Below are 117,500 nucleotides of genomic sequence, written 5' to 3' on the forward strand. Positions count from 1 at the left end.
AGGTACGTTCAATGAGATATTAATGATGTTGAAAGATTATTGTAATGGGAGAAGATAAAATATGATTGATCTTCATTCATGGAATAGTAGCATCAAAGTCGCATTTCTGAAATCCTCGACTGGTAGGTATCATCTCAGGCGATTCACTACGCTCGAGAGATTTTCTTCTTTTACATGAAGGTTGAGGGCAGATGCGCTAAATAGCTGAGAGGGAAAGCAAAGTTCCTTCTGGCTCGACATTGTGAATGTTGCCGGACTGTTGCGGGAAAGCCAGCCGAGATATTTTATGAAGCACCAAGAGCATGGATCGATTCTCTTTACCCCAGCACAGCCCTGCTTTTATTCAACCCTCGTTACTGAGAACTATCATCTCCGCGAATCAAATTCGCGTTTCGTCGATCTTTTCAAAAGTCTTTTCTTTCCTTCGACCTAATTATCGTTTCAATATTAGATCACTGCTGAAACTTTGTAACGAGAGATAAAGAGATAGAAAGAGAATGAGACAGATCAAATTTATTGAACCTGTGAACCAATCTCTCTAAGTGCAAAGATTACAAGAAATGAATACCAAATTGAAATTAAAATGATAGAAAGTTATGTAAATAACACAATTAAAATGCTTAGGATTTAATTAGGATCGAGTTTAAAATTAAAATTACAATTTTTTAAAAATTGGAATTAATAATAAGACCAAAGATCATAGTCGTTCAACAAAAGAACAGAAAGAGAGACAAAGAAAGATAGAGAGAAAGAGAGAGAGAGAGAGAGAGAGAGAGAGAGAGAGAGAAAGAGAAAGAGAAAGACTAAAACTAGTAGAGTAAATTTGTGTTAGAACGCTCTTTCCATCTTTTATCTGAAAGTATGTTCATAGTGATCGGTCAACTTACTCATAGCTCTAGTTACGGCAACCTCAGCTGAAACGGAATCCCTTTGATCTCACGTTTGATAGCTCGAAGGCTAGTTTAAGGATGAAATCCATGCGACTATTATCCATACCATCAAGAACGTTCTCTTGTTCCTCCGACTTGTTTCACCATCGTGGAATCATAGAGAAAACGAGGCCCACATTATAATATAATTTATGCGTTCATAGATATAATCGCATTTGAATATTCACAACGATGCGCGTCGCCGGTGTTGGTAACTTTATAATTACCAAATAAATTACTTTTCCTTTAGTCTACTTATTCATTATCGTTCCAACGAGTGGAATAGAAAGAGAGAGAATCAGAAGGACAACTCTGATTCCTTTCTCGAAATGTTGCTCCCTCTTAACCTTCTCAACCTCCTCTCCTCTCGTTCTATCCCCTCCATTTCTCTATCCTTACACACCACTGGGAAGGAATTTATTGAAAATTAAGTCTGATTTTATCGCGCGGAAACTTTCCAATTTTCCACGGTTACTTTCGCATTCTATTCCACCGAGCGACGGCTGGAATTACGCGACGAAAGAAGCAGGGCCACGGGCACTGATGTACGAGCCGGCTTCGTTTATTAGACAACGATCAACTGCATCTGAGTGGAAGACAACGCGTACTGGTCGCTCCTAACTTTTGACTTTTGCCATTTCTTTGCAGAAGAGTTTTCTGTACTTACTTCGTCAAACAAAATAAATAAAAGTAATAGTAATCAATTGAGTTAGATAAAACGTTAGATCCTCATGGATGGCAAATCTTACGAATACGTTAAAAAGAAAGAGAGAGATAGATAGATAGAGAGAGAGAGAGAGAGAGAGAGAGAGAGAGAAAAGAAAGAAGGTGAAAAAGTCAGAGAAAATGCAATTAAAAGTCAAGTAATTGTTTAGTAATTTATCGGCAGATGCTTATCTGTAGACTTTCAGATAATATGACTTGAATGAAAGACTCTTCCCCTCTCAAATGTTAGTATAATTCGTGAGACTCCCTCGCATTTACGATAAGGGAGCAAATAAACATTCGCAGCTAATCTACGACGGGAAAATGGCTTACGTAGCGATCGTAAATTTGAATTTTCATGAAATATCGCTTAGGATAGGTTTACGCACGTTCAAGAACTCTACGTCTGTCTTCTAGCAAAAGGACGAATGAACTAACATAAGCCTTACACTCGTACGAAGGGGGCAGTCGTGCGCGTTGTAATCCCACATGAATGAAACCGTTCACGAGTGTTTGCCAAACAGAGATCAAGAGAGAGAGATAGAAAGAGACAGAGATAGAACATGCTATGTTCGACGATCAAATATATTCACATGCGACGAATAGCACTATGCCATCTTGAAAAAAAAATGCATCTGCGTGTAATCACCGGCTTGCTTTTGTCGGACTCACATGATGAAAAAAAGAAAAAAAAAAAAAAAAAAAAAAAAAATTAAAGCTTCGGTCTCTGTAAAATAATCGTCTGGATTTCGTTTTAATCACGTGCCACGAGAAATATGAAATTTAAACCCTATTTGTTTCGCGAACCGTACGAATAATGTAAAACAAAAAAATAAAAAAAATTAAAAAAATAAAAAATAGGCCTCAAAAAAAAAAATGCAAAAGTAGAAATATAGTTATAGCCTGTAAAATTACTACATACTCCGACCAGCTTAACCGACGATGTAATCAACATGATAGATTATGTCTAAATTTCTAACTTTGTTAATAAGTGATACTGTTTCACGTGCTTAATTAGAGCTAATTAACGTCACTCTTTTGTTTTCTCTTTCCTGAAATGCTTGACAATGAAGGGTACTGTTTACTCGACCGAGTATTCTTACTAATTATTATCGAATTTATAAATCCATATTCGTTTCATACATTTATTTTGATTAAAAATTTAATTTTTTAAAGACAACTGATTTAATATTTCGCTTCAATTTCGAACAAATTCGAATGATAATTCAGTCTATCTCAAATGTCGGCTATAGTAGAATTCAAAAACTTTTGTAGATCATAAATATCCTAGTATAGTAGTTAGTATCGAAAACACATTTGTGATTTGTCAAGATTAATTTTAAAAACTGATATAGACCCGAGATACCATCGTATAGCAAATAAATATCGAAAGTATACCTATTCATTTATTGATTCGTTTAAACAAATTCTAAGAGTTTATATAATTTAATGATGTACTCATATATGGTACTTGTAAAATATATTTGTTATCAGTTTGCCATATTTCTAAATGAATGAGAAAATTTACATAAAAAAAACAATGCCCTTATATAGTTTTATATTTAGCTTTAGAACACTTTTTCTTAATTTTGATACAGCCTGTTTCAAGTGTTTATCTTTGCTTATATACGACGTGTAAGAAAATCGATAAAAGAGAGAGAGAGAGAGAGAGAGAGAGAGAGAGAGAGAGAGAGAAAGAGAGAAAGAGAGAGTGAGAAAGATAGAAGATATTATTTTGTTTTTGAAGAATACAAAACATAAAGGGCTCCTTTAGCAAAAAAGTAAAGCTTTTATCTTCATTTTTTAGATATATTAAAAACTCCCGCTTTGAAACGGGTGACGTGCTTCATTCTCTATATACGTCTCAAAGCTTATAAAAATCATGCTCGATGATTTATTAAGTATTAGAGCTTATTTTAATAACTCCTTTGAAAAACGGAACATTATTAATGGAAAGCATCAGAGCTGTATCGAGAAGAGAAAGAGAAAGAGAGAGAGAGAGAGAGAGAGAGAGAGAGAGAAAGAGAGAGAGAAAGAGAGGGAGAGAAATATCCCTTTTTTCAAGAACGAAGGGTGAAAAGGACTTATCTCAATTTCGTTGGATATAGTATCTTTCTTCGGTTGGGTGCGTGGCTGTTGCCTATTCGTCTCTCGTAAATATCTGGAAAATCTTCCTTCGTCTTCGTCGTCATCATCTTCCTTGAGTTTTTCATCGTAAGAAGAATTTCGGGGCTTTTCCTTGGCGTCGCTTCTAAAGTCTTTAAAGGCACAGTATCCCATTTCTTTTTCTGTTCCTTCCTACGTGAAATCTGCGTGAAAGCGTAAACGTATTTTAGACTTTCAAAAGCCGTTTCTGGATACATACTACTATGAAAGATAAAGGATAGATAGATAGATAGATAGATATAGAGAAAGGGAGAGAGAGAGAGAGAGAGAAAGAGAAAGAGAGGAGACCACGAGCGGCCAAATCGTTTCCTTTAACGTACGGATCGCTGCAAAGAGATTATCTTGGTAAGCAAGCCATGCGAAGCATTTGATCGTTCGTTCTTCTACTCTCCACTCTTTCCTCTCTTTCTCTCTCTCTCTCTCTCTCTCTCTCTCTCTCTCTCTCTCTCTTTCTCTCTCTTCCTCTGTTCATCTTCCATTTTCTGTAGACATCCGAAGATCTTGACTCGTGCACTTCGCAAAACGAGTTTCGGCCGAAGATCACAGTTTATGGGGAAAAGAGAAAAAGAAAGAAAGAAGAAAGGGAGCCAATGCGGAAGAAGAGAAAGAAGATGATAGCACATCTTTTTCTCTTGCTTTTGATGCAGACGCCACTCCCCTATTCCTTCTTCTCCACCATCCTCATACGATCGTTCTTCCATTTTCATTTCCTTTCGAGTACCTACCCCTCTGTGGTAGCATGCAATCGAATATCTTCGAAAGTCTACTCTCGGAAAGAAGAGATCCTTGAAATTATACGTGGGTTTTGTTAGGATTGGTAGAACTCTCTGAGTTCACCGTGGTTTGCTATCATCGTTCTCGTTAACGTGTCCATATTATAGCGAATCAGAGCGAATGTTAGGCATTATACTAAAACCTAAAACCTACATCGTCAACGTGTAATTACTCTAACAAAGTAACGCTCTTTTTCGTGCCGATGTGTTCCGGTTTTCATCCGATCACTAGAGTGGAAAACCACAGAAACCACCTAGCTGTTCTAGCCTTGTTGCCTACTGGCATTTCTAGGGTTGTTACCATCCTTGCATGCTTCCCTCCACAGTTCCATTGCTTGACTAGGATCGTGGACTGCCACAATCCGCTCTTGCGCATAATGCGTGAATTCGACTTGTGTGCGCACTTGTCTATCTGTATATATATATATTTGTATGTGTGGATATATATATATATATATATATATATATATTTAACTCATCAGCTTTATATACACTCTAAACTTCAGAACATCATTCTATCCCTCCTTACAATCTATTCCCCTTAGCTTTCTTCCCTTCGAACATTCGCGACTTTGTGACATTGACTTAACGAAGTCGGAGAAAGATCAAGATTAACTTTTCGATTGGTCCCGTAATAGAATCGATCGAGAAACAATCTTCCGCGATTCACGGAAATGGTAATATCATCTAGTCTAGGGAAAGTTCTTCTTATCGTTTACTTTTTCTACCTTTATTATCTCTTTTTCTTTTTTTCTTTCTTTTATATACACACATGTGCACACACACACAGACACACACACACACACACACACACACACACACACATACAATATCCGTCTCAAAAGGAATGAAATCTTACACGTAAAACAACTAAAGTACAAGGATATTCGCTGAGATTAGAGACAAGAGATGTCGTTCTGAAGTTCTGACAGTTAAGAGGGAAGAACTGGTGAAGAAAGAGAAATAAGTTTTGGTAGTAAGAGTAGAGTTAGTAGGAAGACGATAGAGACGTTAAGATCCGCGATGGAGGTTGACGACACCTGCGGGAGCTTACGGCAGCGAGATCGCTAGACACTTGAAAATCCGATCAAAACAAATGGACTGCGAACATTCTCTCTTTTTCTTTCTCTCTCTCTCTCTCTCTCTCTTTCTCTTTCTTTCTCTCTCTCTCTCATTTGTTGTCTTTCACTCTTTTCATCTACTCTTACTTTTTCAGAACTTCAGGCTTACATATATATATATATATATATATATATATATATATATATATATATATATATACCCTTTCTGAAAATCGTATCTAGTAAGCTTCGTTCAGCTTCTCGCTAATCTCTTCTTTCCATCAGTCAGCTGATCTGAATATCTCGAAAAATGATCACTGTCTGATTGCAAAATAATGGCCGTCCTTCGATTTCTGCGTCCTATCTGCTTCTCCCCAAGTCTACACATACGAGAGAAACGAGCACATCTGTGATAATGATTTGAAAAGTGGAAACAAAAAAATAAAGAGAGAGAGAGAGAGAGAGAGAGAGAGAAGAATCATCGAAAGATTAAATCACGGAGTATGATGATTACGAATTGAACGGGGGAAGAAACCATTATCACGTTTCCGAAGTATCAAGATATTCTATACGAGATCTAAAGGGCAATAGCTGCCGATACTACCCTTCGAAATACTGCGACTTATGAAGGTCACAGGGAAACATTTTTTTTCATAGGTTTTATGGAAATTCTTAATTGGTCACATTTGTTCGATCACATCGCTATTTTTGTGATATTTAAAAAAATTATTCGACAGACATTAACTCGATTTCAATTCACGGTAGATGATATTGGTGTATGCTTCGTGGGAGAGTTTTTTTTTTCTTTATTTATTCGTCAACTATAAAATATCAAAGATATGAACAAAATTAAAGGAATCGTGAATTCAAAAATATATCTCGCAAATCTACTTGGTATAATCTCGCAACGCTTAAATAAATATCTGAATGGAGATTTAATTTACTTTTTCATTCGTTATACATATATGCAGAATGTGACATAGCCAGTACATAAATTTGCATATAATGAATATCCTTGTTAGTTGGACGTAAAACGACGGCTACGAGTGTAGCCGAAAGGAAGAAGAGTGTCTTACTTTGGCCACGAAGTTTTATTCAAGTATCGAATTAAGATCCTTTTCAAACTTTTCAGCGTGAAATTTTAATTAGACGCTTGCGATTATCACGACGCGACGTATGATCCCATGAAATTAACATAATTAGCAAGATTTCATTTCTCGCTCGTGTGATCTTCCAAATAAACGGCCAAACTTGGCGAATGTGGTTTATTAACGCATCTTCAAAGCGTCGTTAACCCTTTCGCTATGGTAAAATAATGTGTTCTCTATGGATGAAACGCATCGCTGACAACTCGGCTAAAGTACGGATCGTTTACGATGTTCGATACGCTCTACGTATTTCAGCATCCATTTTTCAAGGGCGAATATATATATATATATATATATATATATATATATATATATAATATCGTTTGGAGTTAAAAGGTCAATGTCTAACTTCATAGAAACAATTCACATATATTACTTTAATTCGTACCTATATACAGATGCCTATCTTCTTACAACTAAGATGTCTGACTTTATGCGAATACCTGATTTTTTAAATTAAAAAAATTATATTTTTATAAATGGTTGCAAAATCATAATAGTGTTAAATTTTTTAAATATATCTATAAATTTTTAGAAGTGAATGAGGAATAGAAAAACACTGTTTTATCAGTTGGTAACATCGTTGGTAAAGTAGATTCCTGTTTTTTTTTGTACTGATAAAAAGTCCTATCTGTAATAGTAGCTTCCTATTATATCGATTGAAAATCAGTCGGTAAAGTAAAATCCCGTTTAACCAATCAGTTGGTAAATTCCTACTTTGCCGATCGATGATAGAATATTCCGGGCTTAACAACTTGATAAATAATGGTAGATTAGTCATGATATAAACTCTTGTAAACGCATATAAAGGGAACCCCCTTAATGAGTATAATTTTCATTGATAGATTCGCAGAAACTTAATATTTTATGGTATTATCTTCTATTCTATAAGATTATCGTACGGTATAATATCGACTGCTTAATAATTCACATTCATTTCAGAATTAAATCTCGGATGATAAAAACATTTTCTTCGCTAGATCTTCCATCTTCCGTTTTTCCTAAAAACTAATAATAAATAATCAATTCAAATGATATTTTATTGTTGAATCTATGTACGGTCGATAATTATTTTCCAGCTGTCAGTACATACTATTTTAAAAATATTTATTTCTACATCATATAATGTTCTTATACATAAATAATTAAAATAAGAAAACTATGAAAATATTCTATTCTTTAATCATTTCAATTCCTTCTTGATACCAACTTAAAGAGCAATTTTTAATATATGAAAGTGGGACGTTATTAAAATAATTATACGTTTCATCAAATTCCCAGTTCCATCTTACGCATAATCGAAGCGGAACGATCTCAAACGACATGCTATCCCCAGATGATGTGCTTTTTTCGGCATCGATGCTTCTTCCATCGGAGATACTGGAAGCGTATAATTAAAAGCAAACTCGGCCGGGCGAGTTACACGATCAATATATGCCATGCGTAGTACCTTTATTTACTCACATATACTGTGTATTATAAATTAGATACATATTCGATTTTCGATTAAATAATATGCTTTAATAGGACGTTGTATCAAAAATTTACAGATATTTGTTCCTTGATCAATGGAATCAGGAGTGCAGTATGTTTATAAATCACAATGGCGGGTTCAATGTTATATTATAAAAAGAATTGAGTTTTCATTGTTTATCTTTTTCTATCTCTTTCTTTCTCTCTTTTGAAATCTTATGAACCTTATGGATTTTATAGATCTTATGGATCTTACTGATCTTATTATTTAATTCTAAAGCGGAGCCCTGTATTTCGAACTATTTATAATCACATACAATTTTCTATTTACGATTCATTCCACAGCTATAGATCATCATTTTGCTTTTTCGAAGAATATAATACGGGGCAGCTGTAATATAATGTTTCGCAAACAAATACTGTTTAGTCTAACCGCACCTATTTAGCAATGTTTATTTATTTATCCTCATTTTTATACTATGAGTTCGTATCAACATTAAAGAATAATGTTGTCTCGAAAAAAGTTTACGATTAAAAAAAATATAAATAATGACAATTTACAATAACGACGATGATAATGATCTTGTCTTGTTTTTATTCATCTTGTAATAATATAGAGGATAACAAATATTTTTAATTGTAGTAAATCTTCTTAGAAAGGAAGATTCTTCCTGATTGTTATTTGCCATGCTGAAGATTAATTTGCGAATTAACGAGGACCATCGGTTTTACGTTATAATCACATATCCTTTGTCGCTTTATTCTCCCCTCAGCGTAGAACTACAGAGAGATTGCTAATGAAATGGCGCACAAAGTATTAAGAAAGCTCCAGCTCTCGATGATTCTCGCAAGCATCGTGAGGGTATCGAAGCTTCTTCTTTCTTAAAGTTTCCTGGTCTCTTGGCCATTCTGCCTAAGTTTTTTATTTTTTCTATTTTTACTTACTTCTATAAAAATAATAATAATGATAATAATAATAATAATAATAATAATAATAATAATAATAATAATAATAATAATAATAATAATAATAATAATAATAATAATAATAATAATAATAATAATCGTAATCATAACAATAATAATAGTAATAATGATACTAATATTAATAGAATAATAGAACAAAACGAAATTTCAACTAGCAAGATATTTTGTAAGGAATTTTTCTTTCCATTTTCAAAATATATTTGCTTTCGTATCATTCGAAGAAAATCTGTCTTTTTCTTTTTACGAGAATCAGACTCGTCACATTATTCGTTGCAACGAAGAAGAAGAACGGAAATTACTCATACGTTAAGATAACGTCGTACTCCTGTGTAAGAATAAAAATGATTCAACATTGTTTTCTACCTTCTGTATTCTCCCGCTGAATTATCTTTTTCGCAATAACCCAAAGAGTCAGCGACACAATAGTTACTTACGTTTCATCATTCGATAGTAACTTAACCGAATGCTCGTGGTATCATTTATTTTTTATGTCAAATCCTGGTTGAATTTGTTGACGAATAGAAGATAGATTGTTTCGTTGATTTAAATTGAAGGATCGAGAGGTTTTCAAAAATGCGGACGTACCTATCTCGGTAATTAATCAACGATTAATATCGATCTTACGCTGATGAGGAATATGTAATCAAGAGATAGTATGGTCGAATGATGGTCCTCAAATCGATCAGAGGTCTCTCTTAATTAAAAGCCATTGTTCTCTCGATTGGAAGGCGGTTTCAAGCATAAAAACCAATCATAAGGTATTCCGATCTCCTTTTTATCGTTTACATCAAGAAACGTTGAAAATTATCGGGGAAAAGAGTAGTCAGAAGAGAAGCAATAGAGATCATGGAGTAACACAGGGATGATTCAGGAAGGTCGATAGTCCCTCGAGACACAAAGAGCTCGAATATTTGATAGAGTTGCGCGCGCCTTGTGCAATGTTTTCAGCATTTTAACCGGCACGCAAACTCACGCACAGTTTCAGTTGACGACGCGCGTTAGCCGCTACAGGGTGTCCTGGAACAGACTTTCCTGGATTCTCGGCGTATAGCAAAACGCGCATTGAAGCTTCCAGGTGAGAGCATTTATTCTATTGTTTCGACGACTATTTTAAATAACAAAGAGATATTTTTTTACCGTGGATGTTTTTCTTTTCTATTTTTTTCTTTTTTCTTTTCTTTTTTTAATATTTCCAATCCTTTTGGCTTACTTTCATTAACGAAGAGAAAAATATTTTGTATAAATTTTACAATGTAAAAAGAAAAAAAAAATATGAGAAAACATTGGCAACTGCAATTATTTTTTTAATTACTATCAATTATATCGATAATTAATAATAACAAATGATCGATATCGTCAAATGATGTTTGCAAATAGTAATACATATAGTCGATATTTACGTGACTGACTTAGAGGACTGCCAGTGCAAGATATATTCTATACATTCTTACGTTTAACGTCGTCAGATTATTCACGGTGCATCACGCATTTTATCAGGACTTGTACGTGAATAGAATAATTATGTAGAAGATACGTTTTACCTCGACGAAACGCGAAGGATCGTTGATTTTGAATGAAAAAAACAAATCACCGAGGATAGCTAGTATGTAAGTTACTTATTAGAATCATCAGTTTAATTATAGATATTTTATTATATATTTTAATTATGGACAATCCTTCTTCAAAAGAAAAAAAAAAAAACATATTTTAATGTTCCCGACAATTATCTTTCCGTACGATTTCAACATTTTCGATTGGAAATGATTTAGATTAATCATCGTATCGACGACCGATTAATTTAACTCAATATCATTAAGACTAATAAAGGCGCGACAAAACAATCAAACATGATTCCATAAAAATAACTCTATAGATGTAGTACGTAACGCGAGTGAAAGGTATAACCTAAATTCTCTATCGCGAGGAAAGTATGTTTAGCGTGTGCAGAGCTCGCATAAAACGCATTACGTTTGCCGTTTCAGACAATGTTTTATTTATTAGTAACATAAATCGGCGTTAAAATCGTTTCAATCGTGTCGCTCGAAAAATCTTTGCGATAAAATGTTTTGTATTACTTATTTCTCGGTTATATTTGTAATAAAAAGAAGGAAGAGATAGAGTAAGACAGATAGACAGGCAGGAAAGGATAAAAAAAAAATCAAAACGGCGAGGCAAGCCGCGTTTACTGTAGTAATCCAACGTTTTTCCAAACTTTATGATTGGAAAAACGTTGGGTCACTACCACAAAACGATCAACTTTTTCCATTAGCTTCCTACATACGGATAAGACGTGAGCGAGATAGTTTCAGCTGGTCAAAGGATAGTTCATAAGGGGATCATCCTGGAATTGCATTTCGCGCGATTAAGGTCATAGGAGTGCTTTAAAGCTCTATTCGCTCCGTTATCTCGTTCTGTCCTTAACTTTAACACTGCCAGCGTAATTTTGTAGAAGTGCAATCCTAAATAAATCAATATACAGTACGAGGCACGTACAAATATATATATATATATATATATATATTTTTAAATTTATTTTTCATACTTAATCACAATTTATATATCATTAATTAATACGCATACATATATTTTACAGAATTTTATTTTACAATTTTTATTCGCATGCTTCGTAATTTATTAAAAGTCGATCTTGATTGATTGTTATTATATATAATTTGTTAAAAATCTATTTTGAGAAATTGACATGCTCCCATATATATTGATAATAAAAATATATTAAATGTATATGTATATATATTATGTATGTATGTGTACAGATATATTTATAGATCGCTATGTGTCATTAGAATTGCGCTAAAAATTAATTATGCGAAAACAACAACAATAGTGGTCCCAATTTGAATATTCGAAAACCAACCAAACCGGTTTTTCGCAAGTCGCATCGTCGAACATAATTTCAATGATAACCCCTCCTTTTTTTGTTCATATTTTATTTGATTTATATGAAAAGAAAAAGGACGGTTACAACGTTATTATAATCGTAATAAAAACGAATTTGGATTGTCATTAGATAAAAGGCACTTTAGTTATTCTCATTGATTATCTTAAAAAGACCATGCTATATACGCGTTCATTCACACGTATCATATACGCATTGTAGAACGATATAATATAAAATCCAAATGATTTTATCAAACAAAGTAATCAATATACGTCCATTAAATTCCAATTAAGATGTTATGAGATGAATGAGAGAAAGTGTTTCTTTATACGACATGATTCCGATCAAAGTTTCGAATTATTACTCTTAAGCTAACATGATTTTATGAGAATGGCATGACGAGTTTATGACGCCTTATCGCAAGATTCATTTTTCGTGAGAAAAGAAACGATGATAAGAAAACTTAAATGCGTTGAATAGAATTTATATAAATGCAGTTCAACATTAAGTTTCATTTAATTTGTCTTTTTCCTCTTTATCGGTCATTTGATCAAGAGTGACTTCGTAAGTGTCGACATAATGGTGCTTTCTATCGCCAAGGCAGGTGGTGAAGCACGTGTCGTGTTTACCGAAGTTCTCACCGTCCTCGATTGTCTCTGGCATCGGTTGATTTACGGTTTCTGGTAAATAAAGAGCTAGGAAGCCAGAGGCCAAGGCTACCAAACCAAACAACGTGGCTGGTACTTTCGGATCTAGAAAATCTAAGAGCATGATCAATGGCGTTAGGGCACCGCTGAGACGAGCGCACATGGAGCCAATACCAAGGGCCGTGTTCCTCACTACCGTGGGAAATAGTTCGGCCGTGTAATTGTAGATCACTGCGAAGGATGCCGCGATACAAGCCTTACCGAACAATACTATAACAGCTGTCACTGTCGCTCCAATATTGTCCTCCTTTGGGACGAAAGCTGCACATATACAGCAAAGGCCGCCGACTAACATGAATGTACTGACGAGACACCTTCTACCAGTACGATCCATCAGAAATATTAGCATAACATACGATGGCAGCTCGACAAGGCCGCTCAAGAAGAGCATTAAATAAGGATTGCCTACAAGATTTCCAGAATTCAAAGATAAGCCGTAATAAACAATCGAATTGGCGAACCAGTTGAGGCATACGTTCAAGGTTTTCTTTCGAAGATTTGGAGTTTTCAATAAATCAAATCCGTTATGAGTTTTATCTTCCTCGGAGTTATGCTTTATCTTCGAAGTTGCAAGAAATTTTCCGCTCTTCAAGTTCACGTTATTCCCGTTCATCTTTAAGGCTCTCTTCACGATTTCTACGGCCTCCTTAGCTCGGCCTTGAGCCCATAACCATCTTGGGGATTCGTCCATGAGCCACCAGTGTCCTAGCATTAGTGCACTGTGTAGTCCGTAAATTATTTGTAACCAGGTTCGATCCTTAATCAGAGCACCCCAAACAGCGACTAACATAAAACCAGTTGCGAAAGCGAATTGGAACATTATGCCGCAGATAGTCCTCTTTGAGGCGCCCACCAGTTCCATCGTCAGTACAAATCCGGTTATATAAGAGCCAGCTGAGCCAAAGATACCGTAGAGGAATCTCACGAGAAGGAAAGTGTAATACTCGTTGACCAAAGCGACCATGGTACCGAGTATCAGTTGCAATACCGCGGAGACGTAGAAGATTATCTTCCTTCCGTATTTATCGGCGAGACTACCCAAGGTTACAGCACCAACAAACACACCGAACATATATGCCGACTGTGCCATTGCACCCATCCATCTACGCGAACAAACAAAATTCCACTCCATACCACGTGACGATTTGAAATATTCCGTGTCATATGTCCAAAATTCGCACTTCTTTGTTACGTTAAATTCGTCCAGATAATTACAAGTGTCCAATGGCTCTGATATAATGATCGTGTTATTTATGTTCGCTACAACCAACGAATCGTTTAATGTATCTATGAGAGTGGATTTGATGGCTGGTATAACGCATTTGTGAGCAGGTACTGCAGCAACAGTCAATAAAGTTAACATATGTAAACCAGCAGTCAAAGCTCCAACGATGTGTAAAGAGAATTGCCAGAATTGATATCTCCCAAATTCTCCGAGATGCCCCATAAGCTCCTCCAAATCATTATCGACACTCGCCATCTCGTTGAAAGTATAATCGATAGTAAGCGAATCGATTCTAGAGAAACGTTTCGAAACCGTCTTGTTCTACCGTTACCGTACAACTGACGGGCTTGACGAACTAAAGACTCTGTCAAGATATCTTTTTCTTTTTTTAATACAGAAAAGCTCGCCGTCCTTGCAATACGTAAAGTAGATTACTTTACGTCGTATTTAGTGAGTACTTCCATTCTACAAAAGACATATACGAATTAATGAGACTATTATATTATTTTATCAGAAATATCCACTTATGATAAATGATAACATACTTTTAACCATAACATTTTCTATAATAATTATGTATTTATCAATACATATACATACCGAAATATTGGGAACGATAAAACAAACGTAGTCATTATAGTAAAAAAGTACGATAATCAAATCCTTGGTAAAAGAATGTTAAGAACATTCAATTCTGAAAAAAAGAGAAATAATTCATGTTAGTATAAAACTGAGTATGATCTATTCTTTAATATATTTTTTCTTTTTTTATAAATTTATTACAAATATACATGAGAGTCGAATAAGCGACGAGAATTAATTTTTTGCGGTAATAGATTAAATTTATATTCGTGTAGGAGGTTGATTATGAATATGATTTCGAAAGCTGTATAGTCAATACTGTCTTTAAAAACAGCTGTTTTTGTATATTAAAATGTAGCGGACATTGAGTCAACTCAAGCGTAACAATGTCATGCATTAATACAAAGGCCTCTTCGCGAGGTGTGTAAACATTCCTTTCTATTTCACAGTTCGACGATTAAAGAGAAAATGTGCAACGTTCGAACGAGGCATTGAACGAATTAGATAATCGACAAAAGTTTTTATAGAAACCTGATTATCGGCGTTTTTTTCACCGAGATACGAAAAAGAGAAGGCAATGAGGGAAAAGATAAAAAGAGAGGCGGGATCAACGTCCGTTGTCATTGTGTCGTAATACTTTGGAAAGAAAGTATTCTCATTTAATGACGGGCCTCGATTTATTTTAAAATAGTTCATGATACCAAATAAAACAATGCCAGTAAATTCGAATAGATCGTTTCGTTGTACAAATGATTTGGTTGTTATCGTCGATGCATTTTAATAACGTCATCTAAATAAATAACTTGAGATGCTTTAACTTCGAAGATTCTTAACTAGAAAACAAAAAAAAACAGTGATAAAGAAAAATGAATCTGAATGTTTGACTTTAAAAATATTCCCACTTCTGAGAAAAGTGTTCGATTGAGTCATTGAATACACTAGCAATTAATTAATACGTCACACTATCATTTATAAGTATTATAAATTTGATTCTTATCCAGCTCACTATCTAAGAGTCGGCTAAACGTTCGAACCAGTTTTCCTATACGATCTCCATTTATTCACTCGATTCAACATTTTTCACGCACTTGGTATGCTTGTCAAACGTATATATAATCGTAATACATATAGTATATATAACCATAATATAACATAGTATATATAACCGTAATATATCGGTAGTAACTCCAATGGTAACAGCGAGTCTCGAGCAAGGTTTACTCCGATCCGTTACTCCGTGGAAGAGCGGACGTACATTTACTGATGTACATATTTCTCAAGAGTCTGCAGCAAAACTGGCTTTAAATGTCAATGAACTTATGTTGTAGAGAAGTGGAAAATGTGACGTATACAAGTCATTTGCTGACCTCTTTCTTCCTCAGTTCTTTTCTTTCTGTCCATATTGCGAAGAACTGGCTAGTAGTTATACATATTTCTCTATTGTTCCATTCAGTAATTGACTAGGCAATGATAATTTCGTTTATCAATGTGAGCGTATTCATGCATATGTATCATATTTGAACCTACATGCGTATACGTGATCAGAGAGATTTGATAGACGAACCGCAAAAACGCTAGTCGTCTTAAATAACTCGAACGGTCGACTTCTCTTTGATTATTAACATCTTTCAAAATTCGACCTTGACATTAGACATCAGTAATTGTGCTCTTAAACGATGACTCTTTTCAACTTGATGACACACGTGCCTGCTGTCAGTTTCGTCAGCATAAAACGTTCTAAACGACGAGATGATTGCTGTCAGATAACTTGCGTTCGACGGGGAGGGACGGCAGGTGCACGAGTGTATTCAATGATTATGTTGCTCGATATAGTTATGGAGAGTGAGTGCATGCTGCCTCTATATCGGTCATTGCTCGATAATTCGAGATTAACTGGAACTGTTTTTGAATCTTCGCGAAAGAAAGAATCTGCATATAAAAAAAAAAAAGAATCGTAAATTATAAGGAAACATGATAAAGTTACAAATATTTGAAAGTTATTTTATTTAGATATTAGAAAGGAAAAGAAAAACTTGCTTCAAGATAGATCGAGTTCGTGAAATGAAAGTGAAAGTATATGCCGAGTATTTCAGTTCTGAAAATATCAAGGAATAAATAATTTTTGAAATCATCAGGATTTTCGTCGAAAATACGAGAGATAAAAAGGAAAAAATCGACAATGAACGTAAAATGTAGAAGGTTGACATTAAGGAGCAACGGTTGTCCGATATTCATATAAAATATGTCGGGAGAGCGTCGAAGTTACGGTTTTCTGCTTCCATAAAGTCTTCTCGTAAACGAGGTGATTATCACATCCTTGGCAAGGTATATACATATATACGTATGTATATATATATATATATATATATATACATATGTATATATATATATATATATATATATATATATACATATAGTATATACCTTCGCAAAAGCTCGAAGATGGACGCCGTACGACGATACTAAGCGGTTATATGTCCATTCGTGCTGAGAGCTCGAAATTGCCAGGATAAAAGAGAGCCGAGAGGACATTTAACGGTAAACAATGCGATTCCATTTGCTCCGTTGCTCGGCCAATCCTACTCGTTCAAGGATTTCGATTCTCAACGAGTGACTCTCGCTATTAATTATTCAAATTATCTAGGATCGTTTCTTCAAAAGAAACTTGCTCGTTTGTTCACTTTCAGTTAGTATTCTTAGTATTGAGAGAAAAGAGAGAACGTTTACAATGTAATAAAAGTTCATTGAAATTAAAACGATCGAAATCGAAGGGTTGGGAAGATGCTTTTAATCGCGGCTCGTACCTTGAGGTAGAAGAGGAAAAGTAGATCAATCCCATTAACTGAATTTACGAAGGATCTTTTCTGTTTGCCTTTCTCTTTCTCTCTTCCTCTCTTTCTGTTTTTATCACTCTCTCTCTCTCTCTCTCTCTCTCTCTCTCTCTCTCTCTTTATTTCTATTTTCTTTGTCTCTGTCTCTTGAAAGCCATTAGAACGTTTACTCGATAATTACGAACGCCGCAAGAAAAACGTTCCGCATCAACGATAATAGTTTCTCTTCTGAAAGTTATCGTCGATGTGAATCGACGAGATTGAATATTTCTGCAGTTTAAAACTTTAAACAGCGAATCGAAAAGTCTGAGTAAATTATTCTGTTTGAAATGGAAGAGGTACGAACGAAGTTTTGAAACGAGTTCTTGCTCATCAGACAAACGATCGAAGGCGAATGAATCAGTTGCTAACGAGAGGACGATCGTTGTCGTTACGTCGTCGCCGTAATAGTAGTAAAAGAGAAGAGCGGGAAATCGAAGGAATATTGGATTTTTAAAAGGGGGGACCACCTGCAGACGCGCTAACACCAAGCAGAGCTCAGTGATCCAATATGCTTAAATGGATTTCGTCTTCCCTTTCAGTGTATTAGTACGTAATATACACACACGCACAGAGAGAGATACGTAAATACATACCGTACGAAGAAGCTCAAACTGTACTGTATACTATTCGTCCCGAGCTATCCGGTTTGCCGACTGCCTGGCGCCGAAGAAACACGACTGAGGAAAAACATTTAATGCTTCTATCGAATAGCAAAGAGTTCTAAGAAATAGCGAATACGGGAAGCTTTGGCTCCTACCATCGCGATAAAATGCGGAAACCTTCTTTTTCCTTCCTTTCATACGATTACGTCTCTGTTTCGTATTATTATCGCGCCGTTTTATCGAATTCTCGCGATACGATAATGCAGTCATATGTGAAAGCGAAGTGTCATTTTTGTTTTATCTCCGGAAATTTAAGACGTTTTTATGATGAATACTTATTTATTTTTTGGAAATGAAAAAAATAGAGAATTTTACTTACTATGTTTGGATGTCTTAAATGTCACGTTGGATTTGTGTGATTGTGTTACGTAAGAAATAAGAAAATGAAGTTGAAATTAAAGAAGAAGAAGACGAAAGGCGAACGGTTAAAAGCTCGACATCGTTCTGCAGACACTCTTTCAGACAGCTTTCGAAGCTTCGGAGCTTTTGAGCACTCTGGTGAACGAATTTAGTACTGCATTCCAATGTTTCCGAAACAACAGGAAAGTAGCGCTTTCCTCGACGAGTCACGTTTCTCGATTGGTTCGTCGAAATTTTGGAAAATATCATTTCTAGATTTATACTCTGTCACGTATGACCTTTGGTATATACTTATACATGTTTGTTTGACAATCGTACACCTTTATCAGTTATGATATTGTCTTCTTTTTTTAGCTCCTTATCACATGTAATCATCATTTTGTACATTAATTTCAAACTAGGAAGGTAATTCTTTTCCAAATAATATTATTACATATGAAAAATACATTCATTTTGAATAATGGAAGAAAAAGGAACAATTCGACAAAGTAAAGATTCAATTTGATTTCTTTCCTGTTTTGTCATCTAAGAGTAAAAGAAAAATGACTAGTTAAATCAACAATGATTCAATAGAGCGCTGAAGTCAAATGTAACTCAGTACGTTCAGGTTTATTCAAATTAAAGATTTATACTTACTAAAGTAGATAAGATGGTTTGCATATTATGCAAATTCTTGAGTGCAAGATTAGAGAAAAACGAAGAAACAAGAATAATTGAGGAAGTAAGACTTCATAGGTTAAATCGAATGCAATCGCAGTGAAACACGGATGAATATTTTGAAGGTTGCTGGCATCGAAGCAAATCTAAATTATTTCACGTTTCGTTAAGCTGAACGCGTTCGGCTTAAAAGTACCGTGCGAATACTTAATTACTTTATACCGGTTACTGCACGCACTCCCTGTAGAAACGGTATTACATAGATTTTATCTCGCTTATCATCGGGAAAGAAGAGATGAAAAAATTCTCATTTAACGGTATGTGAAGCCGTTCTAAATACAACCTCTTATCTGCGAAGGTTATAATCGTATTCTATTAAAATACGTATGAATAAACTGTTCGACGAGAAGCAAATAGAGAAAAATAAATAGAAGTTGTTCGATTCCTGAAATGGGCTCATTCCTAAAAGTGATTAGAACTCGTCGGCATGTATAGAAGATCGAGTTATTCGTTCGAGGGACAAGTTGACACAAGAGGTAACTCATTCGTCATCCAATTATACGATTTAGTTTACGAGCATATACGAGGCGCAAGGAGGAAGTCAGCGTGCGTGTGCCAAGTGGATAATGATACGAGCTGGTAACAGATACAAGCTGAGTTTACCGTTTGTCTGGCGGCAAAATAATACCTATGGAGATAATTGACATTTCGTATTTTAATTTTTCTAATCGACTACGGAAGAATTATCTCTCATTTGCAAATTTCAAGAAAATAAGATTTTAAGTTTTATCCTTTTTTTTTTATAAAGAGAATAATGTTTACTCGACACATAGACGTATATATATATACGATAAGTTACGTTCGTTTCCTTTCTCTTACGCACGAGCGATTGGCGGATACAATGAATGGTGGTGTTTCGTGTTCGGTAAGGGTACACCACAATGATGGAACTCGATCCGATCGTAATGTCCGCGTTCCTTTCGGTATCGGATTACACGCGACGAGGATTTTCAAGTCGCCCCTATCCAGATTTCGAGAGCTTCCCGAGGAAATTCGATTATCGGCTTACCTATCGAAACGATAAAAGCGATCCTTTCGCTGTACCCGTTCGATGTTCTTCGAACGCATCAAGGATAATCGTAGACATCGATTAGATGATAAAAAGAACGAGAGAAAAAACTTGGATAATGCAATCACGGTCATTATCATAATCGAATTCGTTTCTTCTCTCGCAATCTTCTCTTTCTTTCTCTTTTACTCTTCTGGACATGTCACAAATTCCTACGAGATTCAATAACGTTGCTCTCCTGCATGACGAGTCGCATATCACCAGTCGTCGCAGCAACAATTGGCTAATTTAGAATGATTATCAACTAATTCGAACGCACGCTTCCATCTAAACTCTTTAATCCTTCCGATCAAATTATCGTAGCCTTCCGACATATACTTGCTTTCCAAGTTTGAACTAATTATTAATTTTGCAATTATGTTATCATATCTTATCACCAATATTGTTTACGGCGTAATAAAAATTATCTATCTTTCTAACACTATTATTATCTAAGAATTAGAAAAGATATTTTACAAAAAGTTGAATATAATTTTGTATTTGAAAGAATTTCGAAATCAAAGGAATTAGAAAAACAGTTTTCAACTCGAAGCTTTCGCACACGTTGTTATGTTTGAGGTTTTTGAAACGTTTCTAGTACAAAAACTTTTACGGATCCTTACGATTAAAACTACGAAGAGAATGAACGCAAGAAAATTCAACAGGAATTCTTTTTATGTATGTTTTTATTAGCATAAATCAATCATTGGCTACGCATTTCTATGCAACTAAATTCATTTACAATGATTATAAAAATTATATCGGGGACATAAAGATATAAGATATGCGAATAAGTACGTATTTTTATAGATATATACATATATTATACGAATGGGTGACGATGGAACGAAGATCAGGACAATGTATCGATCCTATTCCATCGTCGGAATAATGAGTCAACGCGCAAAATAATTTTTTGCGGATGACAAGCATCGTTAATTATACGTTATACTGTGACTCATTTCTTCGTTCATAGTAGTTTTTCTCCATAAAGTAGGAAAAAAATCATCATTCATATCGAGACGCTTTTGTTCACCAGATATACAACGTTTTTATAATGAATCATTTATAATCAGACCACAATGAATAATCGAAATTACCTATGACAATAGTGAATTATGAAACAATAAAATATCAAAACATTTTCTTCGTACATAAAATTGATGCATGTATTTATCTATAATTAAATGAAGATTTCAATTTCCGCACGAAAATGATAGATCCTCTTTAAGAGTGCTCACTACCCCTCGCTAGAATCGTGATTTCAGCGAAAAATACGGGGAGAAAAAAGTATATTAAGGAAAAATTGTCCCTTCGTTCGATTTATCGCATTGGCGTTTTATGCTTGGTTTAATATTCTATGCCCTTCAAGTCGCATCATTTGCGCGCAATAATCGAAGAAATAACTGACATCAGGCAATGTATAATCGTCAATTTTTACAAAATAGCTCGCATGAGAACTTAATATATACATATACCGTAACAGTAACGGAACATGCAATTTGTTGAGAGATCAGTTAGACTAATTTTCTTGCATGTTCTCTATAAAAAGATTATAAAAATTATAAGTCAATATCATTCCATAAGAAGATATAGAAGCAAAACAATGTTCATATAATATATGACTTGATTTTTGGCAAATAATTTATTGTATATATTGGAAAATATATAATTTTTGTACCAGTAGGAAAATCTCTTCGATGGATAAATGCTAATATATTAGTCCTGTATTCACTTAAAATAATAAGATTGTAACAATAAAATAATAATGATATTATCTAAATAAATAATCCATTGATTATAAAAATCAAACAAGAATTGTAATCGAGAAAATTTTTCACATAAAACTTTGCAAATGCATTGTGCGTTGAAGAGTTTTAATAGAATCATAAGAAAAGATATTATAATTTTATTTATTATTCACAATTTCATCATCGGTCTCGGTAAATTTATAAGAGGATAACAATTCCGAGATAGACTAGGTAAAATAGCATTAATTTAGATGCAATTAATTTGTCTTTTCAGTGATTATTGGAAAACAGAATCAAAGGACTCTAATTAGTCGAAGCATTGTATACAAAGCCAAACATATATCTTCATTGTGTTTGATGCTGTCGATATTATTTAGTCAATCGTCGAATATTTGATGAAAATGCAGATCAATGATTTCCCGCGTAATCCCTTTGAAATATTTGCTTTGATTAAATCATCGAAACGATACGAAATTCCCGATGAAAGATATTTTCAAAAAAAGAAAGAATGAACGGTTTCTTCGTACAAATTGATGGAAAGTACGAGGAAAATGTAGAGATTCTCAGAAGTAAAGAGTATCGAATGAGATCGTATGCAGTATCGCATCCTGCAGGAAATCGATCGTAGGGCTTCTTACGGTTATCCGGAAGATGGTATGCAGGTGGAAGGATGCTAGGAACGGAAAGCGATACCGCGATGGGCAAGCAGGAAACTTGGATGGCAAGGAGAGGAAGGAGGAAGAAGTATGAAGCCGGATTACAGCTCCCGTCCTTGGCAGTTGCGCGCGGAGCATCGAGCCGAGCGGAGGTGTCTTTCGCGTCTGATCCTGATTATCGTTCTCTCGATCATTGAAACGAATTCTCCTAGGACGGAACGAATTTGTGCCAGCCTCTCGTGGGAAGGAAGTGAGTCTTCTTATGTCGGTGTTCGTTTCCTTTTTCGAAACGATCGAAAATCAACGAAATCGTTGTATCAAATTTTCTATCCTTTAGTGGATCGAACGAAAAATCCAGTGACTTTATCGTTCTAGACTAACTAACTTATTTCGTTTCGACAAAGTACCGACTAATTTGGAGATTGTGATTCATTTCGAAGTGAAATAATAATTGATTGACTGTGTTCGATAAACAGTCAATGAATTATTTTAATTATTCTCGTGTATTTATATTTGCACTGTGTTGCCTCGTCGAAATACGTATATCTTCGATTTTACTTTCTGTTGTTGACATCACCGGCAATTTGAAATGTCCTAGGATGATAGAAAAACAAAAGCAGGAAGAGAGGAAAGGAGGAGGTAAAGGAGAATGTTGTGAAGAGAGAGGAAAAAACAAAGTACATATTAGTATAGAATTTCTAGAACGTTGAAATGTCACTAATTACTACACGAATGCGCATCATCGTCTATAGTATCTATTTATAAAATAACTCATTTTCTTTGCAAGAGATAAAGACATACGAATCAACATTGTTTTTGCTATATCGTTGGCTTTTTTTCGTTAACACGTACTCCTGGAAAATAAAATGCTTATCGTGGAGTTTAATAATATTGTGTGCACTAAACTGCAATTTTTTAATTAGTCTGGCGATATTAGAGCTTACAATATCTAATCTCTGTTCATACCGCTTAAGTCATTTACTGCTTCTTCTATCGATTGTTATTAATCAACACGTTTTATCTTCGTCAATCTTACGTCATTAAAATTTTGTAATGTCCCGTTAAAAAAAGTAAAAAGGAAACTATGTTTTAGCGTAGAAAAACCTGCAAAACTCAAAACATGAATTAACATGACAACGAGTTGAAGTGCTTAAAGCAATCCAACCGTTTCCTCTCTCTCTCTCTCTCTCTCTCTCTCTCTCTCTCTCTCTCTCTCTCTCTCTCTCTCTCTCTCTCTCTCTCTCTCTCTTTCCCTATCTCGAATATGCAATCTTTGTTTGGTCGCTTGCAGTAATTTAATTACGTTGTGTAAATCTGCCCGGAAGGGACGTTGAGATTAACGTTAAATTCTCTGGCCAACGTACACTTTTCGCTCGACGATTTCGCATTACTATTCATACCGGAAAAAAAAAGCTTTGAAAAAATTTCATTTTGGATTGTACAATTGTAGAACGTATCGTTTAAACGTATCCTTTGGACTCGATGAGGAAACGATTTATACTTTTATTGAAAAAACCTTAAGGCCTTGTCGTCGAGTGGAAAATTTTATTGAAAGATACTACATTTTTCTTTTGTCTCATGATGTAAAATATCACGTGTATGCTAGTATATATATAAACTAATGTTTATATAAACGCCGACGAGAATATAATTGAACCAATAATATATTTTTATTATTTCGATAAAAATTTCGTAAACGATCGTAAGTTGTTAAATAAATCCAGAAGTCAATTGCATTTCAGCTAAATGATTAACACACATTTATTGATTAGTCACGTTTCAGTTCTGTGAATCTCTGACGAATGAAAACGGCAAAGAACAAATCCTCCTTTCCTTATATTCCTTATCCTTGACACGTTCTCCGTAGCACGTGAAATTACTCATAATGATTGCTTACCTTAACCTGTTTTAGATGACGATCCAAAAAACATAGTTTTATAGTCGAACCTTAAGAGTGCCAATCTATTGTTATTTTTTGCTCTCATGAAAAAAAAAAAAAATACATTAGATCGTATTGATTGCGAAGTAAAATTGTTGTTTCTTTTTTTTTCCTGAAGCTTTCCCATTGTCAGTGCGAAATAAATCGGATATATAAAAAGAAAACCTAATTACTACTGTGTTTAAATGGTTGCACAGTTTCTTTGGTTGTAGTTAACGAAGAAATGATAAATCATCTTTCTCATTTATAGGTCCACACATGATATGACCCAGTCTCATGAGGTTTTGGCAATGATGGATGCACACACAACAACATTCGGACGAACGAAAGGCTGCACGATCTCTCGTTGCGGTGCTTTCCTTCTCGGTGCCTTTTTTCTCATTTCTTTGGTGGTGACTGGGCTGTTGGTTTATCATTATGCTCCCTGCCTTGAAGAAAAAATTAAATCGTGCGAAACTTCTCTAAATAATTTTGATTATCCATCTGGAAGGGCATTTTCTGATAACTCGGCAAGCAAGAAGAAAATCGACGTCAGATTACCGAAATCGATTGTACCGGATTCTTACGAGTTACGACTGGTACCCTTCATATGGGAGGGAAATTTCACTTTCAACGGTGAGGTACGTATAACGTTGATACTCGAATAAATTTACATATCAAAAGGAAAGACGAACCGGATGATTACCTAATACATAGCTAAGAGAGAAAACGTTAGAAAGGCCTCATGTTTCTTTTCCTTTTTGACTGACGACGATGTAAATATAGACTATTACATATCTGCCTTTTCTCCATCGAGATTATAAATCGATGTCGAACGTGTTAGAACCTTCAAAGAATTTCTCCACGTAGAATCCATGGAGCTTTTTGACTGATCATTTTTATAAGTTCGAACGTTTTACGATGTGTTGCACGGAGACGTCATATTTTTACTTTGTCACGAACGAAGCCAAATCCATAGATAGATGAATAGATAGATAGATAGATAGATAGATGGATGGATGGATGGATGGATGGATGGATATATATCCCTCGATTCGCAAATTCAATTTCAACAGGCAATTGAATTTTTGTTCTGCCATTCGGCTTCGAGCGTTTCCTCCCTTTTCATCATTTCGTTATTCTCATCTCTCATTTCACCTTCTCTCTCTCTCTCTCTTTCTCTCTCTCTTTCTCTCTCTCTCTTTCTCTAGGCTGTAAAAGTAATTGCAATAGTAGCGAAGACGAAAACGCGTAATGTACGATAACTTCAAGGACCAATGGTGAAAGTATCTATTCGAAACTATCGGCTGGCCGATCACAATTAGAAAGTAAGGAATGCCGGTTCATTTCTCATCCAACAGTGCCAGTTAACAATGAGAAAAGAAAAGTGTCATTGACCGTTAGAAAGGCTGATTTTGTTTGGAGATTTTCTTGGATCTTTTTCGATAATATTTGATCAATGATTTTAATATTAAATCGATGATTTTAAAAATAACGAGAAAGAGAAAAAGAGAAAGAAAGTAAGAAAGAGAAAGAAAGTGATCCTATTAACTTACATATTATCGTGAGACCGTTCAAAGTAAAAAATCTTTTATTTTAAGATCGTTGTGAAATATTCTCATGTAATTCATAGTATTTCATTAAACGTGACAAGTTCAATAAAAAAAATTATTCTTTTGTCATTAACAATTATATTATTTTATAACAGATTATGTTTGACTTTTTTAATCATATTTAATGAATTTTTAAGGGAATAATATTGTCGATTATTACAAATTTATGTGAACTTTCGATAGTATTAAATTCGGAAAATAAAACAGTTGTATATTTTCAGGTGACTATCGTAGTGAACGTAACGGAAAATACGAAAAATGTAACCCTTCATGCGACCGACATGAAGATCGACGAGTCCCTTACAAGTATACGAGAATTCTCTCTGTCCAATAATAGAACAAAGCCGATCACAATTGTCGAGCAAAAGAACGACACCGAAAGGCAATTTCATGTGATTAAAACGTCGGACACGTTGAAGGAGGGTAAGCAATACGTGGTGCATCTCAAGTTCGTTGGCCAGCTGAACGACTACCTTCAAGGTTTCTACAGAAGCTCCTATACCGTCGGCAATCAAACGAGGTAACTTATACTAATTCCTTTCGTTCATTTCTATCGTGAACGAGTTTTACCTTTCTTCCTTTTCCTTTCTCGGCCACTTAAAGGCGATCGATTCGATTAATCTTCGATATTTAAAGTAGTATATATGTAATATATCGAGCAGGTTGATATGAATTGCTTGATAAGAAGCTTTTCTTACTATAATCCTCTCTCAAGAAATCGAGTTAATATTATTCCATTCGATTTATACGATCGTTAAATATCTGCCAAGATTAACTCTACTAATATAAATACTCGTCGCAATGATAAAAAGTTAATGATTCGAAACGGATGCGAAGAAATATTCGAGTTACGAAAGGCAATTCTCGATCAAAAGTTTCATCGGTTTCACATCGCAAATAGTATGCGTATATGTATGTCATACTTTCTCCGGTTGTATGTAAAGGAGTCGAGTGAAAAGGAAAATATCAGGTTCATTGACCTTATTTCTACTCGAAATGATCTCGTAAAAAATTAGTCAACTTTTGAGTTTGCTATAGTGCTATACATCTCTTTAGAAATTTTGAAAGAAAATCGTTTCGTTTCCGTTAAAAGAGTTTTAGCCCGAAGGAAAGAAGAGGAAGATTGCGTTTAATCGTGAAACGTTAAGAACATCTTTTTCTTCTGATGAACATTTACCGAAGGTTTTATGACCCTTGAATTATAGATGGATTGCCACGACACAATTTCAAGCAACGGACGCTCGCCGTGCCTTTCCCTGTTTCGACGAGCCAGCTATGAAAGCCAAATTCCAGATCAGCATAGGTCGGCCCAGAAACATGACGTCTATTTCAAATATGCCAAGGAAAGGACAACCCGAGCCAATGTGAGTTTTTTCATTTTGATGTTATTCTCGAATTATTAGATAATTTATAAAAAGTAAGAAAATCATTTAATTATTTACTATTGTTATCATTAGGCCTGGTCTTCCTACGTACGAGTGGGATCATTACGAGCAATCCGTACCAATGTCTACTTATTTGGTAGCTTTTATAGTTTCCGACTTTGAAATGTTAAAATCGGAGTCTCGAAACTTTAGTGTCTGGGCGCGCAAGGAGGCCATTAACCAATCTCATTACAGTTTGGATATCGGCCCGAAAATACTTGAATATTATGAGGATTACTTCAAGATAAAGTTTCCTCTTCCAAAAATGGATATGGTTGCGTTACCTGATTTTTCAGCCGGAGCTATGGAGAATTGGGGATTGATCACTTACAGGTAACCAACGTGGAAGTTTTTTCCGAGCTATTGGTAATTCGAGAATCTTTTTAATAGTTTCTCTTTAATTGGAGAATCTTCATAATATGGATGATGATCTGTTAAATATGGTTACAGAGAAACGGCGATGTTATATCAAGAGCGAGTGTCAACAAGTAGCAATTTGCAAAGAGTAGCAACAGTGGTGGCTCACGAGTTAGCCCATCAATGGTTTGGAAATTTGGTTACACCAAGTTGGTGGTCGGATCTTTGGCTAAACGAAGGCTTTGCCAGTTACGTCGAATACATCGGAATGAATGCGGTGAGTTTTCAAAATGAAGACCTTTTTTTTTTTATTTATTTCGTTTTTATGAAAGATTTCGTTACGATTTTTCAGGTAGAACCAACGTGGAAGGTTTTAGAACAATTTGTGGTTAACGATTTGCAATCCGTCTTTGGATTAGATGCTTTACAATCTTCTCATCCTATATCGATAGAAGTTGGGCATCCGGATGAGATCAGTGAAATTTTTGATAGAATTTCCTACGAGAAAGGTGCTCGACGATTGAAATACATTATTTGAAAATTTCAAAAGTGATTATATTAATCGTCACGTTTACAGGTGCTTCTATCCTAAGGATGATGGACCATTTTCTTACGACAGATGTTTTCAAACGAGGACTTACAAATTATTTAACCGAAAAGTAAGTGAATATCTTCTTAAAGTTATTTGAAATAGAAAGAATAGCTAAAAAAAAAACTCTTATCGATAATACTTAGAGCTTATCAAAGTGCCGAGCAAAACGATTTGTGGAATGCGCTTACGAAACAAGCTCATAAAGATAAAGTTTTGGATCCTTCTATTACGATCCAACAAATTATGGATACGTGGACCCTTCAAACTGGTTTCCCTGTTGTTACCGTAACGCGAAATTATCTAAATGGTGATGCTACTCTCACCCAGGTTGGTTTATTTATCTTTGTGAAATCATGAATATTTATAGTAACTTTGATATAATCTTTAGGAACGCTTCATGCTACAAAATAGTACTATGATTACTATGATGGAACCTGAACCACTCTGGTGGATTCCTATTACATACACGAACGAAAAGGAATTAAATTTCAACCGAACTCAGCCCAATCATTGGATGAAAGCAGAACGTTCGATCATTTTGCCAAATTTAAATACCAGTGCACATCAATGGATGATTTTCAACGTCTTGGAAACTGGTAATTTTATATCTTTCTTTAACTTAATTCACAATACCGGTAGAACTTAAATGATAAATAGGATAAATAAATTTTACAGGTTACTATCGAGTTAATTACGATAGGACGAACTGGCAATTGATAATAAAACAATTGAATAAGGATAATTTTAGAGATATATCGACAATTAATAGAGCTCAGTTGATCGATGATGCTCTTAATTTAGCCAGAGCAGGTAAGCTCGATTATGCAATTGCTTTAGACGTTACTTCTTATTTGGCACACGAAAGCGAGTATTTGCCTTGGAAAGCTGCTCTGACTGCATTGAATTATTTAGACGATATGTTGATAATGTTACCTGGTTATGATAAGTTCAGGGTATGTAAAGAGATATACAATTTTAATAACTTTTCTCGATTTCTCGTCACCGAATAAATCTCTTTAACGAAGTGAAATTACTCCTTCAGATTTATACTTTGAAGCTTTTGGATAATGTATATAAGCAAGTTGGCTTTACGGACAAGCCTGGTGATCCGCAACTAACAGTATTTACGAGGATAGACGTTCTTAATTGGGCATGTAGTTTTGGCCACGATGATTGCGTTGATAATGCAGTTAATCAATTCTACAATTGGCGTAAAATGCCCGATCCGGATACAAATAATCCGTAAGTAATAAACTTGTTGTTTTCTTCTTTTACTCGAAGAAAATAAAATTATCATTCTTAAATTTAGAATTTCACCAAATTTGAAGAGTGTGGTCTATTGTACCGCTATACGAGCGGGTAGTCAAGTCGAATGGGAATTTGCTTGGCAAAGATATTTAAATACCAATGTGGGTTCCGAGAAGGACTTACTCTTACAGGCCCTTGGATGTAGCCGAGAAGTTTGGATCTTGAGTAGATATTTGGATTGGGCGGTTACAGAGAATTCTGGCATTAGAAAGCAAGACGCGACGAGAGTCTTTGGATCTGTAGCTAGAAACATTATAGGTCATCCACTAGCCTTCAATTATCTCAGAAACAAATGGGCCCGTCTAAGAGAATAGTATGTTTTTGAATTGTCCGTCTTTACAATTTTCTTATCGTAGATACGATTATACATTAAGACTTTCCATCTTTCTTTTAGTTTCGGTACTTCTTTAGTTTTGATAAACAATATCGTCAAGTCAGCGACTAGAGGCATCAACACGAAGTACGAACTTAAAGACGTAAGTTCCATAATTCCAATTGTTTATTTTTGTATTATTTTGCGTCTCTAAATAATTTCTATATTTTTTCTACAGTTAATCGATTTCATAACGGAGAACAAAGAGGAACTTGGCAGTGCAACCAGAACCGTTCAACAGGCTGTAGAGCAAGCTGAAGCAAACATAAAATGGTTAGACAATAATTACGCGACGATACGCGATTGGTTGCAAAGAAACACAGCGTAACTTGGGTCAAATTATTATTAAAAATATGATATATCGATCATCATTCGATATCTCGTTTAAAATTGAGGATTTGCGAGATACATTGTTAAATCTTTGAAACAGTAGAACATTCTAAACATCTCCGCAATTCGCATCTCTCTTACTCTAGTTAAACGTATGCTACTCAAAAGAAAATTTGTCGAATTAAATAAGTTCGCAAGAGAGTATAATATGTAAGCGTTTTTATATGTATCTGTAAATATGTGCGCGATATTAATATGTGTATTATACAAATAACATTTAGAATATACGTCAATGTGGATATAAAAGAGGCTGATGATTTATGAATAATCGTGAAACATAATATGAAATAAATAGTAAAGCAATGAATGATTGTTGAAAAAACATAGTATATCATTAGCCACAGTATTTCTTCCTTCGTCTTTTTATATATCCTTTCGATATAATTCCAGATACCTTGATTTTCACGAATATACAGATAGATTTCATCGAATATACAGATAATATTATGGACAAATTCATTGGATAAAGAAAGTGATGAGGGTTTATTTGAAAAGAATGTATTGTCTTTGAATTACAAATAAATTTTCTATTGTTATTATATTAGAAATATTTTTTTAAGGAAGTCGATTTATAAATAACAAATAGTAACAACAAACATTCATGTATTTAATTTGTACGTATAGATTTATATAAGTATAAAAATAGCCAACAAGTTATATTTCATGTTATTGCTGTGAAAAGTTCAATTTAGTTGTTATAACATTAATTGGCGTTCGTCCGAAATTTTATATAGTGAACTTTTGATATTAAATAAAATTATTTCTATTGAAGTAAGAAAAGTGACATAAAAGACATGATAGTAAGAAAAACAATGTTTAAACTTCGAGTTCCTGAACTAGATTTGGAATTGTTTTCAATTTTCTCAAATATATCTGCCAATAATATTTGTAAGCGATATTTTATGTACTTATTATCTATAATCCTTAAATTTGCATATTCTATAGCTTGAAGCAATTTGGATGAGATTGGTGCAAGACTTTTTTCGTTGTTTACTACAAAGAATTTAAACTGAAATAAAAGAATTCAAATTAAGTTTTAAATTTACTACGTAAATAAAATAAGATAAAATAAAATAAAAACGATGAAAATGTGTATATATATATATATATATATATATATATATATATATATATATTATATATATATGTACCTTTTCAGTTATTTTTAAATCTGGAATACGATCTATAATTTCAATGAAAATTTCTGCAACTTCGTTCCAATCGCCCAATCTACAACAATACAAAATGAACAAATATCAAATTGTACGAAGTCGAATTTAAGTTCGATCGATTACTTACACATTATAAATATCCAAATAATTATTGATTATATATTCGTAACATTTTTTCCATCCTTTCTCACTAGATTTATATATGGAAGCAAAGGCTCTTCGAATATTTTCTTTTTGTATGTATCCTAATTGCTGTTTGTCAAAGATGTATTCAAGGTAACTATTATGTATAAATAAAAATGATATTATAAAGTCGCCGAAAATATAATAGTATTGTTATTAATTTGATCAATAAAATAATATCACATTGAACTTACTTCTCTATGAGATTATCCTTTTCCGAACATCCTAAAGCATCTAAGTATAGAATTTGTTCCGCATGTAGATCCGCATTTTTATAGGCTAACCATAAAACTATCCAAATATTATCATTACCATATTTTACGGCTGTACAAAGAATAGCAGGTTTGGCATTTCGATACATTCTGCAAATATATTTTCATGTTATTCATGTTATATTAATTTATTATTTATTTTCTCGTCATAAAGTATTAAGAAAAAATATTAAGAAAATATATGAAAATTGTTATACGTACTTTTTATGTCGCTGTAAGTCTACGAATAACTTCTTCGATTGGTTGATACAATTCTTACCTCCGAATTTGCAATTTAGCGAAAGTATTAATTCTCTGTTCAATTGATTTTCTTTCCTGGATGAATATAAGTCATCCAAAGTATCACTAAATCCAAGCCTTTCGACATGCTCATTAGTTAGATACAAAACATATTTCTTAAAAAGTTCATTATTTTCAAAATGTCTTATGCGTTCCCAGAGATTATTAATGCCTCGTACGAACGCCTTCCAAGGTAAATATGCCGTTTCTTTACGCAAATAAAGTGCTATTTTTAAAGGCACGAACAAACTTATCTTGTTCATTTGAGCCAGTTGGAAGGCATCGTCGATAATTTGTGCACGATTTATCACGTGGATCAAATTATAATCCTCACTGTACAAAACATCTATTATTCTGTTCATTAACTCAATATTATATATTACCCGATAATACCCACTTTGCTGAACATTTATTACAACCCAATGATCTCTTAACTTGGTCTGAATTGAGTCTTCTTTACTTTTCAACCAAAATTTCGCCGATGTATTTCCGAAATTTGGATTGAGCTCGGTAGCCATGCTGATGGGAATGTGAAAGTAGGAAGATCCTTCATCAGTATAATGATGAAAGTGATTCTACGACAATACTTTTCGATGATATGTGAGGTAAAATGAAAAAATTTTTAAGATTTTCATTAAACATACTATCTTTTCGAACTGTCAATACTTTTTAGCTTTTTCTATACCTGATAAAAATGAAGTACTCCTGATGACGAATTTAAATATACAGTTACGATAGGATATCCACGTTCATTGGTCCATTTATTCATCGTTGTTTCTAAAGTAATATTGTTTTTCATAAATGGTTGAAACACTTCCCAAAGTTTACTCGGATTAACTACTTTATCTTTATTATTCATGAGATATTTTTTAAGAGCGTAATAAAAATCATTATCTCCAAGGAGCATATGAAGCATACGAATAATGCTAGCGCCTGTCGTAGCATAAAAATATAAATAATTAAATAAAAGTGTTAAAGACAATAGGTAAATTTATTGTATCTTAATACTTACCCTTTTTGTATGAGATTTTATCGAATGGTTTCGTTAGATCATTAAGAGTCACAATAGGGTAATTCATTGCATGAGAATATATGTTTTGATCAATGTCTAAGACATCATGCATATCATTAATGACAAATAAATTTATAAAATCTTTCTCTTCAAATGCCTGTTTTGTTATATAATAATATTAAATATAATTAAATAATTATATTAACATCGTATAATTTTAAAATAGATAATACCTCTAGAAGCAACCATTGAAAATATTGGGCAAAACCTTCGTTCAACCAAGTATAAGACCACCATTCGCAAGTAACCAAATTTCCAAAATATCTATGAGAAATTTCGTGTGCTATCGTAGTCAATAGAAAATATTTTTGCGATAAAGGTATGGTATTGCTATCGTAGAAGAGTTGAGATTCCCTGATAAAAGAGATCAATTATTGCGTATGCTTTAGATAAATATCTTTTAACACTTAATTAATTAATATTTACCTAAATGTAAGAAGACCCCAATTTTCCATTGCCCCTATAGGGAAGTTTGGCAATCCTACTAAATCTAATTTCTCTAATTCATTTATATCTTTTATACGTGTATTAAGATTGTTATAAAATTTATAAGCGGCATACTGTGCTTCATTACCATAATGAACGATATCTTTTCTACCCCAAACATTAAATTTTTCTTGTTCGTTTTTAATTGGTAGAAAATCAGAAACAACGAAAGCCAATAGATAGGTAGACATGATTTGACTTTCCTTGTAAATATCCCACTTATTTAACAAACTAAAAATAATATTTTCTTTTAAATTAATCCGTTTATCATCAATTACCGATAAATTTAATTTGTAAAACTTACTTAAAATTCAAAGATCTTTCAAGAGGCATATTACTTAAACTTTTAAACTTATAAGATCGTAAAATATGGATTTTAAACTTTGCCTTAAAGGCTGGCTCGTCAAAGCAAGGAAACACCATTCTGGCATAATTTGGTTGGAAGTATGTGGCAAAGTAATCGCTAGAAAAAAAAACCCATAAAATTGAAGTTCAGATGTTTCTTATAATATTCAAAAGATCTAATAATCAAATATTCAAGTATATAAATTGATAATCTTCTTTATACGTACTGGATTATGTAAAAATCTTTGTATTGAACATAATACAAGCCTTTCATTTCTGTATTAATTTCGCCAATAAAATCCATTTCCACGGTTACTCTTGCTACCTCGATATTGGTTTTTAAGTAAATGATTAGCTTTTGACTTTCCTCGATTTGTATTATATCGAGGATGTCAAAATATTTCACTTCTTTGTCAGAGGTTCTATAAGGAGTTTCATAAACTTTAACGTTAGAAACATTGAGCTTATGAGAATTGAGAACTATTTGGAAGGTTGGTTTATCGACTTGAAGATTTATTTTAACCGATCCTGTGAAGTTTCTTTTATCTAGTATGGCAATCGAGAGATTATAATTAATCGGATAAAGTGTTGTTGGTAAACGGTTATTGTGGTTTTGATAAAGTTTCTCCAAACAATATGATATCAGCGGAATATTCTTTTTATACCAATCAAGTTCATAAAGAATAATATCGTTATATGATTTTAAAGAATTTTTTAACGTTGGTACTTTCATTACGATCAAATCCGTCAAATTTGTATACTGCAATAAAAATACGTTGATTTAACATATTTCTAGTTCTATCTTAAATGATAATAATATTTGTACCTGTTCATAAAGCTGTTTTGTTGATATTCTTTCTGCGAGTCCACTCATAATACTTTTGATTGCTGACTCATCGTTATAACTACAATGAAATTTATTTTTTAGATAATTTATATTAGTTAATAATTTAATAATGTATTCAAGAAAGGTCATAGAAAAGAGAAATTATATTAAAATAACCTACTATTGATAAATATCATCGAACTTCATTTCCATAAACTTCATAACAGTCTTAACGCCGTTTAAAGAGTTTTCATAAACGGAAGCGAATACCGCAATGCTGTCTTTATATCGTATTTCAGAATTTTCCGTTATCGCTGTAGATAACAACCTTTGAATAAAAAGATACATGCATTTATCTCAGAAATATCCAAAAAAGTAAGTAGAATTATCATAATTATTGTACTTGTGCAAATTATGGGTATTTTGAGAACAACCCAATGCATTAAGAATTACAAGTTTGTCTGAGGTGACACTGGAATTTAAATATGATTGCCAAAGAAAGTCCCAGCCGCTTGGTCTTGTAGCCCATACACAATATACGCTGGGTCGTTCATTCGGTGGTATCCTATATGATTATTAACATGATGATTATTAATTATAATCATTGCAATGTTATTTCCTATGATCGTCGAATCTCTACTTACTGATATATATGGTTCTTAAAATAATATAAAGCATCTATGACGCAAGAACTAATAGCATATTTACAGGCCCATTTGCGTAATTCCATTTGTAAAAGATAAGATATATGGGATGTGGAACTTTTCCATGAATTATCAATTAATTTTGTAATTATCGGATACATTATCTTTTTAACGTGTTCCTGAACAACGAAATACGATCAATGAGTATATAGTGAATAAAAAGAAAGTTGAAAAATGCATGACACGAAATTTACTTTCAACAACACGAAAATTTCTTGACCCTCGAATTTGTTATGCAAGTACGTCAAGCCATTATAAAATGCTCGCCACGGTAAATAATCTTCTTCGTATTGCAAATACTCTGTAGCTGAGAAAACGAGATCATAACTGACGTATCCAGCCTTAGCAAGATTCATGAGATCGTCTATTAACGCGGCGCGATTCACCTTATGTATTGTTTCGAATTTTCCTGTCTTCAAAAAGTCGATGATACGCTTCCAATTAGTATCATCATAATTTACACGATAATAACCTAAAATGTAATTTTTTTATTCAGCCGATAGATCAAAATTTTTAATTATACCATCGAGTATACCTACCAGCTTGTTGGACATTGAAAATTTTCCAACCTTCATTGTTTTCTGTCATTACGCGCATTTCAGCATAATTTAGCCAAAATTGTGGCCTCGTATTCTCGAAATTCGGATCCTTCTCAGACGTCCACGTGATCGGTATTTTCCAAATTTGTTCAACAGATTCATTTTTCTCATTTCTAAAGAAAAAGCGCTCTTGAGATAGAGTAGCCGAACCAGATGAATCGATCACAACGTTAACGACCGGATATCCAACTTGAGTTGTCCAAGAGTCCAGAAATTTATTTACTCTATTTGCTGATGTTTGGTCAACTAATCGACTGGAGATAGCTGCATAGAGATCTTCTGGTGTTGCTACATTGAATTTCCTAAATAGTTTGAAAATGACGTTAAAATTATAATTACCTTAGAAATTTTACCAAATATATATATATATATACCGTGCTTCGAGATACTGGTGCAGAGTAGCGTAAAAAACATCACTGCCATAAGTCTTCTCTATCATTCTTATCACACTTGCAGCCTTGGCATAAGATATGCTATCGTAAATATTTTTTATTTCTGTAGCACTCTGAACATCGTAAGTCATAGGATGACTGGATGTTAAAGCGTCGATTTTAAAAGAAAAATGAAGCTTATCTACGACGAATTGCCATTCTAATTCCCATTCAGGATATTCCTTTGGTATAAAAGGGAAGATTATGCGTTTAGAGAATGTATTTATAATGCTTTGTTGATATGATTTCTTTTCGTATTTCTAATTTACTTACATAAGATGTACCGAAGTATTCAAAATATGTAGCGAAGCCCTCGTTCAGCCAAATATAATTCCACCAAAGAGGACTCACTAAATTTCCGAACCACTGATGGGCAATTTCATGAGATAGCACAGTAGTTACAGTTTGCTTAGCACGGATATTCGATTCATTCGAATGAAAAAGCAGTTTGTCTTCTCTGAACGTAAGAAGGCCCCAGTTTTCCATAGCACCGTATGCTAAATCTGGTAAAGCTATTATATCGAGTTTGTTCAATGTATAATTAGTCTTCAAATGTTGTTCATAAATTTTTACAAAAGGTTCCACGAGAGAGAAAGCATAAGAAATCTCATTGAATGTATTTGGACTGGCCCATGCGGTGTAATTTCTCTCATCTATGATCTCATGCATGTAATCGAAATCGGCAATTACTAATGCCAAAAGATATGTTGACATCAATTCTGTTTCTTCGAAACGATACCAGTTTTTTTGAGTATTACTGAAATCATAATGTGAATAAATTTATTATCGTAATTTTTTATACAAAATTGTATTAGATACATACGAATAATGGTCGATGCTTACGACCTTGGTATTACTAATAGAGTGATAATCTTCTGGTATCATAACGTCTACAGAAAAGATAGCCTTCATCGCGGGCTCGTCAAAACACGGAAACATTTTTCTAGCTCCGATTGGTGCCAATTGAGTGGCAGCTAACCATCTATCCCAAATAAAAAATTAATATACAGAGAAAATTATTTAAATAGTGATAATAATAATTAATGATTTATTAGAATTAAATGATTTAAAAAGCATTCAACCTCTTTTTTCCATTCTTGTCGATGTAATAACTCCTGTAAAATCCTTGCATATCATCGTTCAACTTGCCCATAAATCGTATGAGGATGTTCATTTCCGTTTTATCATCTAACGGTTGTTCGAGTTTAATCACGAAAAAATCATTTTTGTCTTTATAGTTTTTACTAACATTTACTTCCTTGTTACTAACCCAAACTTGAACAAGAGATGAGGTAATGTCGGAGGCGTGAAGAATGATTTGATCCGTTTTTTTAGTGGCCACTGCTAGAATCTGCACGGTACCACTGAATGTGAAATTGCCTGGGTCGAGGAAAGGTTCCAAAGAAAGAACATATTTCTTCGGAATTACATCTCCCGGTAGATGATATTCATTACTATTTAGATCTGTAAATTATTTAAAAATAAGTTTTATCTTTAATTAAATATTACATTAATTATATGACAATATTTTACCGGACACTTTATTATTATCCTTTATCCACGAGACAATGTGATCAACATTTTTTATATACCAGTTTAATTCGTATTTAGCAAGTTCTAGAGAACTCGTCAAAGATTTAGAGATCTCTTCAAATTCTATATGGCTTTTGATCAAGCGTTCGAATTTATTTATGAGTTCATCCGTTGAAAGATATCGAGATGCACCTGAGAGTATGCTGGCGATCGTATCGTAACTACCATAACTGAGAAATGAAAAATAATAATGTTAACGTCACTTTGGATATTCTTTTTCATAAAAATTGCAATTTGAGTTACGATGAAAAGCTTAATTACTTACTACTTTGCTATTTCATCGTGATTTTTATCGACGAATTCGAGAACGCAGTTTACTCCGATTAAGCTCGAACTGTAGACGGCTGAGAAAATGCTCGTGCTATCTTGTTTGCGAATTTTGTGTTTTTCGTAAGGTGAAATGGCATATCTGAGATATCTAAAGAGTAAAAAAAACTTTTAAGAGAATGATCGTTTATCGTTTAGCTATAAAAAAGATATCTTCAATCTATCTCACTGTTTCAAGATGTCGGTATCGTTGCTGCATCCAAGAGCATTTAGTATAACCAATTGTTCGGATACCACTTTCGAAGTTTTGTAATGATTCCATAAAAAGTTCCAATCATCGACATTACCATAAAGTACACCCATACAATATGCTGCCGATCTTTGGTTCGGTTCAATCCTTCGAACGGAAAGATTTTACGATTATTACGAATAATAAGACTTATAATAATCGTCAACGAGACAATATCGACTACCATCTTACCGGGAAACTGCGTTTATCATACTACGGAAATATTCCAGAGAACTAAAGACGCATTCTTCGTGGCCGAATTTGCAAGCAAGGTCGTTTAATTCTCGTCGTAGCTGTATCGTTAATCGATCATCCTTTTTTCGATCTACATATCCGAGAGTTTGATAAACATTTTCGATGAGCGATAAAACGTATCTCTATAAAAATCAATTCAAATCAGTTTCATGTTCGTATTTATAAATTATCTTGTACTGTTAACAAACGGACCTTGTATAAAACGTAATTAACTTCGTTACCGGAAAATCGTTGAGTAAGATAATCAAGGCCTCTAAATGCAGCTTTGAAAGGTAAGTAATTTTTCTCTTGTTGGAGATATTGAAGACCGTCAAGAGCAGTTCGATAATCTAATAATCCAGTTCTCGCGAGATTTAATAGATCATCGATGATCCCGGCTCGATTGTATACGTGTATTTTTTCAAAACTATCGCTCTTCAATGCATCAATAATTCGATACCACGAGGCATTATCGTAATTTACTCGATAAAAGCCTGCAATCAATAAATCGATTAAACTTGCTTTATTCCACAATTGCACATAACACATCTGGATTTTACTAACCAGCTTGTTGTACGTTGAACACTATCCAATCCGAATCAGAAATATCGATATTGATCGTCTTTTCTGTATCTTTCATCCAATGTTTTACTTCGATCGATTTGAAATCCATTTGCTTTTGTGTGGTATAAGTGATCGGTATTGACCATATTTCATTTACAAGTGTGGATTTGAAATTTCTTAAAAGAAAACGTTTTTGTTGTAGCTTTGCTTTACCCTTTTCAATGATGACTGTTAATACAGGAAATCCTGGCTTCTTCGTCCAATTATTCATAATAATTTCTATATCAATATTTGAAGGGTCGATGACTTTTTGTAACGCTATCCACAAGTTTTTAGGTTCGACGATACCGATATTTTTGCTAATAAAACAAATTAATCGATCATATATACTTAAATAAGATAAGTGAATTTATAATAATTACTTTGACTCTGTCATTATCGTTTTATCCTTACTTCTCACGTATGTAGAAACGTAAAGCCTCATAGAATTTGTCAATACCAACGATATAACTCATCATACGAATAATACTGGCTCCTTTGGCATAAGTGATAGAATCTCCAATTTCATTAACTTGCAATTGATTATGAATCTCTCTTGTCATCGGTTGTGATGTTTCTATTGCATCAACACCCAAAGCTGCTTGATATTGTTCCACTAGGAATTGGTCTTCCATACTCCAAGTTTTCTCAACCTACGATTATTTTCATAAGAATAGGAAAAAGAACGAGATCAATTTGAAATCTCACCTGTGCTGTACCGAAATATTGAAAGTATCTGGCGAAACCTTCACTCAACCATAAATAACTCCACCAGGATGGAGTGAGCAAATTACCGAACCACATATGCGTAATTTCGTGAATGATAACAGAAGCTACGTTTTGTTGAGCGACTATAGAAGATTCGTTTTCATTGTAGAGCATTCGTGATTCTCGATACATAATCAATCCCCAATTTTCCATAGCTCCTGCCGAAAAATCTGGTACTGCGACCATATCCATCTTTGGTAGTTCATATTCTTGTTGGAACAAACTTGCCAAATAGATTAATGCATCAGAACCAATCTTCGAAGCGTAATAAGCTTCAGGGATCAGATTTGGTCTCGTCCAAACTGTCAAGTTCTCTACTTGAAAACTATGAAAATCGAATATGGCAAAGGCTACAAGATAAGTGGACATAGGAACGGTTGTCTTGAAAGTGTCCAGGTACAAATTCGATGAACTGCAATAGCATTAAAAATTTTTGTTATGAAAAATTAAATATAAACTATCTATTTTGCACGAAATGAAAATTCATTTTTTACATTTGTTTGGTATTTTCCAATGGCATATTACTGATGCTAGTAAATTCTTCTGATCGTATTAAACTTATCTTGAATGTCGCTTTGAAACCCGGCTCGTCGAAGCATAAAAAAGCATGCCTCGCGTGTGTCGTTTCAAATTGAGTTGTTGCTAACCATCTAAAAAATGTTCATTCTTTAAAAAACATTCCTCTTGCAATACGACAAACAACGAACTACCCACCGAAGCCTATTGTCGCCAGTCACATACGAGCTCTTATAAAATCCAATCATATCGTCTCGAAGAAAACCATCGTAAGTGAAATGTAATAGTATTTCATTGCCTACTTTCAGATTGTCTTTCAATTGAATATTATATTGTTCGTTCTTTTTATCATAACTTTGTTTTTCAATTTCTAACCATTCATTCTCAGCACTAACCGATGCATTTACATTCAATAGATTTCCTTGGTGAAGAACAATGAATTTGGTAGGCGTATCAATTGTAACATTGATTTTTACTTCACCTTTGAATGAAAAATTTCCGGTTAGCTTAGGAAACAGTGTAATTTCGTAAGAAGTTGGATGCATCGTTGTCGGCAATCGATAGTTCTCCGAAGAAAGATCATCTTTAACTTTGGATTCATCTAAACACATTAAAATGTATTAAACGTATTATATATATTTAAAGATTTTTGTCCTTTTCAAATCTCTTTGTTATATTATTTAAAAATTTATATTACCTTCTGAAATGTCCTTCGTGTGTCCGATGATTAAAAAAATCTCTAGACTTATAATTAAAAATAATATTCGATGACATTCCATCGTATAGATTTTATTAAAGTTTCAGTCTATAAAGAAGTTTGTATGAAATGAACAACAAAAGTCTATATAAATATTAAGAGATAATGCTGTTTCTTTTTATTATCAATATGACGAGTTTAACTTTCATTAAAATTTCCAAGAGTATCTTTATTAATTACATACCTTGTTGAATAAGAATCCCAATTACATTAGAATTATCTTTACACTATTCGTATCTATTATCGTATTACTTTTCTAAATTCATTGATGCACATAATCATTTGTATCACTAATTCATTGTTAAGATGAATGAGTACTCAACGCGTGAGTGTATCTAAAGAAAAAGACGTAGTTCTTCCACGGCTTCTGTTTCGAGTTCAAATCTGCTAAGTAATATAATATATTTTATACTTATCCACAAGTAAATGACTGTATTATTATATCTTTCGTTATCTTATCACGTACTCGGATAACCGTTATCACTTTTTCAATATTCTATTACCATACATGAGCAAGCGAAAAATATATATATATATATATATATATATTTTTTTTTTATTATTTTTTATTTAAAGCAAGCAATAATCGCAAATATTTGTTCATATAACAAATTTAATTTTTCCTTAGAAGAATCAAATGAAATTCCAATCTATCTAGGACTTTCAGTTATCAAATATGATCGACTTTTCCAAGACGTTTAACTTCCTTTTCTATCGAATGAATTTTTTTTATCGAATGAATTATTTGCGATATAATCTAAAATGATTCGCTTGTGATAGTAAATAAATAGTTTGCACAAAATATCTCTTGAAGTAGTTCATTGTTACAAATCATACGTATAATTCTGTATTGTGCACTCACTATATGAAAAAAAAATTAATTGATCAATCATCATTTGGAAAAATCACAAGGAAAAAATTTGCATGTTACAAATCTCATCGATCTGTGCAATATTTCTGTAAATATTTTGATTTATTTTATCATGCACTTAAGACATAAATCGAATAGTATCACAAGACTATTTAAACTGTTTGGAAAGACAATATGTTTCATATTTTTATATTTTGATTTTTGCACTATATCTTATCGAAAATTTCTTTCCGATAAATGTTATCCGTTTTCATTACCGAGATATTTCAGATACTTTCAACATTTTTTCACATTGTCTGTGTACCTAGCTATTACCAAAGAAAAACATTTATCGTTTAAAAAATAAAAGATAAAGTAGGAAAATTGTGAACTGTAATGTCTTTGAACATATATATTTCAAAATGTATTTTAAAATGTGTATTTCATATGTTTTGTACATTCGTAAAATGCAAATTTTCTAATTTTTCATCGACATTTTGTAATGAACTTTGCATCTTCATCCATTTAACAATTTCAGATGTATGTTCCTCCGCTTTTTTCAAAAACGTTTCCACATCATCTATGCTTCGCTTTCCATTCAGTCCGTTCGCTTTCATAAACAATTTTACCTATATTACGAATGTATATAATAATATTATTAAATTAATAACTTTCTCATAATCATAAATTCAATATGCCTAGAATACCGAACCTTGTGAAATTGATCCCAGGAAGTAATTTCACCCACGACATCATCAATTATCTCATCTGCATCTTCGATTCTATAAAATATCAAATGGAAAAGATAAATATAAAAATGATATCAATTTGTGAAAGAAACTTGATTACCTTGCTCTTATTTTTTTCCAATTATCTACAATAAAATCTATAGTGGTGTTTACGTTCTTAACACTCGTGTACATGACAGAACGGTAAACCTCTACTTGATCGTCCTTCGAAATCGGTGAATCATCAGTTAACGTTAATTTTAATAGCTTCTCGACTAACATAGGATCTTCGATACTACTTAAGTAGCGAAACGTTGGAAAGCTTGGATTATTCTTATACCTCTTAAGAAATTTATTAAATAGTATTTCGTCAGCCTCTCTCATCCCATTAGTAAATACCCATGTATTTAAATTAGAAGATATACTGAAAGAAATATAATTGAAATTCCTTCATAGTAACTACTTAAGTTATAAACTATACGTACGGATTTGAATCAGGATCCTCTATATATGCGATCAATTTGGCATTCGCAACCTTCCTACATTCCAAATGTCCAAGATCGCTGGCTAATTGAAGAACTTCGACTCTTTTTAATTTCGTTAAGTGATCATCGTTTGGATTTTCATCATAACCAACATTCCGTAAAAGACCATCGATCAATTCTAGAGCGTAAGGCTATGAATAAAAATAATTTAATGCTATTTATATCGTTGTATAGATAATTAATTATCATTATGTACTTTCAAAGGATAATGATTCTGCGTTTATATCGCTGTACCTTAAGGAAGACAGCACTTTTTGGAAATGTGAAATAATCTTGAAACGTTCGAAAAGCTCTAAATGCTGAATACCACGGTATATAATCCGTTTCACGTGACAAATATTTTATAATTTCCAAGAAAATAATTGGATTTAAACGTTTCGTTCGAACCATATAACATGAGTCATCGATAATCTGTGCACGATTCAAAGGGTGAATCTTTATGTAATTTTCCGAATCCAAATACTCAGCGATTTTCTTCCAATTATCCTTGTCGTAATTAACTCGATAATAGCCTATTGTTAAAAATCGTCGTCTCGATAAATTTCTTTACCCACAATTTTTTCGAATTTTATCAAATTTATTCGTACCCGTTTGTTGTACATTAAGAATGAACCAATCGTTCGCATTGACATTATCGATCGTCAAATTCTCATCTTTTGGCTTTAACCAATGCGTTGGTAAAGTTGAGGAATAATTTGCTTCACTTCTGCTTGTATAATTGATGGGTATCCACCACTTTGGATTATCGTCATTATCATCATCGTTATCATCAACTTCATCATCTTCCTCGTCGTCACTATTAAATTGTTTAAAACGTTCTTGTGTTACAATTATCACTCCAGTATTACAATCTCGTTTTGCCGTTACAAGAGGATATCCTTTTTGTTTTACCCAAGTATCCATCATTTCTTTGATATTAATTTTTTCCGGTTTCATCGTTTCCTCGAATATTTTCCACAAATGATCAGGTGTGGATGTGTCGTACTGGCTAAAAAAAATTTTTTTAATTTTAAAGAAGAGGAACTCTTGAAATAAGGTCGTTAAAAAATGCGTTTGCATTTAAAATATTTGACACTGACAATGTATTGAGATAGGTTACGATTCCTTTATGAAAGATCTCTTCGGAAAGACAATGAGAGAGCATACGTAAAATACATGATCCTGTAAAATATTTTATTATAAAATAAAATATATTTTAAAAATAAAATTATTTTTTTATTATTTTAAAATCGTATTCATTACCTTTACGACAGGCAATAGCATGTACGCCCAAATAAGGCTCTTGGTAAATACATTTCAATGATTTTTTATGTTGTACAATTGAATAAAAATCTCCGAAAAGTGCACATGCTTGTTGAATAGCCACTACAAATATATCTAACACTCTTGACTCTTGATATATCTAATAGCGAGTACGTGTACAAATATTAGTTTAATTTACGGATAAAAGTAGGATATGTTATTCTGTATATTTGTACCTTATCAACAAAGTAATACTGAAAATAATGAGCAAAAGCTTCATTTAACCATAAATGATCCCACCAGGAAGGACCGACTAGATTTCCAAACCATTGATGAACTAAATCGTGTGCTACAAGTCTGGTTACGGTTTCTACATTATATGTATCCGAAGGATCCTCCACATACGTTACATCGTTTTCGCTGATATATATAAAAAATATAGTACATAGTGTATATTATCATTCGAATGGATCTAAGATAAAGTAATTAAAGAAATAAAGTCTAATAAAAATTATTACTTGTAAACGATAAGACCCCAATTTTCTGAAGATACACTTGAATGATTGGAAATCAATACGTGATCTATCTTTGGTATTGGTTTGATAATACCGGTGTAATTTTCAAGTTGAATTTTTGTCTTTTCCGTTACTTCATGAATCAGTTTGGCAACTTGAGACCAATTTTTTCTACACCAAACGTTAACCGTACCATCGTGATTAGAAATGCATGTACTATCATATGGTAATAAAACGATACCTAACAAGTACGTGGACATAATCGGTGTTTTTTGAAAATGTGTCCATATGTTTCCCTCTTCATCGATCAGTGATCGTTCTTTGATCGGCATGTTCGAAAGAACGATGTATAATGCTTGATGCTTTATGGAAATGGAAAACGTTGCTTTCATATCAGGTTCATCGAAGCAGGGAAAAGCACGACGTGCAAAGATCGTTTTAAAATTCGTCACAGCATATCGTCTAAAAGATTTTATTTTTAATAAGTATCCCATTCTCTCTAATCGATTTCTGTTTCGATAGTTTTCTCCTTAAGATATCAAGATAACGAGATAAGAGATAAAGATTATTTTAAGAATTGTGAACTTTTTTACGTACGTGCAACTATCTTGTTTTTCTGTACAAATTCTCCTATTAAAACCGTGATTATCATTGTCGATAAAGCCGTTAAACTTGAAATGAAGCTTGTAACAATCTGGTTGTAAAGCATTTGTAAAACGAACTATGAAAAATTCTTTTTCATCGACGTAATCTTGTTCTATCGGAATTAAAGGTTCGTTTTTAGAATTTGTCAACATCGTCGTAGTTTTGTCTACGACGATTTGTTTACAATGCAATGTTATATCGAACGTTGATTTCCGAACTTCAAGATCAATACATATTTCGCCGTCAAAGATTGAAAAGGTTGATGTCAACTTGATATTGTAATGCGTCGGCCGTACGGCATCTGGCAAACGATAATTAATTTTCTCCGGTTTGTATCGATTGGCTTTCTGATTATTATCATCAACTGTAAACATCGTGACAGCTGTAAATAAGATAATAAAATTTGCGAGGATTTCCATTAAATTGGCGATATTTATTATAAAAAGAATAATTGACATTCATTTCTCAGTAATTTATTTCTTGCTGCAAACTTGTGCGATTAGATTCTTATCCAATTCCATGAATCGAAAGGAGTGATTATCGGAGGAGATTTATTTTTTTGATAATTGATTATATATAAGTTATTTTCAAATTCAAATATATTACTGATGTGATCTTTCACGAACAGAAAAGATTAAGAAGGAGTAATTAAAGTAACATATAGCATTGGTGGGAAACTTTGCCACGCAGTCTCAATCCATTCTCCCACTATTTAAATTTACACAGCCATTATTTTAAACTTAAAAATAAAAGTCGTGTAGTATATGAGATATGGCAATATCAAATAGTGTAAACGATCGTTTTACCGGAGCAGGTAAGTGGAAGCGTGGGTCATCCAGTTTCTCACCTATGACGTATAGCTTTTAATTTTTACCCTTATCTAGAAAATACATATACGAATGAAAACTTGAAACTTTGAAGTGTTGAAAAAAGTCCTAATGTCACAAAATCGAATTAAAAAAAAAAAAAAAAAAAAAAAAAAAGAAGATGCTATTAGAAAATTGACTGATCTCGAAAGAAATTTTCTTGCAGTTTCGATTTATCATAAAAAATTGTTTCGAATCGTTATATTAAATAAATTTTCATGGAATAATTCAAGTATATCTAATTATCATATGATATCTATAATATCTAATTAAATTGAGATAGAGAAGGGTATTCTGTTTCTAAAAGATCGATAATAAATGCAGCGTGGTTATCTTTTTTAAATGAGATAAAGCACTTGTCATCATGCGTCACCCACCTACCTTTCTTGGGCGTTCTCGCTTTTATACGACGCACTATACACCTGCCGAGTAATTACTTAGATATTATAATTTTTGAATGGGAAAAAGGAAAAAGGTTTATGGTAAGTAGATAGATGATGAAGAAATAAGAGGACCAGAAAGTTAAGAAGCACACACAACACGCGTCAACATAAAGTAGAAATCTCGTTCGATCGCTGTGACGACATTATCACATGTATAACGAAACTTCCCGAGCATTGCCGACTGTTCACGATTATGAATGCTTCTTTCATTCATTGCTACATGTAGCTTACCATTCACTTCTTCCTCATTTCTCTCTTTTTACCACATACTCTCTTGCCCTCTCTTTCTCTCCCATTCTCTTTTTTTTTTACTCAGTAAAGACGCATGGTTGACTCATCGATGCATCATATCTACCATTTCTACGTTTATAATCTTTTTTCGACGATTTTTTTCTACTACGATGCACCTTGATTAATTTATAAAATATTGAATGATACATAATGAAACGTAACATATGTAAAATTGAGGTAGATAGGTATTTCGATGGATTTATTTGTTAAATTTGTATCATTGTTTTACATTAATTGACTGCAGTTTGAACGAACTCTTGAACGATTGGTATAATTTCATCGATTTGAACCAACTTCCTTTCAAAATAATATATCATTTTATTCAGTGGCTTCCCTTTAGATGCAAATATACCTATCATCTATAATAAAATATCGTACCTGTTATATGCGTTCTGATCTAAATTTTGAATAATAACAACAGAAAAAAAAAAGGAACAAAATTGAGATTAGTAAATATCCGACCTTTTTAAGTTGTTCTCTCGTAGTAATCCTATATGAAATAGAATTAAGAATATTATCTATTTTATCCGTTCTGAAAAATAATAAAGAAAAATAAAAATAATATACCGTGTTAGATTATTTCTTGTAAACATAACTTTAAAGAACGTTTGTCATTACGTAAAAAATATTTCATTTAAATTCTTGCTAATGAAATCCACCAGTGTATCAAAGCTGATCTCCGATTTAATCATCATATCGTTTAATACAGTTTCGATATCAGATTTAGAAATTGGAGAATCTTCAGAAAAGGTCATGACCAAGTAGTTGTTTAAAATAGTCCGGTTCTCCGAGCACGTGAGATATGTTAACAATTGTCTTTTTCGATCTTTCACGTAATTATTTAAAACTCCATTCCATACAGACTCGTTCGCATTTCGTAATCCAGAACAGAAAACCCATTTTTGTGAATCTGGTTGTATACTACGAAATGTAAGAAATTTTTCATCTTTCTGATAGATGTTTATCGTATCACTGAAAATGAATTCTCACATTATTGATTTTGGATTTTTAAGATATTCAACTAATTGAGCAGTGGCATTTCCGTAACATTCAGGAACGTCAATTTTACATGCGATATGTTTAATAATCTGTTTCATTCTTCTCGTCCAAGAATCTTCTTCCGGATTATCATTGTAATCCATATCTTTTAATTTATCATTAAGAAGACGTTGTAAATATGGCTGTAATTAAAGAAACATTTCATTAGTAAAATATTTTCTTAATTAAATATTTTCAGACTTGCCTTGAGAATAGCGGCAGTTCTGGGAGTTTGAATATAATAATTCATATGTGAAAATATACGAAACACAATTTTCCACACTATTGGATCGGTTTCCTGCGAAAGATAATTTATTATCATTCCGAAGATAGAGATAGGTGTATCGTTTTCCATTACGCTGTTAAACGCATCGTCAATTATTTGAATGCGATTTAAAACGTGTATATTCTTGTAATCATCGGAATTTAAATATCGTGCGATTCTCTTCCAGTTCTCTTGATCGTAGTGCACGCGATAATAACCTATTGAAAATATAAATAATAATATCACGAGTCGCATTTTGATTGAATTAATATTATCATATAATTGCAAGTTTACCAGTTTGTTGAATATTAAAAATAATCCAACCATCCGTAGGCAAACTTTTGATCGTTTTCGTATCCTCCGATGGATTCAACCAGTGTGTCGGTAAAGTGGATGAAAAATCAGGATTAGTTTGGGTTGCAAAATTCAAAGGGACCCACCATTTGTTATAACACACTTGATTAGATGGTGATGATGACTTACTACTAAATTGTCGCACTTGCACTGTACCGGTATCGTAATCTCGATTCACGACAATCGTAGGATATCCTTCTTGTTCCGTCCAAGTATCCATCATCGTTTTTATTTCGAAATCCTCGTGTGTCACATTTGACTGGTTCAGAACAAATTGGAAGGATCGCCATAAGTCGTCTGGTAAAGTGGTCTTGTATTTACTGACATGAAAATACAAGATAATCGATTTTATTTCCATTTCAATGACATTTTTATCATTGTCTTACGTACTTTTCAGAAATATATTTGAAAAGACCGGCCTTGAAAATTTCCTCAGATATACAATGCGACAACATTCGTAAAACAATTGGTGCTGAAAGAAGAGACCAAAATTCATATTATTCTTAAAAATAATTGATCAATTAGCAAAGTGGACTTACCTTTACGATAAGTAATAAGGGAATAGATGTAAGGAATGTCCGAAGGTTTACTAACATTGTTATTCATTGGAGATTGATCCGGACAGGTATCCACGTGGAAGGCAATCTCTTGCATAGCTTCTAAGAGGAATTTATCCATCATTCGTGTGTCATTGAAAGCCTGTTCATAAAACGATATAGTTTAATTATAAATTGTAGAAGAGAGAAAGAGAGATGAATCAATAAAATAATCGCAATATGCTACCTTGTCTGTTATGTAATATTGAAAGTACGCGGCAAAACCTTCGCTCATCCACATGTATTTCCACCAGCGTGGACCAACCAGATTACCAAACCACTGATGCGCCAATTCATGAGCAATTAGCATCAGGATCCTATCCATTTCATCTATGGTAGTTTCGTTTTCTTTATACACGAGTGATTTTTCTCTATAAGAAACAAGACATCTCATTTAATTTTGTCGAATGTATTTATGCATCTTTAAATTTATTGTATATTAAAAATTTTTTGATTTGATATTTTTTACCTATACGTGATAAGACCCCAATTTTCCGTGCCCTGGCTACTATAATCAGGAAGAGCAACATGATCAATTTTGGGTACCATTATAGAATTAGGCATGTATTTTTTCAATTCGTCATCTATTTTCTGAATGACTTCGAGTAAAAAATATATCGATGGAATGACTGATTTCCTTGCCCAAATTTTAATGTTTCTCTCGGGTATAGAAATATATTCGAAGTCGGAGATTATAAAGGCTAAGATATTGGTTGCCATGATCGGAGTCTTCTCGAAACGAGTCCATACTGTATCATTACTTTCGTCAGTAAACGATCGTTCAAATACTGGCATATTTGAAAGGGCCGTATAATTGGCATGATGTTTCAGGGAAATGTTAAAAGTTGTTTTAAATGCTGGTTCGTCCCAGCAGGGAAAAGCACGACGTGCACTTATAGGTTGAAAATGAGTTACCGCAAACCACCTAATCGACATTATACATTATCAATTTTTTCATTAATTTAGCGATAAATTAAACTTACGTTGTATCACCGTTCTCGTTAATGTAAGAGGATCGGAAAAAGCCATATAAATCTGTCGAAAGAATGCCTGAGAATTTCAAATGTAAAGTGTAAACAGCAGGATCGATGATTTTGTCAAAAACGAGCGTTAACATTTCTCTATACGGTTCGTAACGATGCTCCTTCGGTGAAAGTGATTCGCCATTGTCCTTTTCCAAATGACTCTGCGTTTCATTTATCGTAAGATTCTTCCAATTTAACACTACTAACTTCGTAGGCTCTCGAACATCGATTTTAATGTCAATTTCACCGGTAAAATTAAAATCACCCACCATGATATTCGATTCCAATTTCAAATCGTAATGTATTGGTACAATATTCGTCGGTAATCGATAAACAATCGTATCGCTTTCAATCGTAACATTTTTATGATTTGTCGATGAAAGGGAAAATGCTTCGATGGTAACAAATACGAAAAATAATTTTATTAACTTTTCTAACATTCTATTCGATCGTTTTCTTGAATTCAATAAATTTGGGACACAATTAATTACGGAATTAACGAGAGATTGTTCGATCGTCTAGCCTTCTAACAAGACACTGTCTAATCAATTGGAGAATAGTGCAGAATATGAAAGACGCTTATATGGTAAGTATCAATATTACCATGAAATGCTATATAAGGGGAGGGATGCTCATTCTTGTGTTGAAGAGAGCATTTATAATTATATGCATTATTTACGCATATGACCTATAGCCCGCATGACGCACGTGACCATTATATACGCATTGTGTAGACATGTAAATGCATCGTCAGAGGCGAAAAGGAATCGATACGATATTCTTTAAAATCGCACTATAGAAAAACTGGAAATAATAAATTTTTGCAATATTCTAATTACAAATTTTCCATTCCAATCATTTTATTTAAATCTTATTTAAAAAATTAAAAATTATGATAATTCGAAAAGATTTATATATAGGATACGAAGTTCATTTTAAATTAAAATAATTTACAATAAGGCTATCATTTAATTCTTTGATACTTACGCAGAATTTATGTTAATTTTCTATTGAACTATGGATTATTTTAATTTATATTTTCTTTACTTTTACGCCATGCACGAAACTCATCTAATATTTGCTCATAAGTTGTAAGAGTTTGTTCTCTTTTCTTTATTAATTTCGTCATATTCTCTTCTTTAAGTATTCTTTCTTTTTTTTCCAAAAACGATTTTACCTGAAATGGAATAAGTTAACATATCATTGTAAATGTTGATTCTACATCTCAAAATTTACAGACCTCTTGTAACTTATTTTTGCTCGTTGCTGTTAGTATCATAAACTTAGACAGAGTTTGTAAATCTGAACTGGAAATTATAATCAAGAGTTTTAAAAATAAACAAGAAAATTGTTTCATCAAAACAAATTATTTCATAAACTTTACCGAGAATTCAATACGTCCCAATGTTTTATAACAAAATCAGTCATTAAATCTGTTATATATGATCCTTTATAAAATACAGATATAAAAATATCGCATAAATTTTCCGAGGTGAAAGACGAATTTTCCGCTATAGTCATATTCAAATACTTTTCAATGAGAGTCATATTTTTGATGCAAGCCAAAGAACGTCCAATCGACATAGTATCGTTCATGTATATATCTAATAACTTATTCCATGTCGATTCGTTTGCATTATTCATTCCATAGCAATAAACCCATTCTTTCAAATATAACGGATAACTGAAAAATATTACCTGATAACATCATCGGTATTCTTTAATCTTTTCGATAACTTACTCGCTTTCATTAGAAGACTCTAAATGTGCAATCAATTCGGCATTGGCTTTTATTATGCATCCGATATGATCAAAATGACAAGCCCATTTTCTAATGTCAATTTTTGTCAATTGAGTTATATAATCATCGTCAGGATTAATATCAAAACCTACACTGTCTATAACTTTATTCATTAAGTTCAGAATATACGGCTGGAAAATTAGTAATCGAAAGTTAAAGAATGAAAACGAATAGAAAATGAATAATATTGAAATTATTACAAATTTGTACCTGAATAAGTTCGCTACATTCGGTGATTTCTAACAAACTTCCCACATATCTAATAAATATATCGAAGATAGGACACCATACGATATAATCCACTTCGTGTGATAAATAATTAGACAACTCTAAGAATATCGTTAAATTTATCTTCTTCATAATGAACATGTTATAAGAATCTTGAATGATTTGTGCTCGATTAATAACGTGTATCTTTTCGTAGTCAGGTGAGTTTAGATAGTTAGCCAACTTTATCCAATTTGCGTCGTCGTAATTAACGCGATAATGTCCTAAAGATAGTCATCATTTATCGATCAGTAGATATCATTTATCGATCCTCTTTCTTTATTAGAAAATTATTTAATTATTAATAGATTTTAATTTGCATACCAGTTTGTTGTACGTTTAATAATATCCAATCATCAGTATCGATACCATTGATAGTAATGCTATCGTTCGTTGGATTCAACCAGTAAACAGGTAGCGTAGATGAAAAGTTGGTATTCGTTCTTGTTGCATAATTTATAGGTATCCACCATTTATTGCGCTTACTTATATCATTTTTGTCAGTCGAAGTCACATTGTTGGTACTAACGTGATGTTTAATAATCTCTTGAGTGATCATTACCTCGCCAGTGATATAATTTCTATCTACTGTTACGAGAGGATAACTACTTTGATATATCCAAGTATCCATCATTTCTTTTACGCGAAATTTGCCGCGTGATATTTCTGGTGTCTCATCTACACCATTTTGAATTTGATACCATAAGTCATCGGGCAGAGCGTTACTGTACTGACTGCAAATAGTTAAGAAATATGTTATTGAAAAATTGATTAAACGATTAACGTTATTATCATTATTTTTCTACTTACTATTTTTGAAGATATTTAATGAGACTGGTATGAAACACTTCGTCAGTGACAACGTGCAATAACATACGCAATAAAGACGGCGCTATGAACGAAAGAATAAGCAATTTCTTTCGATCATTCGACAATAGACATCACATTATTTCGATTACTTACTCTTCATATATTGTACACTGGAGAAAAGATCCTCGATATCCTTAGGTTTACTCACATTCCGACCGATGGGCTTATCGTTGGGATGTACATCGATGCTAAAGCTATGTTGTTGCATACTAGACGCGAATGATTGCATCAATTTCCAATGTGGAAATATCTGCAAAAAAAAACACATCACAATCATCATGCTCTCTAGGATTAATGTAATTTTCTCTACGTACCTTATCCGTAATATAATATTGAAAAAACGATGCGAAGCCCTCGTTTAACCAAACGTGATCCCACCAAGTAGGGCTAACAACATTACCGAACCATTGATGCGTTAATTCGTGACTAACGACCATCGCTGTCCAAGTTTTTTCCTTCAGAGAATTTTTATTCGGATTGTATAGGAAATTATCTTCCCTGTAACGATCGTAAAAGAGGACATTTAATGAAACACAGAAGATATGCTCTTATTAATAGGCTTATTGAGAGTGATTACAAGTAAGTTACGAGACCCCAGTTCTCCATGGCTCCGTGAAGAAAATTAGGAATAAGGACGTGATCCATTTTTGGTACACGCACCGAACTATTCGTGTATTCTTCGAGAAGGACAACAGCCTTTTGAATGACCTCATAACCGAAGTTAATCAAAGGAATGGCGTCTTTTCTCGACCAAACATTAATTGTACCATCAGTATTCGATATTTTAACAAAATCTGATACCACGAAAGCTAGGATGTAAGTGGACATAATGGGAGTCTTTTGAAAATGTGTCCAGACTTTTCCATCATTTTCGTCTATCATCGATTGCTCGTAAATCGGCATATTCGAGAGGGCTGTGTAGTTTGTTTGATGTTTTATGGAAACATTGAACGTCGCTTTCAAAGAGGGTTCGTCCCAACATGGAAAAGCTCGTCGAGCGGACGTCGCTTGGAATTGTGTTGTTGCTAGCCATCTATAAAAATATTACATAAAATAAGATTCTATAATAATTAATAAGAATTTCTAAAATGTTCTTTCTTTTTAACTCACACTCTTTCGCCATTATCATTCGTATAAGAGCTCCTGTAAAATCCTGACAATTCATCGTTGAGAATACCCGTGAACTTGACGTGGAATGTGTACAAACCTTTTTGCATAAATTTTTCGAAACTTATCGTCATGATTTCTGTTGCGTTGACGTACGTGAATACAATCGGCTTGTATTTCTGACCATCTTCGCCTTCTACATACGTATCAGTCTCATCGAATGTTAATTCTTTAGCGTGGAAATCCAAAGTCTGTGTCACCTTTTGTAGATTAAAACGGACGTTTGTCTCACCGTCAAAGGTGAAATTATCCTCATCCAAATACGGTATTAATTTAATATCATAGTGTATAGGTATCACGTTGTTACTTAAACGATATGAAGCTTCCGGTAGTTCCTCATCCATGTTTCCATCTTCCTCCGAACTTTCATCTTCGGGAGGAAGTGTCCTTGAATTTCTGGCCAATAATAGAATCAAAGCAAGTAATGCTTTAACTTTTGTCATCTACCCAAAAGAATACAAAATAAATAATGATTTTTATAATCGAATTAATCATTTTTGTCTACTATATATATTATATTAAAAATTTATTGAGAAATATTGGTAACATTTTTAAAAGTAAATCGATTTGAATATATTCCTGGAAAATCACCTTTCAATGTACTATCTGTGATTATTATCGAATAAATATTATTATCTTCTGTATAGTTGGAACTCAAGAAAAAAACAAAGCTGTCGTTATTGGTGGTCTCGTAGTTACTTGTGATAACTCTTCTTATTTATGATTCCCGATGCAATTTTCAACACGAAAAATAGGAAATAAACCACGCATGCACTAACCGATTGAATAATTCACAAGTTTGAACTCTGTCCTTTTTTATATAATCGCGCATGCGCTTGTAGATAGATAACTAAATACGATTGTCTATTAAAACCGTATTCATAGTTACATGAATTTTAAATCTTGACGTATAATGTGATTTATAATATTTTTCTTTATGATTTCAGATTTGTTTCAGGATTGTTAATCACAAAATTTATTTATACCTATTATTTCTTTATGAAGCTCATATACACATACACATATATCAATCAATATATATTTATAAAAATATTTAAAGAATAAAGTTGAGAATTAATTAGATTTGAATAAAATTAATAGATCATATTAATAAAATAATAGTAATTTATTAAGTTAAATTATATTAATATGAATGGTGGAACAAGCTGGTATTTACAATCATATTATGGAACTTTCCATGTATATAACATACATGCATTTATATGTACATATATAAATATACCTACATGTGTACACACATATATTATGTCGATGCTTTATATAATAGATATAATTTTATAGACCACTTGTTATTCACTTAATTAACTAGACAACTTTGTGCACGTTTCTTCAGTAAAAAATTTATGTTAAAATAATTTTTAACATTAGTAACAAATTTTTAAGATTAGTAACACTTTGTTTCTTTATGTATGTACATACAAAAAAGTTAAACGACATTATTGTAGTTAAAACAACAATACATTTCGTTGGCTAAAATCGAATGGCTAATATACGATGAAGTGGTTTTTTTATCATTTATTATAAATCGTGCAAATAATGTAAAAATTAAAAAGATTATTAACGTAGTTTTACGAGTAATAAAGATACAGTCATTAGGGCAATGCTAAAGCTAAAAGAATTAGCACTATTTGGTTTAGAAGTTGTTACAGTTTGATTTTCAGTCAAATATCCTAACCATTTCTGAATGTTTTCATCATGCTTTTTGAAGAATAGATTGTTTCTATTTGCAATTTCCACACCTTCGTTCAATTTATCCTCCAGTCCTATAATTTTAACTAGTTGAAAGTTAATTTCATTTAGCTAAAAAAGAAATATAGTATTAATAAATAAATAAATATTAAATACTGCTATACTTTAAAGAGAGAAAGAAATATAATTTTCTAACCGTGCCCATATCCTTATTAATAGCAATTCTGTTTGCAAGTTCGGTAAATATATTCACTATATTGTTGTTGAAGTTTCCATCACTAGAAAATGAAACATTCGATTATTATATATCTAGATTAGTATTTCTTATTCATCTTCTATATTATTTCCTATTGATCTTTTCGAAAAACTTACTATTTTTGCAACTTATCAATATTTTCGGAAAGGAAATCAAGAACAATTTCAAGACCAACAGGACTGTTGGAGTATATTGTTCGAAAAACTTCCGGCAATTGTTTTATGAAATTAGAATCTTCCTGAACAGTTATATCAAGGAAATTTTTCAAAATGTTCGGTGATGAAGAACAACCCAAGGATGAAAGAATTAGTGTCTTCTCTTCAACGTCTTTAGATAGTATGTATTTGTTCAAAGTATTTATCCAAACAGTCTCATTGGCTTTCCTTAAGGCCGCACAGAATATTACTTTTTTCAAATCTCGAGGAATACTGAAAACAATTAACGATCACGAATTAGATTGTTAAATATTTGATATCTTATTTCTACAAATTAAAATTTAACGTAGGAAACAAAGAATACATACGCAGCATTTTCAGCTTTATTTAACCACAGATTAAATTGTTGAATAGAATAGTTTTCTAAAAATTCTAATCCAATGTCGCAAGCCCATTTTGCGGCATCTATCTTAAGAAGACTTTCCAGATGTGTTTCATTCTTATTTTCAAAGAGCTTCAGATTAATAAATAATTTTTGAGTAATTGGACGAATAAAATTCTGAAACAATAAATGAAACGACGTTAAATTTTAGTTGAGTGATTAATGTAAACCGAAATAATACGTAATATAATTAAATGTACCAAAAAGTAACTGTAATATTCTGTTCGGTCCAGTATATTGTTCAACTTCGATAAAATCTTGAACGCTGACTTCCATACGATGTAATCGGTTTCTTTTTCGAGATTCTTGATTAAATCCAAACTGACAGAGATGTTCAAAAGATCAGCATATGCCAAATGAAAAGCGTCGTCGATCAATTGAGCACGGTTCAAAGAATGAATATCCATGAAATCATCCGTGCCCAAATATTTAATGATATCACTCCATGTTTCCATATCATAATTGACACGATAATATCCTTAATAGATATAAAGACATAAAGCAGTACACATAAAGCAAAATTAGAACACCAAGAAAAAATGAAATATTTATACAATTGGTTTTTCTGTAATGCTTACCAGTTTGTTGCACGTTAAAGATAATCCAACCATTTTCTTGGATATTATCTTTAATTGATATCGATGACTCATTAAGTTTCAACCAAGATTTAACGGAAGTATCATTAAAATTCTTATGTTCTGTTTGTTGTACATAGTTCAGAGGAATATACCAGGTCTTATTTTTAGATAAATTTTCTTCTGTAGGTTTTACCAAATAAAACGGGGTTTGTTCTACAGTGATCGATGTCTCATTTCCTTTTCTATTCTTAGTCACTGTAATTACCGGGTATCCTGATTGGTTGGCCCAATGTTCAAAAAATGACACCAAGTCAATATCTATAAAATTCTTCTTGTCTGCGGCATCATTGAGAGATTTGAAAAGAGTCTTTGGATTCACTGTATTGTAATGGCTGAAGTAACAAATAGGAATTTCTAAATAGCAAATTCTATATTTCTTTTCACGACGACGATAAACATTAATGACTAAATCTGCTTACTTTGTCTTAAGATATTCTCGTAGACCATTCTGAAACTTATCCTCTCCAATGACATGAGAGAACATGCGGATGACAGCAGCAGCTATAATAAATTAGTCTTATATAATAATTAATTGATATAAAATATACTTTTCGATGGATAACTACCTTTGTCGTAAGCAATATCATCGAATAAATCGTTAATTTCATTTTCGCTCTTTTCATAGCTATTCATAGATCGTGTCTTTTCTCCATCCCCATCATAATGGAATGCTTTAGTTTGAAGAGATAGTACGTTAAATTGATCCATGTAACGCCAGTCAGGATAGATCTGTAAAGCATTGTAACATATTATCTCTCGATGTAAATAAAATCGTTTAATCTTCATAATCGTGTCAATTTCTTACTTTATCGATGATAAAGTATTCGAAATAAGTAGCAAATCCTTCGTTAAGCCAAATATAATTCCACCATTCAGGGGTGACTAAATTTCCAAACCACTGATGTGTAAACTCGTGAGCGATTATATTTGCCACACGTTGCTTGTCGAAAGTTCCGTTTACATTCTCGTTGTAGAGAATGGCAGTTTCTCTGTTAATAGAACTCATGAATTAGTATTACAAAAAGGATCTTACAAAATATCGAGAACATATTTTTGCTTGCCTGTACGTCACGAGACCCCAGTTCTCCATTGCACCCGGTGCCAATAAAGGAAGAGCAATTTGTTCCATCTTTTCCATCATAGATGAATACTTGATGTCAGTATATTTTTCCAATTGTGTCAACACTTTTTCACTAATTTCTGCAGCATATTCGGTCATGTTATCTGCAGTAGGTTTTGGTCTTGAATATACCATTATATTACTTTTATTATACGATTTAAAATCAGCTGTTATCGCGTATGCTATAAGATACGTGGACATTTTTGGAGTTGTTTTAAAACTTGTCATTTGTTGATTATTTTTAACTTCTTTCGTCTCTCCGATTGTATTCGAGATCGCTGTGTATCCTTTGTCATATGTTATCGAAAGCTTGAAGGTTGCCTTTAGAGCTGGTTCATCGAAGCATGGGAATGCGCTTCGTGCACTGATTGATTCAAAATGTGTCGCAACATACCATCTATATATAATTAAAACGTAAAATAGTGGTTAATAGGATCAAATAAAAAATGATAATGTTCCACATATAAATTTAATCAGACTAATATTGTCCTTTTTTTTAATTTTTTACCTCGTTTTGCCGTCTTCACCTAAGTAAGATCCCCTATAAAATCCTCTATTCTTATCACTTACTGTTCCAATGTATGGCAATGTTAAAGTATAATTATTTGAAGTTAATATCTTTTCTACATTAAGTGTCACAATATTATTATTGTTTATATTAGATATTGTAACATTAAATATTTTCGTCTCATTTTTTAATGTTGGCGTACCCAACTCAAGGAATGATTTATCACAATGTAACATGATTTTATTCGTATCTGTTGTTACTTCCAAATTTATCGTAACCGTTCCTTTATATTTGTAATAATTTTCTTGGAATTTCGTTAAGTTTATTTCCAAGTGAATGTCATAATGAAGTGGTGTAATCATAGAAGGTAATCTGTAAACAACTGTTTCCTCCTTTGCATAACTAGAATCTTCTTCATCAATAAAAGTCTCAAAATTTCCAGACGTTTTGTTTTCTTCAGGACTTGCTCCATTTTCCTCATATTGGATAATTTCATTATCCAAGAATATAGTCTTATTCGATGATGGATATTCGGCCAGTGTTATCACCACGAGCAATGCCAACGGTATTAACACTCTCATGGAAGCCATTTTGGCAAAAAGTAACGGTACTCCCTTCTGCAATGATCCAGTCTTCTAATTTTTACAATATGATTAATTAATAAAATACACTTTTAATTACACGTTTAATTAATAGATGATATATAATTCGAAGAAAATACCGAATTTATGAAAAACTTTTGAAAAATAAAATAAAAAAGTTTAAAATAAATATATAATGCGTATAAATGATATAAGAAGGAACTAATACCTTTAAGATAAACTGGAAATGAAGAGAGTTGCCGTTATGACCCTCGTATCGATGATTGCTTATTAAAAGCCTAACGGCAAAAATCTTCGTGCTTTATAAACCAGTATCGATGTCTCCGTCGTGTAAATGATGTCAATCCCTTCTCTAATCTTATCGCTCTGTTCCTTCGCAGTAAATGATATTATATTCGTCGAGAGATGATCAGTAAGTGGTCTATTTTTTAGAAAACTCGCCAAAAAGTTCCCGAAAAGTTTCATCAGTGAGATAACGATTAAGCGATAATTCAAATACAATAGAATCCGACCAATGAACAGCGGACGTGTAGATAAGCGCGAAACCCGGTAAGATTCGTTGCCTTATCGACAACGTCGTTGAAATAATCGTTAAAATTTATATGTAAAAAATGTTGAAAAAGACGTAATTTTTTACGTTCACAAATAATAAATTTATCGTTATTTTGGTTTCGCTTGTGTTACATCTAATTATAGGAATCTATAAGAAAATTATTTTTGCATAACAAATAATAAATATTTATAAGGAGTTAATAAAAAAAAAAGAAGAATTAAAAGTACGATAGCTACAAATATCCATATAAATTATCGTTGTATCATTGTATCATTGTCGACACACGATATTCCATGCTAAGTACTAAATTGTATTCTCCAATAACAATCGTATATCTTTTTTATCTAAACTAGATTAAAAGCTGGCGTTCGCGTATGTTATTCAGCATTGGAAATTCATTTATCAGGTCTCATTTTAGGTATGATTCAACGGATATCTATGTCATTGCACCAATAAGTGACGATCATTAATATTTCTATATATGTGTACGTAAGTCTTAAATATTTTCTTTGTAAATATAAATAGATAATCCATTGTCAATCTTCAAAGATAGAATGCCAGACAAAAAATCAACTTATTTATTACGAACGATCCATTTAATGTGCACATAAGGGAGATTCCATTTGTTACAATAGTTTTATCCGCTTAACCAAGTCAATCGATATCAACAAGTAGCGTCTCGGCAGAAAGTTTGAATAGCTAGTTGAGATGATAAGGGGTAGAACTTGAATAGAAAACGTTCAGATATACTCAAGGATATATATATTAATTAAAAGGAAAAAATTCATTAGGAAGAAATATTTTCCAAATATATTTTATTAAAATATTTTTTTATTACAAAATTTTATTAAAATATATTTAATTAAAATCTTTTCTATTCCATAATCCCTTTTTTGGGAGTTTTAGTAAATTCCACAATAATTGAACTTTAATAAGATTATCGTATAAAAGTGAAAACTTTTTACAAAATTTGTATATTTAGTTTACATTTACAAATTAAATCAGAGATTTGTAGCAATGAGAGGCGCATATTTTTCAACCCACTTTGCGTTTTCAGCGGCAGAAACAATTGCTTTCTCTGCTGCTTTCGAGGCCGATCCTAGACGTTTTATATTTTGATCGATGAAACGACGAAGCTATAAAAATTAAATATATACAATTTAATATTATCATTCTTCATACGACTATTCATCGTATTCGTGATAGTAAGAAAATATTTGATCACCTTGTTTGTTTGTTCTGTAGTTGTCATATGCTCTCCTATAGAAATAAATATCTTACCTAAGAAATCGTATCCTCGTCTATTCAAAAAATAATAATAGTTATTTTATCGTTTAAAAATATATCTACATATGTTTTAACTTCTATAAACATTCGAATACGTACGAATCAATAATGCTTTCGAGATTGTTTTCAACGAATTCTAAAGTATGATCGACATTTTCTGGATTACCATTCGTAACAGCAGTAACTATCGAAAATCTGTATTGCTTACGAATTGTCGAATTTCGAGAAATCGATACATTCAGATATCTGTCAAGAAGTTACCATTTGTGAGTTTTCATTTGTACATAACTACTTGACGCTATGAAACTTACTTATTCAATAAAATAGGATTTCGACTACATCCGAGTGCAGACAATAAAAGTTCTTGTTCGATATGTAAATCTGCATCGAGATATTTTTTCCACATTGTAAACCAATCCTCATCATTCCCGTTACGTATGCCAATGCAATAGACGAAACTTTTCAAATCAGGTAATATTCTAAATAAATCGATGAAAAGATATCAATTAAATAAATAAACGTTTAAAATGGATTTTTTAAATGTTTTTTCTTTCTTACGTTTCATTCAACGATGATATCCACGAATTAAATAACATTTTCGATGTCTCGAGGCAGTGAGCGTTATTTAGCGCGCACGAAGCCGATAATATTATCTCCCGTTGAAGTTTTGTCCGGACGTTATCGGACGAATCCTCCGTGAATCCCAATAACTCGTATATAGGCAGAATCAGATTTTCCGCGTATTTCTAAAAAACAAAATTTACGATAAACCGATTTTTTGGTTGAATTTCTCAACAATATCGAAAAAAATATATTGAAAATAAAATATCGAAAAAAAAAGAGTATCGATAAATAATCTATATTAGGCGCTTCTTAAGTTTTTTTTTTTTTACCTGGAACGCTTTATGAATCTTCGATACTTTATTCAGGATTCGATTGAGAAACATGAAATTATTAACGGCGGCGAGCCAAGGCTCGTAGTCCATCTCTCTCTTAAGATACTTGGACAAGTCGAATGGAATCGAATAATCTATATATCCTGCTCTTGCCAGATTAAAAGCATCGTCGAGGAGAGCCGCTCGGTTCACCGAGGGAATGGAGATAAACTCCTTTGATCTAAGGTGATCAATAAGCATTTTCCAATTGGTCTCGTCGTAATTGACTCGGTAGAATCCGATTTGCTGGACGTTGAAGAGCACCCAATCGGTGTCGCGAAAGTTCGAAATCATCGTCCTCTTATCCCAAGGGCACAGCCAGAGCTTCGGGCGAATCCTTTGAAAATCGATGATAGACGACCTCGTAGCGAAGGTCAGAGGTATCCACCATGTGCGTTCTTTATCGTTGTTGTTGATTTTTCTCGTGTCTCGATTGAGATAAAATCGTTCTTGAGATACCAATGCCCAATGTCTCGTGTAGTTTCGCGTTATCGTTATCAAAGGATATCCCACTTGATTTGCCCAAGATTCGACAACGTCCTTGACAAATTTACGGTCCTTCGTGCTATTTGATGACGTATCAATAGCTTTCTGTAAATAACGATACAAGTCGTATGGTCTAGCCGCTCGATACGACCTAAAATGTTTATTAAACGTATCTTGATTAATTTCGTTCGTTTGATTACTAAAACACATTTGTCCTTCAATCACATACATTTCGCTTAAATAATGATGCAATCCTTTCTGAAAGACATTCTCACCAAACGCATGTTTTATCATTCGAATTATGGACGCTCCTATAGACAAGAATAAACATTTCGTTTTATGCAGATACTTTTAAAATAAAGCGAGTTAAAATATGAACCTTTTCTATAAGTAACAAAATCTAGCGTAGCCATGATACTGCTAGGACTTCCGACGTTTTGACTGTTCATGGATCTATCATGATTCACAGAATCCGAGAGAAGAGTCGGTTGAACGTAATCAACGACAAATATATCCATCATTTTCCATGTTGGTTGTACCAAAGAGACTCCAAAATATTGGAAGTATGAGACAAAGCCCTCTTTTAACCAAGCGACATTCCAAAATTCTGGCGTTACCAAATTCCCGAACCACGTGTGCGCATATTCATGTGCCATAGTGGCCAAGCCATCAACCATTTTTCTCGTTGGAATCGTTCCGTTCTGAAATAGGACTATCGACTCGCGATACGTTATCATACCCCAATTTTCCATAGCGCGAAAGTTGAAATCAGCCACAGCAAATTGATCCATTTTTTTTATCGGATTTTCCACTTTCATCCAATCTTGTAAAGCTGAATAAATTAACAAGCCTTGATTCAAGGCAAAGCTACCATGAGATCGCATACTGTCTCTTGTCCAGATTTTAAAATCTCTTGAGGATTCTGAAATTTCAACTACGTAATCATGTACCGACCATCCGACGAGATACGTTGACATCCGTGGAGTAGTCAAGAACGTCGTAAGACGATAATACGTATCGCTACAAATGTTCAAATTGAATACCTTGATTTAAGATATATAAAAATTGTCTACCTACTATATTAAATTATAATCTATACTAACACTTCCTCGACCGTTTTTATATCAGTATTACTAGTGGCCGTTTGATTAGAGTAATGACCAATGCTTATTGTAAATGTCGCTTTTAAGTGCGGTTCATCCATGCACGGAAACGCTTCCCGAGCGTAAGTAGGTGAGAATTGAGTTATACCAATCCATCTGGAAATAATTGATGCAAATAAATAAAACGTAATGATAAATAACATGTAATGGACTCACTTCTTTTGTCCATCCACCTCGTAGGAACTTCTGTAAAATCCAAATACATCATCCTGAATTTCTCCCACAAAAGAAAGAACCAAAATATATTGTCCAATTTCTAAATATTTCATGTATTTGATGATATAGAATTGTCTATTTGTATCGAAGTATTGATGGTCAATTGAAATTTTATCGGTTCCTTTGTATAAACAAGATTTATCCTTATCTATTCTTAGCTTATGAGCATGCAGTATTATTGTATTTGTTTTTTCCAATATATTGAGCGTTATCCGAACTTCGGCTTCATAGTGAAAGTCATTTGCAGCCAATTTTGTTAATATTCGTAGATCATAGGAAATTGGAATTACATTTTTTGGTAATCTATATACTGAAGCATCATCGATTTCGTCTTTTGAACGATTATCATTGTTGTTATTCGCGAAATTAAAATCAATTAAAATGAAATAAAGAAGAAAACGTGAAATTTTTTTTAAATCCGAACCCATTGTATTTATTTGAAGCAAGCCGATCAAGCATGAATCAATAAATCATAGAAAGATCGACTTACCGATGATTCGAGAAGATCAATCTGTTTTGTCGTGGTTCAATTAGAAATGAAATTTATTTATTCTGCAGCGTTTCTTTATCACAATCTCTCTATCTCGATATCCAAGATTCAGATATCTACTTTATCATAAATAAAGTTTCGTAAAAAGTAGTTTATCATAAGTCATTGATTGTAAGAATTCAGGATGATTACAAATGGAAACGTCCACTTCTGATAAAAAAAATAAACCAATTGTTTAAAACGAGATCAATGCGAATTGAGATACAGACAACTTCTCGACAAATTAACATTTGTACAAAAGTTCGATTATGTTTCTCAAAAAAATGTAACAAAGTTTTCGTAGATATATACATAACATTAAGTGATTTCAATGGATTAATAATACTTCAGTATTAACGAATGGAAACTGCCATTTTATAACTATTCAAATAATATTATTTTATTTAATCATTCTTTTAGTTATACAAAAATATATTACATTTATTTATTGCGTATTAAGGTATTATTTTTGGCAAATCAGATAAAATGATAAGGTCCGATTATATGAACGTTCAATTAAGTCATTTCTGTTTCGTTATCGAACAAAGTACAAAGTTTCTTTTATCATATCGGTAATTTGTTTTTATCAAAAAAGTTAAAGTAAAATTTGTCGTTCGAATGAAAAAATATCTTTAAGGACGATTTTTTTACCAGTCTTTTATCTTTTTACGAGTCATCTTCGATGACTCTTTCCAAAGACCTTAGCTTGTTCTCATGTTGTTTCTTTCGAAGTCTCTTGCGAAACCTAAACGATGACTTTCGAAGGTTAACGATGTTGAGGTTTTCGGTGCAACTCGTAGAAATTTGCATATAATGGAGACAGAGACAAGCGTGTCGTAGCTTTAGCCTTCACGACCGAGTTTACTTACATTCCACATAGCTCGATATTGGAAGCTTTCTAGCGGACGTACTACCTTTGCTCACATGTTCTTATATAACACACATGTCCTTACCTAACGCGACGCGCCATTGTCGGTGACTTTTTTATATAAGCATCGATCATTAATTTTAATTTATCATTTATACGAATGTAATTCTAGATAAGGATGATTAAAATTTGCCTAATCTCTAAATTAAATTGAAAAGATCTTTTATTGTATAATAAATTAGACGAAAATGGATTCGAGTTAAACATTGATTTTTTTTTGTCGTTATTTATCACAATCTATAATATGTATTATATTAATTTTGAGCACATTCATCATATAAATGCGATAGAGATAATCGCCCGATAATATCGGATAGACAATTATCTCGCTTAAATTGATAATACAAAATCTACAAGGGCTGATAAATAAAATGTAAAATATTAAATTTCGCGATAAATTTCAATTGTCTTAAGACTTTTGACTTTTTATGATATAAGCACATTCTGACAATATTTTTAAGAATATACTGTATATCGAAACTGCAGACGAAAATCTTTACTGCAAACGATTCTCTCTTTTTTTGTCCATTCTTCCCTTCTCTCTCTCTCTCTCTCCCTCCCTCCCTCTGTCTTTTAGTATCGTATGAGACAATAGAATCCTCTATGGATTGAAACAATGCTGCCAGACTTCAAGATGAATAATTACATGGATTTAACGAGCTAGTGCTACGACTATTTAATGAGTTTGGTTGACTTAATGAGCTAGTCTATGTGTATGCACCTATCTCGAATCAAATGCAAAATGAGCTCATATTTTTTACACCGTTGCTATTGTTTAACCGTTTGAATAAAACATAATCGAATTATTTATATTTTTGAAGGTGTCGACGAATGATTTGTTCAAGAACTTACTCGAATGAACGTTTATCTCTCCAGTAAATTCAATCAATCGAGAGTGATAACGTGATGAAAAAAAAATTTCAAGGAAGTTGCACTCATGATTGTTCTGCTTAATGAAGAAGTCACTCCATTATACTACTGTAGTTTCATAGCGATCTAAAATCCATGACAGAGCAATCCTACATTGAAAACTTTCGAAGTTTACTCTATCTTACGTAATCTTTGCACGGAGAATAGAAGAAAGTGGGTTCAGTGCTTGCAGTCGAATACTCCTTCGAGAAATTTAACTTTAACGTAACTGGTTTTAACCCTTTAAGCTGTGAATTTTCAGTTAACCAAATAATTAATTTATAAGACATTATAAAACTAAAAACAATACAAGCATATGATCGAATAATAATATATATACATATATATATATATATATATATATATATATAATAATAATAATAATAATATACATTTAATTAAATATATAAAATTATATATATATATATATATATATATATTAAAACATTTAGATTAGATAAATAATAAATTAATGGCAGTTCTACTTTGATGTAATATTCAAAATGTAAATATATGTTCATTAAACACGAGCTAGTGTATACTGTAAAGAACTGAGTTCTTTTCAAAGAATGGACTTTTCTACATGAAATATTTAAAAAAGAAAAGGAGTTATTTCACTTTTCTTTCTTCTTCGTTGACAAAGTTAGGTTTATTTGTAACTCATATTATTCTCTTATCTTGAATTTTATAATCTTGATTTATTAATAATATTTGTAATACCGAATAAAAATATCACTACGGCCATTGTGTTTTAATTTAAAACTCTTTCCTAAGACAATAAAAACAGATTTGTTTTTAAAACATAACGAAATATCTAACTGGCTTATCTATTATTTTAAAATCAATTTATTCATCAATCGAAAAATCACGACATTTTGTAGCGAAAAATTTCATTAATATCATATCACCAAATGAATTCTTTTGATCGCACGATATCCATCAAACAAAAGCTTGATTACTAAGAATTATTGTAACGTGGATACAAATCAGATAACAGAGTCCATTACTTAACGTCACATTATTCTTTATCATATCGCAAATTGTTCTAAAAATCAATAAATTTCAAGTTTGTAGTGAAACTTGTATCTCAATGGAATTCAATAAAAAACTGATAATTTCCCAGCTAGAAACGTGGAGATGCATCTTCTTTGGGATATAAGAAGACTATAAAAGACTTTGCAATAGAGAAAAATATAAAAAGTATCACATAGATATTCAAGTTTTTCGTAATAATCAATAACATAATAATAAAAATGACTTTTCAGATACGAACATATTTTCAGTCTATAAAAAAAAAAAAAAAAAAATAAAATTACATAACATTTGCTATCTTACACAAAATAATAGATACACGATATATATGCCCTCCTGGGCATATATATAGATCTGGATAGAATAGTATGAGATCAACAACCAAAACAAAAAATCTATTGTTCGGACAACTAGAAGAGAAAAAAAGAAAGAAAGAGAGAGAGAGAGAGAGAGAGAGAGAGAGAATATGTCCTTTGATAATATCGTCTTTATCAGTAATGTTCCCTGTGACGGTTTCCTGTATTTTCTATGTCTCTTCACGTTTCTCTCGCGATTTATTCGTCGTCCATTTGCACGGTGCAGTATCAGAATATTTTTTACCCCACGGCTCTTTTTATTTCACGGTAGGGCATTGTTTTGAACGAAGAGTGTACGTGCACACACGTACACGCGTATACAGAGATATACACATATATCTACGTGAGAGCTTCGTTGTGGCATGACTTGCACATATTTTTACAGCGGCTGCCCTTCGCAATTCTCGAAATCTTCGTAGTGAAAGCCGTCTACTGTAGTCTAAAATCCTATACATAGTATACACAACGTAGGTACTTTTATGCGACAATATTACCGGCCTTTATTTATCATGCGGAAGATGCACCATGTTGACAAGGAAACTCGGCAATCTCCCTAGAGGAATGCACGTTGCAATGTACACTCTCTAAATACTCGCTTTCTCTTTTTCTTCCTCCACGTACACGGTATTCTGGATCCGCAATGTCTAGTTCATCTTTCTCTTTTTTTCTATCCTTTTCTTTTTATCCTATGCTCGATATTCCGAACATTTTGCATAGACTTCGACCTGTAATATCAGAGATCTGTTGAAGATCTTCTGGACGATGTACCTAACAAAAAGAACGGAAAAGAGAGGATTCGATCAAGTCCCGACAAAGTTTGATTCGAAAACGAAAAAAAAAATGAAATTCGATATAAATCACGGATAGACAGATTTGAAGAGGAAAACGAAGAATGCGACAAGTGGCAGGTAATGACTGCCGGCATGGTCGAGGCTAAGAGAAATAAAAGGAAAAAGGAAGTCAAACATTTAGCCAGAACCGAAATCTAATTCAGTCAGGGAAGTAAAGACAGTGAGCGAAACATTGCCTCGCAAACTGCTTGGCTTGCTTGCACATCGACTTCGGTACGATAATTTGATTATTGGTTCGTTTGAAAGCCTCGTTTCTCATTTATGGAGTGGTAGTCATAGTCTCTAGGTTCGCAAAGCCTTTTGCTTTATACAATAATATTGGAAAAATTCAATGAAAATTGTGTAAATAGATGCAATTTTTTTTTTTTTACTTTTCGCTCGTTCATTCATATCCATCGTGGATACATTACTATGGTTTCCTATTAAATTAATTTATATATATATATATATATATATATATATATATAATCTAAAATAAATATAAAGAAATAGAATCATATCATAAAAAACTCAGATTGGGACATCCAAGTTTAGAATGTTATTATTAAAAAGTTTTCATCGATTGTTGCACTTCGATTGTAGCCATTCGTTCGATAAAATTCATTTTCTTTTGCGACCTGTTTCTTATTTAATTTACTATAGGAACGTGGAAATATTGCGAGAGAATGCAATTAGCCCGAGCCACTTCGGAAAATACGAAGAAATCATGCTGGTACAAAACTTGATACCTAGTCTCTTAAAAATGGTGTTTTGTTTCGAGGCGAGTCGAACTTCGCCATTCCTTTTGATTATATACAAATTATTATTAACCAATCCCTTTCGAGAAGAATCCCCCAAATTCATCGATGCGATCACAAAACGAAATTCCGTTGGCGCCGTGAACGAAGCTAAACACACTCTCTCGACAACTTCCTCGTATCTTTATCAACCAGAGAAAAAAGAGTAAGAGGGAAGAGAGAGAGAGAGAGAGAGAGAGAGAGAGAGAGAGAGAGAGTACGAGAAGGGAGTGGTTTTTGTGTTCGCATGAGTAAATATTAGCGGAGGATGATGAGAGCCCTCCGACCATTTCCTCTTTTCTTTCTCCTCTCTCTTCTCATCACACCGACACGATGACCACCATTGCACATCTCTATCGATGTCGTTGTCGTTGTCGTCGTCGTCGTCGTCGTCGTCGTCGTCGAGCCCGGTAACATCTCTGCTTCTGTCCATTTTTCTTTTTTTTTTCATCCACCTTCCGTCGCGATGTCATTCCCAAGACCACCAGGTTTCCACTTGTCCTCCTCACGAAAACTCCCTCGGATCTAACCGAAAAGCCAGTCTGATATTAGCTCCATTCAAGCGTGTACTCGCCATCACGATGACGTTCCTTTTATCGAAGGGCTTTTAAAAATCAGCATTCCCGGATAATTGCCCAGCATTTGTCAAGTTTCACCGTCTCGCTCTCTTTCATTCTCTCTTTTCAGCTATCATCTCTCACACGATAAGAACAAAATCTTCTACGATCGACCTTATGAAAAAAGTTTCATATTCTTTGGGATATCTAATCGCGCAATGGTCTTAATAAGATGGTCTACCGCTTCGTTAGATTTTCTTTCCGACAAGTAGTCGGTGAAATCTCAGAGAAGTTATAAGAGAAACTGAAACACAGAGGTAAGAGCAGGCAACGAGTTAATTAGGACCACTTCTGTTTCATTAAGAGTGGATACATGTGAAATATGAGAAAATCCGGAGAATAATATCTACTAACATGAAATGTTTCTACGGTTATATAAAAATTTATGAATTTATAAAGATTTACATAATATCATTCTCGCCGATGGATATTCAACTACTGGTCAGTATATCTGTAATCTTCTTCTTTTCAGTCTCATTACGACCTACTTATGTGATTTTTTTTTAGATAAAAACATTTCATGAAGAAATAAAGAGATAAAGGAAACTTCGAAATCTTCTATTAGGTTTCATGTGTTTCTTTTTCGTCGATTCCATCGAGGATCCATTTTCTAGCGCATTGCTTTCTTATGTACGAGAAGCCAATAAAATAAACACCTAAGAATTTTCACGAGCTCTTCAAAAACTTGACTTTAAGCGTATGCACTTAGATTTCCCCAGATTCTATTAGCGCGAGACATGTCGTTCGGAATACGCAATTCGACATAATATATGTATAGGTACGTATGTATATATGTGTGTATATATATGAAAGTCATCTATATGAGGAAAACGCGGGAAGGAATTTCTGTGCCGAAGGAAATATCGCTGCCACGAATTCAATAGCTCTCTCGCGAATGAACGAACGAATGAATGTTCACATAAGTGACTACAAACCGGCTCTGATTCTCTTACTTGCTCGTCGTCGAAGCGTGTGTAACGCCAATAACGAGATAATAAAAATAATAGAGCGAGTGGATAATAAAATTAATACTGCGAATAGGTATCTACCTACTACTTATTTTTACCCATTTTTATGATGGACGTCAATCGCTCGTCCAGAACCTTTCTTTCACATATTTTAACGACATACGCCCGGTTATAAATAATTTCGTTTTACAATAGATCGAACTAAATATCGGCCTGACCTGACTAAAACGCGTGGGAGAATTACTTTCGATCTTTACGTCAGTCATTACGTCATGGTTATTCGTTCAGTAAATCCTTTGGAGTTAATTTTGAATAGGCGTTCGATCGAAAAAATTTTATGAGTGGAACAAAAACGTAAGACATTTATAAATAATAGTAAATATTTATAATTCATGTTTCATGATTCTATTCTTTAATCCGCGAGTGTGTAATTAACCGTATAATGCCATACTTTAGTTTAAAGCTGCTAAGTACGTTGACACTCTCTCGTATTCGCTCTAAGTATATAAATGTCGCTCGAAACGAGTAAACGGAGACGTTAAACCTTTAATCCGTGGTTCATTGAGCTTAGGAATTGTCTCAACTACTCTATCTAATTAGCAACTTGTGTTTCCCATTCTTCCCGACGTTCTCGCTACATTCACTGAAATCCTATAGGCCTATAGCGAAGAAGTTTTCACGATAACTAACGGCGCTTATCACTAACTCTCATTGTACGTAAATGTGGCATTTTCACGAGTGTTTTTCATTACGATATAGATGGCTATGTACAAAATCGAATTTTTCATTGAAAACTATTTTGGGAAAATTGCAAAAAATGAAGATGATTAAGAGAAACGCTGTCGAGTATTTAAGCGAGTCGACATCGTGGGACGCAAAAGAGTTGAGAATAAAGAGGTATCAGAATATTGGTCCTTATTTTTTCTCTAAACAGAAAAAAAAGAAAAGGAAAATAAAAAAGACGAAAGCATAGAGAAAAGAGAAGAAAATAAAAAATACAAGCGAAAAACATGTATCTATACTGATATTTGTCTATATAATGATATATATTAAGAAAAGAGAAGTTAGGAAAAGGAATGAAGGAATTCCTGTGCCAATCGAAATCCTTTATTTACAACGGGCTCATTATCGCGTAGCGTAGTGAGTGCGCGCGCGTACATTCATTCGCTCGTGAGGAGAGCTCATTGTTAATTCACATACTCGGACGACTGGAAGACTGCAGGCTTCCAACGATTATGACGAAAACTAGGTGAATTGATAATAACGGCAAGGAAGGGAAACGATTCATCCCCCTTTGGATGGACGCACGTCGAAGGGCGGCTGGCACTCCTGCGCAAGCGTCCGTTCGGAACGAGGTTGGCGACGGCTACGACTATGACTACGACTACGACGACGACGTCGACGTCGACGACGACGGTGGCGACGGTGACGAAGGCTGGACGACGCTGACGGCGCTCACTTCAATCCTCGCCGCGTGTCCGTCGACCCGAACGACAATCTTGATCTTTTTCTTCTCTTTTTTCTCTTCTTTCTTCGTTTCTTTGTTGTTATCATTATTATCATCATTATCCTATACGTTACCGAATACGATTCATACGTTTTTCATAAAGACGAAAAATATCGGACAATAAGCGACTCTATTAAGAGCCGTGTAATGTTCATTCGTGTGTGTCTCGTGGCACCGATCTCATCTCGAACCTCCAATCGTTTGTACTCGTTCACACGCACGTTTCCTCGGCGAACGCAAGAAGGATCAACAACTTCGGACGATAACAAAAGGACTCTATGACGAAGTTCGCCAACAACGACGATGACGACGACGTCCGATCGTCTCGAACGAAGATCGATGTGATTTATTCTTCCTATCACGCGATAAAGAGAGCGGTGATATTGGCGAGATAACGCGCCAACGGAAGAACGAAGAAGAAAGAGAAGAAGAAGATGATGTCGGACAACGTAATCTCCTGAACTTTGCGCGAACTCTATCCCGATCTCTGGAATCCTTCGGGCACTCTTCCTAAGACGATTTTTCTCTTTCTTATTTTTCTCTTTCTCTCTCTCTCTCTCTCTATCTATCTATCTATCTATCTATCTATTTATCTATCTATCTATCTATCTATCTATCTATCTATCTATCTATCTATCTATTTATCTATTTTTTATATACTGTCCTCTACGAAACTCGAATGATTCGATCGTTGAAAGTCGCATTTTTAAGTGACAGTGAGGACAGATCGAGGAACTTAGGACGTCCAGCACGTGCACGGACAATGCCTGCCGAACGTCCGTCCTAAGACCGAATGGAACTTTAAGAGCTGAACTTTCACGTGGCCTACTTTGGTAAAGTCCTTCGTGACTGGAGGGCACGCAAGGTGAGCGTCATACTTCGTTACTTGTTGCCGTTACCCTCGCCTTTGCGGCCCCTTTTGACGCGCCGATTACCTGCCACCAAACGTTTTACTCGATATAACCCAGCCGCAAGTAGCACAAGCTAATAGCAGTTATCCAAGTATAGTATATATTTTCGAAAACGTGCCAACACCATCGTTCGTGCCGAACTCAACGAAATCTCGTGAAAATTTTCGTGCATCGTGAAATCCCAAACGTCAGTAGATACGAATACTGATCGTCCTTCTGATCGGCGGTAGAGGTAAGCTCTCCGTGCGATATTCGCGTTACGTCTAAAGGGAGGAATTCAAGGAATGCAAAATTCGAGGAAGATTATTCGATCCTCTTCGTTGAGCGGTGGAATGCGCGACGAAAATTCCGTCGAATAACCGAAACCCAACCGATACTGACGAAGCGAACAAGTTTCGCCAACCCTGCCATCGTGCTAAACTCGGTGTAAACGAACTCTAGATCCTTTTATTCCGCTCGACCAGGCGGCGATATATCGAACCGGCCGTGACCGCTCGAGTGAGTCTAGCGCGAGAAAAAGGGGATGATTTCTAACAGAACATAGTAGAAGGCCGATCATCTTTGTTAGATTGCGACAAAATATACAATTTCTTATCAAACCTTATCGCTCTTTTCTTTCAGTTAAATCGACGTATACATTTTAACAAATCTACACCCTCAAAGTTACTTGCTACATCGAAGGAAGTAGTACAGTGACGATAATGTTAACGATAATTTAGTCAAACTCACTTTCGTAACGCCGATAACGACGAACAAAATAAATCACGAGGATTGTTACGAAGTTCTTAACGATTTTTTTTTTTTTGCAAAAATACTGAAGAAAAAACATTTCATTTTCAGTAAAACTTATTAACCGTAGAGAGAATTTTTTACTTTATTATAATGCTACCATGAATTTCTTTCTATAATTGATTCAATAGAATCTATTAGGATAATCGATATTTATGTCGAATCTCCATGAATAAATAATTTTAATCTCACGTTTTTTTTTTAAGCCATCGTCTAATTCTAAATATATTATGTCGCTTCTCGACAATCATTGAGGAATCTCAAAGGACTAAATATTTTATCGTATAGGAAATGTCATTAGTATCATCGAAATCTAAAATCGAAAAAGACATTATTCCAAGTCCAACTATAGGAAATTATACTTTACCGATAGATGCGAGCTTATTTTTGAAGATCAATAGCAGTTCGTGAATCCCCTTAAAACCCTCACGATCTTTCGCAATATATTCTCCGGATATTTCCCCTATTTTTCGATTCTTCACGAGCCTCGGCATTTTACGTGAAGTTCTTCGCATTATTATTCCAGTCTGTGTCAACGATTTACTAGACTTTCGGTTATTCAATAACTTCGTTTCTTTCATTCTCTAGCCTTGAATATAGCTCTTAAGAATAACAATATTTCCATAATAATCACAAGATGTTCCATAACCAAATGAAGTAGTATGATTAAAGACAGAAAAGTCAATTATTAAACGAAGAAACATCGTTCTTAATAGAAACGAGTTTCGAAATTCTAAATGGCTATGAATGCGACTATGCAATCAAAAAGTTTACCATGGAGAATCTCTCTCAAATTATGTTAGGAGAACTTCTTGATGATAAGTTGTTGATCTTAAGTGAAGAAAGTACTTACTATACTAATCATAGTACAAGCCGTTCAGCAATTATGATGTTTCATAGTCGAGTATCAAAGATAAATCGCGAATAACGTACAATATTTTAATTAGCCATCTATTTTCGCACAAATATGACTCTCAAAATCTGATCAATATTTGTTAATAACGACTGATTCTATTATATCGCATTAGATTACATCGACTATTTTAATTCGATTTAATTCCTCGAGAATGTATACTTCCCTATGAATATTTAAACGATAAACGATAATATTGATGTCCTTTACGAATTTCAATCGAAATAAAAGTTTTAATGTTATACCCTGAACTCTTGTAGGTATCCGATTAATGAACGTTCTTTAATTATAAAGTTACCAAGAGAAATACCATCCCTTAACAAGATTTCGATTTCAAGGGTAAAAGACGAAGAGGCGTATGCAAATAGAACGACAGGAATTGGAGGCTCATGTTGGCCAAGCACTCCGAAGCTACGCATAATAATAATTTTAGGTCGAACACGAGCGTCGAAGGATTCTCCTTTATGCGTCCTTCCCGTGGCTCTGAACGTGAGATCAATAAATATCGATTAGTTCATACTTTGTGGATACACAAACGTGCACTTGTACACTACGTCATGGCCACTTTGTGCTATGAGGGTCGAAGACTCTAAAGGACAATATATAGAAGCACTTTGCACAACAAAAACCTATTGATCGATATTACGATATAATAATAACAATAATATATCGTCAATATGAAAATTTATTATAAAGTCCATCTTTGTAATTTATCTTGAAATAGAAGCAAAAATTGTAGCTAGCAGCGATTCTCGTTACGCATAATTCTTCATTAAAGTGCAAAATCGTCATCATGAAACAATATTCTCGCAACTATAACTAAAACTCATATAATGAATTTCACACGTTTTACGGTCATATAGAGACATGCGTCTTGATATCCTGATATTAAAACGTCAAATGAAGTGGCGCAATATCGTTCCATCGTCGAATTTTATTTTAAATAAAAATCCTGACGGTATGTGCTCGTCACATATTGAAACATTTTTTCCATTGAAGCGTCGATTGTACATACCTACGTGCTCGTTACGTCACAAGAATATATAACGAGTACTTTATAAATTGAATCAAATAATAGATCGAACGAACATTTTTTTGGATCACAACGATTGATGTTTTATTTAAATGAGAGCATAGTAATGAACATCTATTATTCAATTATTTATGCTACATGAATTGAATATATGTAAATTCGAGTGATATGACAATAAAATGAAAAAAAAAATCAAATGGTTTTATTCAAAACAATGTTTTAACCAAATCGTGGAATACATAAATTAATGAAGATTAACACATCGTTATAAAATTCTAATAAGAATTGTTTTTTTTCCATTTTCAATCGATGATCGATTTTTACAAATCTCATAAAATTGTGATCGATCGTTAAATTCAAACGAAACTTCGCGGACGCGCTTCGTTAAGAAGTCCGAAGAAAATAATCACGATTACTATAATATATCACGAGTAGCTAAGCACTTTTCGCGAGACAGCTCGATAAGGAACACGAAAGAAAGGTACACGCTATCGTTCGTGAAACACATTTAATCCAATATAAGAAAACCGTCACGAATACCTTTCGATAAGCGTTTACAACGTTCTGAGATTCTTACAATTTATAACTCGATAAAATTAAAACACCCTTTGATTGTCACATGATTCCGACTCTTATTTCGTTACGCGTTCAGAATTGACTCGTACCTCGTTACGTCAAATCGAATATGATTTAAATCGTTGATTTTAAAAGAAATAAAAATAAAAATCTGAATGGAAACTCTGATCGGACGAATGTCGATCAAATTGAAAAGATTTGAAGGTTCGTTTCGTGCATCACGTCACGTCGAGATCGTGATCAAAAAGTAGTCACGTTTCGTCCAACCGATACGCAATCGCGTTATGTTCGCCAATGTTCCATTCTCCTAATTATAACGTAGAAAGGAAAAGAAATGAAATATTATTCGAATAGTAGAAAGTATTTAATCCAAAAATTTATAAAACTGTATGTGTAGAAGGATTGACAAAGGATCGGAGAAAATCACGGAATTTTTTAATATCTTCTTTTTTCTCCACTCTATTTTTATCTCTATTTTTTTTTCTTTTGCAAGTTTCTCTTACCACTTTTACGCGATAATTAAATTAATAAAAAGAAGCACACTGATATTCTTTTTCTTTCGGGCGAGATAGGAACATTACGAATGCACGCAAGCATAAAGACGATTCTATCATGATTACCGAACAAATTTCTGTTCATCATCCGTGACAAGGATGTTCGGGGAGAGAGATGAGAAGCATCGGATTAACAATGTACGTACATCCTCCACCTGTCGAGTAGCACGGCTATCGTATTTACAATGTTCCCACCGGTCCATATAACATCTATAGAAATTCAATATCGTCTGTAACGTCAAAATACATGTGCATATAACATGCAAATAGATGCAATTATAAAGCATTCCGTATAATTCCTTTTATAGGGAGTATCAAACGAACAACCTAGTATATGTTTTTAAACACTGAGAGCGAACAACTTTAACTACAAACGATGGCTAGGGAAAGGAACGAGCATTAATAATCTTTTCTAAGATCTTGTAATTTCAAATCCAAGCGTGCACATGATCGTTAAAAGCCGAGAAAAGAAAGAAGGAAGAAAGTTCTCTTGCCTTTGGTTTTACTTCATTGTCCCACTTTTTTTCTTATTTCTTACATTTCCGGTGTTGTCCAGAACAGAAAAGCTTTAACGAAATGCGTAAGTCGATATCAAATGAAAGATCTATAAAATAAAAATAACATAAGGTTTAAAAATATATACAGGAAATTAAGATGCTTTTTATAGAGATGAGAAGTAGCATAATTTCACGTTCCCTAAAGTTTTAAACGATCTAAAGTCGCTTATTCGAGTTGATAAGCTTTCCGAAGTAATGCTCGTTTGTTTTAAAATAAAAAGAAATCTACAACAAGATTGATCCTCGTTAAAGAGGATGCTTCAGATTCCGCATTCCGTTTTTATATTAACGATTTTGAAAGTTTTTCCTCGAAAGAAAAAAGATTCGCTTTGATTTGATGTCACGAAAGAACGATATCCTTTCTCTCTCTCTTTCTCTCTCTCTCTCTCTCGACGATACAAAATAATGTCAAACGTCGCGGGCTTATGGGAAATCAAGTATAATTCGCAATTAATTAATTTTCATATCGGAATGCGAAATAGATGTGCCAATTACTAATATGAACAAGGGCGGTTTGATCGATTGAAATTTCAAAAGGCCGACATATGTATCCGTACGAGTATAAACGATCTATGGTTATTCTCGAAGAACGAAAGACGAATTAGAGAAAGGATCGTGATTAACGTACGCTTGCTCATGCCAACGGCAAACAAGAGATAGAACCTCATTAAAGTCTCGACGGGTAGAAACATTTTTTTTTTCGAGCCGATAGGCTTATCGGAATTTGTTCATCTCCACGGAATTTATTTATGTACTATATATCGACCTAATTTCAGACAGTTTCTTTCATTTCCTCAACGAGGAATATTGAGTCAACCGAATGGAAGCGGTAGTTTCCTTCGCTAAAACTAAATAGAAAGATGCTTTCGTTCGTTGCACGAGTAAATTATTCGCAAATCGGTCCCATTGGTCTTCCTTTAGTAACCATCCTCCTACTCCTTCTCTTCCTTCTGTTCTTCCTTTTTCAAGATTTTCCTTCGAGAGGACGATCACCTCGAGAAAAATCGAAACTAACTGACTCGTCACCGGAAATCTACGTCGATCGAATACCAATTCCATATTATTGCCTTCCGTCTTGATGATCCAATCATCATTTTGTCTTCTTTTCGACTACGACCGACGCGTTAAATGTATAAAATTAAACAATTTATCGTAATCGTCCAATTGAATGATTCGCTCGATAGATAAACGATCTCTTCGCAAAGAATAGCAAATTTTTTATTTTTTAATAACTCTGATGAATCATAAAGTTGACTTAATTAATACCCTACCACGATGTTTATTAAGGACAATACAAAGCGCAGGTTTTATCGCCCGTCAAATCTGCATCTGTTGACATGCTATTTCATTCTCTTTTTTCAAACATGAAATGTCGTATACATATAAATAAATATACCTATTATATATATATATATTTATTTATTTATTTATTTATTTATTTATTTATTTATTTATTTATTTATTTACAGGGATGTTTTGTTGAAATCACAGACAAATCGATGGTCGGTTCTAGGCTGACGCGATACCACCAAATCCTCAACGTCTAATCTTTCGCTTCCTGTGTCAATAATCATCGTAAAAACGATATTCGATGATTTTCCGAGAGAACATGAGAAAACGTAAAAATTTGATAGTGCGTTCGCTTTTCAATCCCTCGCTCCCACTAGATTCTCTAAACGTATAGTACTCTTTTTTACTTTATACTATGATGAGAGTTCCCTTCGTTTCATTTTCACTATCTGTCGCTTTACATGTTCAATATCGGTCATACTAGTACAGGGTACATGAACATTCACGCACACATATAAGGCAAAGTCACGTTTATGTTCCATATAAGCTGTATATCGGAGGATTGCCTGTACAGTATCTCTCAGTGAAGAGAAAAAAAATATATATATATATCGTTCGTTTCGCATTCGGATGAATGAATGCACGAAACAAATGCGATAAGTGGAAACAAAGTACATAGACGTCGATGATAATTATAACGTTAGATCTCTTTCAAATGCACATATGTAAATCAATTTTACTGTAAAGTTTTAAATCTAACTAACTGAAACGTTTAGAACATGGAATAGATCAAAATATTAACTATAAAATAATGATCTATATAGATATCCTCATTTAAAAAATACACTTCAACGATTTTGAGAAAAAAAGAAAAAAAGAGAACTTATGGTTCGCCAACCATGAATAGTTTTAAAAGGTAAGCGAAAAATTTAAGCAATGGTGTGCACTAATTGACTACTTCTGTCCTTTTGTTTTACACATGGATTCATACAAGAATTTCCAAGGATGATGAGTACAAACAAATGCTAGTAAGAACTAGTCTAGTGAGAATTAAAGTAATATCTTGTGTTAAATCCAACCTCTTTGTTAAACGACGCTTTCTTAAGACGTGTGGCCATGGGATTTGAGAGAAAAAAAAAATAAAATAAAATAAAATAAAATAAAATAAAAAGAAATTATTTTAAAAACTTCTCATACGATCCACGATTCTCAAATTCTCAAATATTTTATAGAAATATTATATAGCTCTTGTTTTGAAGACATTGGTCAATAACAAAGATCAGAACATTCGTAGACATAATTCTATGAAGATGTTCTCTGTGAATCTCGCGATGAGAAAAACTCAACGCCTGAAAGACGGCAATTTATGACGAGGTATTGGAAAAATGGTCGTGAAGAAGAAATATCTTCACTACGAACGATTCTCTCTACTCGACGTTACATAACATTCATGTATATATACCTAGAGTAGTGCATAAAACGAGAGAGAAAAAACTGAAGAAAAAAGGAATCGAAAAAACGTTCGAAAAAGATATCGCCGATACGATAAGAGTCGCGTGTTTTATACTATTTCACGTGCTCGTCCATCTGCATGCAAGTATGCGAATACGTACACACATTCTCTCGATAGGAATTCTTCGAAACTCGTAGAGAAAGATAGATAGTTAGAGAGAGAGAGAGAGAAAGACTCACTGGAAATGCACCGATCGATCCGAATGTTTTACACGGACGCATTGTGTCTCGGTACATTTCGATTGTTATAAATGCTTGTAGAACAAAGTGAAAAAAAAAGGGATCAATTCTTTCATCGTCCTTCATTTATCTTTATCTCATTAGTTTCAACAAACCGAAAGGTCTTCATGTCAATTAGGAAGGAAACTCGTTAACGAAATTGACGTTATCAGACGTAATTAGATTTTCAAACCAGAAGAATTTCAAATCGCGATTAATAGCTTCTTAATTTTTCCCATGTTATTTGTTGTTTATTAACGCAAATAACAAGTCCTTTCGTCGTTTGACCGCAAACAAAGTTTATTTGAAAACTCCTAAGGCTAGTTGTTCATTCTAGGTAGTGCCTTTGTAGAAAGTCGCTTCGTCTTCCAGCAATATCCATGCAAATACGATAAGATTTCTACTTGATGCGACCTAGGAAGCTCATTTAACCATTAGCAAGTAATTCCTTTATTACAAAAGAACACGGGCAGGACATTTTTCGCGATAATAACGACAAAGTCAGAATAGTAAAGTAATGAAGTGATAAATATTCAAAAACTACAAAATCTTGCTATATATATATATATGTACGTAATACGTCTACCGATTATTTTCTGAAACGTAAACTTGATCCTAGATAAAATCAATCGAAAACAAAACGCTTATCTCAAAATCATCTATATATATATAGATGATTTTGAGACACACACATATATATATATATATATATATATATATATATATATATATATATATATATACATAAGCAGATACCAGTGTCTCTTTCATGCAATTGTTTTTCTTGCGCTGCGATCGTTGAATTTGAAAGCTTGCTCGAAAATACTCAAGATCTTTTGCATTCTCCTTATTCGACCTTGGCTTTACCTCCCTCGTGAAAGAATTTATTACAGATATTAAGTCACTTTTGCTCAACTCAAAGTCAAATGCCAATCGATATATTACCGGCAATGAATTTTGACGAGCAAACAATGTGTGTTAAGCTAAAGGTCGTTCGGCCAACTATATAAATTTTTTTTTTCTCTTCAATATATTACATGATTTCATCTCTGTGAAAGTAATAACTATTAGACTTTCGATTTAGATTCTTTTCATTTGCAGAATGTCCAAGAGATGACTGGACAGTGAGAGAAGGTGCGGTAGCTCTTGAGCTTGCTGTCACCGTGGCTTCGTTTCGACGGAATGGAGGTAAACGGGACTCAAAGCAGCCTGAACGGCACCGAGACCAATCGTACGACAGCACCAATCTTTACCATTGGCACCGATTTCATTACGCGGTGGTGAGTTATCAACTCGGCCTTAGCCAATAGCAATTCTTTTCCTTTACCTGCATTTACAAATTACCACTCTTTGCCACGACATACTTTGCATTTTTTATTTTACCTCTTAATATTACCTTAAAGATTATGAATTATACATTTGAAAACAACGTGTTAAAAACGATACAAGCAAAATTTATAACAGTTTATATCGTGAACGGAACATACGTTCTCGTGCATATTATTTTCCATTCTCCATGCAACACTTTCTCCCACGATGCAGAGTACGTATCTCACCTACATTGCGATCCAATGGTTTTTCGTCGAAGGACAAGTCGGGAAATCGTGTCACCGAGAACAGTGACTCTCAACCCAATATTCATCATTGTTTGTTTTTTACTTCAAACATGAAAAGGGGGGATAGAACGAATAAAAGCTAAAATCATGCATACACTTCTGGACGGAAAAATAGACGGAAAATTTGTAATTGTTATCGTGCTTCTTGAAATTAGCTTCTTGAAATCGACGAAATTTGAAAGGAAGAGAAAGAAAGAAAGAAAGAATAAATCTCTCTTTTGTAATATCTCCAAATAACGTTCTTAAATCATAAAACATCAAAAAGTTTGTTGAATACCATGAAAGATCTCAAATAAGAGTGCTTATTATAGGATCGATATACAAAATTCCGTGTTTTTGGAATAACGAGTGTTGACATCACGAATTGTCCCATACACCTTCTTTGTCTTCTCATCGATAGCCCGTTAGGATTCGACTCACGAAATTCAAGGACTAGAGAATTCAGATATTTCGTCCGATACGTATATATGTACGTATCCTTCAGGTTGTTATGAAGATCGATGATAAAGGTGGACACATTTATATCCCGTAATCGTTCAAGCTAATGCCTGATCACAAATCATTGTCATAAATGCTGACTCTTAGAGGAGAGTTTAAAACGCTCTGGGAAAATATTTTTTCAAGTTCGTAATGTCAGACTTCAGCCGATAAAACCAGAGAAACGAAGTGAACAGAACTTCATCGAGCTAACGACGATCGTTTAGTTCGATTGATTTTTCGTTTTTGGATTTTATGCCTTTTAGCCTTTTCGTGGGCAAACGCGAACACGAGGAATACTCATTATCGTGGAGCAATAATATTCCCACGATTCGTTCTATTAACGCGCCATTATTGTACATCTATGCATTTGGTATTTCTAAGGATGTATGTATACATATATGTACGCCAAAGTTGGAGGAAATGAACTTTCATAGACGGAAGAGAAAAAAGAAAAATTTCTTTCTTTCTCTCTCTCTCTCTCTATCTATCTCTCTATCTCTCTCTCTTTCTCTCTTTCCCTCGCGTTGTTATTTCCTTTCGGACGGTAGTATTGTCCTTCGAAAGCTATTAATAAGAATCGATCGAACCAAAAGCTGTCTCGATAAGCGAAAATTCATTTGTGGCTTCGAATGAAATTCGGCCGATTATCGAGAGATTTGAACTAACAGCTCTACCACTATCGTGATTTCGAAGTTTCTCTTTAATGAAGAACGAGTGGTATAAGTCATTGGTATCTCGGACGATCTTTCGACGCGTCTCGTCCGATGGATTGGAAGCGAATGAGAAATGTCTGACGATAGTAAATTATCTAACACTATGTTCGAAAGAATTCTTATATTATTCACATATTGTGAGCATGTTAAACCCGTATAATTTTCAAATAATGAATAGTTGCTGCTAACTCGGACAGCTGTTGCACGAAGTTTTCCAATAATGCACGCTTGTATTTAGTTACGGTAATTACTATTTAAAGGGATGCACTTTAAATTCATATATGGGTCGAAAATGTAGAATGTAAACTGTAAACGATAGATCAATACATTTCTAAAAGATTGGGAGAAAGAGAGAGAGAGAGAGAGAGAGAGAGAGAGAGAGACAAAAGTCAATCTCGTCGTCCTAAAAACAGTGGTACACTTTTCAAAGGGCCGACCATCGTAATTTATGGTTTACATCGATCTTTTTCAATCGGGCCGACCGCAACTATTATCACGTGGTACGGTCGTTGATTCGTTGTATTTCCAGTGTACGCGGAAATGCAAATTCTCTTATCTTCGAGTAGAAAACTTTCTTTTTATCGATTTGCCGTGGGTGCAATTAATCCGTATATATCAAGGAGGAACATCACTGCAACAGAACGAAACTCGTATAGGCTAATCTCGGCGAAACAGAATCCTTGACCTACCGCTAGCAATACCAGTAGTAGCTACTACTAGTCTGGAATTTTGCAAAGCTCGCTATGCGGATGAGTATGTAAGTTTCGCTCGGCGTGTTACTCGCTTTAGTGGCTTAGGTACGAGCACGATTAGGTATACGAGCCGATGTCATTTAACAAAATAGAAAACAAATTCCGTGCGAGCGAACGAACGGAATCACGCAATCATGGCTAAGTCATTACCGGATGATGTTCGAACACGCGATCGAAATGAACATTTTGAACTTTTGTGTATTTCAACGACACATCCGTGTCGTTTATCGATTTAATCTGTTTATTTTTTTTCTATTTTATCTCTCTCAACTCTCATATATATATGTACACATCGCGTATTCTTCCTACGAAGCATCATTGTTATTATTATTAGTGATGCGACTGTTACCATTGCATTACTACTCTGCACATGATCACGTTTTCTCTCTCTTCCGTTCCTTTTTCACGATGTCTTGTTTTCTCTGTCCTCCATATGAAAAGCAAGACGATGCATCGTATGAAAAGGCTTGCCCGTTGAAAAGGCATTCTCCAAAGGAGACGAAGCAACGGCATTCATTGTTTCGCGATATTAAAAATTAATATGGATGACGAGTATACCAAGCAAATTGATCGTGCCTTTGCACGTTCGATTGATTTCATTTTCTCTTTTCTTTTAATCACGAAAAATCATTGGCTTTTAGAAACGAATCAACGAATCAACGATTCGATCTATCAAAAATATTCATATTAGATATCATAGTACTTTTGTATAAACTTCCAACATTTTTTCATCCATTAGGCCTACTTCGACTATTTACATCTTCGCGAAAGATTTAAAAATTTGTTCAGGAAGAAAAATAGAATGAGTTAAATATAATATTCATTTTATCTCTTCGATAAGAATAATCGTTCGAAAATTGAAAATTCGAGGCATTCGAAACATGTCTTTTCACCATTCGAACGTATCGGGGGGCGCTAAAACTCCACAAACAATGTCCTTTAAATTTCATTAATACCAACTAATCACCAGGATCTGTAATACATATTCCAGAGTGCACTTAACTTCGTGATAGCAATATTCTACGATCATTTACTTCGTTGTTCTTTATATGCCCCTTCGTGTTTTATTATTCTTTAATACACTTCACGAAGTGCGTATGTACAATAAAAGAAATTTAAGATCATTTCAAAAAGAAAAGAGAAAAATAAAAAGTAATGTGGGGACAAATAAGGGGAAAAAACGCTAGAAATTGTGTTATTAAGCATGTATATTGCTATGACACCGTACATATTGATTTTCGAATTTTCAGTTTCCGTGAAGAGGAATCGAGGAGGAAAAGTGTGTTATCTATGTGCCAAAGTGGAGCGCATCGCATTCAAATCGCGCGTTCCCATGCCTTGAAACGGAAATGCATACACTAGATTCGCCCGCATTCGACATGCTACTCTCGTCGATGTGCATAGAATTTCTGGGAATATTTAATTTACCTCGGGAATATAGAGAAAAATTCAAGTATTTTAAAAATGCAAAGAAACGAATGGTTTTCATAGTATATAATATATATATATATATATATATATATATATATATATATATGCAGTAATAGAATGTCTTCAATGTAGAATAAGATATACAATATAGTATCCTAGTATCCCGAATATTTTCCAAATTCAATCTATTTTTGAATATGTCCGATGTATCGAATTTTATGTTATTATAAATTTCGATTTAATGAAATAACTCGATTATTTTATCGATTTTATTAATGGCTTATTCATATATAGATATATACAGTTGTAATTAACTTCGTCACTATCAGATATTAGTAATGATACGTTGCTTTTCGTGTTCTGATCTAACCGTTGGCACAGATGAGCTAAACTTTCGAGATATCGAGGAGTATCGTAATTATGCGCAGTTACCCGTAGAGAGAAGCAATGTTAATTACTCCACAGTTTTCGACGATATAAACACATTGAGAAACGGTACACAGAGCGAAATTTAATCAACTGCGGGCTGTTTGTACATAGAGAATAAAATACGATTTAATCATAGCCAACGTTTTTTGTGAATTCGAATGAATGATTTAAAGTTAAAAAAAAATTAAACAGACTCGTCAAGAAGTATATCCACGTATTCTACGATTTTCTTTCTCTCAAGAAGAATTTTCTCTTAAGAGTTACCTTCCCTTTCCAAGAACCTGCGAAATTTTACATCGCCTTTAGGTCAACGAGTTTTCAAAGAAAATAGAGTCTGCTGAGTAGGACGAATTTTACTATGCGCTGTTATGTATGCTTAAACGTAGGTACATACCTTACGTATACGAATCTACTTGGTCGAGCAGGTAAATACGCTGATGTGGTAAAACTAACATCCTAAGAATTTAAGATATTCACAAGTGAAATCTTCTATTTCTTTTTTTTTTTTTTTTTTTGCAAAGGGAGCCGAATTTTCTGATTAGTACGCTTCATAAGAAACTGTAAAAAGTAATGAGAATAGACCGAGATGAGGGATTCGGAGAAACGAGATGAGTGGAACAGTATATCTACGTATAAATATTTCAAGAAAATGGGATTCTCGCGAACTTGATGAAATAATAAAAGAACTGACAACGGGGATTATTGCTTGCGCTGAAAATTCGAGTTGCCAATTACTTTTGATCTCATAATGTTTAATATTACGACCTTGCTAAAAGTATCCCAGATGAGAATTTTTCATTGAAATTTACCAAAGAATATAAATCTTCGCAATATTAAATGATAAAACCCGTAAAGTCCATGAAGAGATAGGATGGTATAGTGAAATTTTAATCGTACTAAATAAATCTGTTTATTTTTTAAAGCCATTATTTCGCTATATAGTAAAAGACAATATTTATATGGTGGGAGCACCAAAGATGAAAAAATAATATTTTGACTTATGCACTAGCGTTTTTTTTTTCTCTTTTTTTTTTACCAGAACTTTTGACCCAGTGCAGTCGACATTTATATATCAAAAGTCACTAGTGTGGAAATCACCAAATATAGGACAAGATACGGTGTATGTACTTACGGTGCATGTTGGCGCACGAAAATTCTGACTATATGCAAAAAATGTACGTAAGCAAAGAGCACTTTGAAGTTCTCCGAAATAGCAAAATCGACCGAGCAAGACAAACTCATTTTTCATTAACTCAATTAGCCCACACTCGTACTCGACGACTTATTGAATGTATCGTTAACGTGAACATAATACCATGATTTTCTTAGATTAACTTTGAGAATAATTTACAAAATCAACTGTGATTAATTACCAAGACGAAACATTGTTCAAGATATTTGCTATATAATTATATTCGAGAAGTTACGGCAACTATAAATTTACCGATCCGAAATATGAAAGCTTAATATTCAAGATTCATCTCCATCTTCCAGTAACTTATTTCTCCTTCAAATAGCTTTCTATTATCGATCATACTTAAGATCACTGTATCACTTACTGAACACTTGTAACCTCTTTTTTTTTCATCCCTCCTTGAAGCTCCCTCATCTTTTTTATTTCCTCGGTCAATCTTACCACGATCGTGTTTCAAAAACCTTCGTCTCTCGATGTCGAATCGAGAATGATAAATCTCCATCGTGAAGCGACCCACGTTCATGATCGTAACGAAATCCAAAAGCCATTATTTGGAGTTAATGTGAAAGTAGAAAGCTAAGAGAATTCACGTGAATAATTAAAAGAGTGAAATTCCACTTTTTCTTTCTTTTTTCTTTTTTATCATAGCCGATCTTTATATAGTTTACTTTCTCGATTTGTATGGCTCGACCCGTTTCTGGTCTACAAAAGTTCCCTGAATGCTTTGTCTGAAATCTCCTTGAGTTTCGGCTTAATAATATATGATGAGCAAGATTTCAAAGATGTTAAGATACTTTAGGAATCGATAACTGCAATGAGCTATGTCTGGAGGCAAAAGGAAATCTTTCGAAATATATGCACTTTCAAGGAGCAAGAAAGAAAGAGATAAACTTTTATTAAGATACAAGACATATTGAAAGGCTCCTTATGAAAGTGTGTACACTAGTATTACGAATTTATGAAACGAAAAGCGAGACTGCTACTTTTAATTATCGAATAAAACAACTTTTAATATTTTACATCATTTTATACAGACTGTAGTTGAGCAATCGATCATGAGCAAGAGTTTATAATGATTGGGATGAATAGGGGGATTTTGGATAACCACTACGATCAAGAAGTTGCATATTTAAGCTACGTACTAACTTGTTCATGAAAGGAATGACCTATTAGATGGAATGTAAGTGGTTAAAATTGACGTAGACGCATACTACTCTCTCTCTCTCTCTCTCATTTTCGAACCAAGTAGATGAGTGTGCCAGACCTTTTCATCTTGTAGGAGTAGCAGTAGCAGGCTGGTTAAGAGAAACGTCCTTGCTGCGTTAATTACCGCCAAGTCTTTGTGTGACAATAAAGAGGGTGAGCGGTGGCGAGGAAGAGTGAAAGCTTCTGCATAAAGCGTAGAATCGTTATTGTACACCTGTACATTAAGAGAGGATCGTCAATTGCAAGTGTGCCCACTTCCTGCGCTATCTAATTGTTTTTGTCTTTCATTCCCATCAGTAAATGAACTGATCAGTAAATGAACTGTGTCGATACCAGACAATTAACTATATGAATGTACATTTAAAACTTATCTTACTGCGATCTGAAACATCTGCTTTCCTATTTGGCTCCTATTTTTGTGAATTTGCTATCACTTTAAAAAAAGAAATGATATTTCGTCGTGATATAATCGATTTTAAAGTTTCGATAAATATTACCTTCATCTTGAATAGACGTTATCAATCTTCAAAGTTTCGATAGCGTGTACTTCGTCATAGAATAAAGTCGTCTATCAATGTCTTTAAAAGTGCCTTGCGTAAGAGTGGCTCGTTGTTTACACTGATCGGTCATAGGCAGTATCTACTTATTCATTATTGATATTAGGAGAAAAAGGAAACGCGCCGAATACCGAAAATAAAAGAACGGATGGATTTGTTTGGTCAGAACTAAGAATAATAGAGAAAGTCCATTGTGAGCACCTGAAGACATTGAATATATCAAATGTAACGTTCGACCTTGAACCAGTTACGAAATTCAGGATAATGTAATGCCTCAGCCGCTAAAGTGTATCTTGCGATCTCAGTTTCGATCGGTTGAATATGAAACAGCGAAACCCACATACAATTTGATGGCGAATCTTTAGTGTCGTGTTCGAGATAAGATGAAATCCGAAATGTCCTCAACGTAATGGAACACGAAAACGTCACCGGCGTAGCGATCGATCGAACTCTTTCGAGCTGTTTACGGACTTACGATTGACGCTGTAAATTTCGTTAGAAGTTCGAAAATAAAAAGAGAAAAAAAAAGAAAAAGTAAAAAATAAAATAAAAGAAAAATAAAAGAAAAAAGAGAAAGAGATAGATGAGTTAGATTTTAATCAAGCGTTCATCCATTTCACCATGAAGAAAGGAACGATAGACTTTCTGAAATAACACCGAATTGTGATTATGCAATTTGAGTAGACTCGCTCGAGCTGTCAGCCAATGTCATTGGCTCGAATATCGAACAGGGGGTCTCGACGCATCCAGGATGGTTTCAGTGTCACGCCCGAAGCGTTCGTACGCTAGCAGAGTTATTAAACGGGTTCGTTCAATTCCCTCGAGCTATCGAGATTCTCCTCTGGCAGTCTACTACATCACCACAGCTTTACCATCAACGTGCCGGCAACACATTCGCCCCTGTAACGCCTGCTGATATTTATGGAACTCTCCCTGCTCTCCACAGAGGTGTAAATCCGATTTGATCTCCACCTGTATTAAGCTTCAGCTTGATGATCAAGCGAGGATAGGCACGAAGCGTGACGACCTAGCGAGCTTGTCTTTCTTTTCACTCTGAATGGAACTCGAATGAATTGCTTTCGTGAAGTGGAACAATTTTTCTGCATTCTTTTCAAAAATTTTTCCTTTATTGCTTGATGTCGTAGACTTAAAACTAATTTAAATCGAAAGTTAAAGAAATATCTCCTTTCATGATTCATCGTTCATTAAATTTACTTGATTCGCCCAATACTAAATTCTTTTCATTCACTTCTATGTTTATTCTCATGCGAAATACCATCGTTGATATCTCCTATAATTCAAGTTCATTTAGATCAAATTCTTTCCAATCATCTGTTTAATTGCAATTTCATATTAATTATTATTAATATAAAGACCTTAATCAGTTTGTAATTTCTGAAAAATTTCTGCTATTATATATATTTCTTTTTAATCCAAATGAAATTGAATATAATTACTCTATATGATCCGATAAAAAATTTAGGCTACTTAACTTGCGGAAATATTATTTATAAAATAGGCTATAAGATTTTAAAGTGAAAGAGAAAGGGAAGGTCAGTGTACGATCGACGTGAAGTATGAAGCGAGAGAGGGAGAGAAAGAAAGAGAGAGAGAGGAGTAAATTGTGAAGTTGGTTGATAGCAACGTATTGATTGAGTAATCCGTGTTATGCGTTCTATGTTCCGTTTTTCGTGTCCTGAACCGGCAGTCCGTATTTGAAAAAGATTATATTTCGTAAATTCCAGTTATTCTCGATCTTCCAATGCACGGATGGTATTTTATGCACATTGTTGCATTTTTCCAAACAATCGACAATAGAGCCTACCTGGCGAAAAAATATTTACTTTATACTTCAAATCATAGAACGTCACATATGATCTAAAGTAGCATATGATCTGAATGCTTGATATATTAAATCGAAAAATGTTTTTTTTTTCAAAGCTTAGCTGTCTATCATGCTTGTCGGAAAAATATACTAGTAATATAAAAAAAATATATATATATGTGTGTGTGTGTGTGTGTGTGTGTGTGTGTGTGTGTATGTATGTGTTTGTATGTTTACTTATTTTTCAATTTGCACAATTGTCAAATATTCTCTCGTCTATCTATTTTAGACGTCTAGTAAAACGATTGTATAGATTATATATATAATAACTCATTCATTTTATCTTTCTTTTATAAATTCATAATCAATAACACGTTTTATCGTCGAAAATTTTGACATAAATTATGAATGGAAATTGTTATATCATTCACATTGAAGTATTAAAAACGTCAAATTGAAGATTTTAAGTTTGACAGAGTCTGAAGTAATTTTGCAAGGGAAGATCAAAAGTTTTCTGTGCAAAGGCAATGAAACTTCCACGCGGACTCCTTTTGCGTTTGTTTCGTTTACCGAATTTTTCGCAAATTTAGGCGGCTCATTGCCAAGCTCTCTGACCGTAGCTATGTTCAATCTCGAAGAATACTTTCGCCAGCTTCTTTTACTTTCATCTCAAGATGCTTGAGATGTGAATGCAGAAGCTCGATCCGCCAGAAGGAATGAAAAAGAGAAAGGAAGAAACCGAAGAAAGATGAAGATACACGCTAGAAAGAATGGTAAATGCGAGTACGAACCGCAACCGACAAGGGAATCTACCATTTCTCGCAAAAGTCCTGCCTTTTATATTCGGAGCTTCTTTTTAATTTTTTTTTTCCTTTTTTTTTTTTTTACTTCTTCTTTCTTTCATGCATTCTCTCTTGCATTTCCAACAGTGCGACGATGGTGCGAAGTCTTCATTTATCAAATTGAATCCTCTCCTGAGCGATACGTATGTACGAATATAATTTCTTGATTCTTTTTTTCCTTTTTTTAATACAAAAAGTTTTCTATCTAGTGACGAACGTATTGTTAAAAATTAAATGAATATGGGATTTATTATAAAAAGAAAAAAGAAAGAAGATATGCTCGTTTGAGTTTATCTGCTGTAAAAGGAAATGAAATATAAAACGTTAAATCAAATCGATACTTTGCACATTCGAAAACAAACGCCATTTAAAAGCACGGGCAAAAGTTTCATTTAAATATAACTCGGTGATATCGTCTACCGAGCAAATTAGTACAACATTCATAACTGCAACGAGAAAACTTACTCTATGTTTTCCTCTACGTTTTTTTCTACGTTTCTCTCTATACCGAGAGTAGAAAAATACGCGGGACATTATTGGGTTACAATAGAGCGTTCTGAAACGCAAACTTGTACAGTCCGAGAAAGTTTCATCGAATGTAACTGCATTACTGTGTACGAGATGCAGATCTCGGTTAGATGAAATAGATACTACAATCCCATCGAAATTATCAACTTCGTGATCGTTTGACTCCTCACAAATATCAGTCGACAATAAAAGTAAAGAAAGGTCAACGTAAAAAATAATTCTGCCTGTTGATAGTTTCACGCTCTATATACCTGGAAAGATATATATATATATATATCTTTGTATATGTTTTATATATATGTATTCACATAATTTTGAACTTCTTGATAAAATTCTTTCCACCGACAACGGCCTATTTCGTTGAAGGAATATATCTGAGAATTTAAGGAAACGATGTCACTGAAAGATGCAACGTGGAGAAAAAGCAGGTGGTTCCGATACCGGCCTGGAGCTATGGGTTACGTATTTCACATGCATAAAAGTCTCCTGAAAGGTTCTATCGAGTAAGAGGTAACCAGAAAATAAAAATAAGATTACCCTCGAGGGCTCTCGAAAAAACTTTAAAAATGGAGTACTCGATCGTACTATCAACGGTTATCCTATTCTTCTACGTACTATTTATTAGATGTACGATATTCGAAAAGAAAATAGATAAACTAGATAATAAGCTAAAGATCGTGTTCGCTCGATTTACCCGAGAAATATCAATTTCCAATGTGAAACATTGATAAATGTGAAAATAACAACTCGACAAATAAACAATAAAGAATTAATGATAGCTACGAGAGAAAAGATTCATCAGCTCTTTCGTCAATGATGCGATAAGAGATTTCATAGGGACATCAATCATACTTTCGGACGTTCCTATCAAAACTACCTTTCTATACGTATCCCGTTCGATGATTGCCTATATGCTCGTTCAGAGTTTTTTCAATCGAACAATTCAAACCCTCCCTCTCTCTCTCTCTTTCTCTCTCTCTCTTTCTCTCTCTCTCTCTCTCTTTCTCTCTATTTCTTGTTATTAGTCGAACATCTGCTTTTGTCGGTACGGATCGATGAAGATAAAAAATCGTTAGAATTCGAATATCAATTACAAATGATTAATCGATGACAGATCGATGACCTAAAAATACAAAGATTTAAATATTTACATTAGACGACATGAGAACTGTCTCTGTGGAGTCTAACATAATGATACTAGAAAGAAGATGGAAAGAAACGAGCTGAATCCATGACTACCCAGTATTCATCGTGCGTCGAAACGATACTGGTTACATAGGTACTTGTTGCCTCTCTTCTCTCTCTCTCTTTCTCTCTCTCTTACTTTTTCACTATGTCGTCGTTACTCCTCTTTCTCTCTCTCTCTCTCTCTTTCTTGTAATTTTACTCCACCGGTTCGTTTCAGTTCTCTCGTTCATCTCTCTCTCTCTCTTTCTCTCTTTCTCTCTCTCTCTCTCTTTCTCTCTCTCTCTCTTTCTTTTTCTCTCTCTCTTTCTCTTTTCCGACCACCACCCTTTTTTCACTCCCTCTTCATCCGTCCGTATGATCATGCCATTCCACGGCGATGATCCTCTGCTCGACGGACTTATATAGCCGCTCCCTTTTGCCACCCTCTTGGCACACATACACCAGAAAGATAGATGTTCTACCCACAGGTTACCACCGGTGAGTCTCATTATAACGATGATGTACCTCTTCGGTGTTGGTAGAAAGGAGCCACATTACGATTGCTTTTCTCCTAGTAGAATATTTCCACGACTGTAACAGCAGAAAAGATTAAGTTTTAATACTGCTCCGTTTAAAGTCTAAATCTCGAAATCTCACCGAAATAAATCGAGCAAGAGGTGATATAACATTTCCATATTCGTCGATAAACACTGATTCATGCGTCCATCATGTTTGTTGCTCGTACTCGATAAACCGATATATTCGTTAGACCAATTAAATTTATCTGTGAAGCAAACAGAACAAGCTATGCATGTAATCGTGGAGCTAATACACGATAAATAATGCATTAATGCAAGAAGTAACAATTCTGAAAATTAACGAATACAGATACATACACATATATATATATATATATATATATATATATATATATTTATATTTATATTTATATTTATATTTATACATATGTATGGTACGTATGTTTGTATATATATATATATATATATATATATATATATATATTATTATATACAATTCTTTAATTACAAGTGGACCGTCTATACACTCTTTTTTCCCAAGCAGATTCATGAAAACTTACGTAGTATTGTAAAGATACTCCTTCAGTCAAGTTCATTTTTTCATATTCCCCACTCGGCATTGCCTTCATGTTCGTCTCTCCTTGTCTTTCCCTTTTCTATCTCTACTCTTTCAGGCTACTCCTTGTTGAATTCTAATCTCTTTACATCGCACGGTATTCAACTAAAATTCGTGAAATTCACTCGTTTGAAGAGAACATTCGTTTTCTCCTTTTCATTCTCTTTTATCCTATATATATATATAGGATAAAATATATATATATATATATAGCGTATATATATAGTATATATTCTATATATATAGGATATATATTACATGCACGATATAAAAATGCTCCGAGCGAATTTTTCGAATCTTATTATAAGGATAAGATATTATCATCGGTATCAACGTATCCGATAAAAATTTTTTAGAATTCTGTAAAGTAAATACATCCAATACTTCTTTTTAATTATCTCACTACATTATCTTGTCCGGATTTTTGTCTTTTATTTCTGAAAATGACTCAATTCTTCTATGCACATATTCACAATTTTCCGTCTGTTCTCCTCGCACGCAGAATCCACGAAATCGAATTACAAACAAACGATCTTGACAGTATGGGTATTACAACTCATTAGATAAAAGGCTTTTTCTATTCTTCCGGATAAGGGTTTAGAATCATAAAAGCCCATCGAGGACCCTCTTTTTCAACTCCTCATCATTCCCTTTAACATTGGCTTTCCATGAGTTTTCGTTTTGCGATTCTACTCGATTACGCGCTCAGACGTGCGGCCATTTGAACTTTCTCATTCGAAAACCAGTCTAATCTAAGGTTCGCCTCTTACGACGAGGTAAATAGTAATTCGAAAAGTGGATATACTCATTTCTCTTCATCATTGAACGACTAGCCGCTCCTTCGACCGTTCGATTCATCCTTCAGTCCTTGAGAACATTATTGAAAGTGAAATGAAATATTACGAGAAAAGTCCTATACCTCGGTACCTCCTCATAAACGAAGGATAATTAAAGATGTTGCTTATTGAGACAATTATAGATGCTAAATCCAGTTATCTCTTTGGGATCCTTTCATGTTAAAGCTGGCAAAGCAGAACCCCTATCAATAACGTGGAATGGATAATTGCGAATTATATTATGCTAGAATTTTTCGAAAAGATTGTTTCATTAAAACAAAAATATATTTTCTTATTTTCAAATTATCTATAAATCATCGTTCTATTTATGTTATTCAAAAAAATGATGAGAAAATATATGGCAAATGCATAACTCTTCTTGACTGATTACGATATCAATACAAAGCTTAATACGACGTTATCAGACTTATTTTCAACTTAAATCTAATGAGTAAAAAAGAAGAAAAAAAAAGGAACTGTTGTGTCTCTCCAACTATTTTTATACGGATTCCCCGGGTTTAGTCTCCGGAGTCTAGAAGATTGAAACAATGGATATTCTCTACTTTCCCGGCTTTTTATACGCTCCACTTCCTTATCTGCCCCGGTAGCTCGCTGCGATAATAGTCTCTCTTCCATTATTGTAATAGCATTACAATGACGTTCATTAATTCCCGAAAGCATAAGTATGAAAGTCAAAGACAAACCATGAAAAAGTAAAAATTGTCAAAAATAATGTAAATACATCGATATAAATTACCCATTAAATTTCAAGCTAACAGATAATCGAAAAGGAAATAGATCATTAAAAAAATTTATCTTAATTCTCGTACAACAACTAAATGTTTAAAAATAAAATTCATCGAAAATGTTACTCCATCATTGGAATTAATACAAATATTATTAGCTGAAAAATAATGAAATAAATATAAAACAAATAATATTTGAGCAACTCTAATGTTATAATAAATGATTCAATGGTGGAAAAGGTTGAAACGAGGTCCAAGTGAAATCTTTTGAGGCACTGGAATTGGGATCGTCGACTCATATCGTCGTTCACAAAAAGATTCACCCTCTTTAAGGCGCGCGTCGTCGTTTCTTGCCTGGCAGCGACGGAACCGGTATGTGACGGGAGGGATAGATGTGGTTCCATTCATGCTTATTTCAAGCTCATTGTGTGCTCAGTGTATTCAGCCTTTGACTTGCCTCTCGTGTTGCCACTGCAACGACGCTTCATAGAGCACAAGGGAAGACGGTAGAAAAGAAGAAGGTGGGGAAAAGGAGTGGAAGAAGATGGGGGTGTTCGACCAGGAGTCAGGAAATACCGGTGTCACATTTTCTTCGATGTTAGCAAGCATGAACCTCTAAGAAAGCAAAAAAGAAAGAAAGAAAGTAACTATATTTTCGATATATTCCCGAGAAATATTCGACGATTCGACGACGATTCTATTTTACAAATATCATAACTTAAAATATCTCGTCGTAATTTATTGTATTAGATCGTATTAACAAAATTTCTATCCGATCCCACTCTTTATATTCTTTATAAATGAACGATCATGCGATATCATTTCATTTCTTTTCTTTTTTTTTTTCCTTGTTTCTCTTATTTCAGGAAGCTGAAAAGGCAACGAGAGCGTCTCTGCAGATATGTGTACAATCAGATTTTGACAGCGGAATGTACTCAGTTGAATGGAACTTGGCCTGATCCCGATGATCCACGCTGGAGTAGCGGTGAATACGGGGAACTTTTGCCGGAATGGTTTCCAACGAATGCAACCAATATCTCGATTCCAGGAAATATAACAACCCCAATGTCACTGGGTAATGTAACTGAGATTAAACAATTCTTTGAATCGTACATTTCCAATTAATTTCAAGTGAAATAAATCTCTCTTTCTATTTTATCTTTTTTATTTTTCCGGAAGTAAATACATTTGTTAAAAATGTTTTCATTATTAATTAATAAAACAATATATCATTTCTTTATCAAACAGATATAGCACCTGTTTTACCACCCTTCGAACTCTGGCAAACGGTCCTGATAGCTATATGCCTTGCGATATGTATACTATTGACAGTGGGTGGTAATATTCTTGTATTATTGGCATTTATCGTCGACAGAGCCATCAGACAGCCGAGCAACTATTTCATTGCATCGTTAGCTGCCACTGACATGCTCATCGGTAAGACCCTCATATATGGAATCTAATTTTTCGTAAAATAATTTCTTGGCATTCTTAAAACTCATAAAAATGGATGAAAGTAAAAATGATATCTCGAGAAGCACACTGTCTGTTTTTATTTCACTTTTTTTCTCTCGTTTAATATCATACCTACGTTGATATGACAGGTTAGTCATAGTGATAGTAGAAGTAGTAGTAGTAAACGATGTGGGTCGGACGTTATAGATGTTCCGAAGAACGATTGTTTCATCATACACAAACACAATAGAACTGATCGAACCTACTATATCTTCGTTGTTACACAGGTACAGTCTCAATGCCATTCTATACGGTATATGTTCTAATGGGCTATTGGAATCTTGGACCTCTACTTTGCGACTTATGGCTATCCGTAGACTACACCGTCTGTCTGGTGTCACAGTACACGGTCCTCTTGATTACGATCGATCGCTTTTGCTCGGTGAAAATCGCTGCGCAATATCGTAGCTGGCGTACAAAAAATCGTGTCATTTGGATGGTGACTATTACTTGGATCATACCGGCACTTCTCTTCTTCATCAGTATATTCGGTTGGGAACACTTCATCGGTTATAGGGACCTTAATCCAGGACAGTGCGCGGTGCAGTTCCTCAAAGATCCAGTGTTCAATACCGCGCTTATAATCGGTTATTATTGGACGACGCTGATAGTTCTCTTCATTCTCTACGGAGGAATTTATAAAACCGCCTACGACATGCAAAAGAAGAGCGAAATGAAGCAGAGGAAAATGCAATCGATGGTAGCGTTAAGTGCCGGTGCCATGTCCGGAATGGCTGGTCGTGCAGCCGGTATAGGTATGTCAAAGACTCAAAGTACCTTGTTGAGTCAAGATAAACCAAGAGTAAGCTTGTCGGGTGGTCAAGAAGATAATACGATTGGTGCCGATAGCGGACAAAAGTCGTCTAAAGTTTCGGGATCTGGTGGAACAGAAGATGCTGCGGACAAGATCACATATGCCAGTACAATGCCTACGGAAACTGAAAAATCTGAACGCTCTAGCAGCCCGGCCTTCGACTCCGACGAAGAAAGTACCGTTGGGCCGTCTCAACAACTGAGTAACATCAAGAAGCGTTCATCTCTTGCCGGCCTGGTTGTCCAATCTGGGGCGCTTCAAGTGTTCGCGACCAACGGTCGATTAAACGGCATCGTACCCGTTAAGATCGAAACAAGCGTACCAACCACGAAGAAAAGCTTACCGACAACGAGTCCGATCTGTGAATCTAGCACGATGACTCAAAAAGGCCAAACACTGCCGAAAATACAGGAGCTCAGTCTTCTAGACACCGATAATCCTGTCGAGCCAGACAAATCGAGTAGTCAAACTTTAACCCCAGAACAATCATTAAAATCTATCGATGTTTACAGTAGTAAACAGGTGACCACGTCGAACGAAGAAACAACACCGCTCGTTCAAAGCCGACAACTTTCACTGAATAGTTCTCAACAAAATATCATACCTCCACCCACGCAGTTTCAAAGCAGTCCACCGATAACAGGAAGTCCTTCAACCTCATCGTCCGGTGACAGACCAAAGTCTTTGGTCGTTCCCAGTCATGGTCAAGGTACCTTCGACATTCTAACTGGCCTCGACGGAGCCGACTTGAGGTACATGGACGAGAGTTCGGTTATTCTCCCAAGTCCTTCCTACGAAAGCCCACCTTCCTCTTTCTCGTGCAGTTTAGCAAATCCTCTTTCGACGGCACCATCATCGCCTATTCTCTGTAATGCTACTTCTACGGCGACTACGACTAGCTTGTTACAAGCCGCGCTCCTCAGAGCAACTCAACAAGCTGGCGCAAATCAAATGGCTCCATTGAACAAACAGGGTCAACAACAGCAACCGGCTATGTCGAATGCCTCGAGTCAAACGCATCCACCACGTGTCTTTATTACCCAACAAACAAACGCTGCATCTCAAACATCTCCTACAGTGAGCAAGGTGCATACCGAAGTAACCGTAAAGGCTGAAGACACTAAACGTCAACCAGTCACAACTGTTATCGGTAATGCAAAAATTGTTGAAACATCCAATAGTACGACCGAGAGATTTTCTGATCAAGCGACTGACAGATACTCTGATCAAGTCACCAAGATCAATAATAATCCACCGCAAAATTCATCATCGAGTAGTATGGTGCCAACAATTTCTGGTACAGACGGACAAGAGTCTAAGAAACAATCAAAAAAGAGGGAAACCGAAAATGAGGAAGAAAGCGGCTCTAGAAGAGACTTCGTCAAAACCATCGGCAAACGATTAAAAGCCAAAACTCAGAGAAATCCGACAATGGGACGACAAAAGTCAAGGACTGAAAACAGAGCACGCAAAGCCTTCAGAACGATATCTTTTATTCTTGGAGCTTTTGTTGCCTGTTGGACCCCTTATCACATTCTGGCTCTCGTCGAAGGCTTTTGTACGAATCCTCCATGTACGAATGAACATCTCTTCATGTTCTCCTATTTCCTTTGCTATGCAAACAGTCCAATGAATCCCTTCTGCTATGCCCTGGCCAATCAACAATTTAAGAAAACCTTTACGAGAATACTTAAGGGTGATCTACACATGACGTAAATAAGGAATCGCGTCGAATAGGTAAAGTAGTACGTCGTACCTACTTTTGTTTGAGTGTATGGTAAATGCTATAAAAACAAAAAAAAAAGATAAAAATTAAATAAAAATTCGACTCTAAGGCCTTCCATAACGCGTATCGAAATATTCCCACGTATCGTAATTGCGGTGAAAGCGGACAATAATCTAGTCAAGCGGCGACTCGTGAAAAAAAAATCTATGTACTATGAGCTTCGTGTATATAGAAGAAAACACTTTTTGTTGACATTGTTCGACATCTATATTCAGATGTACATATTGTATATGTGTGAATACTTGTTAAAATTTGTGTTACAAAAAAAAAAAAAATAGAAAAACATGCTGAAATCGTATCAAGTAACGTAGTTTTTAGAGAAGTAATTATCGTGTCTCATATCAATTAAAGATAATAATTAATTAAAACGTCGGTGGGCATTCAGCGTAAGCTCGAAAACATCAACTTTGCTGTTAAAAAACGACGATGTGCTTTAAAGGCACAACCGAACGGAACGAAAGGTATAGCTACATAATTACAATTATTTCTCAATGAAGACTGTACAGAAGAACGTCAATATATTTGCGATGTTCCCTTTGTCGTGAGATTAAATATTCTGAGAAGAGAAAGTACTTTAAACGCGAACCTATTCTGCGAAGCAAATCAATTGACTTTTTCATTCTTAAATACATTTTTTAACGCGACCTATCCATTTCTGAAAATAAGATCGATATCCTAATTAGAACGGTGGAAAATCTCGAGGTGAAAATGCTACACATTAGATGATAGATTATATTTAACGAGTCTCTTTAATGTATATTTAATAAGCTTAATTAACAAGAAAAAAAAAATATATATATATATATATATATATATATATATATATATATATCGAACGATGCTTCGTTCGCCACATGAAAGACAAAAAGTGAAAAAATGCTTGAGATAATTATTATAGAATATTATATGGACTTTAGTGACGTTCTATGCGTACAATCTATCTTGACCGATCAGACTTCAAATCTAAAATTTAAAAATGAAAAATATTATTCAATGGCTGCACGCATTTATTAGCAGAGGAAGTAAAAAAAAAAAAAAAAAAGAAAACTGTTAAAATCTCTCGATGACACGCGACTCTTTTTTACGAGCAACGAACTGAGTTAGAACTGCTTATTTCGAGAAAATATCGGATGTTCGAGAATTTTATCGTGGAACCATATTGGATCCAGATACACACTGCCCTGGGGTGGCCTATCAATGCGTAGGCCTTTTTCTCTGACCTTTCTCGAATATAATATTTTACTCGGGACGAGCGATCGTTCGTACTTCGATGCGATCGATAATTATGCTATTTATGCAATCATTAGCACCGCTTTTGTTGCTTTTTTAAATTTCTTTTTTTCCTTTTCTGTCTTATTCTATGAGCTTCAAAATGATCGATCATTTTTATTTTTACAAAATATATAAAATTGATTTATTCAACATGGGAAGAATTGAAAAAAAGTTATGCTTAATCAGTTTATAATTCTTTTCTTCCTTTTTCCTTTGTAAATTTTTAATTTTTAATTTTTAGAATTCAAATATTAATGACTAAAGTGATCTCCTTCCGAAAATTAAATGCTAAGATAAGCTACGTTGTTATATGTGTAACTGCTTGTATAAATACTTCCAAAATTCTATGAAGTTCAAGAAAAACTAATAATACGGTATGTGTCGATAAAGCTTATATACTGTTACGCATCGATATTTAATTAAACAAGAATACAAATGTGAACGCAATCACAAATGTGTGGATGCGTGGATGCGCGGTATGCGCTATAAGCACAATAAGCGCAAAATAAGCACAGATCGGTAAATTTACAGATACGTGGATTCATGGATGCACAATTGAATGAATAAATGGATGTGCGTATGCATGTATATGTGTTTGTGTATATATATATATATCTGTGTGTATGTATGATTCACACTTTATTGTACTTAATGTATTCAAATACATTAAGTATCGGAGAAGCAAATAATTATCGTTAAATTGTTATATTCATACCGAGTGGAATGCACTAACAAATTTTTGGCACTTTGGACAACTTCCAAAATTCACTGCCAATCTCAAAAATCATTTCTTCTTTGCGATTATTCTCAAAAGAATCTAATACACATTTTCTCTATAGACGTCACTTTAAGCCAAAAGAAATATCATTGTATCGTGACTTAAATAGCTGTATCGAAAATACCTCATAAAAAATCGCTTCCTTATCTTCCGTTTCTCATTCGATACCTAATTCTACTTTATGAAATATCGAATAAAATTATCGCTTCTTGTACAAAGATAAATCACAGGGGATATAACGTTATTTCGACGTTATGCGATGTAATTAGTACTTGTATAGAAAAAAAAAATCTGTATGTACTACGTAGTGTTATCGATATCGGGGCAATATGTAGAGAATAAATAATAGCTATAATAGTATGATTTTAAGATTGTCCTAAGGACGATTCACACGAAATAATACATCACATAAAAGCCTATGTATAATATTTAAATTATTGGGAAACTCGAGTTTACGTACGTCGTATTATTAATTACGATGATGCTTTTTTTACATATAAAGCAGATAAATTAGGTATTTATTGTAAAAAAGAAAATGAAGAAAAAAAGAAAAGAAAAGAAGATGCGCTGTTAACCGTGAAAAAACATGGCACATACTCAATATTAGAAATTGTGACTGGGATATCTTAGAAGATTCAACATGTTTCTATTCTTCGCTTAAGAAATGCTCCATCTCGCATTCACACTTCTCATTCATCTTGAAACAAATGTTCTCTACCTCAAGACAAGATACATAATAAGGAAGACAAAGAGCTATAAGTCGATTTCGACTCTAAGGCAATTCTGATCGCATATCAAAGAACGGTTAAATATGTATTTCGATTCATACGGCGAAAGATATTATTTCTTTATAAATGACTCATTATTAATATTTCTTCAAAATAAAGAGGATGGAGAATTAATAAAAAAAAAAAAAAAATCGAGAGCAAGAACATTGATCGTTCCACGGCGCATATCTAAGTGGCGATAAACATCGTTAATTCATTTTCCAATTTGGCCTAACGATACGGAAACTTGTTTCCATGCTAATGAACTAAAGTATAACTTAATTAATGAGTTAGCTGCTCGAAAGATACCTATTATGATAAATTCAAAAAATGAAATTTTACGGTATAAAGTGTATAGAAAATCGTTTCTATTGTATTTTACTTGAGATTTAATGATTTAAAGGGACAGTCGATGCTACTATAAATTTGAAAACTGTTTGTGAACTTAGGAACATTTACAAGGAAAATTATTAGCTCGTTAAAAAAAAAAAAATAAAAAAAAAAAAATAAAAAAAAAATAAAAAGAAAAAGAAAAGAAAGTACAGAAACAAAATATGATTACAACAACTACGTTGTAATTTTCTAAATTCTCCTGATTAATACGTGGGATCAACAAAGGAAACACATTATCATTAAATTCTAGACAATACCGTTTGCGCGTGCTCTCGCTTGACAATCTCTACTTCACTGACCCTTAAAGGTTATTAATATAATCGACATGTTTTTTTTACATAGAGCACTACTTCGTATTTTTATGTTTTATTTCGCGCTTAATTTCTTTAACTATAAATAGTAAAATTCTATCGTTAATACGCAAATAGAGCTGTGCACGTGTATAAAATAACCTTGAAGGGTCACGTGTGTAAAAATCAGAACATTTATGGCAAACGTAATGTCCTCCGATATAATATATAAATATATATATATATATGAAAAAATTAGAAAGAAATGTATATGTATTAATGACAAAATGTCACATAAATATAAGATCTGTTGCTTGATTGTGAAAATAAATATTTAGTATCCGATGCGATGTAGTTAATCGATGAGAACCTATAAAAATCAATGAAACTTATTGTCAGAGGAAATTATTGTTTATTTAAAAAATCCACGTAATTACGGACGACGTGAAAGTACAATAAAACAACTTTGCGCTCTAAGAATCGAATGATCGTCCTGTAAAAAAAAAAGTGTTAAAGTTATTATAATCATATTCGTCGATTGAACATCTGTCTACAAATATTGACATACGTTTTAAATTAAGAGCGCATAATAATTAATTGTTTCCGTCATTGAAGATCCTTCTTTACTGTCCGCAAGCATGTCTACATTTGGATGTCCTTGGAATATCTTCAAGCCAATGTTCATCTGAAGAAAAAGAAAAAAAGAAGAAAAATATTTGTCGTACGCAATTATAAATGCTTCATTTCATGTAGGCAAATCTAATAAAAATTAATGTGAATATAAAAGAAAAAACTCGATAATCACCACCATGGCATAGATAAATGAATAAACTAGAGAGAATTTTTTTTATTTTTAGCTCGGTACGCAATTATATGCAAATTTAGATTTAATTGATATGTTTAGATATCGGAGTATGTAAGCAAAGATGCGTATAAAATAAAATAAATTAATAATGTGATATAATTATACAAATACATTTTCTCATTCGTCCCTATCCTATGTAAAAAAAGCGCTATTTCAAACTATTTTATAGAAAGCTACAAACGTTCTATCGATCAAATAGATTTCTACTACCGTTGATAGAGAAGAGATAATATTATACGTTATTTTTAATAAGATAAACTAACTAATAATTCTAAAAGAGATTTTAATATTAATTATATAAATAATTAATTAAAATTATAAGTTTTGAGACTAAATACTTTTAAAGATATAAAACGATCTTGAAGAGATCGATAAGAAAGCTGTTTATACGAGTAAGTACGAGTTCGTACTGTTACGTATATCTCAGGAGTTTAGCGCGACGAGTCGATTCTTTTGTTATTAAATATGACCGTGAAGATTTTTCTTCATTATGTTATTTATTTTGGAACCTTAGAGAAGTTCCTTATCGATGAATCATATGTGTAACCGACATTATCGACAAAAGTAGACACTGATAATTCATAAAAATATATAACATTCATTTAAATAATTACGAACTAGTATTCATTTTAATTAGTATGATACGTTGATATATCAAAAAAAAAAGAAAGAAATTAATTTTATAATATTATTCTTAATATTATTTGTTGATATAGAAAATACTTATCCGTTGGTCAGATGGCAGTTGTGTTTTACGTGGTAAGTGCTGCCAGTTGGTAGAATTTTAAAGTCTTAGGTGGGATAACGTTGTCGTTAGTTTCGTTTTGTCCATGTTTGGATGTCCTAAAAAAAGTACGCTCGGTGTTAACTGATCGGTTTTTTTGAGATATACTAGTGTGATTATTAAATTAAGATTTAAACATGTCAGAAATATCGTTATCTGATGAATCTCAGATGCAACAAATCGATATTTCCAATTTAAATTTCCAACAATTAGTGCACTTGAAACAACAAATGGATCAAGAACTTAACGTCTTTCAAGATTCTTTGCACAAATTGAAACTCGCACAAAGTAGATTTCTAGAATCTGGATCGTGTTTGGAAAAAATTACACCTAATGTCCAAGGTCAGTGCTTAATAATGTTTAATCAGTCCTTTAATAATGATTAATTAATTGTATATAATTCCTTTTTGTAAAATATACTTTTATAGGTTAGGAAATTTTTCCATTCAAAGGATATCCCTTCATTCCAGTTAAATTTTCATAGCTTTTTTCTACTTTAAAAATCACGTTATTTAAAAAAAACCAGAAGAACTAAATATATACTCCTTATAATGGACATATTTTGCATTAAATAATAATTTTTTTATTGTGTACTTTATAGGAAAGGAAATACTTGTTCCACTTACCGGATCAATGTATGTTACTGGAAAGCTCACAAACACAAATAATGTATTAGTTGATATAGGGACTGGTTATTATGCACAAAAGAGCATACAGGATGCAAAGGAATATTTCAAGGGAAGAGTCGAATATGTTACAGAACAAATGGAAAAGATTCAGCAAGTTGGTTTAGAGAAAAGTAAAATTAGAGATGCAACAGTAAGCATAATTCAGATGAAAATTCAGAATCCAATGTAAAAAGAAATCACAAAGCATACATAGGCTGAATGATAATAAATAAATGTTTTGTTTCTGTTACAAATTTTTAAAAATTTTCAAAATTTCTATTAATTTATATTTCATTATACATTAAAAAACACAAGAATATTTAAAGCTCCTGTAATATTAAGTTTCTTTGTAAGCTTCATATCACTGTCTGCCAATTTAAATATATTCTCATTCACTTGATCATAATTGTAATTATTATTTCTATGTAGATATAATTCTTGTCTTATATATTTTACGTCACTTGTGCAGAAACTAATTTACTTTATCTTTTACAAGATAATTATTTTATACTTTACCTTTCTGTGATCCACACAAATAAATATGGTAATAATAAAAATAACTGTACTTTTCCAAATAAATAAATTATTTTCCTTTTCTATTCCTTGATATTATTCATGACAGATACATCATAGCTTATACAGAACAAGTTACATATATAGAGAAATCGGGTATAACATAGGAAAGATAAAACAGCGAAATAACGAAGGTGAATCATTTATTCATTTTTCATTGAAATAAAACCTCGTTTATGAACGATAACAGTTTTTGCCCTACAAACGTGATGGGTCACATTGTATTGGCTACAACGGTACAGAGAAGGTATCAAAATCATTGTCGGAGGATAAAAAACATCATATAATGTGTTCGAAAAAAGTTTTCGTTATTTTAGCGCGACGTATCGTCGATCCTAATATATTATAATACGACACATTATTCGGATTACAAAGTCGTCTCATATGACGACGAGATGACGCATGTCGCATACACGTAGATATTTTACTAAATTTTTTTATCCTATTTACACGAATAACATACGTTCGATACTTATTTTAACGAAAAATCTCTCTCTCTCTCTCGCCTCTTTTTCTTTCTCTTTCTTCCCTTCTCTTTCTCTTTTTTCTCTGTTTTTCTTTTCTCCTCCTCATATTAATATTTTCGAAATTTTACAAACAATTTTATTCTCTTCCTCTCCGACACAGTAGTATGCATAAATCCAGTCGATGTTCACAGATGTTATCTCAGATTGCACAGCAGCAAGGTAGCCAGTACACCTGTGCAAAACCACTCCTCAACGCGTCTTGCTGCATTACCTAAAACAAAAAGATATCAAATGTAAATGCGAGTAGATATACACGACAAAGTCTACTGCAATAACGAATCATTGCTATAAGACCACATTTATTTTTTTTTCATCTCTAAGGTCATACAGATTGATTTATAATCGAGTAGTAACCAGTATGTATGGAACATAATCGTATTAGGAGCGATCCATTAATATTATAACGATTAACATTACTGTACCGATGTAAGAAGATTCACGAGTTCCCAGTACGGAAGCCAATATCGGTCGTTCCTCCTTTAAAAGGACTTCGGCCTTCTTTTGATAAAGATGAAAGACATTGGCGTTACAAACGACTTGTAGTTTGCCATTGCTGAAGGTATTCGAAGCAATCTCAAAGTCCAAGCCTGCTATAGCCATGTGATGATTGTCGATGAATTTGTCCGTGATGTTCATTATGAAGGACGAGTTTACCTTTGATAGAAATGCGTATAGAAATCAGTTAAAATCAGATAAAGATAAATTCATATAGTAATAGCGAGAAACTAATTGGTTGAAAATTTAATGATATGATACCATCTTCTTATTATCATCATAAGTCTTATGATCGAGAAATGAGGATAATGAAGAAAGAAGAACGGAAAATTATCCTTACTATTTCCTGCCACTCGTTTACACAATAACGTCTCCTTCAAGAATCGTAAATAATTTGCAATGCATTTGGTTAATAATATTTATCGAATTCTTAAAGCAGCCATAAAATGTTTCAGATTACTCTGTTGCATTGAAATGTAAGTTCCGGATTAAATGAAGTCTGTCAGAATCCATCGATATGGTGCATCACGTACGGGCAGTTTATAATTTCCTGAATGGTATCGCGCGAGCTTTGCTTTGCGCGGCTTTGCTTTGCGCGGCTTTGCTTTGCTATAATAGTTATTTTTTTTTTTTTTTTAATCCATTCAAATATCACAAAAGCCTTCGTTGATATTTTCGATCGAAGTTCTATGGCATATATACACACGGAATACTCATTGTAATTTGCAACTTCGTAATTTAATATCCGTGAACGTTTATGCCTCGACGATTATCTTTGAACAAGTGGATCGACTAAAAACTTTTTAATTAATACTTATCATTATTCTTTTTATACCTTTGGTATTTGACTTTCGTTCTCGTATATATCTCGATACGAAAAATGCGAAAGACGCGTACACGCTTGGAAAAGTAAAATCGAATCGGATACGATTTTCACGATGGCATTCTCTATCGTAAAATTCTTTTTTATTCTCTTGAATACGTACGGTACTCCACCGACATCGCCTTTATATAGGCATACTTCACATTGAAACGCACTTTATACGAGACTTTGGAAACATTCGATTCGACGTAAAATTCACGAGCGACTATAAAAGTTCCACTCTAGAAGTGCAATGCTCGTAGAAAAGAGACTCACGTACAGAAGCCTCATAATAACGTCTGAATATGATCGTAAGCTGATTTTTTTCTCTGATTTTCTATATGACTATAATAATATAGTATGATCTTTAATTTAGCGAGATGTTAGACGAATTTCTTTTTAAAAAATTTCTTGCCATAAAATATATGTAATATTTCAAATTATGAAAGGATCGTAAAAGTAATTATATTTATATAGTATATAGTAATTAAATTTATATAGCACGTAAGATTTGGTCGACGCGCTAAAGTCAATTTTAAAACAAATCTTTAAAATTAATTCTATAGTTAACACCTAGATTCAACTCTTGATATAAATATAAATAAATCACGTATTTGCATTTGTCTTTCCGTTAACAAGGTGTGTCTTAAGGTATCGATTATATGAAAAAAAATTATTTTTTCGATAAAAATTAAAGACGATTTATTAAAACGAACGCGTAATGGATATCATCACGACGATAAAAAATCGAATATTATACGATTTTGTACGGATTGAGAGAGAAAAAATTAAACGTCATATGATCCGATCGTATTCATTTTTATTTCCTATTAATTAGCGTTTAATCAACGTTCAATGAATATCGTATTGTCAAGCAGTTTTATCAGAAACCAACAAAGAAATAATGGATTTACGTCTACACGAATAACTCGACAACGTGACACGAATTTATTTCCCGTTCACTTTTGTAATTTTCAAATTCGTGCCTGTATAAATCCGCATTAAAATTCAACGTGCCTCAACCTCGATCCACTTTTATCTAGCCATTAAATTAAAAGCTTCATATATTTAGCGCCGGGTGAACATAATAGAGTGATAAAGCGTATCAATGAATAATTAACGCGGCTGGTAAGGGGTGCGGCTAAATCGATCGAATAGGAAGTTTTAAAAGAGTATGAGAGATTGGCTATTTATGCTCGTTGAAAAATATCGTTAAAAAAGTTGACGTAATCGAAACCGATTGTCGTCGTTACCAACCTGATTTCCATTGACGGTCCACGTTATATTTGCCGGAGGATTTCCCGAAGGCACGGTACAGTTGCCTCTTACTGTATCACCGACCGCGTATCTTTGTTTCTCTACGTTCACTTCCGGATCACCTTTTGGGAGACCTAAAATTCAAAGAGCGTTCATCATAACGGGTATCGAGCATCGCCAATAGTAGAAGAAACTTTTTGTTGGGTATAACGACTTTCTACATCTTTGACCATTGTTACGTTTCTATTCTTCTCCGTCATTTCCTCTTTTTTATTTTTCCTTCTCTTTCGTTCGTTCCCGGTAGCGACAAAAAGCGAGTCGGTACTAATAAGGTGTCGCGACGAAGTCGCTGGGTCAGGATTATTGTTCGCCGCGTTGAAAAGCAATCCTTATAGAAAAATTCGAACGATGCTTTTTACGGCACTTAATGACTTTAAGGACAGCCAGGGAGAAACGTAACGAGAATTTTCACGGTTTCCTTGACGCAATAGTTCGACTTTGTTCGTCATTGATATTGAAAGAGGTTCGATGGAATTCGAGAAAGAAAGAGAGAAAAAGAAGGGGAGAGGAAAGGGTAGAACTTGGATTACCTTTACATCGTCGCGTAGCATGAAACTCATCGAAATGTCAGAAGACCAAAGATTGAAAATGAAAATCGATTCCGCGATATATCGTTTGACGTTACAAGCTCTTCTCCATGGTCGGAGCAACGCACACGTGACTAATAAATTATATGCGAACAGGCAAAAGAATCGTTATAGTAAGCACCGTGAAAGGCAGTAAATTCTCTTTCTTTCTCTCTCTCTCTCTTGCTCTTTCTCTTTCTTTTTCATTCTCTCAAAGCGAAATGTATCGAGCGCACGGCGATCCAGTAAACTGTCCGAGAATTGTTTCGCTTCTCATGCACGACTTCCGCCTCGACCAACCGGTCCTTTCTCGCGATCCTTCCAACTTTCAAGGACACGGCTACGAAGGATATTATCATTTCCAACGCGTCGCAAAGCTCGATATTGCTTCGTGAGAATGCGCAAAGGGAATACAAAAGCTTTCATATTAACAAATAAAAGAATGTGAAGAAAAATAAGAGGGGAAAGGGTTACCTCGACGATCGCTCGATCTGCAGGATCGAGCTTTTACGAGAGATCCGTGATCGGAAAGAAGAGACGATCACCTCGGCCCTTCAAAGAAGGATAGCTACTTGTACTTGCCCGTCGTTAGGTCGACGTTCGCCGAGACACACGAGAAGAGCTATGGGAACGAACTTACCGATTCTTGCCTTTCTTCTCTGTCCTTCTCTCCTTGCTACATTCTATCTCTTTCTTCTCCTGTTTGTCAACCTTTTCTCGCCTAACTGCGTTTTAATTGATCGCGATTACGGTGACAATGCCGCTCGCCATGTAGTATAATTAATGGCGGTAATGAAAGGCACACGTGAAACCGTTGAAAGACGGATCTTTACGAAGAAGAAGAGAAAAAGAGAGAAAAATCAAAATAACGGCGAGCAAGTCTTCCTTTCGATTATTCTTATAGACCACCACGTAGGAGAATGTTAACGACTCGCGAAAGAGTTTTAATTGAATTTTTACGATGTCGTTCGTTGAGAGAAAGATGAATTGCGTTGAAGGAAGAGAGAATAATTGAGAAAGTGAAAGAACTGTTTCTCCCAATCCCCCTCTCCCTCCCTTAACTTCTCATCGAAAAAGTTTCGAGTTTTTATATTATTTGATTAAAGAGTAATTATCAAAGGAATTGAATTCGATTAATTAATTCAGTGTTGAAAATAAAAAATTGGAGAACGACAGGTAAGTACGCGCACAAACGAACGAAACATCAAATGCACTCGATAGTTGCTCCTTTTTTCATTCGTATTTCCTCTTTCCTTTTTTCCTTCGTACATATTGGACACTCTAGAAATTTGGTATACGGTCCGCGGTTACCTCTCATCAGATACGTTTCTGACGATACTCACTGGCCACGTGCATATAATCAAAAACCATTAGGGTATTAAAGGACGGAAAGTCCTCGGAAACTTCGCAACGATATTTTCCGGAATTACTCGGCTGGACATCCTTCAGAATCACGTAGTTGGCGTTGCTCCGATTCGTCTGAAACATCGATCAGTACAAAATTGAAAACACATGTATCTATCGGTACCTGAGGACAATTTTTTATCAAAGAGACAAAATAACGGACGAAATAACAATGCAAATGGAAGAGAAAGAGAAATAGATAGATAGAGAAAGAGAGAGAGGGGCAGAGAGAGAGAGAGAGAGAGAGAGAGAGGGTAAAAAGAGAAAGTAACGTTGGTTGAAATTTTCAGTTAATTTAACAGGAGAGACCACGGGATTGACCGAGCGAGCACAACCGGCAAGTGCCATTTATTGCAAATCGATCGCACTTACTCGTCCGCTTTGACATCCTCGCGGCGTTCGCTCGTCCGCGACAAACAATAGCTCGCAACAACGATTAATTATATGTTGCCGGTGGCAGAACGCGATATAAATCACACAATCAATTTTCCTCCCGCTCTCATGGCTTGGTCTTGGCACGTACACCAATCGTAAGCCGTTTGAGAGGACCGATCCTCGTCTATCCCTTCTCTTTCTCTCCCGATCTCTCTCTCGATCTCTCTCTCTTTCACGCGCGCGCTTATGTTATGTACGTAATGTCTTTCCCTTTTGCTTCTTTCCCATCGACTAGAACCAAAAGTATGTATTCCATGGAGACGATTTAAAGTTGAAAAGCTTTTGCTACTTCTATTGATACGCCGTAGCGACGAGATTTCCACCTGATTCCGTTCGAATACGCTTACTACGTTTTACGAACTTTCGACGTTCGCGTTATTTTCGTTTTACCCTCGTAAAACTGTAGGATAAAGTTTTGTGCCAGCATCGAGCGAAACACTCACAGTGATATATTCGTTTAACAAAATAGCACGAATTCATGGGGAATATTTGTCTTTTTAGTTTCTCTCTCCCTATACTATCTATACGAATGTAGTATGTACGACGGCTCTTCCAATGCGTCCCGCGATTTATCGAGTCGAGGGTGGCCGCACGTTGGATAGGTTCTTTCCACTGGTAAAATCTAATTGGAAAAGCATTGCATGAGCGAAAGAGAAAAAGTAAGTAAATAGCAACAGACGGCAAACTCGTGTTTCCTGCAAAGGTTTTAAACTGTTTTTAATTCAGCATTGTTTTTTTTTTTATTGTGTCGTATGTTTTCCTCGATTCCGTATAAACGATTAATCTAATTCAACACGCGTAACACACGCAATAGATTGTAATCTTATTATTACCTAATTCTCTATGTGATATAGATTTTTGTATTTTTCGCGTTTTGTATTTTTCACGAAGAATTTTATCTAGGAAGAAATTTCATGTTAGCTCTTTATAAATAAAAATCAAATGTCGAAAGAACATCAAGAGGAACATTTTGAAATAATTACTTAGCTTTTCGTTTCGTTGAAAAGACTCTCGTTAATACATTGCCCGTACGTTGTCATCGTTGTTCTCGTCGTCGTCGTTGTTGACGTCGTACCGTTGGAACAATCGATTAATCGTATGGAGGAGTTGAGCGAGTCTTTACACGAGAATGCGAGACAAAAGAAAGTTTGATGTTCGATGAAATTCATTAGAATATAATCTGGCAGTTTTCCTTGAGTTACAATTATTATTCATCGGGTTTAAACATAAGACGTGATTTGTCGACCAACTTTATTATTGTGTTTTAATAACCAGAACGCCCATCATAAAAAATAGTTTCTATCGTACCTACATATCGTACCTATATATACCTATATATATATATATATATATATATATATATATATAATAACCAGAACCCCTATCATAAAAAATAGTTTCTATCATACCTACATATCGTATCTATATATATCTATATACATATATATATACATATATATATATATATATATATATATACATCTTGTATATTAATTACACTAATTACCGTCGAATTTAGTTCTGTTACTAGCTAAATATTGATCATTATAGACACACCTAACCACAAACATACGATCAATATAATCTAATCTCTCTCGCTTTCATGAAAATTTCGATGTTACAAAATTCTTACCACAACTTTAGCACCGAGATCTCCAAAAACTTCGATTGGTGGATCCTCTTTCGGAACGTATCGAAAAAATTCCTGTCCCTTGTACCATTTCACCGCATAGAGAATGTCCGTTTCCAGATCGTATCTGCAGCTCATGTTGACCGTCGTGCCAGCTGCGACTGCTAGCGGTAAATCGATCGACACATTTGTCAAACCACGAACACCTGAAAATGAAAAGCAACGAGTTCTCAATAAAGAAATGTATAACATTTATTGTACAAGCATGCCTTTTTCGTAAGAAAATTCGAAGACAAAGTTTTTCAAACGAAAAGAACCTTAGCATAAAAGTTAACGTTGAGTAGAATCTGACTCGCGCTTGAAAAACCAACTTGCCCTGACGTATTTAGCCGACGATAAGTTAAATGGACGGACAGGTGCTTAAACAACTTTACGCGTAATCCTGACAATGTCAGCATCTGCGCGTAGGCGTTCTAAGGATTACTTTTTTTTTACAAGAGTAATGCAAGTCGTCTAGACGAAAATAAAAGAGGTAGTACGTGCAGCAACATAAGCGTCAATGTTTTACTTATTTTTCATTGAATCTAATACTTTGATTAGTTTTGGGAATATTTTTTATAACAAAAAAAATTTTTTAAAAAGGATTTAAAAAAATATAACAAATCTCTCCCACATGAGATACCAAGAGATACGAAATTTTACTTTTTTACCCTTTTGCAAAGGCAAAGGATAAAAATATCATTTGATTGTGAGATCGTGCAAGCTTTCATCGGTAGCCACGTCAATGAGAAAGAACGCGTGCAACGAAGATGCGAGAATGTGGTTGAATACCAAGCACTTTCTTATCGGCTGTTACAATGTGAAAATTCGTATCTCTCTGCGTTTTCTTTACGAACAAAACGTGGAAAAATCTCTTCAACATATAGCCTCCTCCTGTTCATGGATCGTAGATTTCACAAAATCCATGTACGAAAGTAGGATCTACGAGGATAGGATAAACAGGATCTGCGTGGATTTAATTGTTAATGAAGCCTCACTTTTCTTTTTGTCTCTCACTCACTCATTCTGGAATACCTATATTTTTGAACGTTCAGTTATTCAGAGTATTAACAACTCGACGGTTTTCGATGGCGATCAAACGACAGCCGGATAATTAACGTCGTCGAATAATTTATTGAATAATCCAGCAAACGGAATGCCGTAAATCTACGGGCGGAGCCGTCAGTGTGCTCGAATATCGACAGGTATGAGAGAAGCTTTCGATCTTCGCCCATCAACTTAATACTATTACCGTATTTCGTGCGATAGCGCGGTGGATTTATTAGCATCGTTAGTCCGACTTTGCGTATATGTCGGATTTGTTTCACCGATAAATCTTTTTGTTTAATTAATTTTTATAGAAAGTAAAATTCAAGCCAATGGCATGCGTTCATTCACGTTTTTTTGATTCGTTGCTTTCTATTCTTTTTTTTTTTTTTATTTATTTTTATTGACGAAAATCGAATATTAACGAAATCGATAGAATCGACACTGATACTACGTTTCCACGGTGGAGGGTAGACGGTGAGGGGCCGGAGGTTGACGAAGTGAAGTTCGAGGCCGAAGAAAATTAGAATAATGGTGAGTGCCTAATTAGAAGATACTTCTCGTTAATTGGGACGTCCGACGTCGGTGAGTTTCAGTATCGCCTTTACGCGTAAGTATAGTCAGTCGTTTCGAAGCGAGGACGTAGGCCGGCTGCCGGATAGCTCGTTTCGCAGATCGTACCATCGAGATTTAAAT

General features: G+C 33.8%; 10 protein-coding genes across 18 annotated transcripts in view; 3 read left to right on the forward strand and 7 right to left on the reverse strand.

Moving 5' to 3' along the window:
- Positions 1-10,198: 10,198 nt before the first annotated feature.
- On the forward strand, positions 10,199-30,988 carry LOC118439672 (aminopeptidase N-like). 4 transcript variants are annotated; one of them, XM_035861554.2, is made up of 15 exons: positions 10,199-10,317; positions 24,912-25,281; positions 26,475-26,773; positions 27,459-27,617; positions 27,711-28,010; positions 28,128-28,311; positions 28,387-28,543; positions 28,612-28,693; positions 28,770-28,953; positions 29,015-29,222; positions 29,302-29,579; positions 29,669-29,868; positions 29,936-30,247; positions 30,329-30,410; positions 30,486-30,988. In XM_035861554.2, exons 2-15 carry the CDS (start codon positions 24,925-24,927, stop codon positions 30,633-30,635), a joined length of 2,952 nt encoding a protein of 983 aa, XP_035717447.1. In that variant the 5' UTR covers positions 10,199-10,317; positions 24,912-24,924; the 3' UTR covers positions 30,636-30,988. The 4 variants fall into 4 exon arrangements, with proteins under 4 accessions (XP_035717447.1, XP_035717446.1, XP_035717448.1 ...); XM_035861553.2 differs by lacking the exon at positions 10,199-10,317 and adding an exon at positions 22,841-22,972 and having other exon boundaries at positions 30,486-30,984; XM_035861555.2 differs by lacking the exon at positions 10,199-10,317 and adding an exon at positions 22,983-23,399.
- LOC118439673 (organic cation transporter protein) lies at positions 11,847-18,702 on the reverse strand. Of its 5 annotated transcripts, none has more exons than XM_035861561.2 (4): positions 18,510-18,702; positions 15,822-16,584; positions 14,674-14,767; positions 11,847-14,538 (listed from the first exon to the last, which is right to left on the reverse strand). In XM_035861561.2, the coding sequence occupies exon 4, from the start codon at positions 14,326-14,328 to the stop codon at positions 12,646-12,648; it is 1,683 nt and encodes a 560-aa protein (XP_035717454.1). In that variant the 5' UTR covers positions 14,329-14,538; positions 14,674-14,767; positions 15,822-16,584; positions 18,510-18,702; the 3' UTR covers positions 11,847-12,645. The 5 variants fall into 5 exon arrangements, with proteins under 5 accessions (XP_035717454.1, XP_035717452.1, XP_035717455.1 ...); XM_035861559.2 differs by lacking the exon at positions 18,510-18,702 and adding an exon at positions 18,122-18,307; XM_035861562.2 differs by lacking the exon at positions 15,822-16,584.
- Positions 30,989-31,306: 318 nt separating the features above from the next.
- On the reverse strand, positions 31,307-47,037 carry LOC118439671 (uncharacterized). Its single transcript, XM_085655141.1, has 43 exons — positions 46,571-47,037; positions 45,977-46,435; positions 45,695-45,878; positions 45,459-45,618; positions 45,296-45,377; positions 44,804-45,204; positions 44,451-44,728; positions 44,157-44,347; positions 43,793-44,095; positions 43,656-43,725; positions 43,392-43,572; positions 42,034-42,135; positions 41,535-41,937; positions 41,315-41,470; positions 40,761-41,232; positions 40,467-40,705; positions 40,014-40,372; positions 39,663-39,943; positions 39,408-39,592; positions 39,156-39,323; positions 38,925-39,077; positions 38,600-38,829; positions 38,149-38,530; positions 37,890-38,048; positions 37,340-37,823; positions 37,010-37,248; positions 36,576-36,937; positions 36,231-36,508; positions 35,977-36,155; positions 35,736-35,897; positions 35,514-35,660; positions 35,333-35,411; positions 34,734-35,266; positions 34,466-34,624; positions 34,102-34,392; positions 33,849-34,029; positions 33,616-33,772; positions 33,289-33,536; positions 32,526-33,178; positions 32,247-32,414; positions 31,997-32,149; positions 31,849-31,927; positions 31,307-31,706 (listed from the first exon to the last, which is right to left on the reverse strand). Exons 1-43 carry the CDS (start codon positions 47,035-47,037, stop codon positions 31,461-31,463), a joined length of 10,863 nt encoding a protein of 3,620 aa, XP_085511267.1. The 3' UTR covers positions 31,307-31,460.
- A 1,369-nt stretch (positions 47,038-48,406) lies between these two features.
- Positions 48,407-52,083, reverse strand: LOC118451535 (aminopeptidase N-like). Its single transcript, XM_035888195.2, has 11 exons — positions 51,455-52,083; positions 50,941-51,396; positions 50,659-50,842; positions 50,415-50,574; positions 50,266-50,347; positions 49,816-50,195; positions 49,462-49,739; positions 49,209-49,399; positions 48,837-49,139; positions 48,681-48,750; positions 48,407-48,577 (listed from the first exon to the last, which is right to left on the reverse strand). Exons 1-11 carry the CDS (start codon positions 51,934-51,936, stop codon positions 48,449-48,451), a joined length of 2,715 nt encoding a protein of 904 aa, XP_035744088.2. The 5' UTR covers positions 51,937-52,083; the 3' UTR covers positions 48,407-48,448.
- A 77-nt stretch (positions 52,084-52,160) lies between these two features.
- Positions 52,161-56,357, reverse strand: LOC146873172 (aminopeptidase N-like). 2 transcript variants are annotated; one of them, XM_085654966.1, is made up of 13 exons: positions 56,193-56,357; positions 55,545-56,044; positions 55,012-55,467; positions 54,749-54,932; positions 54,528-54,684; positions 54,375-54,456; positions 53,889-54,298; positions 53,508-53,788; positions 53,238-53,428; positions 52,881-53,180; positions 52,737-52,803; positions 52,484-52,673; positions 52,161-52,300 (listed from the first exon to the last, which is right to left on the reverse strand). In XM_085654966.1, the coding sequence occupies exons 2-12, from the start codon at positions 56,042-56,044 to the stop codon at positions 52,524-52,526; spliced, it is 2,778 nt and encodes a 925-aa protein (XP_085511092.1). In that variant the 5' UTR covers positions 56,193-56,357; the 3' UTR covers positions 52,161-52,300; positions 52,484-52,523. The 2 variants fall into 2 exon arrangements, with proteins under 2 accessions (XP_085511092.1, XP_085511093.1); XM_085654967.1 differs by lacking the exon at positions 52,161-52,300 and having other exon boundaries at positions 52,326-52,673.
- A 405-nt stretch (positions 56,358-56,762) lies between these two features.
- Positions 56,763-61,540, reverse strand: LOC118451536 (aminopeptidase N-like). Its single transcript, XM_035888196.2, has 12 exons — positions 61,241-61,540; positions 60,431-61,065; positions 59,864-60,319; positions 59,608-59,791; positions 59,369-59,531; positions 59,222-59,303; positions 58,743-59,134; positions 58,365-58,642; positions 58,091-58,281; positions 57,684-57,995; positions 57,508-57,589; positions 56,763-57,422 (listed from the first exon to the last, which is right to left on the reverse strand). The coding sequence occupies exons 2-12, from the start codon at positions 61,018-61,020 to the stop codon at positions 57,180-57,182; spliced, it is 2,973 nt and encodes a 990-aa protein (XP_035744089.2). The 5' UTR covers positions 61,021-61,065; positions 61,241-61,540; the 3' UTR covers positions 56,763-57,179.
- A 938-nt stretch (positions 61,541-62,478) lies between these two features.
- LOC118439617 (aminopeptidase N-like) lies at positions 62,479-66,191 on the reverse strand. Its single transcript, XM_035861380.2, has 10 exons — positions 65,613-66,191; positions 65,397-65,552; positions 64,673-65,313; positions 64,523-64,604; positions 63,766-64,444; positions 63,431-63,618; positions 63,184-63,351; positions 62,972-63,118; positions 62,811-62,886; positions 62,479-62,721 (listed from the first exon to the last, which is right to left on the reverse strand). The coding sequence occupies exons 1-10, from the start codon at positions 66,098-66,100 to the stop codon at positions 62,587-62,589; spliced, it is 2,760 nt and encodes a 919-aa protein (XP_035717273.1). The 5' UTR covers positions 66,101-66,191; the 3' UTR covers positions 62,479-62,586.
- Positions 66,192-74,880: 8,689 nt separating this feature from the next.
- On the forward strand, positions 74,881-102,210 carry mAChR-B (muscarinic acetylcholine receptor). The gene is made up of 5 exons (XM_035888177.2): positions 74,881-75,010; positions 83,601-83,779; positions 98,844-99,052; positions 99,226-99,414; positions 99,720-102,210. Exons 2-5 carry the CDS (start codon positions 83,682-83,684, stop codon positions 102,020-102,022), a joined length of 2,799 nt encoding a protein of 932 aa, XP_035744070.2. The 5' UTR covers positions 74,881-75,010; positions 83,601-83,681; the 3' UTR covers positions 102,023-102,210.
- A 5,052-nt stretch (positions 102,211-107,262) lies between these two features.
- On the forward strand, positions 107,263-108,373 carry Pfdn5 (prefoldin 5). Its single transcript, XM_035888168.2, has 2 exons — positions 107,263-107,583; positions 107,843-108,373. Exons 1-2 carry the CDS (start codon positions 107,379-107,381, stop codon positions 108,097-108,099), a joined length of 462 nt encoding a protein of 153 aa, XP_035744061.1. The 5' UTR covers positions 107,263-107,378; the 3' UTR covers positions 108,100-108,373.
- A 283-nt stretch (positions 108,374-108,656) lies between these two features.
- The window catches only part of LOC118451517 (uncharacterized), a 31,397-nt gene continuing 22,553 nt past the window's right edge, over positions 108,657-117,500 (reverse strand). The window contains exons 2-6 of the mRNA XM_035888174.2: positions 115,722-115,924; positions 113,593-113,728; positions 111,624-111,757; positions 109,432-109,663; positions 108,657-109,220 (exon numbers count right to left, since the gene is read on the reverse strand). Of these exons, the coding sequence (XP_035744067.1) occupies positions 109,144-109,220; positions 109,432-109,663; positions 111,624-111,757; positions 113,593-113,728; positions 115,722-115,924 (782 nt within the window). The 3' untranslated portion in view covers positions 108,657-109,143. The remainder of the gene's footprint in view (positions 109,221-109,431; positions 109,664-111,623; positions 111,758-113,592; positions 113,729-115,721; positions 115,925-117,500) is intronic.

Source organism: Vespa mandarinia, chromosome 2 (assembly GCF_050613455.1).
Source record: "Vespa mandarinia isolate Hongniang chromosome 2, ASM5061345v1, whole genome shotgun sequence".
Taxonomy (NCBI): Eukaryota; Metazoa; Arthropoda; class Insecta; order Hymenoptera; family Vespidae; genus Vespa; species Vespa mandarinia.

Bases quoted from the DNA above. Each gene is read 5' to 3' on its own strand.
- Pfdn5 (XM_035888168.2), top strand. From the start codon at position 107,379: ATGTCAGAAATATCGTTATCTGATGAATCTCAGATGCAACAAATCGAT. The intron at 107,584-107,842 runs GTCAGTGCTTAA...TGTACTTTATAG, and splicing joins AATTACACCTAATGTCCAAG to GAAAGGAAATACTTGTTCCA.
- mAChR-B (XM_035888177.2), top strand. From the start codon at position 83,682: ATGGAGGTAAACGGGACTCAAAGCAGCCTGAACGGCACCGAGACCAAT. The intron at 99,053-99,225 runs GTAATGTAACTG...TTTATCAAACAG, and splicing joins AACAACCCCAATGTCACTGG to ATATAGCACCTGTTTTACCA. The intron at 99,415-99,719 runs GTAAGACCCTCA...GTTGTTACACAG, and splicing joins TGCCACTGACATGCTCATCG to GTACAGTCTCAATGCCATTC.
- LOC118451535 (XM_035888195.2), bottom strand. From the start codon at position 51,936: ATGTTAGAAAAGTTAATAAAATTATTTTTCGTATTTGTTACCATCGAA. The intron at 50,348-50,414 runs GTAAGTCCACTT...CTCTTCTTTCAG, and splicing joins CCTTATTACTTATCGTAAAG to CACCAATTGTTTTACGAATG. The intron at 48,578-48,680 runs GTCGGATATTTA...ATTTTATTATAG, and splicing joins CGAGAGAACAACTTAAAAAG to ATGATAGGTATATTTGCATC.
- LOC146873172 (XM_085654966.1), bottom strand. From the start codon at position 56,044: ATGACAAAAGTTAAAGCATTACTTGCTTTGATTCTATTATTGGCCAGA. The intron at 54,933-55,011 runs GTAATCACTCTC...CGATCGTTACAG, and splicing joins TGGGGTCTCGTAACTTACTT to GGAAGATAATTTCCTATACA. The intron at 54,685-54,748 runs GTACGTAGAGAA...TTTTTTTTGCAG, and splicing joins AATATTATATTACGGATAAG to ATATTTCCACATTGGAAATT.
- LOC118439672 (XM_035861554.2), top strand. From the start codon at position 24,925: ATGACCCAGTCTCATGAGGTTTTGGCAATGATGGATGCACACACAACA. The intron at 28,544-28,611 runs GTGCTCGACGAT...TCACGTTTACAG, and splicing joins TAGAATTTCCTACGAGAAAG to GTGCTTCTATCCTAAGGATG. The intron at 29,869-29,935 runs GTAAGTAATAAA...TCTTAAATTTAG, and splicing joins GATCCGGATACAAATAATCC to AATTTCACCAAATTTGAAGA.
- LOC118439671 (XM_085655141.1), bottom strand. From the start codon at position 47,037: ATGGAAATCCTCGCAAATTTTATTATCTTATTTACAGCTGTCACGATG. The intron at 39,944-40,013 runs GTTAGTAAAATC...TATTGATTGCAG, and splicing joins GTTCAACGTACAACAAGCTG to GCTTTTATCGAGTAAATTAC. The intron at 31,707-31,848 runs GTACATATATAT...CTTTTATTTCAG, and splicing joins ATTTAAAAATAACTGAAAAG to TTTAAATTCTTTGTAGTAAA.
- LOC118439673 (XM_035861562.2), bottom strand. From the start codon at position 14,328: ATGGCGAGTGTCGATAATGATTTGGAGGAGCTTATGGGGCATCTCGGA.
- LOC118451536 (XM_035888196.2), bottom strand. From the start codon at position 61,020: ATGGCTTCCATGAGAGTGTTAATACCGTTGGCATTGCTCGTGGTGATA. The intron at 57,590-57,683 runs GTAAGTTTTTCG...TTCATTTTCTAG, and splicing joins ATTGATAAGTTGCAAAAATA to TGATGGAAACTTCAACAACA. The intron at 57,423-57,507 runs GTTAGAAAATTA...TTTCTTTTTTAG, and splicing joins TTAATAAGGATATGGGCACG to CTAAATGAAATTAACTTTCA.
- LOC118439617 (XM_035861380.2), bottom strand. From the start codon at position 66,100: ATGGGTTCGGATTTAAAAAAAATTTCACGTTTTCTTCTTTATTTCATT. The intron at 64,445-64,522 runs GTATGTGATTGA...TAAACATTTTAG, and splicing joins CATCATTATTTAAGCGAAAT to GTCGTATCGAGCGGCTAGAC. The intron at 62,722-62,810 runs GTGATCAAATAT...TAATTTTTATAG, and splicing joins CTACAGAACAAACAAACAAG to CTTCGTCGTTTCATCGATCA.